The following is a 144,179-nucleotide window of genomic DNA, read 5'->3' as shown; positions in this document are numbered from 1 at the left end:
TATTTATTTCTTCTTTGTGGAAAATTTTCTTTGGGGAACTTAAGACATGGCTTCTGTATAATTAACAATTTGAATTAAATTTAAAACTAATAGAGTTATAAATCAGGTTTCCCAGTATAATTTGTAATAGAATAAATCTAATAAGCCCACACACACACACCTAAAAAAAAAGGATACGTTTTCAAATTGGAAACAGCCTAAATTTCTATCAATGAAGGAAAGGATTTTAAAAGTCTGGAATGTACACACAACAGAGTATTACACATCCCTAAAGCGCAGTGGTGAAAACATAAAGCTTATCATCTTGTAGAAAGATTTGGAGGATATTATGCTGAGTGAAGTTAGCCAAGAACCAAAGGACAAGTACAACATGAGTCCACTGAGGTAATTTCAAACAGCAGAACAGGCATAAAGGAAAATGCACATAATGTACAGTCCCAGGGCTGTGGTAGCAATATAGTGGTTTGTCAATTTGAGAGGATTAAGAGTGAGGGGTGGAGTCTAGGCTGTCAATCAGGTCATAGCTAATGAGGCCTCTGTGTGAGCATGGCCTCCTCCTGAGGATTCTGGGAACTCCTGTATTTCCTTTCGAAATGGGAGTCTCTCTCTCTCTCTCTCTCTCTCTCTCTCTCTCTCTCTCTCTCTCTCTCTCTCTCTTTCTCTCTTTCTCAGCTCAATCCCTGTAAGACATCCTCATTGACAAGCCACATGGAGACAGCCTGATGGTAGCCAGAGCCTCAGAGCTGGAGAAGCCACATGGAGACCCCTGCCAGCACTGAGATGCTTACAATGCTACTAGATCCACAAGATTTCCCACCCACTAGCCTGAGATCTTCCTGCATTCAGCATCATTGCATTTGTTTTGTGAGTCTGAAGAGGACTTTATAAATTGGTATAGGACATGTGGGCTAATATCGGACTGATGGACTTGATCTGGACTGGGCTGAGAGGCTTTCTTAATATACAATTACTCTTTATATAAAGCTCTTTCCTATACACGTATGAATGTCTATGAATTTGTTTCTCTAGTCAACCTAGATTAACACAAGGGCTAAGGAACAGATACTCTGGCAGGGACCAGGCCAAACCCCAGGATGTTTAGGTCATTAGAAAACTAAAAAGAAGAAATAAAAAGGACGCAGATAGAACCAGTGCTGAAAGACATCGCTTTTCCTCCTCTCTCGTGCCTTTAAAGCCCACAGAGGGAGGGGCAAAGTAAAAAGATGGCAATGGGAGATCAGGGCACTAATCTGTCTCCACGGGAAAGGGAGAGAGAGAGAAGTCCTCATTCTGGTGCACCAATCCTTGAGGGTGAGGCTCCTGCACAGAGCAGCTCGTTAACAGAAAGGACTGCAGGGCCAGCCCCAGCACGAGATACGTCACCCCTCCTTAAAGGACAGCACTGAAGATACACTCTGGGGAGGGTGCAGGTCTGGCCCACCCACATGGGGACAACCCAAGAGGGGAGTACAACAGACCACCAATGGAAACAAAGCCACAAAGTCCCTGAGGAATACCGAAAGTAGACTTCTGGCTCAAAGGGGCAGCACTTGGCACCTTCTGAACTGACTGGGTGATGTTCTCCAGGGGCCACATTAGAAGTGTAAAGGTGTAAGGAGGGGAGGGGAGGGGGTACTAGATGGCTCCATCCTTGAGAACAGAAAGAGCAATGGGGTCTTGTAGAAGGTGTGCCCCTCGGTCACGAATGGGGTCTTGTAGAAGGCGTGCCCCTGTAGAAGTGCAGGTGCTGGGATATGGATGCCTGAGAGAAAAGGAGATTGGGCTGACGGGTTATAACCGGGCCTGCTCGCTACTTAACAGAGAGATCATCTACTCTGGGTCAGGTCAGCTACCCTGACATTATTTATATGGTTTCTTCTTCTTCTTCTTTCCTTTCCTTTCCTGTCCTTTCTTTTTTTAAATGTCTATATATGATAGGCAGTATAAACAATCCCAAAGAGACAGCAATGGGGCTGATGGTTCGGGGGGGTGGGGGAAGGGTTTGAGCAGTGAATCAATAACGTCAGGGACAGGGGAATAACAAGGGATCTAAAATTGATGGTGAGGAGGGTGCAGCATTCCTGATTGTGTTAATCAATTGAAATGTATTGCAGGTGAATCACTGAGAGGTGAACAATGGGGAAGCATGATAGTGGAGCAGAAAGAATGAGAAAAATAGAGGAAAGAATAAGGAAGTTAAAATTATATACATAGGTATAAATATAGATATATTAAGATATAAAGATAGGTTTACTTGTCTGCGTGTGTGTGTGACATACACACACACAATAAGAAAGCAGATGGGCTTTGGGCCTCTACTTAAATCTTACCTCAGTACAAGAATGGTTCATTCTAATAATGTGGCAAAGTATGATACTCACCTTCCCAACATGTCCACTAAAGACAAAGCAACTTCATAAGCAAATGCAGTGAAGAAAACTGATGGTTCCTGGCTATCAAAAGATATAGCGTCTGGGGTCTTAAAGGCTTGAAGTTAACCAAGCAGCCATCTAGCAGAGAAGCAAGAAAGCCCACATGGAAGAAGCACACCAGCTTGTGTGATCATGAGGTGTCAATAGGAATAGGTATCAGAAGTTCAAAAATAAGTAATCAAATTGACATGAAGGAGCGTAGACAAAATGGAGACTCCAAACCCACCTGAAAGATAATTGAACAGTCCCTCACAGAAGGGCCACATGGAAGGGATAATATATTCAGGTGCAATATAGCACTGATGAAACACATAACTATCCCCTAGTTGTTTAATATTTCCTCCCCTCATTATTATGGCCTGAGTTTAACCTCATTAATCCTGTTAGACCAGCGTATGGTCATTTGTATAATTAAGATCACTCAGTGCATGAAATCCAAGATAGATAAACCCTTCAGAAACAATAATGGGAGTACCAATTCCCTGAGGATACAGGGAAGGGTGGGGGGAGGAGGAACTGATAGCAATGATGACTGTATGACCCCACTCAAGGAGAGCGAAAAACAGAACAGTGGGTGAATGTATACATTGGATGGTGTAAGATATGGCAAAAATAATAATATATTAAGGGCTCATGGAGGTGGTAGGTGGGGGAGGGAGGGGTTAAAGAGGACCTGATATCAAAGAGTTCAAGAAGAAAAAATGTTTTGAAAATGATGGTGGCAGCAATTGTACAACTCTACTTGATCTTATTAAATTATGAATTGTTATAATATCTGTAAGAGCTGCTAATAAATGATTTTATAAATTAGGATCTAGAAAATATGCATTTGCTGGCTATACAGCACAAAATTATGTTTCAAACTAGATTAAATACTGGTTATGGCGAATGAATACACAACTCTAACATTTAAACTATTGAATGGTGTGATACACGAATTACATGTCAATAAAAGTGTTTAGATCAATAAAATACTCAAAACAGGTTAAATTGGTATTTTTAAAGCCAGGATTACTTGGTGAAGAATATTTGGGAAAACAAAGAATGCATACAATAAAATGTGCCAAGAAAGAAAGTTAGAAAACTCCAAGGAAGAACACACTTGACATTTCTCAACAGAAAAGTCATCTAAAGAAAAATTCAAGTCTTGAGTTGAAAAGTTGAAGGGTTTTATGGGTAAACTACTCAAGGGCAATGTGATGCTGCAAAGAAGATGAGAGGAAATGAGGGGCTGACACCAAGAGCTCAAGTAGAAAGAAAATGTTTTGAGAATGATGAAGACAACAAATATACAAATGTATTTGACATAATGGATGGATGTATGGATTTTGATGAGTTGTACGAGCCCCCAGTAGAGTGATTTTAAAAAACAAACAAAAAAGAAGATGAGAGGAATTCACAGAATCACTGCACCATTTCAGGAAGTATAGCAAATGACCAAGAACTAGTGGACTGGAAGAAGAACTCCAAGCTGCACTGATGAAAATAGTGATGAAAAATGAGGTTCTAGGAACGGACAGAATTGTAATTGAATTTGTTTCAACAAAACACAAAAGAACGCATCACTGAAATTGCTCACTGATGAACACAGGAAATTTGGATGACAGCTACCTGATCAGTCAAATGAAATTCTTTCTGCAAATATGTGTGCCCAATCCACAGGAATATTTGTACACAATCCAAAGGAAGGTGATCTAAGAGGAGAAAATTATCAAATAATAACATTAATATCACACTTAGGCAAAATATTACTAAAGATAATTGGAAATTTTTTCAGCAGCTCATTGACAGGCAAAAGTAAAATATTCAAGATGGATAATAAAAAGGACATGGAACTAGGGATCTCATTGCTGATTGAAGGCACAGCATACTAGAAATATATTTTTATATGTGTTTTACTGATGGTGCAAAAGCATTTGACCGTGTGGATCATAACAAATTACTGACAACATTTTGAACGAGAATTCCAGAACATTTCATTGTGCTTGTGTAGAATATGTACCTAGACCAGGGGCAGTGGATCAAGTGGCACAAGAGGATATTAGGTGGTATGAAAACAGGGGACTGTGGTCACGGTTGTCTCCTTTTACCACGCTTAATCTGTAGGCTGAGCACATAACTCAAGAAGCTAAACTAACTGAAGAAGATGGTGGCATCCAGATTGGAGGAAGACTCATTGGCAACCTGTGACATGCAGATAACATCATCTTACTGGCTGAAAATGGAGAGGTTTTGGAGTATTTACTGATGAAATAAAAGATTACAGCCTTCAGCATGATTACAACTCAACAGAAAGAAAATAAAAATACTCACAAATAAATTAATAAACAATATTATGATAAATGGAGAACAGGTTGAAGGTTTCAAGGATTTTATCTCTTGGGCTCACAATCAAAATCTCTTCAACGTGTTAAAAAGCAAAGACGTTGCTTTGATATCTAATATGCACTAATACAAACCAGGGTATTTTCAATTGTCTTACATGCATGTGAAATCTGGACAATGAATAAGGAAGGCTGAAAAAGAACTGGTTCCTTTGAATTAAGATATTAGTGAAAAATATCCAATGTGTGGTGGGCTACCACACAATCCAACAAATCCAACAAGTACAGTTAGAACGCTCCTTAGAAGCGAGGATGGAGAGACTTCATCTCATGTATGCTGATCATGTTATCAGGAGAAACAAGTTCCTGGAGGACATCATGCTTAGTAAAGAACAGAGTTAGCCAAAAAGGGGGTGGTGGAGAGACCCTCAACAAGATGGGTTGACATAGCGATGATGGGAAGACAATGCAGGGCCAAGCAGTGCTTCATTCTGTTGCATTTAGGGTCGTTACGAATTGAAACTGGCTGGTAACAATAAGCAATCCATACCGGTGGTCACTGAGTCAATTCTGAATAGACTCAATGGCAGTGGTTTGATTGGTTTGCTTGTGTTTTGTTTCGTTGTACTAAAGTCTAAAAACACAGAGATGAACCAGATACAGCCATATTTACAAAGTTCTCACATCCCAGAGCCAGATGAGGAATACATCTGTGTGTTCTGCCACAAGGATGTATGGTACTCCCAGCGAAGGAGAGCTGGAAGAAGACACAACTGAAACATTGCCTGTTGACAGAGAAGAGCCATCCCCACAGAAGGAACGAAATATGCAAAGACATATTCTTTGAAAATGTATGTCATATTAGGAAAATGTATGTCTTTTACTAATTATGCAATTATACCAACAGTATGCTGTTGCTGCTGCTGCTGTTGTTAGGTGCCATTGGGTTGGTTCCTACTCATAGCGACCCGACGCACAACAGAACAAAACACCAGCCAGCCTGTACCCTCCTCACAATTGTTCTTATGTCTGAACTCAGAGATACAGCCACTGCATCCATGCATCTTCCTAAAGTTCTTCCTCTTTTCACTCACTGACCCTCTACTTCACCAAGCATGATGACCTTCTTCAGGGACTATTTCCCCCTGATCACATGTCCAAATGAAGTCTTGCCATCCGTGCCTCTGAGGAGCCTTCTGGCTGTACTCCTCCCGAGACAGATTGGTTTGTCCCTTTGGTAGTACATGAATAGTAGCAAGCACATTTGTATCTATGTTCCCATCATCATTTCCAAAACATTTTCTTTCTACTTGAGCTCTTGGTATCAGTTCCTCTTTTTGCCTCTCCATCCCCCACCCTCCCACCTTCGTGAACCCTTGATAATCGGTAAATTATTTCTATTTTCACATTTTACACCGTCCACTGTCTCCCTTCACCCACATTTCTGTTGTTTGTCCCCCTGGGGGTGGGGCTATACCTCAATCATTGGGATCGGTTCCTCCTTTTTCCACCTTCCCCGAACACCTTGCCCCATATCCTCATAGTATCAATACTCCCATTATTTTTCCTGAAGGGTTTATCTGTCCTGGATTCTGTGTGTCAAGAGCTCTTGCCTGTACCAGGGTACATGCTCTGGTCTAGCCATATTTGTAAGCTAGAACTGGGGTCATGATAGTGGGGGTAAGGAAACATTAAAGAATTAGAGAAATGGTGTGTGTTTCGTCAGTGCTATACTGCACCCTGGCCAGCTCGTCCCTTCCTTGTGACCCTTCTGTGAGGGGATGTCCTATTGTCTACAGATGGGCTTTGGGTCTCCATTCTGATCCCCCTCATTAGCATAGAAATGGTTCTTTGTTTTGGGTCTTCTGATACCTGATCCTATGGACACCTTATGATCACATGGGTTGATGTACTTCTTCCATGTGGGTTTTGTTACTTTCCTACTAGACGATTGTTTGTTTACCTTCAAGCCTTTAAGACCCCAGATGCTATATTGTGTAATAGCTGGGCACCATAATAGCTTTCTTCACATTTGCTTATGCACTCATTTTGGTCTTCAGCGATCATGTCGGAAAGTTGAGCATCACAGAATGCCAGATTAGTAGAACAAAGTGTTCCTGCATTGAGAGAGGACTTGAGTAAGTCCAATGTCTTTCTGCTATCTTAATACTTAACCTATAAAGATATGTACATAGACCTAGAACTCAGAGGCAAAAGACATCTATAGAGGTATAAACATAGGCATGCACATATATAAACATATTGATATATAACTATAGGGATATAGGCCTGTATACATATATTTAAACAGATCTGGTGTGGTAGCTTTACACAATACAATATGGCATCTGATCTCATCTGCTGTTTCCATGAGTGTGGGTTGTGTATCCACACAAGATGAAGCCCTTGACAATTTCAATCTTTTCTTCGTTCATCATGAAGTTACCTATTGGTCCTCTTGTAAGGATTCCGGTCTTCTTTACAGTAAGTTGGTAGAGCTCACCGAAGGCTGCGGCCCATGGTCTGCATAAGCAAGCCATCCAGTCCTCATTTTCAACAAGCAAGGAAGGCTGTGCCGTTTTCCTATCACAAGTTGTTAATGAGCCTTCCTCCGATCCTGATACCACAGTCTTCTTTATATAATCTAGCCTCTCTGGCTATTTGCTCAGCAAACAAACGGAATAAAGTATGGTAAGAGGATCCAACCCTGACACACACCATTCCAGACTTTAAACAATGCAGTATTCCCTTGCTCTGGTCACACGACTGCCTCTTGATTTGTGTACAAGTTCCACATGAGTAGTGAAGTGTCTGGAATTCTCATTCTTCTCAAGGTCATACACATAGTTTGTTGTGACCTACACTTTGCACAGCCAAGAAAACGCAAGTAACCATCTTTCTGGTAATTCCCTGCTTTCAGCCAAAATCCATCTGACCTCAGCAAGGATTCCCTTATTACATGGCCTCTTCTGAATCCAACCCGAATCTGACAGCTCCCTGTTAATGTACTGCGGCAACCATTTTTTGGAAGATCTTCAGCAAAATGTTACTTGCATGTGACATCAGTGATCTTGTTCTGTGGTCTGTGCATTCTGTAGGGTCACCTTCCTTTGGAAGGGGCACAAATATGGATCTCTTCCAGGCAGTTGGCCAAGTAGCTGCTTTCCGAGTTTCTTGTCACAGACAAGTGAGTGCCTCTTGCTGAGACGTTTCAAGTGGTATTCCATCAATTCCTGGAGCCTTGGTTGGGCTAATGCTTTCAGTGCAACTTGGACTTCTGCCTTCAGCACCGTTGTTTCTTGCTCATATGTTCACTCACTGCCTTCAAGTTGATGCCAACTCACGGTGACCCTATAGGGCAGGTTAGAACTCCCCTGTGAGTTTCGGAGACTGTCACTCTGTACCTCTTGAAAGGGTTGGGCATGGATTCGGTCTTTGTGGTACAGTGGATCTGCGTATTCTCTCCATCGTCTTTGATGCTCCCTGCATCGTTCGATATTTTTCCCATAGACCCTTTCCATATTGCTGCTTGAGGATTGACTTTTTTTCTTGAGTTCTTTGAGGTTAAGATATGCTGAACATGTTCCTCCTTTTTGGGTTTCTACCCCTAGGTTTTCACACAGTTCAATGTAATATCATATTTTTCCTTCGTGAACTGCCCTGGAAAGCTTCTGCTCAGCTCTTTTACTTTGTCCTTTCTTCCATTTGTCTTAGCCACTCTGCAAGTGAAAGGAAGTGTCGGAGTCTGTGAAGCCTCAGAATCCATTGTGAGCTTTTCCTTCTTCCCGGTATTTTCAACGGCCTCTGGCTGCCTTCATGTACGGTGTTCTTGACGTCGTCCCACAGTTCGCCAGGTCCCCGGGGCCCTCCTTAGGAGAAGGCCATGCCACAAGGCACCAGCAGGCCTGGACCTGATTGACAGGCTGAATGCCACCCCTACACGTTTATATATCTTCAAGTTGGCATGACAGTATGTAACTAACAGTTACGTTGAGTTGCAATCCATACTGAAGGCTGTACTCTGCAATCTGCATCAGCAAATGCCTCAAGTCCTCCTCACTTCTAGCAAGCAGGTTGGCAATAAGCCTTCCTCCAATCCTGATGCTGCATTCTTCTTCATGTAGTCCAACTTCTCGGGTAATTTGTTCAGCGCAGATTGAGTGCCTATGGTGAAAACATACATATATACGAGGCCATAAAATCAATGTCCAAGGACGGGCAGCTTCATTGCGCTGAGAATTAAAGGACTCTGGACTGTAAATTCATCACGATTGTTTTTGTGGTGACGTCAAGAACGTGGATGGAATTTGCAGTGGCCAATCTTATTGTTTGGGGAACAGTGAATTGTCCAAGCCTGAGATGCTATTGAGGTCAAGTCAATCAGCCTCGACCAAGCATTGAGCGTTCTGAACATTATCCTCAAGACACTGCCGCCCCTACCCCTATGGAATTATATTTCTGGTTGGAAATTATGGTGATCTGCTGTTGCATTTGCTGACCAGAATTCCATTTTCTTGAGAACTTCTCTCCCCACCATCCTTCCTCTTTGAGCATGTGATTCCAGGAGGGACTGTGGGCTGGCTGCATTACTTCATCTGTCAGAGCTGGTGGCTAGAGGAGTGTGCCTGCCGGCACGTCACTGAATTGGAACTGGAAACGACAACTGGTCATGTAGGTGCAGGAGCTCCTACGAGTGTGCTCTCCATGGTGGAGAGGACATTGATCTATACCTCTTTTGGGTCAGTGCCCTCAGGTCAGTTCCGACACACAGTGACTCTGGGTACACCAGAAAAAGACACTCACACTCAGGGTATGTTTGAGCCGTCGTGGCAGCCCTTCTGTCCGTCCATCCTTTTGAGGCCCCCTTCTTTCCTGTATTGTACCAAGCACAGTATCCTTTTCCAGGGTCCCTCTTGATAACATTCTAAGGAGCATCCTGGCTGCACCTCTTCCCGGACACATGTGTTCTTCTGGTCGCCCGTGATGGGTTCCATGTTGTTCACCGACACCATCGTCATCCACATGCATCCATCGCAGTGGAGATTCAGACCAACAAGTAGAGTGAACACAAAGGAGAGCTGGGAAGCGTAGAAGTCCGAGGAGAATGGAGTGTCCGGCTCCCAGGTGGAGCCAACCCTCTCCCCAGCCTGGATTTAGCTTGCACGAGGTCACCCTGCAGCCTTCCGAACCCTCTCCTCCTTCCACAGCGAGATCAATGAAGAGTCCCTTCCTTGAAGGAAGTGGACAACAACTAAGAACCAAGGCTTCCAAGTGGTTCCTCCCCATGGAGCCAGCTCCCGTCTCCGCCCCCACATTGCTATGGCGAGTGGTCCCATGTGCTTCAGGCTGTGTCTACTCGCTACTCAAGATCTCCCGAGTTCTTAAAGAAACTGGGAGAGTTAGACTGCTGAACCAACATAGTACAAAGTGGGGCGCTCTGGGAAAGCCGGGGATTTTTAATCAGATGCCAGAATCTAAAACCCAAATGGCTTTTCTTTAAAGCCATCAGCCGAGCACTGTGCACCGGGCCTGTGAGGCAGCACTTGGTTTGCAGGATGCTCTCCCCGCCCCTTTTGGTGGATGTTCTTAACAGCGCCACCTCTTCCCCCTTAGAGAGAAGCTCTGACTTGCAGAGTGAGCCGAAACATTTCTAGCCAAGGTTGCTGATTAAGGTGAGGAAACAAGCTTAGAAAGACAGTTCACATCCCAAATAAGATCTGGTTATAAATATGGAGATAGATTTTTCTCTCGTTATTTAAAAAAAACTGACTCTGACAGGTGGTTTTGCTCTCTTATGATACAGCTGGGATTTAATAACATAGTTTAACTGCAAAGCAAATCTTTAAAAATAGTATTCGTTGATTTATTTACTCAGATTCATATATGAGAAGAAGTCAACCCTTTCCCCCAAAGTCCAACATTTTATTTTAAAATGGGGGAGGAGGGCAAGCGACGGCAAACATGTTTGGACAGCATTATTATAGAAGCCAGTATATTACTGAATATCGGTTATTGTTGTTCTTAAGTTACTTTGGATGTTGATAGCCTCTTTCACTTGGACCCTAACGATGCTGAATTCTCTCCACAGTCATTTGGCCCCAAGGCAAGAGCCCTGAGAGACCAGAACTAACAGTGCCCAGAGAGCTTTCCCTCTAAATGCAGTCTTTTCTATTTGGAAAACGGAGACACATAAATATAAACAATGTTTTACATGTTTGTTCCTTGGAACGTTTTCCTCCAAGGTGGTCTTCCACCACCGCTGTCCTGCAAGGTGGTCTTCCACCACCGCTGTCCTGGTGGGGCTGTGGGTTCTGTGTGAGGCCGCTAACCAGAGTCCACAGTCCAAACCCACCCGGCATTAAAGATGAGGCTTTCTGCCCACACGGGCAGTTCTACTCCGCCCTGCAGGCTGGGTATGAGCCAGAACGGACTCGATGGGAGTGAGCTTTTGAGCTGAGTCCTGAACGCCCCGCGTGTGTGCTGAAGGCACTTGAAAAGCCCAGGACACACGGAATCTTCTCAGAAGTGTTATCTCACCTCTGGAATCTTCCTTTTACAGGCTCCCTGGGAAGTTATACAACCCGGGCTTCCAAGCTCTCTCCCAGGTTTCCCAGGCAGTCGATAAATACATCTGACTTGGGTTGGGGGTGGGGTGGATGAGGCATCTTACATCAGCAACATTATTTGCGCTGGTTTTCTTTTCTTCCTTAAATAAATAAATAAAGCGGCGGCTGATGTTCTTGAAGCAGCCCTCGAAACGTGCCGCGCAGAAACGTGCTGGGATGCAGCAGGGCTGTCTGCTTCCCTTCCGCTATTTTACAGCTTCCCATTCGGAGCCAACAGCCAGGCGCCTCCCCTCCCCCGGGGTTCAGGAGGGCATGCGATTTCATTTCTTCAGAAAATTGTTTCTCTGGATTTCAATCTTCTTAGCTGGAGATGACAAAACATAATATCAGAAACACTTATGCGTCTTATCTGCTATCTTTCCAAAGCGTAAATAAAAGCTCAGCATGCATTTAAGGCAGGTGGATTCAAACGTAAGGATAAATCGCATATATATTGCCCAATCGTCGCCTAATGGAGGAACATTTTCATTTGAAAACGTTTAAGAGAATACCAGTAGAACTGCAACTCTTAAAAAGATCTTTCATTGTCTCTTATTTTACTCAGGTAGTGTTCAATATTCTAACTCGTGGAGCTAATGAGACAGGTAATTTTTAAAAAAGAAGAAGGAGAAATTGCATCTTTAGAAAAAGGCCTGCCAATGGGCCCCATTGGGCTAAGGCTCCTTTTTTCTAGTCCTATGCGCAGTGGTGAGCGCTGTTTTAGTTTTCAACCTCATTACACTTCTATTCATAAAGCATCATATAAAAACGTTAAACCTCAAATGTTGTAAGAATAAAACAGATCATGCATCTACGGAAAGATAAGCATAATGACCTCTGCCGCACGCCTCGTGCCCTTCCCAGCTGGCTGGGCAGGGTGCGCCAAGCCATTCCCATTAGCATTGAAATGCTCTGAAGTATCTACTGTCCTATCATTTAAGCAATAATTTGAGGATCAACTCAATTTCATGGGAATTTCACTATTCCAGACCAGCTTTGTGGCATCGTGGCTTTGTGCATAGAGAATTTCAGTTCTAAGAATCACTTGCTACTGGTGGGGTCTTTTGTGCAGGAAACACAAGCATCCACCCCACACTCACATGTTATTAAACTAACATCATAAAGGAAACAAGTTGCAAAATAAGGTCTCTTCCTAGGCAGGGATCTGCCCATCAGTCTCCCACCCTTTTGGTCCCTCAGTCCCCATCTCCTATGCAGCCATCGCTGCAAGGAAATTATCCAGTGATATATCAGGGTTGGTCGTTTTACAGATTTAAGGGGTGTGCAAAGAATGCTTGGTGGAGGCCCCAGGACACAGAGCTGCAAACCCAAAGATTGGAGACTCACCCTTCCAGCCACTCCATGGAAGAAACCCAGCAGTCCGCTTCTGCAAAGATGACAGTCTCGGGGACCCTCTGGGCCAGTTCGACCCTGTTCTCTAGGGTCACCGTAAGTCAGAAGCGACACAATCGTAGTAACTTTCAAAGAACACGTGAGTCCCCACTTCATTCTCGCTGATTGACTTGGGTTAAGGCATTGGCCCTGAATCTTCAGTGAGACCGCAATTTCTCATCTGGGAGAGTTACCACAGAAAGTCATTGGCAGGGTTCCCTCCAGGTGTTCAACTGATGCTTACTGAAATAGCATCCGTGAGATATGTTCATGGCAACACATTTGCCCACTGAGGAAGACGCAGTAGAGTCAGAGGACAGAACAAGGTGCTAAGGGCTGGGTAGAAAGCAGAGGGGAGTTATTGGAACATAATTGCAACATAAATCTTTCCTGCTTACCATGAGGGTCCAGCTGTCACAATTCTGGCTTGCTTGACATTGAGTTGTAATCCATACTGAAGACTGCAAGCCTTGATCTTCATCTGCAAGGGCTCTAAGTCCTCCTCACTTTCAACAAGCAAGGTTGTGTCCTCTGCGTATGGAAGGTTGTTAACAAACCTTCCCCGCTCCTGATGCCTCATTCTTCTTCAGGTAGTACAGCTTCTCGGAGTATTTGCTCAGCATATAGATTGGAGAAGTATGGTGAGAGGACACAGCCCTGCTGCACGGCGTTCCTGATCTTAAACCGTGGAGTTTAACCTCTCTTCTGTTCAAATGACGGCTTCTTGATCCATGCACAGGTTCTGCCTGAGCACAATGAAGGAAGGGCTCTGGGATCCTCGTTCTTCTCAAGCCTCATCTAGCTCTTCCATTTTAGGGCATATTTTATCACAGAGGCCCGGAATCAATTTAATGATAGGTTAATGACAATAACTGTAATATAAATACTAATTGGTTTTATTATGTCCAATAGCTGTATATTATTGTTCAATACTACAAGTTGAAAAAGAAATTTTCACAAAAACATCATGTCTTCAAACAAGAAGGAAGTTAATCAAGTCATCCACAAGAGATGCCCAGGACTTTGGGAAGCTTGTGCCCCAGGTCTGGTGGATATATAAATTCAGGACTGGATCTTTCATCATTGGCAGTCCTTGGAAGATCCACTTCTCATAGTCAAGCTTCTCCCCTCTCTGAGATTATGCTCTCAATGTGTGGTCAACAGGGTAGGCCGATCTCTATTGCTCTTCACCAAACAAAAAATGTATCCAGGCCTCTTTCCTCTCCTTGGTGCTTAGCATCTAGCCCGTGCAATCAGTGCGAAATATGAAACACAAAACAAAAGCAGTAGTTGACTTTCATAACTGCCTTTTGTTTTACTTTCTTGGCCCCCTTTTGCCCTATTTGAATAGTACTGTATCTCCTTCACATTCTATTCTTAATGAGGTTATTTACCTTGCATACCCAATGAGATTATACCCTACACAATAAATTATCTGCTCTGACATATGTCTGGGAGGGCAGCCTATTCAGCTATTAAAAGGATTAACCTTTTAACTGAGAGTGGTCTTTAAGGCTGGACACAACTTTTATACTGAGCTTTCAATTACTCAGAGATGTCACCATAGCAAACAGAGGTGTTTGCATTTACATATACCAGTTGATCAGCCTTGCAAATAGCTGCTCACTAACTTTGCAAAGGGGGTAATAAAGAACATTCATTTGTTAATGCATGTATGTTACTCGCACTTATGTGTGCTAATTAAATACATATATGCTAATGATGCAAAATGGGCAGTGCAAAATCATTGTCGACGCCTTTGTGCTGCTATCAATGATGTATGTGAGTGAAATCCATGGAGCAGCAATCGCTCTGGCCTCCACACTGTGGACTCCTTTTGGACAATCATTGCTCTTCTCTCCCCACCAAACTCACCATAACAGACAGCACCAGGGAGTCCAATTTCTTCTTATCATATTTCCAGCCCCCAGTGGGAAACAACAACAAGCAGAGCAGAAACAGAAAAGAAAGGGGCAGGCAGCAAAAGCCCTCTCCAAATGCCCGCCATTCGAACAATAAGTTTGGCTTTGTTTAATTATTGGGATGGAAATGGAGTTAACTGTAGAAATCGCTGAAAATGTGGGGGTAATATTATATCAGCTATTTCTTGTTTCTGACAGTGCAATTGACATGTAATTCACATATCATACAATTCAATGTTTCAGTATATTAAAGAGAGTTGTGTACTCAGCACACCATCCCATTTTAGAACAGTTTCTTCCATCTTGTATCCATTATTATTAACTCCCCGTTTCCTCCAACCTCCTCTGTCAGGACCCTAAGGAATTATTCCTGTAATTGCTGTCTCCACAGATGCACCTATCCTGAGTTTCATATTGTGTTAGACAGGGTTCTCTAAAGAGACAAAGCCAGATTGCTAATAATTGTATGTATATTTATACAGATAGATAGAGAGATAGATAACATAAGAAATAAACAGTTAATTAAGCAGTACAAATGGTTCAGTACAACTCACTCCCGTGAGACATTGGCAGTCCTTCAAGTCTTGAGGGCCACCAGGTAGTCCTCTGTAGAGCAATTCAGGCTATCTGGGTACAGGCAGCAAACATCAAGGCAGGTTACCAACAGTCAGCCAGATGACAGGGTCTGACAGTCCCCAGCTCAAGGGATGTACATTCCAATGGTGTGGCAAAGCAGGTCTTGAAGGAACCTCAAATTACAGCGACACACTCCATGGGTTAGGTGTCCCACAGGTAGTGTAGCTTGCAAATGGAGGCACAGAACAAGCAAGGCAGCCGCACACTGGTCCAATGATCAAAGAGCAAGAGACAAGAAAGGTGAGGCTAGCTGAGCCATTTATCTCTCCACCCTTCAATTAATCCCACATGTGTTTATCGGCCAGGTTGGCACAATAAACTAACTACCTCACATATCAAGAAAAATGAACAAACAAAAAAAAACCAGTAACCACAACAAAATAAAACACAGACCCTCCATCCAAAAGATAGCAGAATTTAATATAAAAAATAAAATAAGTTTAAAAATGGGTGGAAAGGAAAAACTGATGGTAAGATGTTAAATTTTACCCTACTATATATCTCCAGTAATCCACGGGCCAATGTTCTGTCTGGGGGCAAAACTGTCCAGATCTTTGGTCAATGGACCTAGTGAGTTCAGAGAAGACTGAGTCTGGGGGAAGGCAGGGAAGGGGAGTATTGTCCCCGTCATCCATCGTAGCTATTTACTTGGGCTAATGTGCGTCCTTGCATGCGAAGGTATCAGAAAAATAATTTTTGTACATTTCTTCCCTTAAAATCCAGTTGGCTTTTGCAGTGTGGCACCTCTTCAGATTGTCAAGAACATTATCACCTGAGTGTGTGATTAAATGTTTCTACTGAGCTGACCGAGGGTCTCTGTTTACAGCGGACTCCGAGGCACGGGCAGAGCAGCTTCCTTCGGTCAAGCCAGCTCGCCTCTGTTCTCAGGACAAATGTAATAGCAAAAGGAATCTCTTCCTGTGTAAAACCATCTCCTCCAGCTCCCCTGGAGAAAAATCCCAGGAAAATTAAGCTCATTTACTAATGCTTTGGAGTGGGTGGATTATTTCTAGAAAATCCAAATATTTATCGAGAGCCGACCATCTGCCAGATTCTGAGCACTCAGCAGGGAGCAGAGCACTCCGAAACTTCTGGCAACATGGACCTACCTTCTCCTGGAGGGACACATGGCTGCACTGTGGGGCTCCAGCACTTGTGAAGATGGCACGGGACTGGGCAGTGCTTCGTCCCCTGTACAGTGTCTCTGCTCTATTGCGACGCGCTAGATCCCGCTAGACAGTGCCGAACAGCAACATCCGCTCAAGGGTGGTTCCTGAGGGAGGGGTCAGCCATGCCTCCACCCTCCACCCTCCATCCTTCTTGACCCTCTTCTAACACTGACCAACACCCCACCCCCACCCCACCCCAATGGCACGCTGCTTCGTGGTTTGGTTAGCTGGTGCACTGCGGGGGGCCACACAGAATGCACAGACAATACAATGACGGAGGTGAAGGGGAAGATGACTGGTAAGAAGACCAGAAAACATGAAGGATCCAGTCCTTTGTTCCGCTGTAGCACTTTGTCTCTGTCATGCTGGCAGGCACGTCTCCCTCATCTCCCACTTCTTGGCCACTCAGCTCTGGCCCCTGGCCTTGCTCGGACAGTGCTTAGGAAGCTCCTTTGGTGTGGAGAAGTGCCGAAGGGCATCTTCACTCTTCAGGCCAGGCTCTTGGCCCAGGTCACTCAGCTGTACTCATCCTGTGGCCTGGGCAGCCTGCAGTGATGTCGCATGGACCGGGGCTCCGGCCTCTGCTGTCTCTGCTGTTGCCACTGCTTCAGTGGGGGTCTCACACGAGCTTCGTGGGATTCCTCCTTCCTGCTTCTGAAATCGCTCCCTGTAGACCCAGCAGACCGGCCAAACTAACCCAGCCCTGAGGTAAACCCTTCTGCACTTCATTGTACCTCTTCCCAGTCATTTTGTGGAAGGAGAGCTGAAGCAAGTAACAGCCCTGCCCTGCCGGACCACACACACCACAGCATTTCACAGCCCATGTGCTACAAGACCGCAAAATGATGCTCTCCATGAACAGAACCATCACCCTGCATGAATGACACACGTATAATTGGCAGAGTCATGAAAACCATATGAAAAAGACATCAAGGCCCACGTTACAGCTTGGACCCATTCAAAATTTAATAGAAAGTCATGGAAGGGACCAGGGGCGGCAGGAGTTGGGAAGATCCAGGTCAGAGCAGAGAAAGGATGAGCAAAGAAGAAAGGAGACAGGAGGCGGACAAGGCAGTTAAAATCTGTGCTATCCTTGATGGAGCCAGGGCCGCTAGTCAAAGATGAAAGTAGAGAAAGGCAGTTGGTCATCAAGACCTGGACATTTTTACAGACGGCATCAATCACTTCAAAGCACATACGAAGAAGTATTTCCGGGAAACCCCCAACTATATAAGAAGTGTAGGTAAAGAAATAAAGACCAAACTACGAACCGGGAACTGCACGTTACATCACAGTGCTCCCCACTGCAGCAAAACAATGCACAAGCAAACGCGGTGAGTGGAGGAAGGGGAAACTAAACCGAGACCTACATACAACGGAATGTCGTGCATCGCCCCATCATGAGGCCACCAAATAGCTGATGCCATGGGGGATTTGGAAGACATTGTGCTCAGCAAAGTTAGTCCATCCCATCAAGACAAATATTGTACAAAATGGTTAGAAAAGACAGTATCAGGAAAAAATGGTTTATGCACCAAAGGCAGCAGACTTTGAAGGCTATGGCGAGACTGCGAGAGAGGGAGGGGCAAGGGGAGAAAGTGAGAGAGCCACGTTATGGGGGCCTTCTGGGGACATGCCATTGTTTTGTTTCTTGTCTGGATGGTGGTGACCTGGGTATCGACGTTGTAAAAATCAATTGAGCTCCACAACTATGTTTTGCGTCCTTTTCCCTGTGTATGTGATATTCCCCAATTTTTAAAGAAAGATTTTTTTAACATTTTATTAGGGACTCTTATCACAATCCATCCATACATCAATTGTGTAAAGCACATCTGTACATTCTTTGCCCTCATCATTCTCAAAACATTTGCTCTCCACTTAAGCCCTCTGCATCAGCTCCTCTTTTTTTCCCCCTCCCTCCCCGCTCCCCCGTCCCTCATGAGTCCTTGATAATTTATAAATTATTTTGTCATATCTTGCCCTGTCCCACGCCTCCTTTCAACCCCTTTTGTGTTGTCCGTCCCGCAGGGAGGAAGTCACATGTAGATCCTTGTAATCGGTTCCCTCTTTCCAACCTACTCTCCCTCTACCCTCCCAGTATCGCTACTCACACCCCTGGTCCTGAAGGTATCATCCGCCCTGTATTCCCTGTGCCTCCAGCTCCTATCTGCACCAGTGTACATCCTCTGCTCTATCCAGACTTGCAAGGTAGAATTCAGATCATGGTAGTTGGAGGGGAGGAAGCATTTAGGAACTGGAGGAAAGCTGTATTCTTCATCGGTGCTACATCACACCCTGACGGACTCATCTCCTCCCCTAGACCCCTCTGCAAGGGGGATCTCCAGCGGCCTACAAATGGGCTTTGGGTCTCCACTCTGCACTGCCCCCATCATTCACTATGGTAAGATTTTTTTTTTCTGATGATGCCTTATCCCTGATCCCTTCAACACCTCGTGATCGCACAGGCTAGTGTGCTTCTTCCACGTGGGCTTTGTTGCTTCTGAGCTAGATGGCCGCTTGTTTACCTTCAAGCTTTTAAGACCCCAGACACTATCTCTTTTGATGCTAAGCACCATCAGCTTTCTTCACATTTGCTTGTTCACCCGCTTTGGCTTCAGCCATTGTGTTGGGAGGGTGAGCATAATAGAATGCCAATTTAATAGAGGAAAGTATTCGTGCATTGAGGGACTACTTGAGTAGAGGTCCAATGTCCTTCTGCCACCTTAATATTAAACCTATAAGTATAGGCACATAGATCTATTTCCCCATCCTCATATATATATTTGCATATGTACATGTCTTTGTCTAGGCCTCTATAAGTGCCCTTTGCTCCTAGCTCTTTCCTCTATTTCCCTTGACTTTCCTCCTGTCCCACTATTATGCTCCATCCCCACCTGGGTTTCAGCTATACCTCTTGGTTACATTACCCTTGATCATGGCCTAGTAGGCCTGCCACACCCACCTCAGCACCAATTTGGATCACTTGTTGTTCCCTTGAAGATTTTTTAATGAGCATTTTTGAAAACAGCAAGTTGAGCAGGAGCCCATCATAGACCATAAAGGTCCTTGGAGACAAGGAGATAGAAAAAGAAGCCTAGAGGGAAACAGTAAGACCTCAGATTTAGCAGATGGGAAAAAGAGGCATCACTACAATCCACAAACCTCAAACCTTAAAAAAAAGGAGGAAAATAAAACTGAAATGAACTTGGCGTCTTTGGTGGTAAATAAGTTCATCTTAAGCAAAATTAAATTAAAATAAAATCACAGCGGGGAAAAGAGCCAATGTGCTAGCCAATGTGCTAGCCGATCTAATTGAGGCTCTTTCTTTTCGCTGATCCTCTACTTCACCGAGAATTACGTCTTTCTCCAAGGACTGTCTCCCGACAGCAGGCCCAAAGTGCATGAGAAGCCATGCTCGCGTCTAAGGAGCATTTTGGCTATACTTCTCCAAGGTATTTTTGTTCATCTGGCATTCCATGGTATATTTCATATTTTTTTAAAAATCAATTTCTCTGATCTTCATTTGTTGCCCATCTTCTGTATATATTTGAGGCAATTGAAAGTACCATGGCTTGGGTCAGGTACATCTTAGTAGCATCAGGTATACCTTAGTAGCATCTTTACTGGTCAATACTTTAAAGGCAAATTATTTCAGATTCTCAACTTGAGGAGCTTGAGTTAGTTAGTTTATTGTGCCAACCTGGCCAATAAACACATGTGGAGTTAATTGAAGGGCGGAGGGATAAATGGCTCAATGAGCCTCACCTTTCGAGTTCTCGGGTCTCTTGCTTTCTGATGGTCGGATCAGGGTGCAGCTACCTTAGCCAGTTCCCTGCAAGACACTTCCTACTAGGCTCACTTCCTGCAAGACATCCCACATGGACCTACTCTGATGCAGCCCCGGGTGCTGGAGCAGCCATGTGGAGACCCCTGCCAGTGCTGAGATGCTTACAGGTTCACTGATTCAGTTTTCCTCCTGCAGTTGGTGTCGTTGTGTGTGTTTTGTGAGATGAAGGAGGACTTTGTGGATTGGTGTTGGACTTATGGATTAATGGGTTAATGTTGGACTTGTAGGCTTGGGCAGCACTGGGTTGGGATGTTTTCTTGATATACACTTTTTATATAGAACTCTCTTATACATGAGTTTCTGTGGATTTGTTTTTCTTTTAAGTACACAGACTATCACAAGCTTAATTCTGATTTCCTTTTACAGCATGACAAACTGTGCACTGGGATCATTTCTAAATGTGCGTCAGAACCTAGATGTAGGAAATTATTTGAACATCATAAAAAGCAGTATCTAACAGAAATGAGTTTTGAGATTAAAAAAAAAACATTGAGCAAAGATTATAATGCCGTAGTGAGCATAACACATTAAAAACAAAACTTCGGATTCCTTCGTCGGCATTAGAGGAGTTAATGCGGCGTCTGTCTGTAGCGGGGCATCTGAGGAAGGAAGGCAGGAGAGAGGTGGACGTGTGTGCAGCAGCTGGGGTACCACTGCAAGCTAAGGGCACCTGGTGGAAGCTGCTGGAAGAAAGGGGGCAAACTATATTCCAAAGCTACCAAGAGCCCTTGTATTTTATTTTCACTGCTCATATAAACTCATTTTTCTCTTCATATATTTTATTCTCTCTCCCTTTTGAAACTGAACTTTAATCAACCATTAAAGACTTTGCACATATGAAAACATTCTGCAAATCACTGTTAACTGGAATGCAGTTTGGTCTTAGATTATTGAGTTTTTTTTATGTTCCCCCCACTTTTTAAAAATAATTTTATTGGGACTTCGCACAACTCTTCTCACAATCATTACATCCATCCACTGCGTGTCAAGCACATTTCTACATTTGTTGCCATCATCATTCTCAAAACATTTGCTTTCTACTTGAGCCCTTGGCATCAGCTCATTTTTCTCCCCCTCCCCACTCCCTTCATGAATCCTTGATAATTTATAAATTATTATTTTGTCATAGCTTACACCGTCTGATGTCACCCTTCACCCACTTTGCTGTTGTCCGTCCCCCAGGGAGGAGGTTATATGTAGATCCTTGTAATCGGTTCCCCCTTTCTACCCCACCTTCCCTCCACCCTCCCGGTATCGCCACTATCACCACTGGTGAGATTTTTAACTCTTAAATATCAAAAATGCAAATATTGATTTTTTTATTTTAATAAATCATTTTATTGGGGCTCTTATAGTTCTTTTAACAATCCACACATCGTGTCAAGCACATTTGTACGTATGTTGCCATCATCCTTTTCAAAACATTTTCTTTCTACTTGAGCCCTTGGCATCAGCTCCTTGTTTTTTTCCTCCCTCTCCCACCCTCCCTCCCTCATGAACCCAATAAATTATAAATTATTCTTATTTTCATATCTTACACCATCTGCTGTCTCTCTTCACCAATGTTTCTGTTGTACATCACCGGTGGTGGGGGGGGTTTACATCGATCATTAAAATCGGTTCCCCCTTTGTCCCCCCACCTTCCCCTTACCCCCATTACTGTTCCTGAGGGGTTTATCTGTCCTGGATTGTGTGTATCAAGAGCTCTTGTCTGTACCAGTACATGCTCTTGTCCAACCAGATTTGTGAGATAGAACTGGGGTCATAATAGTAGGGAGAAGGAAGCATTAAAGAACTAGAGGAATGTTATGTTTCATCAGGGCTATACTGCACCCTGGCTGGCTCGTCCCTTCCTTGTGACCCTTCTGTGAGGGGATGTCCAACTGTCTACATATGGACTTTGGATCTCCATATGTACCTTGTTCACATAGATATGATTGTTTGGTGTCTTCTGATACTTGATCTTGTTGAAACTTCATGAACACACATGCTTCTTCCATGTGGGCTTCGTTGCTTCCCAGCTAGATGGCCACTTGTTTATCTTTAAGACCCCACACACTATATCTTTTAACAGCCGGGTACAATCAGCTTTCTTCACCACATTTGCTTAGGTACCCATTTTGTGTTCAGCGATTATGTCAGGAAGGTGAGCATCACAGAATGCAGGTTACTAGGACAGTGTTCTTGCATTGAGGGAGGACTTGAGTAGAGGCCCAATATTACGTTAATACTTAACATATAAATATATGTACATAGACCTATATCCCTATAATTATAAATATATTTACATATGTACATGCCTGTATTTGTACCCCTATAAATGTCCTTTGTCTCCTAGCTTTCCTCTATTTCCTTTTACTTTTCTCCTGTACCACTATCATGTTCAACCTTCATTTGACTATCAGTATAAAACTGATTTCTTTATATTCAATTTAGGGGGAAAAAAGATGGAAAAAAGCAACAAAAAAAAAGTAGCCTGTGTCCCACAACTCAAATATCACATTAAAACTTCATTGTATCTCTTTCCCATCTCTTTACATAAGTATGTATGTATAGATGTGTGCCTGAGTATATAGGAGCAGATTTTTATTATACATATAATGCATCCTTATATCTATTTTTCTCTTATTAATTCATGAGCAATTTCTCACAATTTTAAAAATGCTCCAATATATTTTTAATGTATTATTTAAACACACCTATTCCTGAACATTTTGATTTGTTTTTTATCCTGGATGGTGCAGTTAACTTGCTCGATTGCTAACTGAAACGCTGTTAGTTCAAGTCCGCCCAGGAATGCCTCAAGAGAAAGGCCTCTTTCCCAAAACAAGCCGTTGAAAACTCCATGGAGCACAGTCCTATTCGGAGACTATTCACTCGGAGTTAGGATCAGCTCAAGAGCAACTGGTAGGGAACCCATTTGTTCTTGATTTCCATAATCCTAACTGTGTGATAAACCTCATTTTACTTTGCAATAGGCTTTGGCCTACAGAGTAAATATATAAACTCCGAGTAAGTGGGTCTTATGAGAAAGAAGTGGAAGAGGAGCTATCAGGGGAAGGTGGAGACCAGGCATTCAAGCTCTCAGCCTGCTCGGAGGGAAAAAACTCATTACCATTTGGCAGCTGTTCAGTGGTCTGTAAAAGTACGTTAAAGGCTCCAAACCTCTTCCCAGTGGCCAGATGTCCACAGACTTTAGAACAAAGCCGAGTGGTCAGTTATTGATTTATGAGTTTGATCAGGACAATTCATGTGCGAGGTGCGACAGGGAGCAATCGCACAGAGATTACCTCATTCAGACATAGCACACGACTGTGCACACAGCAACCGACAAAGCGTGTGAGCAAAGCCTAAGGGAGAGAGGCTAGGTCAGGAGTTGCGATGGGAGAATGTGATGAGATCGGGTTCTTCTTTCAGGAAATGCTTTTATCGGTGTGTCTCAGATTCCCGGCATTAAAAACCAAGAGGAAGAGGATGGTAAGACAAAAGAAAGACAAGTGTCGAAAAGGATGACACCCATAACAAAAAGGTTGAAACCCATGTTACAACATCCCTGCATGAGTGGGGGTGCTCCCTGGGGGAGAGAGCACCACTGAAGATCAAGCTGAGGTGGTGGTAGAAATCCAGTATTTCTAACAGCAAACTCCGGGATGCTGCCTCGTGAGCTCCTTCCTACAAGAGGCCAGCCTCTGTCCCAAACGTACCTTTCTGAGGACAACGAGGTATGCATTCTCAGAAATGAAGATAATTTCCAGAGCCTCAAATATTTTTACTAACCTGACAAGTTTTCACCTAGTCTCACAATCATTGATAAAGTTGTTAGTCTCAAGTGCACAGGACCCTGCTCTGAACTATGTACAGTTGGTTTTTGTCGGAATTGGACGCTGGGACAATACCATGGCTTTCTTTTGCTGGCATGATGGCTTCTGGCCCTGGGGATCCCTTGAAAAATTCCAGTGTCTAACCAAAAAGGCTACTGGAGGTGCCACTGATGTGGTTTTTTTAACATCATAAATCCAATTGGTACAGTCACACTAAGTAATACCTCTGCTTTGGAATATCCTCTTAGAAGAGAGCTGCAAACCCTGCCTGGGACTTGTGAGCCTTTGAAAATTAACTGAGACTGTGTTCTCCTCCTAAAAGCAATGTGCATGCGCTCATACAGAATGCACGAGCGCCTTGGTCTCTGGCAATCAGACAGATAAAAAAGGGGGTACTGACAGAGAATGAGTCAAGTGGCTGAGTGGGAAGCACAGAGGCGACAAAGGCAGGCTGGGAAGTAGCAAGGACATTTCCCATTCTGCACCAGATTGGAGCTCAACCTACCTCACTGTGGGCATCCCCCAGCAGCTCTGTGCACAACATGGTACGTTCTTAGGGATGAGGAGGCTATGGTTTAGGTGGACTATGTAACACTAGCCCACAAAGGTCATCATGCTGGGAAGTGGCAGAGTCAAAATACAAGCCTCATATCCCAACTTCATTCCAATCAAAGCACTTGGCGCTTCCTAAGTGAACTTGCTGCTTTTTATTCTTAGGTCGTCCTAAGATAGAAGTGAACCGTTAAGCTAGAATCATCGACTAAACGTGAACTCCTTTCAACGGGAATACAGTTTCATATAGTTCGTATCTCTAGTGCCTGGCAGAGAGAAGGCACGCATTGAGAGAGAAATGAATTCATGAACATCCCACTGGTTGGGCAATGACCCCATAGACAGTGGCAGGAGCTATGTGCACCCCATAAGGGGTGACTTTCAACACTAAATATGCCTTTAAATGATGGCTGGGCACAGACTATCTTTTAATGTTTACTTTGTCTAGCTGCTTTGCAGTGAAATCGTGTCTAATATTCTGGGTGGGGGGAAATAACCTCTCAAAACAAAAAAAAAGTAGCTTTAAATCAATCTGATAATATAATCAGAACAACTAACATCCTTAAATTTGTGAACTGTGGCATATTACGAAAGCCAAATGTATTATTAGTAATAATACAAATTAAGGCTCTTCTAAAGAGATGCAATTTTATAAATTTCCTAACTAGACTTACATGCACTTTGGGTTTGGGGGGAGGTGCAGTGATCGCTCTCAAGATGAACACTAAGGCGCCATTTCAACGTAGTAAGGTAATTGCTGCCCTTACTGCTCATGTCATGTTGATCTATGACTATGTATCAAAGGTCACCCTTCGGTACTCATACATTATCAAGTTTGAAAGCACAATATTTGATTCTGACCAACCTTTAAACTGCCCACAATGTGTGTGAAAAATAGATGGAGTTCTACCTTAGGGTTAAAAAAAAAAATGAGCCCATGTTTCGGAAGCAGGAAGCAGGGAGGTCAACAAGCCAGTGGCAGGGTTAGACGGCAGCACTATGAATCTCACACTGCTTCAGCTTATCAACGAGCTACCATCGCTGTGCTAATGAAGACAACGGTGTAAAAAATTAGATAGCCTTGGCCCTCTGACAAAAATAAGGACATAAATCACTCTTTAGCAACGCTAAAACCTATAATGCACAAACTGAGTTGTTTACATGTCTAGCGAAGGCTCTGTTGAAGACAGAAGTGTCGCTGAAACATCTCGTTACTCATCTGGAATGCAGCGGCCCCAGGTTTAGGGTCTCAATTAGAAGGTAAGTCATCTCCAATCAGACAGCACTACTGTCCTGTCCTGCCCCACAGTGAGTGCTGAGCTATGCCTTCTCCACGCTAGCGCTCGGCATTGTCTGCTGAGTGGCTAAACTGTGTGAGCAGGAGGAACTCAAAACCTCACAGCGGCTTCTCGCTCTCATTTGGCTAGAGGGGAGGTGGGGAGGAGAAGCAGAGGAAAGAAAACTCCCCGCTCTCTCAGTGACTGTCGTCGCTTTGAATAAATGCAACTTCATTTCATCAAGCCCAATGGCACGAGATTGTTTTATTGAAGATCACACAAATATGCAGAAAAGAATCCAGTCTTCAAAAACAAGAGGAAACATGCTAAAAAGCAACCAGTCTCCAACACCCACCCAAAAGCAGTTCAAGCATATAAATTTTATTTCAGCCTTTACTCCCTTTAGATTATTTTATAAAATTCACAGCATCATACTCTGAAAATCTATGTTCACTTGGCTATGTGAACACCGATTCATGAAACCAAAAATTCAACCCAAGTGGTTCCACTACCATTTTGTTGCTAGACGAGAAAAATCTAAAAAGAAAGAACCCACTGTACTTTAATAGATTGTGTCAACACCTGGCAGGTAGGCAAAGCTTCTAGAATTCTTGCTGTAGACAATAAGGCACAAGTGGCCTGTCCCATGTTTAAAAAGAAACAATGACTATCATCATCAAGTCTAATTCGTAAAACACACCACACTAAAGCCACACTTAGCTGCACTTCCATGTATAGGATACATTGCTTTTCAATGGTTTTTGAAGTAAGTACCCAATTTTAAAGCCTGAATTCCTCCTACATATAGTCTTCATTCATATTGGGGGGGTGCTGGTGGGGGGGAGGTGTGTGTGCGTGTCTGTCTGTCTTTCCCAGGCCCTACTGGATACAGATTATAAAAAACACAGTTAACAAAGTCCAGCAAAATCCTAATTTACTGTCAGTTAGTTATAACACCAAGGGGTCAGAAAAAAGATAATAAATAAAAATCAATATTAAAAACTGTAAATACCCTATTTCATAATTAAGTAAAACATGGGGTGAGGAATCTTCAAAAATGGAAGTTTATTAAACAGCCCTCGTTATTCTATGTACATTCTATGTACATTGCAGAAATCTTACCAGTAATAGATTACTTTCACTGTCATCCACCCTCGCACAGAGGCTCTGAGGCCATCAGCAGTCATGGAGCATCTCCTACTGCAGGGGCAAAGGGGACCATGACGACTCCGCTCTCTGGAACAGGCTGAGGGCTTCCACATTCTTGTATCTTGAATCAGTCATCACTGTCTACACACACTTCCTTTTTGAGTAGGTGTTTGGCAGAAGGAGCACTCCAACCGCTGGTATTGCCTAAGCCAGGCCTCTCTCCAGAGAATAGGAGCCCGCTGCTCCCACTGACTTAGGTAAACCCAGACTCTGTCCGTACATTCAGCAGACACCATGCCATATTATTATGCTTGAGGAGAGCAAGAGTTAAGAAAACAAAAACTATGAATCATGGCCAATCTTTAACATGAGCCAGATGAAGTGACATTCTCAACAAATAACGAGGTCAGGAATTATAAATTACATAAAGGGCACATAATGCAATAAGAACTAAAAGCCAGTAAGTGTTAGAAAGGCCAAGGGCAATGGCAAGATGAAGCTGGGTCCCGAGAAGTGAGAGTTTACCCAGAGCGGTAAGGAGCCCTGATTGATGGCACTGTCCCAGCACTAGACTGCTGACCTCAAAGTTGGTAGTTCAAACCCACCAGCCATTCTGCAAGAGAAAGGTGAAGCTGTCTGTTCCGGGAGAGCCTTGCTGCCTTGGACACTCTGTATATGGTGACTTTGAGTTGGAGTCAATTCAGTGGCAGAGGGTTTGGTTCTTGGGTTTAGCATCAGGTAAGACATTTCTCAAAGTATTAAATATTGTCTGTGCCTGGATCACAGACGTAGTAGTGGGGGATTAACTAGTAAAGCGATTTTGATTTTAAAGGGAAGCCTTGCCATCTAAGGAGTCTGATACATACAAATGAACCTTACAATATTTGTAAGTATTAGATGTTTAGGAAGTTTCAACAGCAATATAGAGGATGGATCCAAAGAAGACTTATGAGCCAATTGCAATTTGCCTAAATTATAAGGAACAAGTGATCTGGTCCTTTCCCTACCCATTGGTTCAAAGAATTTGAGAACTGCAGAACCCCACACACTACAAAAACGATACTGAGACCGTCAATGGCCCCATTCTTAGTAGGCGTGTATGTGTGGTACCTATTCAACACATAAAGAATTCCTATGTTTTTTTTAAACCTGGATTCTCATCTAGCTAAACATTGATGGTAGGCAGTGTTTCTCAGTTTTTATTTTCTTACCCTTACTGCCCTCAAACAAAACAGGATCTTATTTTGTGTCTTCTATATGCCAAACAAGGAGCTCTGGTGGCATAGGAGGCTTAAAGGTTGGGTCTGTTCACCACAAGCTCAATAGTTTGAACCCACTGGTTTTCTGTTCCAGTGAAGATTTACAGCCTTGGAAATTTTGGAAAGGACTGTTATGAGTTGGAATCAACTGGATGGCAATGGTTTAGTTATTTTTCCAGACAAACTCCTGTTGGTGTAGTAAAGGTTGAATACATAGTGGGCTCCTAACTGAAAGGTCAGCAGTTCAAACTCACCAGCTGCTCCTCAAGAGACCGATAAGGCTGTCCACTCCTGTAATGATTTACAGCCTCAGAAACCCTGGGGAGCAGTGGTTCAACCCTTCCCTATGGTGTCACCATGAGTCCGAGTCAATTCAATGACAGTGGATTTGGTTTGCATGTCAGACATTGTGAACCAAATAGTCCTGCTCAGGGACGTCAGTGTGGTTTGAGAAACTGCACTATGACAGAATTTCAGGGAAAGGCAGTGTGAATGAAGAGTCTGGCAGGTCTTAGTTTTAAAAGGCCCTGATGGCTGGATAGGACAGAGGCTGTACACTGGTACATATGAGGGCTGGAGGTACAGGGAATCCAGGGTGGATGATACCTTCAGGACCAAGGGTGTGAGGAACGATGCTGGGAGAGTGGAAGGTGAGTGGGTTGGAAAAGGGGAACTGATTACAAGGATCCACATGTGACCTCTTCCCTGGGAGAGGGACAGCAGAGAAGGGGGGAAGGGAGACTCCGGATAGGGCAGGATATGACAAAATAACGATGTATAAATTACCAAGGGCACATGAGGGAGGGGGGAAAGGGGAGGGAGGGGAAAAAAAAAGAGGACCTGATGCAAGGGGCTTAAGTGGAGAGCAAATGCCTTGAGAATGATTGGGGCAGGGAATGTATGGATGTGCTTTATACAATTGATATATGTATATGTATGGATTGTGATAAGAGTTGTATGAGTCCCTAATAAAATGTAAAAAAAGAAAAAAAAGGCCCTGATGATTTAAGTTATTACAAAAATAAGGAAAAAACAAAAGGAGCATTAGTCTATTTGTTCCAGCCTCTAAAGAATAAAAGAGTTCATAGATAGAACAAAGAGGGAAGAATTTTAAGATCCCAGGTTCAAATTCTATTCATACAGATAAACAAGGTAGTCGTGGGGAATGAACTTAGTAAGGAGTCCCTGCTGCAGAAGCCTCCACCCTAAACTCACATGGTTGTTGGGAGAACGTAAAACCTGACGGTGCCTGGAGTGGAGTGTAGGCATTCCAGGAATGGTCACTTGATTCCCGACTTTCTTTACCCTTTAAAAACAGACTAAGATAAAAACATTTGTTTTCCCAAAAAATGAATTATTTTCCCCAATTTTCCTAAATTCAGAGCCAAGGATCTGGTAAAAAGTCTCTGGCAGTGGGAAATTTGGCCTATTCTCATAGACTCCTGGAATAGGAACTTAAAAAGCTAATCCATGAGGGAAATTTTTCAGAACATTTTTTAATTTTCTCAAAGTACTCCCCTTATTCTATCAATTTCACTGCCAAAGGAAGAATGGAAAGGATAAATACTTGAAAGAAATGCACAAAGCAGAAAATCTAGATTTTAAAAAAGCATTAAAGACCAACTATATAAATAGGCAGTGTTTTCTTTTTCTAAAACTCATGAGCAACCAAAATTAAACTACATATAATAACAGGGCCTCCGAAGGTGAAGAAATGGAAATTGTGCACCTCCAGAAAGGCAAACTGACCTTCAGGGTCACTATCTAGTGAATTCAGAAATTTTAATAAGTCTTCAAAGTTCGAAAAGACATCTAGATTAGCTGTTCCTGAGGAGGGGAGAAATTAGGCTGAGACAAATTGTCAATGGCTAGAATTCAATAGGGCTTCACTTCTGTTCTCCTTATTTTTAATTGTTTTTATTATAATAAATTTATGTGGGTTCTAACCGAAACTATTCCAGTTCAACTCAGCAACCACTTACGGCATGCTCCATGCCTGGGAGTGGAAAGGCAGCCCAAGCAGAAGAAGAAAAGTCTGACAGATTAGAAGGAACTTTGTATATTTGAAGCACAAAGCCTACTATTTTAGTTTTATTAAAAGTGGGGGCAGTGGGAATGGTAGTAGTTGTGGGAAGAAGATGCTAGAGATAAGTGCAAGTAAGAAAAGAAAGAAGAAGAAAAATGACAGAGGGCCTTGTGGGCCATATTAGAATGTGTGGCTTCATCCCCAAAACAATGAGTCTAGCATTTAAGCAATAGTGTGGCATGATTAGCTTTTTGGTTTCAGAAACTCCTTCAGGCTGTAGCAGTGATCGGACAACAATGGACAGCAAGAACAGAGAGCAGGTAGCAGAGGAGATGAATCCATAATCTGAGGAGGACTGGATTATAAAGCAGTTCAAGAGGGGATAAAACTTAAGAGAGAAAAAGAAAGAAACCCAAGAATCAGAGAAGGAACCAATTGCCTCTACGACCCATAGGCTTCCTCTACCTTGAGACCGGAAGAACTAGATGGGGCCCGTAATCACTGCCCAGTATTCCATTCAGTGTCACCACGGGTGAGTCCTGAAGGGTAACTTTGGAACAGAACCTTAAATTCTCAAAGAACACGGACATACCAAACCCACTGGGCCTAGAAGAATGCCTAAGACGATTGCTCTGAGATTCTCTTTAAACCTTAAACCATCCCTTGAAATCTTTTAACTACTTTTTAAATGTTAAAAATAACAATTTGCTGCCATCGAGTTAATTCCAACTCACAGCAACCCCGTAAGACAGAGCAGAACTGCCTCGATGCGTTTCTGAAACCTAAGTCTTTACAGGAGTAGACAGAATCCCCCTTCCTCTAAGTTATGGCTGGCGGTCAGCTGGGGGTTCAAATTGCTGACTTGTGGTTAGCACTTCCACAGTCCGATGGATATCCATTATGCCACCAGGACTCCTGTTTCTCTAAAGAGAAACAAAATTAAGTCACCTTTGCGTACTGTGCACTTAAAAAAATCCATATGAGACCAAATGTAGTATTAGGAGGGTGGAGAACTGAGACTACAACTAGAAACACTTAGGAAACGAATTGGCAGTTTGACTACAGGGAAAAGAGGAAAGGGATGTGCAGACCAACTCGTTTCCAGGCTGGAGAGAAGTGTTACTTGCTGAGATGCAAAAGAGAGCGGCAGGTTTGAAAAGAGTGTTCATTCTTGAATACACTGATTGTGAGAGACAGAAAGTGGGTGAAGATACAGCTCTGGTTTCGTAAAGATAAGGATTACTATGAGTTAGAATGCATTCACGGGCAGTGGGCTTGGTTTGAGTTGGTTTGTTTTAATACCACTCCATGTTACCTATTGCCTGAATTTTACTAATGGCCTTTCTAATCTTCCTTAATATTCCTTTCAAAGATATTTCTCACAATCTCTGCTTGATTCTATCATTAAACTAATTTATCTGAGGTACTCATTTTCAAGTAAAATGCATCTGAATTTGAATGCTTTATTCCAAGAAGACTTTGCAAGGTGTTAGCAAATGTATATGGGCCAATATTAGTACAAAAACAGCTGATGAGACTCATCAGAAAAATTAGCGTTCTGTATTAATTTCCATTTGCTACTTCCTTAATCTATGTATGGTTATCTATAAAAGATAATCATGCTATTTGTGATGTCAAAGAATTAATAATATGGGTCAAAAATGCTTCCCAGTTGATCCTCAGAGTACACATTAAATGAACTATTAGCCACAAGCTGCTCATCCTCACGAAACACAATGGCCTCTCAAAGTTAAAGCTCCACCAAACTACACAACTTTGGCTTGATTTTGAGCTGCTCGGTTGTATTCTCATATGGTTCTTTAATTGTCTTATTTCCAAGTGGAAGCATTTATGGATTTTTTCATATTTTACAAGGTTAATAATACACATGCTACTATTTATTGTTGGAACAGTAGTGAACTATTATGTATTTTTAATCCTCCTAATACCCCTGAAGAGTAGGCAGTTCTCCTTCACATTTTACAGCTGAGAAGACAGTCCATCTCAGAGAAGTCCAGTGAGTTCCCAAGACTGCAGCGCTGGGACTCAAGCCCGCTTCTGTAGGTGACAGCATTCAAGTCACCGCACTCTGAAGTCTCAGGTGATTAACAGATTGGATTCCTTAAAAATACCCGTCAACTATTAGACATAAAATCATAAAGAAAAAATTTTTAAATAATAAAGGTTATTTTATTCAATATTAAATAAACTGTGGAACTTTCCAACGCATCGCAACCCTGTGAAGCAGAGTAGAACTGACCTTTCTTGTTTCCAAGGCTGTAATCTTTATGGAAGCAAAATGTCCCATCTTTCTCCCATAGAGATGTTGGTGGGTATGAACTGCCAAGCTTGCCATTAGCAGCCAAGCGCTTTCACCTGCTGTACCACCTGGGCCCATCTATGAGTCAGAAACAACTTGGCAGCAGTGGGTTGAGTACTTTATAAACTTTAGCCATACACATCATTCATATAAATTCCTCCCTTTGCCACAGTAATTTGAATATAATTTTAAAAAAATAATAATAATGGAGAATGAGATCAAATGGAGCAATAAAAGATAACTATGCTGTATGTGATGCCCAAAAATTAATAATCTGGGTCAAATATTTTCCCCAATTGATTCCTAGAACATAGTAAACATATTAAATATCAAATGAACTACTAGTCACTAGTTGATTGTTCTCAAAAAACACATTTGACTTTCAACGTTAAAAGCTCTACCAATGGTCTAAAGTGTTCCTGACTTAAAAACAAACAAACAAAAACACACCTCTTATTAGAACTTCTGGATATCACTATTTCTATTCCTTTGAAAAGACAAGACATCTAAGTAGAAAGCAGCAGCATATGCTCGAAGCCCTATCTACATAGTCATTGTACTTGGAGCGCATCCTAAGATTCTTCAGGTATCCAGTCAGCTGTCATGATACTCTTTGTAAAAGTCTAGATATTTAACAAAAATAAACTGCTGTCGTATCATCTTTATTTGCCTTAACAAAATTCACACAAAAGCAAATATTCACTTGTAGATCATCATTATTTTACAGGTATAAATAATGCTCGGAATTCAAGTACAGTCAAGTGCAGAGATATTTCCTATTTGTTAATATGTAAACATAAGCTATTTATATACATGATGTGCCTTTGGCCTGGCCGCAAAATAAGTAGCATCAAAAAGAAACACTGCACTTGACTGTTGAGTTGCATTCTTAATGAAAATTCGTACCAAAGTTCTTGTTGAAAATTCGTACCAATGCCTATGTAGTTGCAGCTACAACTGTCATACCATGTAATATAAATACCTAAATAGATACTCACCCCACACCTCCCCCAGGAAAATAACTCACGTTAAAACCCTATACATTTTTTATCGATAAAGTGTACAAAATCTTACTTAACAGAGTACATTCCTTAAATCAAACACCAGAAAACATATTCCTAACCCAAGTTCCTCCTATGTCAAAATGGATATAATTTACAGGTCATATATGTAAGAAAACAGGAAGGCTATCATATTTGTTTACTTTTAGAACAGGCAAAAGATATCTAAAGTTGTCTACAGACACTTGCTGTTGTCACTTGCTTTAATTAATACCCAGTGTGGATGAAACTCTGACAAGGAAGTGGCTAGGAAATCTACACTCAAATGTCAGCAAGCACATCCTTAGGGGAAAAGAAAACACCACCTGAAAGCAGAAACCGACATCAACCAGACTGGAGAGAGCCAGCTGAAGGCACAGAAGCATTACTCCCTTGTCACCAAAGACTCTCCACTGACGTCAGGGTCAGGAAGAGAATCAACACTAGCCGTTGCTGACTTGGCTTCATTCACTGAGGCTGCCTCGTTCTCCAGCGCGTCTAGTTTCTCCTCCAATTCCTCTGTGCCAGGTTCCTTTTCAACCACGTGGTCTGTCTGCTCGGTAGCTGATACGCTGTCATCTATTTGCTCTGCATTACCATCGAGAGCATCTTGTTCTTCTAAAGTTTCTGAAAAAATAGAGTGGAGACTTTAGAAACACCCAAAATGTTAGCACTACTAGATAACGCAAGGCATCGGTAAAACATGCAACACACTAAGCAATAGCAGGCTGTTGTAACACCTTTAAAACAAACAAACCTTTTTAGAATCCATAATCAACTTCCCATATGACACCAGAAAGTTGATAATTTAAAAAAATTTTGACAGGAACAAACCTCATATTTTCCAACAAAAGTTATTCAATGCACGTGAAATTTGAATGTCTAGACATCAAAGTTCCAATAGAATCATGGGCTAGAAGATAACACCGCCCAGCAAACAAAGTAAATATAGTCATTCCTTCATTTTAGATGATGTTTCCTAAAAAAAATTTAAAAAACTATCTTCCTGGGGCCCAGGAAACCCTGGGGGGTAAGGGGGAGAGAGAGGGAGAGAGAGAGAGATAGAGACAGAGAGAGAGAGAGCGCAAGCACATACAGCTGTGTAGAGGAGATGCTATATCTCACACTGAGATAATATCTATGACCCTAATAAAATCTACATTTCCCCTTACCCCTCTGCAGACAACCCCTCAATTTGTAAGCCTCTGGACCAGCACATGCTATATACCTAAAATGCTAGGAGAAGAAAGGGATAGGGTTCCCCACCACTTGGTCTCCGTAGTGAGAGGGTCTTAGTCCCTATTTGAGAATTTATTCTTTTAAACTTTATCTTGGAGTTTAGGCAGCTAATTATGCAGTCAGTGGTTAAAACCCACCAGCTGCTCCATGGGAGAAAGATGACGATATTGCTCCCATAATATGTACAGCCTCAGAAACACTATACAGGGTCCCACTGTGTCGGAATCAACTCCATGGCAGTGGATTTGGTTTTTGTTTGAAATGGTCATCTAGGGATGGTGCTGCGGGCTAAGTGTTGGACTGCTAAAAAGGTAGGCAGTTCAAACTCATCAGCCATAACATGGGAGAAAGATTTGCTGCTGTAAAGATGGACAGCCGAAAACCCTACATAGAGGTCACTGTGACTTGATGGAAGAGCCCTGGGGGCATAGTGGTTGCACGGCGGGCTGCAACTGCAAGGCCAGCAGTTCAAAAGCACCAGCCGCTCCACAGGAGTAAATGAGGCTATCTACTTCCACAAAGAGTTTGTCTCAGAAACCTACAGTACAGGTTCTCCCTTGTCCTCCACTAGGAGTCAGATCGACCTGAGGGCAGTGAGTGAGAGAGAAATGACTCGATGGCAGTGGGTTTAATTGTTGGGTTTAATGATGGCTTGAATCTACCAGCTGCTCCAAGGTAGACAATACGGTAGTCTACTTCTATAAAGATTCAAATCGTGGAGATCCTCTGGGCACAGTCCATTCTATCTTGCAGGATGATTCTGTGTTGAAATTGTCTTGAGAGCAGTGGGTTCAGTTTTGGGGTTTTAATGATCAATAAATAATAGCAACTTTATTTAGAAAAACTCTAATTCTTTAAAATTTAAAGAATGAAGGAGGCATGGGAAGAGCAGACAAAAATAAATTCAGCTTTTAGGTAGTTTATATGTTGTGTTGTTTTATAATTTTTTTAAGTGATTAATATTCTTGCTAGGAGAAATATAATTAAATTGCATCAGCTAAACTAAAAATCAGATTATCCTATCCTCATAGGAGATCCCTTAGGATATACTACCAATCTTATTGATTCAAAAACTCTTGATTCAACAACTACTTGTAATAATTTTTACTTAACTGTTGTATATAGTGTAGACCACAGTTTTGCGTATATATTAGGTATGTAAAAAATCAATGTGATGTTCATGTATGTTATATTCACAGTGCTGACCAGTCATGAGTATAGTAGGGTTTGCATGCCCAAATGTTGCCGACTGGTCGCATTAATTTGCACTTACATTAGTTTATGCAGTTTGTAAAAAGTAAACTCACTACAATTGAATCAATTCTGACTCAAAGGACCCTAACTAGGTACTAGCTTTAATACATACAAATCATTTATAGCACACATACTATATCAATACCTGAGGGATATTTTTGAAGAATCATTCCCTTACACACATCTTAGACTCTGATTTACAGAATTAATTACAAATGTCTCCCTATTTTTCTATAGAAAATGAAAGATCCAAATTCCACACTTTGGGACATCCAGGTTAATGAAGCTTATCTGTAGGAAATTTAACATTATGAAAAGCAGTTGGAAGAGTCCCAAATCATGAGACTTTTGCTAAATGTGAATGTGAAACTTAAAATGGCATTACTGCAACCACTGTGCATCTTAGAAAACTCCAAGGTCGGAAGGAGGCAGGTCATTTGAGTTCTGTGAGCTGAATGTGCCAGTGCACAAAGGAGAGACAGAAAGTACTACTGAAACTCGACAGCCGGGGACAGAACATGCCCAGTCCCTCAGTGGAATGCTTCAGGTCCACCAGCCACTCATCATTCTACCCTTATCCAGAGGAGACTTTCCTGTCAAGGTTTGCCCTGATAGAGGAGCAACACATCCTTGCCAATAACTTTGTATTTTATTATAGTTCTCAAATGCTGCACCAACAAACCCATAAGCTAAAAGAAATAGGGGGGGGGGGGGTGAAAACTAAGAAGCCAGGACTCAACTGGCCTATAAACTTGTGCAAGTAAACATGGGCCCACATGGTTTATCAGATTCTGCCTCCAGACTGTACTGAAACAGGAACAATGTCAAAATCCACGGCTTTTCATATTAAAGTGTTGTAGTGTTACTATTTTCAGAAACAAATGTAGCAAACAAGCCAATTCAATAATTCTAGGGTTCATAGAGTAGAAGTTAATAGAACTAAACTACTTAAATTCTTTAATGTCTATAACACTATCTAATTTTTAATGGCAGTAAAGTATGTACTTTCACATTTTAAAATGTGACAAAATATATAAGTCAATATTATATTGTATTTCAGAAAGTACATGGAAGAGCAAAACAGTAAGTGAACTTATGAGTGGGCTTTAAAATAATCAAAGAGCCTGTTACTTATGACTTTTCTTCCTCCGGGTTAAATTGCAGAATCCTGTGGTAAACCGCAATCACAGCAACGGTGCAAACGGCTGCCACTGGCCATGCTGCGTTTCATGCAGACATCTGTGAATCTACATGAGACCAGTGTTTCATGTCTGGATGCCAATGCCATTTTGTGAGAAGTCATCCAAACAAGATATAAATGAACTAGCTATACCAAATTAACAGAGAATTACATACCAGTTTAAACCACAGAGCTTTATAATAAAATTGTTTAATGTATTCTAAAAGTACTTGCTTTATTTTTGTGGGAGAGCATTATTTGCCTATTCTAATAAAAACAACAGTTTCCCAGTGAAGCTATGGTTTAAAATAGCTTAGTGGTATAAAATACATTTAAGATGTTATCATTTGGACATAAAATTCGAAAAGAGAAACTAGCCTTGTATTCACACTAATTAAACAGGTTCTATTCTTCCCTAAACAGCCCCAATTTAGATGAAGATATGAAACAAAGTTACCTGAATGACCTAATTCCATCTGTAAGAAAATCTTTTAAAATCAACTTTGGCATTTGTAATGCCACGAAAACAATATACCACAATGTCATAAAACAAAAATGATCTGTGGAATCTGTTCCTTTTCCCATCCCAATATTCTGGGAAGAGAAGCTTTTCTAGCAAACAGTAAAAATTGGCTTCCAGTTGTTTGGGCAAAGCCTCAGCTAGACAGCTCAACCTCATAAAACTGAGTGTAATTGCATAATGAACACCACTGCTTCACTTATAAACCACACACATGCGAAAAACATGTAGTAACAGCACCTTACCTTTAGGTTTTTATTATATCACTTGAGTGAACAATTTCCTAGGAAAATTAAAGAGTAGTCTAGCAAAACAATTTATTCATGTATCTCAATAGAATAATTATGTTAGCATGTTGTTACTGCTACTATGTAGTTTAAGCTTTTAAAACACCCTCCCAGTATGGTGAATTCATTTAAATTCTTATTTTTCTTATTTTTTGCAATAGCAAATAAAAACCAATATGCGTTACTAAGACATTCAGGCAGTACCTACTACATGTAAAGACTATAAGACTTGCCCAAAGGAACTTTGTTAAATTAAAATAGTCAATTTGTCTTTGAACTTACAGGTTTTAAAGAAGGCAGTTTTAATAAGATTTTCCTGCCTTAAGGAAAATAGCCAACTTATACGTAAAGAACAAAGGCATGAATTTCACCCCAACTCAACACAAATGCTTGAGGAATAAAATCCAATTAAATTGTAACCACCTATAAGAATACAGCTAGTATTCAATGCACAATGTTTAATTACTGAACATGGGTGTATCACGTTAATTAAGAGGGTTTCTTTACTAGGCAATGATCTATAACTAAATTATTAGGTGAAGACATTTTTTTTAAAGGGAGTCAGAAGACAGGTTTCTACGTCTAAAACAAACAGGCCAAAACATATTACAGGCAACTTTATATTTGGGGTATGCTGCATATGATTTAATATTAAAAGTATAAGCTTTGTGGGCCCAGTAAGTAAAAAGAATTCAAAAAAAAATTATGATACCAACTAATTCGACTTTCTATGGCACCAAAACAAAAAGTACTAAAACAGAATTTTCCCTAGTTCATGACAGCATTTTGTTTTAAAAAAAAAGACAAAGAAATCAGATTACTAAGATAAATTTCAACTTATAGAAATTCTATCATCCATTTGTGATACCGTTGATTAGCTGACCCATGTGTTATATCATCAGCAAGTTATTTCCAGTTGAATAAAAACTATTGTCTACTAAAGACCATGAGACCTCAGACATCTGAGCAGCCAACAAACAGTATTAAATTGGTTCTGACCACACTAGAAAAAAAATCAGAGGGTTAGTACCCTAACAATGAAGACAACACACTAATCACTCCACAGCTAACAAAAGCAATGCTCAACATGAGCATGAATTTCACCCCAACTCAACACAAGTGGCTCAAGGAATGAAATCCAATTAAATTATAACCACTTTAGAGAAAACAGCTAGTACTTAATGCACAAAAATACTGTTAAATTATGTAAAAGCATTACTTAAAAAAATAATAAAACCACTTTCATGTGACTTAGCAGAGATACAAATAATACTATTCACTTAAATTAGAAACCAAGAAACCTAAAAGCAATTCATTACTTTGGAATACTCTGATAATGCTCAGACAACCCATAGCTCTAATTCCTTGTGTTTCTCTAATACCCTATTACCAAAGCATCTGGATATACAGAAATTCTAGGAATTCAAATGAGCAATTAAATGAGAAATTCTTCCATCTTTGATGAAAAACTTTCCCAAGATTCCAAATGTTTTTCTAAAGAATGGCCCATCCAAAAAAAAATTTTAAGTCTTGTATTTCATCATAAATGTAAAATCTTCAAGTACCAGAATCCAGACAAAACTTAGACTGAAATTTTTTAAATGTTGCTTTCATTAGGTCATGATTAGTCAACAAGTATTCAATGAAAAGAAAGTTCAGCTGGAAGAAAGTGAACCGCTTTTCCATCTGTCAATGGATTCTCTACAGTTCCTACAGCTGTTAAGTAAAAAGTATAAATTTAAAATAAGAAGTGTTTTTTAAGACCTCGCGCTTATAAATCATTGGAGATTTTAAAACCAGAAATCTAAGCTCCCTATTATATTGGCTGTCACCATAAAGAGTAGATGAGTGAGATGATGCGATCTTACTTAATAGTCAGGTTTAATCCTAAGAGTATGCCACACAAGTCCAAACCACTAAAACTTTCATCTGTCCATCAGATGTGCGTCCGGCCATTTACTAAAGGAATACAACTCAGAAGTGCTAACTGTATCGTAGTACTGAAGTACTACTGCAGTTTCAGTACTGAAACTACTTCAGTACAGAAGTTTCCGTCTTCAGGAAGGCCAAAGAAGAAAAGAGCTGCCACAGCCATGTTGAAGAATCCAAAGAGAAGATGTGAGGTTCACTTACTACTCTAGAGGCTGTTTCAATCAAACAGAATTACTGCTTCAGTTTCCAAAACTGTAGGGTTCTCAGACCCTGACTCAACTTGTCTCCACCTCTGAACATTACCTTAGTGGGGTTGAGTTTGAGCCTGTTAGACTTCGTTCCGGAGATTTCAGACAGAAAATGAGCCATCGGGGATACTGCTCCTCCTAGATTAGATGAGAAGGAAAGGCAGAGCTGGGTGTTGTTTGCTAACTCTCCATCCCGACTTTAGCAGAGGTATAAAGCATGGGATGCATCCCTTTCAAGATTTTTTTATTATGCTGGCTGTTACTTTTGTTTTATTTTAATTTTTGGTCCCAACTACTACTGACTTCTAAATATTCACTTCAGCTTTCTAAAGCAAAGGGATGGGCTTCAATCTTTCCTCTAGGCATCTTCGGCATGAAAATTCTCTAATTTTCAGTTCCAAGAGGCTGTTTAGCAAGGCAGATAGTTGCATATGACATCAAGAGCATGACTCGAGCAAAAGATAAACTCTTGGCATCAAGTTTGAAGTTGAAGTTCCAGACTTGGAGAAGAGAAATGCATTGACTGGTTCCGTGTCAGAAGGATACAAGCCTCTGTCAAGGCTCTCTGTATTTAAACTCGTTTGATATTTGTTAGTAAGCTAAAAGTCAAGCTCAATTCAACACACTTATTTTAGATGAACTCTTCAAGATTAAACGATAACTAAATTCTAACACTAAACTTTTGATATCAGAATTCGGTAACTTACATACATGGTTGTCAGTTAAAGCAATTTTTGTAATATTCAATGTTGTTATAAAAGAGAAATATATTTAAATGATAATTCTGAGAAATGAGAGGGATGAAGATTGACAAGATAGATACACTATATACTCCAAGCTGTGCACCATGATTTTTTAGCCATCTTCCTAATGCAGAACTGCTTAACCAACAGCTCCAAGGCCTTAGCATAACTGACAACTCCTGGCCTTAATATATAGCCATCAGATCTTTCATCTCACCTTTTCCAATGTGTGAGTGTACGACACACTGCTTCAAGAAGTACTAAGACAACTGGAAGATGAACTCTAAAACTCATAAACTCAGAAAAATCCTGTTTCTCTTAAATAAGGTAGCTTGCACATCAAAAGCATACATTTCATCACCCACAATATCAATGTAATGGGTCTGTCTTTAAATTGCTTCCATGGAATATCTGTCCTATGCAAGGACTTTCTACCAATTCAAATGGTAGCTATAAGTCTATCTTAGTAATGTTATACATTGTCAAAATCTTGTAAGAATGTTTTCCAAGTAGTTGCACCATAATTTTGAATCTGCTTCGAGATCAATTGAAAAGAAAATTTCATGAAAACATTGCTCCTCAAATCTCCCAATAGTTACAATGAGGTTGATTTGTAAACAATGTTCATCTAGTTGTTGCTGATGCTGCTTATCACAATATAGCCTCCAATCTAAAACAAAACACATCCTTAGCATCACACAGGGGATTATAGTATCAGAGCAAAAGCTGATACACGCATGCTGCAAAATCTGATCAATTGATCCATTGTTACATAAATAAAAGCAACGTGTTTTTATTGTACAACAGTATACATTATTAAAAGACAACATTTTTAAATGAATATATTCATACCTTCACCAAGCTGGTTTTCTGATGGAAGCATGGTTCCTGATGACAAGGGACCAACTGAACTAGCACTTTCCACTGACTGCTTCTTCTCAAAACTAAACTCTGGAAGTCTTGGAGCCTGGGGTCTAGTTTTCCTTGCAGGATTCAAGAAAAAACAGTAGGCACATCGAAAAGCTGCAGAAAAAATTTTTTGAAAGTAAACCATATCACAAACCAAAGAAAGTTCTAGAGCCAATTAGATACCTTTTAAGATTATTGCTGTAAAAGTCAGAGACCTCTTCAAAAGTTATTTATTCCTTCTGAAAATCACATTGTTTTAATATTATGACATATGTTCTACTTAAAGTTAATTTTAAAACATATTTTCTAATTATGACTAGAATTAGAATATTAATTTTAAATCAGAAAAAGCATACGTTACATAGGTTAATTAATAGCAAAACAATTATTAACTGGGCCTAGTCACCAAAATTATTACATATTTTAAAGGTCTAAACCTTACTCATTTCAAAATAAAAATGTGATATCATATTTAAGAAGCATAATTAATTTAGTATAAACCAAATTCATTGCTATTGAGTTGATTCCAACTTCTAGCAATCCTATAGAACAAAAGAGAACTGTCCCCTGTGAGTTTCCAAGGCTGTAAATCTTAACAAGAGTAGAAAGCCTTTTATGTCTCCCTTGGAGCAGCTGCTGGGTTTGAACTACTGACCTCGCAGTTAGTAGCCCAAAGCATAGACCACTATGCCACCAGGGCACCCTCATTTAGTTTAGTAGTGCTTCCTTCTATTGTGCATAAGGTCACTATGGGTTGAAACCAACTCAATGGCACTTAACAACGAGAATTGTCTTTGGAGTAAGAGAAATACCGATGCCTGGACACTATCCCAGATCAATTAAACCAGACTTAGAGGCATCATAATTATTAGAAGTTCTTCAAGTTATTCTGATGCAGCACAGTGAGCTTTGAGAACAACTTGTCTAGAGGTTATGTGCTATATGATGAAAACACTAGTTTCTTCTCTGCTTTGCTTTGTGTGCTAAAATTTATTTAGATATATGGAAAGTGGCATAGGATAAAATGTTAAGAGAAATTTTTTTTAATCAAACTGCCCAGTAAGTCTTACCAATGTATTCAAATTCTTCCTTCAAAGCCATGCCATTGTGAGAAAAACACTGCTGACATATAAGGGCATACCTACACAAAAAGAAAAAAATGCCCAGATCAGTCACAAGTACTCAAAACTCAAGAAAGAAACTACTTTTAACTATAATGGTTAATACATATTTTAACATACCTAAATATGCCATTTCAAATTAGATGTTATTTAATAAACCATAAACTACACTCTTTAAACGTGTTTTTCAAAGGTCATTCATTTTAAAATGTAACTTATACATCAAATAAAAATAAACTAGGTAACAGTTAAAGGAATATATCTTTACTAAGTTAGCTCAAGCATATCTGATACCAGAACATTACATTTTGGTGCTTTCCAAAGCAAATTCCCGAGATCCCCACCACTGATTCCAACTCATAGTCTCGCTGTGGGACAGGGTCTCGGGGTGGTGCCGGTGTTACAGGAGCAGTCAGCCTCGCATTCCTCTCATGCGGCAGCTGGCAGATTCACACTGCAGGCCAAGCTGTTAGCAGCCCCACACCCAACCCACCACTCCATCAGAGCTGCTCCTTATTCCTTGGGAGGATGGCCCACTACCTATGGTCACAAAAAGATTAACAAAGACGGAACTGAAGTCTTACCATAGAGAAATGGGATTTTGTTTGACAAGTCCAAAAGTTAATTTCTGCACATCATGATTCCAATATCTTTTCCACTTAAATTTAATAAGGCTTCTTCATTTTCAATTTATAAATTTTTTCTGTGCTGTGTGTCTGTCCTTACCAGCACTTGACACAAGCCAACTTCGTTCCACCCATTCTTAATAACATACAATTTACATACTAACATTAAATTCTGGCCCCTCTAACAAACGATACTAACCAATACAGTTGTCAGATAGCCACTCCATTATCATATTAATTCTTTATAAGTCAATACAAAGGCAATGGCTCAAGTTATATCATGCCTATCATCCTAGAGTTAGAAGGATTGAATAAAATAATCAGAAAAGAACTTTGAGAATTTCAAGTGCTAAATACATGCAAATCATCCTCACTGTTATTAAAATTTGCATATCACCAAGTCCAGTACTGACCTCCAGTAAAGCCTCAGACTTGAGGAGTACAAAAATAGTGAAACCTAGTAGGTTAATAATGTCTTTTCCAGGTGGATTTCCTCTAGACTACTTTATCCAACTCCCACTTGAAAAAGTTGAATATGTATGTTTTTTCAAGGGCTACAAAATACTCCATGAAGTATTTTGAGTCCAGAAATTGTAGAATATCTCACACACATACACGCCATGACCAATTCCTTCATCTACTATTCTAGTAAAAAGTACCTGTTCTGAGGACCATCACCAACTAAGTATTCAACAACTCTATCCAGGGCACCTCGATCGCGAGGGAGAATGGGTCTTGCTAAAGGTGGACCTGGAGGATGAAGACCTGCCAAATAAATAAACGTAACTTTAAAATGTAAATCCATTACCAAGAAAGAGCTATGTTTATTATGACTTTTCATATATTTATATAAATCAAGAATAGTATCTGATTAGTATCTCTAAAGTGTTCGAATTTTCATTAAAAATACTGTACAACAAAAACATAATTATGTGCAATATCAGAACATAATCTAATAGTAAATGAAACTATGTTAGATTCTATATAAACTAATTATAGAAACTCCTCAGCTTTTATGAGCTTAATAAATTAAAGGATTTTCCCTTTGAGTCATAATAGAGTATAGACAGAGCCAGATTTATACCCATGCCTGAGATTAACTTAAAAACTGGGCAAAATATATGAAGCAATAGTTTTAAAGACACAGATATCAAGGATCCAGGGTAGGAAAACAAGATGTAAGTAAGATGAGCCCTATACCTGCCTCTTGCTCATGGCCTAGAGCCCACCGGGAGGCCGAGTCACATGCAGTAGTGCTGCTGAGCGGAAGAGCTAGAGCTGGGACTTTGAGGAGACCAGGGCATCCAAAGGTCAGAGGCAGAGTACTGAGGAGGGCGCCATGCACACCCAACAGACACCAATGACTGCAGAGGGCTCCCCTCAAGCCGTGGGTCGCAAGCTTCTCCTCATCCCGCGACCCTTTCATGCAGTTCCTCATGGGGTGGGGACCCCAACCATAACATTATTTTCGTTGCTACTTCATCACTGTCATTTTGCTACTGTTATGAATTGTAATGTAAATTTCTGATAAGCAGGGTGTATTTTCATTGTTACAAACTGAACATAATTGAAGCATACTGATGAATCACAAAAACATTATATATATCGTGAAATATTTATTTCTAATGACAAATAAATGAGATTTTGTCTTGAAGCATGGTGTAGCATGGGTAACAGTCTTCACCCCGGTACTCGTATGTGGGCGTATCTGCATGTGGGCAGACCCTCCTGGAGACAATAGGGGAGGGGTATCTAGGTCCCTAAGACCATTGAAAATAAGTGTTTTCCGATGGTCTTAGGGGACCTCTGTGACAGGGTTATTTGACCCCCACAGGTTGAGAACCACTGCCCTAGAGAATTCAGCAGAGTGCTGGTCAACACAACCCTCCCAGGATACTACCTGAAGATAAAGAACCATCCAGAAAGATTTAAGGGACATTGCTCACACAGGGCCTGCAATAATACCTGCTCCTTCCACGCAGAGAGGAAAACTCTATCTTGTAGGAGTATCAATTACTGGGCATTCAGTTTTGCCTTAATAGTCCAAATTTAAACACTGCTCCCATGCCTCCCAGCAAAGGTTTAAAAGCAAGCCCTGAAAAGACTATTTTTCTTAAAACATAAAACTTAAGGGCATCTCAAATCAAAGCTTATGACTATTTCAAAAAAATATACATCCTGCAGTAGGTAAATTTCACAGTATCTGCACTGGATTCAGAGTCACAGGTATTCATGGAAACAGAAAAATATAACCCAGATAAAGAGAAAACTCAGTCAAAATTGACCCAGAAATTACATGTATGAAAGAATTAGTAGATATAGACATTAAAACATGTACTATGACTATGTTTCATATATTTGAGAATCTAGAAGACTCAATATGTTAACTATAGATATAAAAATTATTGAAAAAGACACAAATTGTAAAATATCTTGAATTAAAAATCCCCACACAGGATAAACAGTGAAATACAAGGAAGAACAAAAAATAAAAACCACAAGGATTAGTGAATTTAAAGCTAAAACAATAGGACTGTGTATATAGGAAAAAAGTTTTTTAAGACAAATTATCAGCAAGCTATGGAACAACCTCAAATACCCTCATATGTGCATACTTGTAGTCCAGAAGGAAAACAAAATATGGACACAAAAAACATTTGAAGAAATCTTTTATAAAAAGAAATATGACTAAATCTATAAACCTCAAAATCCATGTATCTCAATAAACATTAAACATATGTTTCAAAAAATATGTGGGGAAAATAAAATTAAAAGATGTTTCTATGAACTTTTTGAAACCTTGTATTAATTTTTTAAAGGGAATTAAGAAGTTTTTCATTGTACATAATCGCAAATCTAAAAGCTGATTCCACTTAGAAAAGAGTAATTGATACCAAAATTATATTTATGAAATGAAACTTAGATTCAAGAACAAATTCTTCGTGTTACAAATCAAAAAAATATTTAAGATTATTCCAGGTAAGTTATTGGTTTGCTTGTGCTAATGATATTATTCAGTCATTGTTATCAAAAAATTAATTTGAATCCAGACATTAGGTGTCATCCTCAGTATCAAATTTTCAAATTGAAAAGACATGCCAAATTAGATTATGAGAGCATCTAACTCAACATGTCTTTTGATTAAGAATTCTACCTCTACATATTTAAAATTAAAATGGCTGTAAAAGAACTTTGATACATAAAATATGGCACCAGATTTCATTAAAATATCTTAAATCCCTAGTGTGTTAATACCTTTTAAAATCACACATCTTGATAGTCATGCAGCTACAGACAATAGTAATTAATACAAGCATCAGAAGCAATTATTGCAAGAATACTGGTCATTTTTACACAGCTTGGCAAATTATCAAGTACCTGCTGGTTATTAATTTTCAAACATATGGGTGCCCTGTGGTAATACACATTAAATTGATTTTCTTCCCCAAATATGGTATAAAGAAAAAAATGAATTATTAATCTTCTCTATAAGAAATTACTTAGCACATTTACTTTTTCAGCAATGTACAACTTAAACTGTGTTTCTAACAGAAACTAAGTAGTAACTTTTTCTAAATATGTATGTTTACATGCTCCAGAAATTTAGGACATTATTCCTTATAGAACCCTATCTCTACATGTGTAATAATACAGTTGTTATTGCTATATTTCAGTAGGTAAGCTTTTACTTCTTTACAGCTAGTTATATATAGAAGTTCAAGTAATTCATAGATTATCCACACAAAAAAAGTTCTTTAGTTAAACAATTGGAAACTATAATTTACAAACTATGATTAGCTCAAATCAACCAGATAAATACTGAAAGAATGATTTCTATCTATTTAACTGTTCTCAATTCCTCAAAATCTATGACTGCCTTATAATGACATCACAATGTTGATTTTAAAATCATTTTATAAATAACTACTTCAAAAAGTATTAATATTTGTGTATATTTCATTGTAGTCAACTTTCTTAATTTGTGTAAATTTTCTTATGCTGGAGCGAAAAACAGATGAAAAACTGGATTAAATTGCTAGTTAGTTTCATTCCATAAAAGCCCTGATTATCCTATATTTAATACTGCTTACCCTTAATGTCATAAATTATGTTAATAAATATTAGTCATAAAATACTAAAGTAATATTAAAATAAAATATTCTAAAATAAGACAACTTACTGTCATATTCAATCAGTTGAAATCTACATAAAATAATGCCATTTGCTAAGGCTTTCGTTAACAAGTCACACGCCAAAAGGAAATTTCAGGGTAATCTGCTAACTTCAAAATAATAACTTCCCCTAGTAATTTACCACACTTGGGGAGTGGAAGAATCCACAGAATTAAGATAGTAAAAGGCGTAGTATGTTAACATGATACACAATTTTATACTAAAGTAGCTATCAGAAAATACTAATGTTGTATGCCTTTAAAAAAGGACAGTCTGGCAACCTGTATTTTAGCAAAAGTTGTATTATCCACAACCATGCACAAGCAGCCTTTATGAAATATGCTAAGTAATTGACATATTTAAAAATACATGTTCAGGGTTTAGCAAAAAAACATTAACATATTCTAAAAAGGTATTCTTCTATTTCTCATTTATATAAATCTGAAGCCATTCTAAAGTTGAATATAAAAAGATATGCTATACTGTTGACTACAGAATACTACAAAGTTTTATTGCCATTTAAGCAAAGAAGCCATAACAGTTAAATGAGCTCAAGAAATAGGTTTCAGTATCACAAGGTGCCAGCTGTAAAGAGTTATGGCTAATTGAATATGGAACTCCTGCTTAATCAGATAACTGCTCTATTTTCAAATGAAATGCCATTTCCATACTGTCTGAAAATGGCTCGTTTTATTGGTAACCAGAGAAAACAATATAAACTGTAAATAACATTAAGTGCTCTGTTTACCCATTCCAGGCACTGAAGTAGCAGGGGATCCAAGACGTCTTGATAACACATGTGATGGTACAGTTGGAGTGACAGTTCTTTCTGGGGGCCCACCAGGGGCAGAAGTGTCCTTTGGTGATCCAGGAGACACTGGAATTGGTGGAGGACCCTGGTTCCCAGTTGCTGGTGCTGGGGAAAGGTTTCTTTGAGCTGTAGTTCGCTGACGAATCTCTGAAATGAATAATTATATATTACATTTAGCATCCAATATAGCACCACAGTGACTTATATTTATTAAAGTTTTGGGGGCACCGAAGGCATTGTGGGGCCAAACGACTTGTAACAAGAAATCTAAAATGTAATGCTAAAAACTGCCTACATTGGGGTACTCCAGAGCTGCATGTTTTTACCAGAAGCCATGATCAAAGTCTATCTACTGATGTCAAACACTGCTCAAAATAAATTTAATCAAATAAATTGCCTAATTATATATTTTACAGTAAATATTCCTAACTTAAAATGACAAAAAGTTCACCAGAATTAGTAAAAATGCCCAACTGTACCATAAATAAACCTTATCTATTAGTTCCTGAAATTACAAGATTACCTATACCAGGGGTCAGTAAATATAACAAATCCAGGCTGATACCTGTTTTTCTGTACAGTTTTCTTGGGACATAATTATTTATTTACATATACTCTACAGCTACTTTTGAAACTGTACATCAAAGACCACAAGGCCCCCCACGCCATTTACTATATTCAGTATCAGGCACTTTACAGAAAGAATTCATGACCTCTACTCAATAACATAAAATTGAAACCTACCATTTCCCATTCCCACTATGATCTTGCTTAAATGATTGGCAAGATCTCAAGTTAAAAAAAAAAAGTCTTAGCTTTTTTATTCTATGTAGCCCATTAACTTATCACAAATCCAATCAGTGGGCCAAAACTAAAGAAATTATGTCTTAACTGGCATGAATAAGAAAAATGCTATACTATTCCAGAAGCAAAATATTTTAAATTTAACCTGTACTTGTTAGCTAAAGGATTTTCACGAAAATTTCACTGTGGTTGAGAATATAGCTCTTAAGGTAAATCTCAGTTCAGATTTTTACCTGGAACTATAACCTAGTGTACTTCCAAGAACTTGAACCTGATTGTTTCCTTAAGAGTCCACTAAGTTTCTGTTTCTTTATCTGTAAAATTAGGATAGTATTCTCAACACATAAAACTGTTACAAATATTAAATAAGACAATGTCCAAAAATGGATTGTTATACTTCCTGAATATTTATTATTTCAGAAGACAGAATGTTTTCAGACAAGTAGTATTTCAAATGACTATTTAGCTGTAATTACAGAGACCAGTAAATTTTCCATTGGTCTATAATGTAGACTCTCGTGTTCACTTCGGCAGCACATACACTAAAATTGGAACCGTACTGTCGCCTCTAACCATGCCATTCCAATATATGACAAGCACATCCCCATTATGTAATAAATCTTTATATTTTGCTACTTGCCATGCAGTTTGTACAGAACATTTCAGACTTTCACCTGAACTATGGTTGTTTGGTGCCAGAGTCAGTTCCAACTCATTGCAACTCTCCGTACAACAGATCAAAACACCGCCTATTCTTGTGCCATCCCCACAGTTATTAACTAGATTAATCCTCTGCAAATTAGCTGGTGTGGTGTATAGCTGGTGTGGTGTGTAGCTGGTGTGGTGTATAGCCGGTGTGGTGTATAGCCAGTGTGGTGTGTAGCCGGTGTGGTGTATAACCGGTGTGGTGTATAGCCGGTGTGGTGTATAGCCGGTGTGGTGTGTAGCCGGTGTGGTGTATAACCGGTGTGGTGTATAGCCGGTGTGGTGTATAGCCGGTGTGGTGTGTAGCCGGTGTGGTGTATAACCGGTGTGGTGTATAGCCGGTGTGGTGTATAGCCGGTGTGCTGTGTAGCCGGTGTGGTGTATAACCGGTGTGGTGTATAGCCGGTGTGGTGTATAGCCAGTGTGGTGTATAGCTGGTGTGCTGTGGTGTGGTGTGCTGTGGTGTGGTGTGCTGTGGTGTGGTGTGCTGTGGTGTGGTGTGGTGCAATGAATTACTTGACATGGCTCTTCTAGGCATTGTCTCCTACCAAATGACTTTTTTTCTGATGGATCAGGGTAGAAGATGGGGATAGATGCTGATAGGATTATAAGATTCAGGTGTGAGTGATCATTAACAAGGTTGTGATTGTAAAAACTTAGAATGCTAATGTGGCGACTGGTCAATTTTGTCATCTCGCTGGATATAAAATGGGCCATCTCAGAAGCAGATCTCACTACCACCAAGACAGAAGAGCCAAGAGTAGAGCATGTCCTTTGGATTCCAAGGTTTCTGTATGCTAACCTCCCCAATCCAAGAAACAGAAAGCTGTGTGTGACACTAAAGGATTGGCAGAGGAGTGGCAACAAAACCAGAGCCAGCCACAAGACTCAACAGTAGGCTTCTTGACCTACGGAGCAGGTAAAGTTGCGTGCCTTTGAGCAGGAGGTTAGTTTGTGGAATAGGATGTCTCCACATCCTTCATCAAGGGAGCTAGGTTTGCTGAGCCATGGAACTGGAGCTAAGCACCCTTAGGCTGAGACTTCTGGCACAAGACCGTCCTTTAGGCATTCAGCAGCAGCACTAAAAGCTCTGTAATACTGTCTGACCAGAGCAGAAGCCAAGAATCAGAGAGAGACATACCTGTGAACATGTCTGATCCTAAACTGTAACCAATAACTTCCCTAGGAAAGCCCACAAAAGTATGTTCTGTGAGTTCTGGGTGGAGCATCGCAGGAAACCACTGAACCCAGCAGAGAAAGAGAGTGCTGTGGGAGGGATAGTTGGTGTAAGAAGTGGTAAGGAAGGTTGAAAGGTGGGGCATGTCTGACCTCCACCTCACAGGAATTGATGCTTGAGAGTTTGAGTTCTCCCAAAAGGCCAGTTCGAATATATGCTGGTCACACAATTTTCTTTTATTAACAAGGAATACCTTGATAGATGGTTCCATTAAAGGCTGCAATGCATACTGAGATCAATGAAATCATGGAAAGATTTTATCATTTAAATTAATTTCTCCTTTAAAAAAAGTAAGGCATCAAATAATATATATATCATGTTTAACTAATTTCCAAATAATGCATAACCAAAAAATTACATTTTCCTCCAGATAAATATTAATATACACTACTAAAAACACCTATTTATCCTATCACTCCTTGATCTAAGATTTGAGACGCTTGCTCTGACTACACCTTAAAACCCAACTCAAAAGAATTGCCAGGGCGTCCTTCCCGCTCCTGGGTCCATTAATGGGCAGTGCCCGTGAAAGTTACTGTAATCACTCCTTTACTATCGCCGTGCTACTGAAAGAGCAGCTGATAACCTTACTTAACCAAGTAAACCATGTCTAGAATTCCATCAGAGAACCTTGGATTATTAATTCTAAATTTAAATGTAGGCAGCAGGGAAAACATTACATAAAGAGTCAAAAAAGAGAGAAAATAATGAAGTTTAATCGTTTTCAAAGAAAAAGCAGGTTACAATATCCTCAGTATATTACCCAGCAGAAAATTGCCAATTCTAGGTTTGGAAAATTACTATGAAATATTCTCTTATCGCAATTTAAATATCTAAGAATTATCTACTTTCATATTATTCACAAATATTTTGTTTTTAACTAGTCTACAACATTTTTTGTATTTAACAAAGTAGTCATATTGGTAACAGACAACATTTCCTACATTTTAAATGTAAAATATCATCCCCAAGAAAGATTTACCAAGCATTCTATCTCAAAATGGCAAAAACATCTTAAAGGAGTATTGGTTTTGTAAGGGTCAGTTCTCAAATGGAGGTTACTTTAACATCCTCATCAATGATCAATCTACAATTCAATGGAAATCACTTTCACTGAGTATGATGATATGTTTCTATAATGGTTTATAATTCAAAATTATGCAAATAAAATTAAAATGAGACAAAAATATTACAATGGACAAAAAGAAACGAGCTACATTTAAAAGTTTACATTTGAGCTCCCCTTGGGTAGTAGACATGCAGTTCTGCTTACTCATAATGAGAACAGTCACCTTTTATGGTTGTTAGGAAGATTAAATGAGACAATCATGCAAAGTAGCTTAGCCAAAGCCCAAGAAAAGGCCTTAAGAAATGGGTTACGTTTGAAACCACCAGCCACTCTGTGGGGGAAAATGAGGCTATCTTTCTACTCCTGTAAAAAGATTTACACTCTTGGAAACCGGAACAGACAGTTCTACCTCCCCCACAGGATTGCCAGGAGAGTGAGTTTGGGGATTTGTTTGGTTAGTAGCAAAAACTCACTGTGATCAAGTCAATTCCAACCTATGGCAAACTCTTTAAGAGTGAGTTGAACTGGCCTTATGGGTTTCGGAGACTAACTCTGTAAGGAAGTAGAAAGCCTCGTCTTTCTCCAGTGGAGCAGCTGATGGTTTTAAACTGCTGACCTTTCCATAAGCAACCGACGAATAACCACTATGCCACCACAGTAGGACACCTGTAAAGTTTCCAGATTATAATACATCATAGCTAAGAAGTCTAGAATTTCTAAAATAATCATTATAGTAAAATACACATCTCAATTTAGATTCATGTGTTCCTAATTTGTGAACTTATTTACATGTATAAACACATAATTCATATAAAAACTCTACCCTGTAACTCTAACTTACTATTAAATAATTCTTCATATGAATGTTCCTTAATGCAAATAATCATTTCTTAAGTCATTCCGTTTTTAAATACCGGTGCTTCCTATCCTGGTAGAGGGTGTGCCTTCGCTGTCCTTCTGAATGTGCTAGAAGGAGCAGCAGGCAATAGTATGAGGCCTGGAGTTTCAGCTTACTTGATGCCACCTGACGAAAGTAAGTCTTTCACTCACAACTGGGTCTCAAATATCTGTAACATGAGAGTGTTGGCAGAACTACAAAGCAAATCTTCTTATTTTCCCTAGTAATGGTCACTGGCTTTCTGAACTACTGTGTCCAATGCCAAACATCATATGAAAAAAAATTTCAAAACCTAGGATTTTAGAGAGGGAAAAAAAATCTTCAAGCCTACCAATAGTTCACATACGCAGATGTAGAGACTCTTTAATTGGGATTATGAGTTGGTGTTTGGAGCAGTATAGGGATTTATCTTCAGGGGTATTTCTATTTTCTTCAAGTCTATACTGTTGAATTTCCATGAGTCCTTTAGAAACCAAACTAATAAAGACAATGCATATGGCATGTCTTCCTTTTTACTTTCAAAAAATTCTAAAATCTACATTCCCAGTATCATCTTCTGTCCTACTCACACTTAGCTCATTTACATTCAGCTTCTGCTGTTTCACGCCTCCTACTGCTCTTTAACTTCAATGGCTCTTCATTAGGAATTGAATTGTACAGCCAAAATATGTGTTGAAAACCCTATATTCGTAGTTGTAATCCCAGGTGGAAATGGATTTTTCTTTATTACATTAATGAGACCATATCACTGTAAGGTGTTTCTTAAAGCAATCACCCAATCATTTTTCAGATGTAAAAAGGCACAATTAGGCACAAAGAAAGCACAAATGACAGTAAGATAAATGCCTCCAGTAGAAAGTTACAAAGGCTGAGACAAGGATTTCCCCAAATGGACAGAGAGGCTTTCTCCAAGAGCTGGTCCCTGAATTCCAAGTTCTAGCGCTGGTGGCTCAAAGATTAGCAGGCTCAGCTGCCAAAGGTGGGCATGGGAGCCTGCCAGTCACTCCTGGAGAGCCAAGGAGCGGCTGTCTGCTCCCATCAAGAGGAGCGCCTGGGAAACCTTATTCTCCCACCCCCATTCACTTGGTGATTTAGTTCTACACTGGATTGTCTTTCAACTCTCTAAACTGTAAACTTTTAAAACCCTGTAACTTGCAGTTCGCCAGGATCTCATTTGGTAAACTACTATTTTATAACAATTTAACAAAATTCAAGCATTCTGAAAAGAAGGTTTCTTTGTATTTCATTCAACACATTTATGAAGTAACCACTCTAAGTGAGGCACTATGATAAGCCATAAGAGGCCTGAGAGTTGTACACAGAGGTGGGCAAGCAAAGATAGGACAACGCCTTCTAAATACCCTGAATGCAAAATGACTGCCATAAAAGGAACCAACACAGTACTAGAGCGGTGGTTCTCAACCTTCCTCACGTCACAACTCTTTCATTCAGTTCCTTATGTTGTGGTGACCCCCCAGCCATAACATTATTTTCATTGCTACTTCATAACTGTCATTTTGCTACTGTTATGAATCGGGCAACCCCTGTGAAAGGGTCTTTCAACCCCTACAGGTTGAGAACTGCTGTACTGGGGGGCGGGCGGGGCGGGGGGTTGATTAAACTCAGAGATTTAAAAGGATTCCTGGTGACAGTAGTATTTGATATGAACACTGAGAAACTCATCAGGGAAGAAATGCTTTTTATATCTGGATTGATATACAGCAGTTTCAAAATAAGCTCCCAGAGTTCTTAAATTCTCCTCCACCAAGTGGAAGAATCTGTGTTCACCTGTACTCTGTGACTGCTGCTTGCCCAGGAGCTTATGGCCAGTTGCCAGAACTACTTCCTGTCTCTGGGGCTGCTTACTCTTCTAATCCAGGTACAACCCATGGAGAACCCCATGGAGAAAGAAACCCACAGCTAGCATCTGAGTAAGCCAGGTGAGTAGTGCATCCTCCAACTCTAATTGAGTATCCCAACTAAAGCAGAGATGAACTGTTTCCAGCAAACATTGCCCAAACTATAAATTCATTTACAGAATAGGTGAATGCTGTTTTAAGCCACTAAATTTTAGAGTGGATTCTTAAAGCAACAGATAGCTATAATAGTACAAATTTAATAGCAAAAAAGGGGGGCAGGGGGAGTAATTATTTTATAAACTGTTCTCTGTACTATCATAGCTAAATGCACACCTCCAAAATCAGCAAAATATGAAAGGTTATTAGAAAATGATGGCAACATATGTATAAATGTGCTTGATACAATTGATGTATGGATTGTTATAAGAGCTGTAAGAGTTCCCAATAAAAATGACTTATTAAATTAAAAAAATTTTTTTCAAAGATGAGCTCACTGACCACCACCTCCACCACACAGGGCCTGCAGAGGGAACCGAGGTCTGTGGATAGCTTTTAAATAAATACTTAGGACATCTACTTTATCCTTTCATATTTGCCAAGGCACACTTTAAAACAAGGAAAAAACATACTTGCATAGGAGATTGTAATTAGTCCATTTGTTAAAACCAAACGTTCTTCTGAAATGTCACATTTAGCCATGGCCAGATAACAGTTCACTATTTTTTTTTTTTGCTAACTTCATTAAAAGAACTGCAGATTTTGTACAAAGGTAAAACAAACCATGAAGATCAGTCAAAAATTCACTGTGCACTATCAGATGGCATCCTCCAAGAAGGCAGTCCCCAGGTTATGAACACCCATCTACCCACCTAAGGATGACTCAACAGACCCTTTAATGCGATATAAAGTTGACCTTACTTTGAAACAGTCAAAGGAACTGCTATTAAAGCAACAAATGTTTCATCACAATCACCTTTACTTGTCGCACGTGTAGCTTTTAATCACTGAAAAGGAGTCAAGCTTTTTTTGCACGACAGAATAACTAAATAAGAACCACATGTGACTTTTCTGACTTAAACTACAAATTCGACTTACAGACACACTTAAGAACAGATCTCGTTCATGACCGGGGATTGTTTATATGAGCCCCATGGACAAGCTCCTTTTTCTCTTTGAGCCTTTGATTTCCTTCATTGTCTTTGGCTCCAGACAAGAACAAACCAATAGTTGTATCTTGGATGGCCATTTGTAAACTTTTAAGACTCCAGATGCTGCCTACAAAACTAGGATGGAGAACATTTATGAACTATTGTCCCACATTAGAGTCCCAAGCCTCTTAACCCAGCAAACCAATCCCATTAATTATTTTGAAATATGTAGGAGGTCTCACCAACTGTGCCCCTATGCAATTCATCTTATATATGTGTATGTGTGTTTACCCAGCACATGCAAGTATATATGTATACATATGCAAATATATACCAATATATTTATACGCATGATTCATGTATGACTTCCCACATACATAACATATTCATCTACTTAATACCACATATATTATCTACCTGAGTAACCATATGCATATGCATACAACTGTGTGGATCATAACGAACTATGGATAGCATGGAAAAGAACAGGAATTCCAGAACATTTCATTGTGCTCATCAGAACCTGTACATGGACCAAGAGACACTTGGGCAAACAGAACAATGGAATACTGAATGATTTCAAATCAGGAAAAGTGTACACCAGGCTACTATCCCCCACCATATGTGTTCAATTTGTATGCTGAGCAAATAATCCAAGAGACTTGACTACATGAAGAATTCGGCATTAGGACTGGAGGAAGGCTTATTAACAACCTGCTATATGCAGATGGCACAACCTTGCCTACTGAAAGTGAGGAGGACCTGAAGCACTTGCTGACAAAATCAAGGATTGTAGCCTTCAATACAGATTACAATTCAGTGTAAAGAAAACCAAAATCCTCACAATTGGACCAAAAGGTAACATCATGATCAGTGGAGAAAAGATCGAAGTTGTCCAGGATTTCATCTTGCTTGGATCCATAATCAGTGCTCCTGGAAACAGTACTCAACAGATCCAATGACTCATTGCATTGAATAAATTTGTTGCACAAAACCTCTTTAAAGATTGATCTTTAAGTATTAAAGATCAAGGAGGTCACTTTGAGGATGAGGGTGCACCTGGCCCAAGTCAAGATAGTTTTCAATCACTTCTTATGTATCTGAAAGTTGAACACTGAATAGGGAAGGCCAAACCAGAAATGATGTGTTTGGACTATGGTGCTAAAATATATACTGACAGTACCATAGACTGCCAGAAAAAAATGCATCTGTCTTGGAAGAAGTACAGCCAGAATGCTCCTTAAAAGTGAGAATGGCAAGACTTATTTTCATGTATGTTGGACTATTATCAGGAGAGACCGGCCCCTGGAAAAGGGTATCATGCTTGGCTAAGTAGAAGGGAAGGAAACGAATGGAAGCCCCTCCAGGACAGTGGTTCTCAACCTCACTAACGCTGCGGCCCTTTCATACAGTCCTCATTTGGTGATGACCCCCAACCATCACATTACTTTCACTGCCAGTTCATCATGGTAATTTTGCTACTGTTATGAATCAGGTGACCCCTGTGAAAGGGGCGTTGACACCCCCCACACACACACACACACAAAGGGGTTACGACCCACAGGTTGAGAACCGCTGCTGTAGGAGGTGAGCTGATGCAGTGGCTCCAACAATGACCTCAAACAGAAGAGCAAGTGTTGTGAGGATGGCACAGCAGCAGGCAGTGTGTCACTTGATGCACAGAAGGTCATTAAGAGTGTAGACGACTCAACAGTACTGAACACAACAACCGCATGTGTGGGAGAGTGCTCATTATTCTTATCATTGCATGGTAGTCCTGTTTATATACCATAATTTGTTTATCCATTCATCCATTAATGGGGCCTAGGCGATTTCCGATTTTGTGACATCCTCCTATAATATCATTTTCCCTACTTACTATGGTCATAACCTACACCTCATCCTGGTCATTACCAGTAACTGCACCACTTGCAAATAAATCATCCCAATCACACTTAACTTTCCAGTTTACTCTATTAGTTGTTCACTCTTATGGGGTATTAAACCAAATACAAAACAAATCCACTCCCATCAAGTCATTTCAGATTCCAAGTCTAGCCAACCTGAACAGGGTTCCCAATACTTTAGATCTTTGCAGGAGCACGCAGGCTCATCTTTTTCCCTTGAAGCAGCTGGTGTGTTTGAACTACCAACCTTGCAGTTAACAGCCCAATGCCTAACTCACAGTGCTACCATGGCATTACAATTCATTAATTAATAATTATTGAAAGAGTCAACAAAATAGGTCTATAACATAAGATACTAAATATTTTATGTCTTGCAAGCTACATGTAGCCTGTTTGATAGTCTTATTCTTTATTATTTTTAGAACTCTTTAAAAACTAAAAACCCATTCCAAACTCAATAACTATAAACAGGTTACAGTTTGCACACATTAATATACTACCAACACATCTAACTATCAACTATTCCTCACCTCTCAAGTCTTTTTTCTCCTCTTTATCATCTTAGATTTTATAATGAATGTTGTTAAATCATTGCCTTGTACATACCTCCAACTCCCTACTCCCTTTATCATTTTATCTCACTCATTAGGCAAAGTCCCAATCCTGGTTAAAATCAACTCTCTGCCTACTCAAGTCTGCACCTATGGAACTGAACCTACCTGGAAAACACGCCCCCCCCCCCACCACCACCCGCTGATGGTGTAGTGGTTATGCATTGCGCTATGATCCATGAGAGGTCAGCAGTTTGAAACCACCAGCCATCTAAGAAAGATAGGACTTTCTAAACCCATGAAGAGTTACAATCTCAGAAATTCACAGGGGCAGTTCTAAAATGTCACTATTAATCAGCATGGCCTCAACGGCAGTGAGTTTGTTTTGTTTTGTTTTGTGGGTCAAGCTGTGGGCTGCCAGTGTTTCAAACCCATCAGTCACTACGCAAGAAAGTCTGCTTCTGTAGAAGTTCACAGGCTTAGAAAACGTGTCCAGGAGTTCGACTCTGTCCTGTAGTCGCTGTAAGTTGGAGCTGACTCAGCAGCAATAGCAATGCGTTCGTAGTGTCATCGAGCATATTTCCCTAGTCTTACCACAAATACTTAATTTTCTCTGACCTTCTTGTAGAGCAACATGTTGCTTTCTCTTTAAATTCCCAACACCACCTCCCCAGCCTCACTCTCACAAAGAAAATAGGCAGAAACAAACTTTTGTGGTGCGGTGGGTTAAGCATTGATCTGCTAATGAGCAGATGAGTGGTTTGAAGTCACCAGTCACCCTGCAGAGAAAAATTTACAGGCTCAGACACTCTATGAAGTCAGAATCAACTCACCACCCCCGGAGATCACCCTGAAGCCACACAGTATGAAATGAACAGTAACACACACCTGAGGAACACACACCTCACAATAATCAAGCATAAGAGATCAACAAGGCAATATGTGCCCAGAAACAAGGCTCGGAAGGCAAGGAAGAGGCCAAAAAGAAAGATAAATGGAAATGGGGAGCTCAGGGAGGAAGCAGAAAGAGTGTTAGGAGAGATTGCAACTAGTGTTGAAAACACAATGTGTACAGACTCTTTTTTTTTTTAAGTTTCCCTGGGGGAAAAAAAGTCCTAGTGCTTTTATTAATATTGGTGGCAAATAGAGAGTCAAGAGGGAAAAGTGTTTTTCACTTGGTCCTCTGGGGCTGGTTTGTGACCGGCAGTCCTGGGGGCTAACATCCTAACCTGCCAGTTCTGGGACCGACTAGTGGTCCCCGCCTCCCAGCAGACTCAGTTCAGGATTTGCTTCTGTTACATCTCGCCAGTAAGGAAGAAGCAAGGGCAGGGGAGAGAGCTTCTTCTCCATCAGCGGCCACAGGTGTGAGAAGAGAAACTCATCCCCCTTTGGTGACAAATGTCCATCTGATAAGTAGGAAGAGAAATCCTGATTGTTCTCCTGCGTCAGGGTCCACAGGTCAAGTGCATCAGTGCCGCAGTCTTGAGCTGCTTGTAAACTGCCCTTGGCAGATTCACCACGTGTAGGCGATTTAATCTGCAACCTTGTAGGATGCACTCCTTTTCCCACGCCGTCTCACAAAGAAGCGGCGGCATGATGAGGGTCACTCTGTTCTCCGGGATGTCCACAGACTTCAGGGACTGCACCATGCTCTTGAGATTGTCCGATCCTCCTCCAGCTTAGGATTCTATTTCTTTGAAAGCACTGTCACTGGCGCCAAAGAAAACCGTAACTGCTACAAGGCGGTCCAGACCGCTCCCCTTACCAGTGATTCTCGGGAGAATGATTTTGGCCCATCTGGTAGGGTAGCCTGAAAACCCACGATTCAGAACAGCACACTTTCTGGGTGATGGAGTCTCCAAAGAGCAACATGTGAGGCCAAAGCAGGGCGCTCCGGCAGCCTCAGAGCATCATGACGGCCCATACTATTTTTTAAATCATATTATTGGGGGTTCATACAACCGTTATCACAATCCATATATACATCCATTATGTCAAGCACATTTGTACATTTGTTGCCGTCATCATTTTCAAAACATTTATTTCTACTGGAGCCCTTGGTATCTGCTCATTTCCCCTACCCCTCCCCTAGTCTCCCTCCCTCATGAACCCTTGATAATTTATATAGTTTTTTCATGCCTTACACTGACTGATGTCTCCCTTCACCCACTATTCTGTTGTCCATCCCCCTGGTAGGAGGTTATATGTAGATCATTGTGATCGGTTCCCCCTTTCTACCTTCATCTTCTCCTTACCCTCCTGGTATCGCAACTCTCATTATTGGTCCTGAGGGGTTTATCTGTCCTGGATTGCCTGTGTTTCCAGCTCTTATCTGTACCTGGGTATATGCTCTGGTCTAGTCAGATTTGTAAGATAGAATTGGGATCATGATAGTGGGGGCCGGGGGGTGGGGGAAGGAAGCATTAAAGAACTAGAGGAAGTTGTATGTTTCATCGGTGCTATAGTGTACCCTGACTGGCTCGTCTCCGCCCTGTGACCCTTCTGTGAGGGTGCATAAGCAAACATGGTGAAGAAAGTTGATGGTGCCCGACTATCACAAGCTATAGCATCTGGGGTTTTAAAGGCTTAAAGATAAACAAGCAGCCATCTAGCTCATAAGCAACAACGTTCACATGGAAGAAGCATGCCAGCCTGTGTGATCATGAGGTGTCGATGGGATCAGGTATCAGACATCAAAGACCCAGAACAAAAAAATCACTTCAATGTGAATGAGGGGGAGAACAGAGTAGAGCCTCAAAGCCCATCTATGTGCAAGTGTACAGACTATTAAGTAGAAAACTAATTTTCTCTGTAAACTTTTCACCCAAACTAAAATAAAATGAGAAATGCAAAAACAATTTTTTTTCATACAGTACACTTAAATGGGGGAAGAAGGTCAGGTTAAATCAGTTAACTGCCCAGTAAATATGGCGTGATGCTTCAATTTGTGCTGAGCCTCTGCAAATCAAAGAAACTATGCTCAAAACTAGAATCCATCTCAGCATAATATATATCACAACCAACTAAACAATCACAGAGCTCAAAGTTCTGGTTCAGCCACCATGCAAAAGACAGAAGATAGACACATAGCAATTAGATTCAGGCTGGAGAACAGATCTATAAAGGGCTGCATGTATGTATAAATATCTCCTCCTCCATTTTTTCTCTCTATAGTATTTCTACTCAGAAACAGCCTGGATTCAAAAAGAAAAGAGCAACACAACTGAAACAAATAGAAATAAAATCAATAACTCGGTCACCTACGAAAATGAAAGGAATCTAAGGGATTCAACAGGATTGAAGAAAAGAACTTACAGGATTCCTCAAAAAGGAGAATAAAGTGGGAGTATACCTTAGAACGTAAAAATATACAAATAGTAATTAATTACTAAACATCTGGGGGAGAGAAGACTACTAGAATAGTACACTCCAGAAGAGCTCTTTTTTTAAAAGAAAAAATTCAGTTACAAACTTCTTAAGATCAAACGGTATCAGTGAAGAACCACATCAATTCTTTATATCCTGTAACATATGCATGTAAAAGATGCTCAAAATATATTCTTAAGTGAACAATCATTTATATGGTAGTTAAACATTGTTCTTGGAGTTGTGACATTGATTTCAACTCCTATCAAGCCCATGTGATGGAGTAGAATTGCTCCACAGGGCTCCTAGGTGACAACTTTTAGGGGAACCACACACCAGGGCATTCTTCTCTAGAGCCACACTGGATGGTTTGAATCACCAGCCTTTTAGTCCTTAGTTCAACAGTACTTCCCTCTAAAAGAATATCTAAAAGCAGTGCCTCAGGAATCAAAGAAAAAACAGAGACCAGGAATGTTTTTTTCTATAATTAGACATAGTATCAAAAGGAAAAAATGTATTTGGGTTTCATAATTTTCTAACAAAAAGTAACTTAAGATTCTTAAAATAACTTACATTGCCTAAATAGTAATAAAACTTTAAAATAGCAACATTAGTACAAGAGATCATAGATTGGTTATTTTTCCTAATACGAACAGAACAGATTTTGAAAACTAACCCTAAGAGTTTTCTGCAAAAAGCCAATGTATGATTTCAGATGTCTTGGGAGGTCATATCAACCAGTCATTTTCAAAAGTCCTTTCCTTAACTGTGTGTTTACAAGATCAATGTGATACAGACACCTTGATTTTTTTTTTATATTTTAGGTAGTTAGATATTCATCTACAGTATTAATGTAGCTTACATAGTCTGAGTAATCTTAAGAACCCTGATGTCTCAGGCTTCTAATCAGGTGGTAAAGATAAATTTCAAGACATACGGATATTTAAGTGCCTTAGGTGGTTAATACAAACAAAAAGGAACCAAGAACGGACTAACATTTATCTTATACCGCAATCATCTCATCTAGACCAGCCATTCCTCTCGTTTCCATCCCTACTTGGTATCTAAATTCCTTTCACATTTCTCCCTCTCGGTCATCAATCATAGCCTTACTGGGTCTACAAGTGTCTGGAATGAGCAATGAGATAAAAAGAAAATCACAGTATCTATGCAAGAATTTAATCAAAACGGGACCAATGTGAACAGTCTATGGCAAAATAACTCCTTCCGTTAGCAGACTGTTGCTAACAACAAATCTATGGAAGTGATAACAGTATCAAGAAAAGGCAGGTTATTTTTGTTCTGGTAACTGCAAATAAATTATTTTCAAAAATGTTTGTCTAAGGTTTACACACTAAAAGAAACATTCTTCATGGTTTCAGAGGTAGAAGAGGAAAGGAGGGAAAGAATGGGACAGTCACAGACGAGAGGGTAGATACGTGTCAGTTTAGGGAGAAAAGGCAACATACACTAACTGGTAGGTCAACAAAAATTATGGAAGCAGGACAAGACACTGGAAGGCAACAGAGGCAACTACTGTTACATACATAATGCTGTAATAATGGTGATTTACAAATGGATATTTGGATAAATATGCAGGATGAACAGTTGTAAGAGATAACGTGAGAGTACACAAACCCACAAACATAGATTTGACAGTGTATCTGTATATATATATATGTTTATCTTTGCTACAAAGATATCCTTTGAATGTGGTAGAAGATGTAGGAGGCAAAGTTATGAATGCTTTTTAGACATAAGCAAATTCCTAGAGGGAATGAGTCACTGAGCCTGCGGGATTGGACTTTGAGACACCAATGTCATTTGGCATAACACAGTTCATGAAGACAGTGTTCTACATCCTACTTTGGTAAGTAGCAACCGAGGTCTTAAAAACTCATGAGTAGCCACTTAAGAAGCAACTATTGGTTTGACCAATGAAAATTTAAAGACACCTGGAAACATTTAGTCCAATGAACTGATGGACCACACAAACGCCAGCCTCAACAGCCTCAAGACCAAAAGAGCCAAATGCTGTCTGGCTACCACTACCAACTGCTCTGAAAAGTAGCATATTAGGAGTTCCTGGATAGAGTCGGAAGAAACTATGAAGCAAAAGCCAAAATTATAAGAGAGATCAGCCTTACAAATTGGGTAGAAACTGGTAGAACCCCTAAGACTAAGGCCCTTAATCACTCTTCAGGACTGGAACTGAACTCATCCCTGTGGTAGAATAATCAACCACTGAAGATCAAAAGGGTAGAATTTACCCAAGGCAAAGGACAGACTGTTAGGAATGCAGGAAGGGCAGAAACAGGAGACACAGAGGAAATGGGATAAGTGATGATATGCTAAGGGGATTGCAATGGATAAGTTGAAACAAAACATGTATGAACTATTGAATGTAAAACTGACCAATTGCTCTCTAAACTTTCACTTAATTCATAAAAAGTTTTTTAAAATGGCTTTTCGGGAGATTCTTGTTGATAAAAATTGTGAAAGGTAAACAGAAAGACACCAAGATATTTACTACAGAATTAATCTATTCCATTCAAAACAAAAATTTCCAATAAAATGTGTCTTTCTTGGCTTGAAAGAAAAAAAGATTAATATGAGCATGAGAAGAAAGTAGGACTTTAAAGAAATTAGTTAAGATATTGCATTGTTCGGTGCATCACAGTGGCCACGTACTCAGTAAAGCTGAATGGTGCCATCATCGCAGACCCCCAGTAACAGGGGAAAGCCCTCTTCTTTTCTTTAGGAAGATAACCATAATTCTCCTCTGTGTCTGAGTCTCGGGTTTTTATTTCTAATGGAGTAGGTGTATGTAGGGGGATGGGCAGGGTTATCTACACTGCTCTAGAATCTCTCTATCAGCTAAAATCCTATTTGTGGATGATGGGGATAGTGGGAGGGAGATCCAGTGTATGTGGATATTTATAAAGCATTCATGGTCGGCCCTCCATACCCTTGGGCTCCGCATCTGTAGATTTAATCAACTATAAACAGAAACATTCATGGGGGGAGGGGTGATATACAGGATAGCCACACTGCATTCACACTATTTTAGGTATTATAAGTAATCTAGAGACGATTTAAAGTATGCAGGAGGATATACTAGGTTGCGTGCAGGTACTAAACCATTTTATGTAAGGGACTTGAGCATTTCTGGATTTTAGTATCTGTGGGACCAGATCCCTGGAACCAATCCCCACAGATACCAAAGGACAACTGTGTTTTTCAGAGTCTTACTTGACCCCCTAACTTTATAAACCAAGCTACAATTCTGGTGTTTTAGAAAAATGGAAGTTAATTTTTTGAAAAACTAACAAACATATTGTACATTTTAACAAACCTTACTATGTTAGATTCTAGGGAACAAAGAGGGAAAACCATTCAACTCACAAATATCTTTTCAAATGCTAATCTTGAGAATACTTTATATAACCATTGAAAAAACTAACTTTTAAAATTTATATAATGTTTAATAATGATAGTGACAGCCTCTATTAATAATGTAACCTCAAAAAATGTTATCATTATTATATAGCAATAATTCAGTTTTCTTTTTTATTTCTGAACTATTTATCCAAATAAATTTTAAATTTAAAAAATTTTAATTTTAAAAGAAACATCACATTTGACAAAAATCTTCACTGAATTCCTTAATAATAATGAAAATAAAAATGAAAATAATAATAATGAAAATATACAGATTTTCATAATAGATTATTTAAGAGACTTGCAAAATATTAGTCATACAATTACTTAAATTTCAAAAGATTAACAGATATTCAACATCCTTACATAGCAACCTATTCCCATAATATCAAAGCCAAATACAAATATTGTTATCCACTGTAAGTCAGATGTGCCAAATGACCATATTTCAATTAACAGAAAAGCATTGACGTCATTCTTACACACTTCCATCACACTTTTGAACTCACTTGGGTAAATATGGATCTTTCCAACAGCAGCAGCAGTTTCTACAAAGTTATTTACCTTGTCCAGGTCTTGCAGTTACAGCTGCTCCAGCAGATGGCGGCTCAAGCTCCTGTCAATTATAATAATGTTATTACAATGAGAAATTACAATGTGCAATGTATAATAAAATAGTAGCAATATCAGAGCCTTACCTTTGCTTTCTTTGAGTCTGGATCAAACCTTTCAAGAATTAATTTAGCGGTCTTATAGGTTTCTTTTTCCATAACTTCTTCAAGCTAAAAACAAAAAATTAATTGTCACATTTTGAAATATACACAGCACTTCTATTCATAAGTTCTAATCAAGAATACTTAAGTGCAAGGCTTAAAATACACAGCACATGATATGTTTAGATAGAATTAAGGACTTCCTATATTTAAATAATTAAAATCTAGATTTTAAAATGGCTTCTAACCTCTATGTTATTTGTATTTAACAGCTTTACTGCAAGGAAATACCAAATATTGCTAATTGTTTACATATAATGAGGAGAATAATTACATGCACCAACTTCAATAATGGAATGTGCAAAAATCTATCAGCTATCATTATTGGAAGTTATTAGACATGACAAGCAAATGACAGGCAATTCCTCAGATTTATTTCCTCATAGCACTTAATGCTATTAATTTAAAGAAGGTCGTTAGCCAAGAGCTTTACAAAATAAAATCTCTGTGCCAATTAACTGCTGTCAGCATCGATTTTAGATTATTTATTAGCAGAAGCAATTAGCTTGCTGAAAATGCAGTGAAAATTCACTAACTGGAGTTAACAGTCATGGAATTTACTCAAATGATTTTAAAGGTTAAAGCTTCCCCCTTTTTATACTCAGGAAAAAGAATTTAGAGGAAAAAGAATTTGAACATAGTAAGAATTTAAGTAAAAATTTTACTGAGTTCTAGGCTCACACTAGGGAATGCAATTAAAGCACTTCCTTATTATAGCATTATTTACAATGCACTTAAGTCACTTTATAGCTTAATACATGGGTTTAATTTAAAAAGTAATCACTAGGAAAGTATCATTTTAGCAGTTGGTCCAGCATGAGAAAAAGTTTAACTTTAGTACAAGACAGGCATAGTTATGACAAATAGCTAATGTGCAATGTGAATAGAATGTTTTTGCAAAAATTAGAACAGGATCTTTCACTTCTTGGTGACCACTGGTAACCACTTAGATTCAGTAAATGTCATATTTATTCCAAATGACATTTGCTTTTAAGTACAACTCAGACCATATTTAGCAGGTTAAAAATACTGTTTCAAATATTCTGCCCCAATAGCAGCTAACAGATTTATCATTAAACATTTAAAAAGCTAAGGGTTTACTTCAATGAATGAATCATTAGCCTCAATTTAGTAAAACTAATATATTCTCCCAATTATTTTTAAAACTATGAAAAAAATCCCAAAAGGTTAATTTTCTGATATAAAGGAAATGCTTGTGATATCACTTTATAATTATGAGAAGGTGAATTGCGAATAGGGGGAAAGGACGGAATAGAATATATTCCCAAAACAACACAAACTACATAGAATATCAACTGCAAAGAGCTAAATTTCTGATCACTACAAACTAGATTTGTATGCATTAGAACAGTGTAGTCCAAGAGAGCTTTCTGTGAGGCTAGAAATAGGCTGTGTGTATGAAGTACAGTAGTCACAGTAGACGATGTGAAAACTGAGCATTTAAAATGTGGCTTGTGAGATGGAGGAAATGGGCAGATGGTAGTGGGTTCTGACTCATAGCAACTCTGTAGGATAGAGTGGAACTGCCCCACCACCACCCTAGGGTTTCAAAGGCTGCTCCAGCCAGAATGCGCCTCAAAAGCAAGGGTGGCAAGATGAAGTACTTGTGACATGTTCTCAGAAGGAACCAGTCTCTGGAAAAGGACACTGTGCTTGGTAGTGGAGTCAGTGCTCAACAAGATGACTTGACACCAAAGCTGCAACAAGGGGCTCAAACGTAGCAATGAAGCCTAAGAATGATGTAGGACTGGGCAGCATTTCGTTCAGTTTGACAGACTGGGCTGCTATAAGTCAGAACCAACTCAATGACACTGGACTACAAACAACAAGCATTTTAAAAGGAGAATGCCACATTTTTCTCACACAAAGCAGCTGGTGATTCAAGCAGCCAACCTTTCAGTCAGAAGCCAAGAACTTAACAGTTATGCAGCTAAGGTACAGGCTGGACCATTTTGGATTAGGAACAAAGCTACTATTTCCTATAAACATTTCAACAATAAAAGCTATGAAGTTTAGACCTGAGCATTACTAAACACAATCAGTTTTTATTCCATTTAGCTTCCACTCAAAATAAAGCCTCATCTTTAAGCCCTGGTGATACAATGGTTAAACACTTGGCTGCTAATCCGAAGGTCGGTGGTTTGAACCCACCAGAGACTCATGGGGAAAAAACAAGAAGCAATTACAGTGCCACTGAGTCTGTGCCAATTCATAGTGACTTTATAGGACATGGTAGAACTAACGCCTTTGTGAGTTTCCGAGACTGTAACCATTACTCCGTCAAGGACCTGAGAATCTATCTTGTATTAAATAACTATATCCACTTAAGGAGAAGGAAAAATCCTACACAGTCTCTCATGAGTCAGGAAATGATTCAACAGCATGTAACAATACCAGCACAATTATTAGCTAGAATTGTACTCCTTGGACTTATTGTACACTCATAACACTTACTGTTCTAAACAAAGTATAAAGCTATTCAAACAAAACAGCTCTGCTAGGGCTTCAGCAATAAAGACAAAACTTGTTTCCAGAGGCAATAGCATCATACCCAACATTCGAGTCAATGTTAATTGTGTTCCCTAATAAAGTGAGTTACAGTCCATTTGTTTTTCTTTAAGCGTTGTACAAAAAGAAACGCTATACTGAACCATTCAGTAATGTTGATGCCTAAACTATTTAGATATACAGAATTACTGAAACCTGAACTGAATTTTCCAACTGTCAACTTAGATGGAGCATCTTTTATTATGTTGTGATTCCTTCAAGAGCTATTAAAGAAGTAAACAGCTTAGCTGGCTCTTTCACAGAACTTTCCGAGACTACTCTTACTCTGGTGGTACTGTGGCACTTCGAACTGCTAACCACAAGCTCAGTGGTTCACACCCACCATCTGCTCCATACAAGGAAAACAGGGCTATCTGCTCCCATAAAGATATACAATCTCAGAACCCTAAGGAGCAGTTGTACTCAGTTTACTATGATTTGGTGGCAGAGGAGGGCTTGTTTTTCTTTCTTTCTTTTTTTTTTTTTTTGCTTGTTTAACTTATCTATTGTTTTTCAAGATTCTGTTTTATAGTCATGTAATGTCAATAACATTAGGTCTACTTTTCATCACATAAAACCTTCTGGGTTTTATAGTTTCTTTGGTCTTCCGTCTGATCTTTTCTACTTGAATAACTACGTCTCCATTTTAAGTAGGGCTTAGCTCTGATCACCATTTCCATCCCTTCTTTTCTCTCATCAGCAAACCAAGCCATCATATCACAACTTTACTGTTTTCTTTTCTCTCCCTCACACAGTTTCTATGTTACTAAGATTATCAGTAGTTCTTTGCTTGGAATTTCTAGCTATTCCATAAAGTATAGAATACCAAAAATACAATAATGATATATAGGGCATACTGCTAAATCAATCTGGGAGGATCAAAATTAACAGAGTGATTTTGATAAATACCTATCAGAACACTAAGTAAGCATACAAAAAATGAGAAATTATTCAGGATGTAAAGGTTCTTCACTTTTATGGAACTTAAAAGACCTCAAGATCAAGGTCTTTTACAGAACAATTCACAGCAGAATAACCTTTAATGTTAATCTTAACCTTCATAATTTTTATTAATTTCACACACATTGCTATTTGCTATATCTTAGGTACCTCATTATATTTCATGAAATGTTTCTATTACATGATTATGACTTTCAGGCAGCTACTGTTTTTCACATTTCAAAAAAAAACAAATTTTTTTTAAATCACAAGTTAATACAAGTCACAAACCAATTTAATTCACTGATTAAAGATTCGATTGCAACCTCTAACATTCAGAATTCTTCCTCTCTTACTCTTGGCCCTCCCTCCCACATATCCACAGGCCCCACAAGATAACCATATGTACAAAGTTGCTGATAGAAAATAGAAGAAATCCCTCTTCTCCAGGCCCCACTCTCTAGCTTTTCCATACTGAATTTGCTTTTGATAACCCATCTTCTTGATTTCTACCCCCTGGCCTTATGGTATCAAGAAAAACTGAGAACTATCATACATACAAGTTTGGTCCTTTTGGAGGCTCTGATATGCAATCTGGGCACTTCCCTTTAGCCCTCAGTCTCATTATGTCCTTCAATTAAGATTCATCTGCTTACTCTTACTTTCTACCATAGCTCTTCAGAATCATCTCAAAAGTGCTGCTGCTTTTTCCTGTCAACCATTACTAGAAAAATATTCATAACTTCAGTTCATCATTAAAATGTTATTTAAAAGCACACTTGTTCTCACAGTGCCATTTAACTTGTAACATATACTCATTTGTCAGTTCTTATTAACATTTATATAAATTAATTTTAAATAAATGTTAACTTACTATCTTTTTCTTCTGTGACTTTAAATCATCCAATGCTTCATCTAGAAAATGAAATTTAAATCAAAGATATTTATGTATGGCAAAAATGTGTCAAATGCTATAAATTGAGCAGCTACAATACAATGTTTTTATCTTAGGATTTTTCTAAACAAATGTGTGACAACAAAAATGATCTTAATCCATACCCAAATAAAGTTCTTATTTTTGTCTATGTCCTATACACATATCATTTAGGAAAGCAATAGACTTTACATAATATAAAATTTGAAAAGATTTTTTTATGTTTTAGAAACATTACTTTCTTTTATTCCTTAATTCTCTTAATAGCCAATCCAAATTAATTTATAAAATTAATAACAAATCTCTTTATCCATTGATTAAAAACATATTTTAAATTTAAAAGATGTTACATTTCATAAAATTAGTCATACTTCAAGATATTGAACATGAATAAGGAAAACTTTTTGAATTTTTATAGCATCATAGCTTGAAGGAGGACTTGAAAGGGAATTAAATACTAATACTGTTTCAAATGACACACTTCTCTGAGTTGCCAGCTTATTTAGGTTTGAGACATAGAGAGTATTTTCAAAGGATATAACTTATCCAGTCATGCCAATGCCTGTTTTATAAAGTTATCCTAGGCATCTAATTTTTACTCTTGAAATACTTAATGAGTGCAAATAGAAGTACTATTCTAGGTAGATTTGTAGTACTATTCTAGAAAAAATTATAATTTGAAAAACCTTTTTTTTTAATTATTTTTTTGGGGGGGTGGTACACTCCAGGCACAAGACCTGTGTGTATTTTATTTTATTTTATTTTTAAACATTTTATTAGGGACTCATACAACTCTGATCACAATCCAAACATACATCAATTGTGTAAAACACATCTGTACATTCTTTGCCCTCATCAATTTCAAAGCATTTGCTCTCTACGTAAGCCCTTTACATCAGGTCCTCTTTTTTTCCCCCTCCCTCCCCGTTCCCCCTCCCTCATGAGCCCTTGATAATTTATAAATTATTGATTTTGTCATATCCTGCCCTGTCCCACGTCTCCCTTCACCCCCTTTTCTGTTGTCCATCCCCCAGGGAGGAGGTCACATGCAGATCCTTGTAATCGGTTCCCTCTTTCCAACCCACTCACCCTCTACCCTCCCAGTCTTGGCCCCTCACACCCCTGGTCCTGAAGGTATCATCTGCCCTGGATTCCCTGTGCCTCCAGCTCCTATCTGCACCAGTGTACAACCTCTGCTCTATCCAGACTTGCAAGGTAGAATTCAGATCATGGTAGTTTGGGGGGGTGGGGGGAAGCATTTAGGAACTGGAGGAAAGCTGTATTCTTCATCGGTGCTACATCACACCCTGACTGACTCATCTCCTCCCCTAGACCCCTCTGCGAGGGGATCTTCAGTGGCCGACAAATGGGCTTTGGGTCTCCACTCTGCACTTCCCCCTTCATTCACTATGGTAAGATTTTATTTTTTCTGAAGATGCCTTATACCTGATCCCTTCAACACCTCGTGATCGCACAGGCTAGTGTGCTTCTTCCAGGTGGGCTTTGTTGCTTCTGAGCTAGATGGCTGCTTGTTTACCTTCAAGCCTTTAAGATCCCAGACACTATCTCTTTTGATAGCCAGGTACCATCAGCTTGAAAAATATTTTTATGAAATGAAATTTGAATAATTAATCTTAGTTTTTTATTGAATTTATATAAAAATATTAATTTTATTGAACTCTGAAGTAGCAAATATCTGAATACTATTTATGTAAAAAATGTATTAAAATGTTTTCACTAAGATTTTTCAAAATATATTTAGCACACTTTAATATGTTTTCCTTCACAGAGTTTAAAAAATCTGCTGACATATTAAAAGATAACAGTCATATTTCATTAGGTTAAGACCAAATCAAACATTTATTCTTTAATCCAGGAGTGAGCAAACTTTTCGTATAAAGGGCTATACAGTAAACATTTGAGACTTTAAGAGCCCCAAAGCAAATTCAAAGATATTATAGAGATGCACATAAAACAAGAAAGAAAAAAAATTCCTATAAATCTTTTATTGACAAAATTCAAAGATAATAATTGAATTCAATTTTTTGTATAGCATAGAATTCTTCAGAGGGAAGGATGACATTATGATTCATTGAGGCTCAAAATTAAAGTTCCTTTCATTAAGTGGATTAAAAGCCCTGACACGGTGGTGAAGCACTGACTGGCTGCTAATCAGAAGCTTAGTGGTTCGAACTCAGCAGCCGTTCTGTGGAGAAAGACATAGCAGTCTGTTTCTGTAAAGATTAAAGCCTTCGAGATCCTACAGGACAGACTTCTAATCTATCCTAGAGGGTAGCTATGGGTCAGAAACGATTAGACAACAATTAGTTTGGCTTTATGTTACAAAACCAGAACCAAACTCATTGCCACCAGGTCGATTCCTATTCATAAAGACCCACTTAAATAGGACAGAACAGAATTGCTTCTGTGAGTTTCTGAGGCTGTGAATCTTTATGGGAGCAGAAAGCTCCATCTTTCTCAGAGCACCTGGTGATTTCAAAGTGCTGACCTTGTGGTTAGCAGCCAAACTCATAGCTCACTACGTCACAAGAGCACCTTGCTTTTTAGTTTAGGGATCATCAAATGATTCTAAATATTAATCTGTTAGTACTAATCTGTAATGAGACTTGACACATTTTATCTCTGAAGACTGGTACTTCAGGAAGACTGGTACTGCCAAATTCTGACATGATTCCAAGAGCAAATGTTTTTATTGAACATATTAAATATTTGAAGGCATTTAGAGAATTCTTTTATATTCTTCTCTTGATATTTTATTTTGAGCATGTTATTACTACACATGAATCACTCTGAATGGAAACAATTGTAGAGTTAAATGGATTTTGAAATCCATTCAGAGAACCCCTTTACTAAAAAAAAGCTACAGGATCTACAATCTCTGCTCCAGTACTGTGTGGGGATGAACAGTTTCTTGTTTTAGCTTTTCACAGTACTGTTAAAAATATCTTTTTGTCATTTCTATAATTCTAACAATGTCTTCTAAATGACTTTCCTGTAGTTTAAATTTTGTAAGGCACTGTTCTGCCTTGTAATTTTAGGTTAAATTTACTTACAAACGTTATCAAGTCTGCAGCACACACAAATAGATAAACAACATCCAATGTTCAATCACAGTGATACATGGCGATTCTTAGTCAGAAAAATGTTAGGCCCGCTTCTGAACTCAAACTGTCACCACAAAATGTTACCACTGCTAAGCCAACAAAGTGCCATGTAGTAAGGAAAGTCAAGACATTCTGTTTCTATTTCTGATAAAATTTGAAAACTAATGATGGCTACATGCATGAGAACAAATGAAGTTCATCATTGACACTACTGGTTAAGCAAAGCATGAGGGATGCAAATATTTTGAGCATCTGCTATTGAATAAAATGATGAATAACTATAGAATTTAAACATTTTCATAGTTTTGTAAATTTGTCCATCTAATCTTTTTATACAGCTAATTCTTCATTCACTTCAAGTTCACCATTAACTCCTCAAATAAGCAACAACTATTGAGCAGTATCAGTAAGAACCAAGCCCACTGTCACGGAGTTAATTCCAACTCATAATGACCCTATCTATTGTTTCATAAGCTTTGAAAATCATTATTTTCTTTTTTTAAAAACATTTCATTGGGGGCTCTTACAACTCATCACAATCCAGACATCCATACATTGTGTCAAACACATTTGCACATTTGTTGCCATCATCATTCTCAAAACATTTGCTTTCTACTTGGGCCCTTGATATCAGCTCATTTTTCCCCTCCCTCCCCGCTCCCTCCTCCCCCATGAACACTTGATAATTTATAAATTATTAATTTGTCATATCTTATACTGTCCAATGTCTCCCTTCACCCACTTCTCCCCTGTCCGTCCCCCAGGAAGGAGGTTATATGTAGATCCTTGTAATCTGTTCCCCTTTCTCCCTCACTTTCCCTCCACCCTTCCATTATCTCCATTCTCACCACTTGTAATGAGGGGTTCATCTTTCCTGGATTGCGTGTGTTTCCAGTTTCTATCTATACCAGTGTACATCCTCCGGTCCAGCCGGATTTGTAAGGTAGAACTGGGATCATGATAGTAGGGTTAAGGAAGCATTAAAGAACTAGAGGAAAGTTGTATGTTTCATCGTTGCTATACTGCACCCTGACTAGCTCATCTCCTCCCCACGTCCCTGGCTTTGAAAATCTTAACAGGAGCAGTCAGTCTCTCTTGTGCAGCTGGTGGGTTTGAACCACCAACCTCGTAGTTAACAGTCCAATGTTTACCTTACAATGCCACCAAGGGTCAGTAATATCTGTCAATTAATCAAGAGTCAAAGAGGTAAAGGTAACAGGACCTGCTGGTAAACTGATATAAGCATGAGAGAAAAATCAAGAACCGCTTCCAGGTTTTTGGTCTTAGCAACTAGTCAATACAGTAACCATTTACTGAACAAAGGAACACACAAAGAGGAACATATGAGTGATGGAAAAGGGAAGAAACAATCATTCTATTGTGGCCATAGTGAGTATGAGATGTCTACTGGGTCCCCAAGTGGAAATGTCATGCACACAGTTGAGTATACAAATACAGAGCTCAAGGGAAGGCTCTAGATTAGACTTAGGGGTAGAAATCACCAGCAAATACATGGCATTTAAATCTGTAACAGTGGATAAAACCACCAAAAGGTGCACTGCCCAATACCATAGCCACCTGCCACTTGGCATATAAAATTTTAAATCTGTTTATTCAGTCACACGGGCTACATAGTAGTTGCTCAATAGCCAGCCACATATGACTGAAAAACACCAAACTGGATATCATGGATATAGAACATGTCTATCCATCACTGAAGGATTTACTGCACAGGACTGCCCTAGACAAAAATTATTTGAGAGGAGACAACCAATGGACAAAGTTCTAGTAAAGGAGCAAGCAAAGAGAGAGAGAGAGAGAGAGAGAAAGAGAGAGAGAGAGAGAGAGAGAGAGAGAGAGAGAGAGAGAGAGAGAGAGAGAGAGAGAGAGAGAGAGAGAGAGACAGCCAGTGAGGAAGCTTAAAGAAAAAATAGTGGGTAACAATTATTTCAAATGCTGTGAAAAGATCGAAGTTGGATGAGGAAATAGAAGTATTGGTTTTGAACCTTAGTGACCTTCAAATAAGCCACTGCAGTAAATAGTGAGAAACAAACTCTAAGAGAGTAGACAAACAAAGAATCAGTGGGAGTCAACATACTAAACCATCCAATATACCAACTAAGGACAATTTTTTAGTTTTTAATTTGAAAGGGAGATAGAAACTAGATAGTAAAAGGCATCAATGGAACATGGGGTCAGGACAGTTTTTCCCTCCGCACATGAATGGACTAATGCTAAGAGGTATAACTCAGTAGATAGATGTCACAGAAGAAAGGTAATTGCAGAAAGTGAAACTACATGAGCAAGGTTCTTGAAATGGCCATTTTATGATCCAAAGTATATATGTATCTAAATGATCCAAATAATATCTATAGATGAGACCAAGACCAATATTCCACAATGCCTTGAAGAGTGGCAATATACTGAGTGCAGATGGACTTGATTTAATGTATTTGGTAGGTAGGTGACATCTGTTTGCATCATTTTTCTCTATAAAGTGAGACTATTAATAAGGGATAGCTAGGTAGAATTTATGGGACATTATCTGTTTCTCTGTAGCTTCTGGGTTTGGTTTGGTTTTTTTTTTGTTGTTGTTAGCTGGTTGGTTTGGGTTTTGTTTTTTTTGGTGAGAAGGTAAGTGTTAGTAATTTAAGATGAACTATAATAGCAATCTACTCTCAAAGAGAAAAATATGAGTAGAGGACTGTAATAGAACTGGCTTCTTAGAGTTGTATGAGTCCCTAATAAAATGTAAAAAAAGAACTGGCTTCTTAATGGTGTTGGGTACAAACTGATACTTGCAATCATACTTTTGAAATAAGTCTAGTATACTGCATGGTTTTCCTCTAGCAAGCTTCGCTGCTCCAATAAAGGTATAGATTAAGCATACAAATGTACTTAGCCAGGATAGGGTTTTGTCCATCACAGACCAAGCATATAGTAACTAGGTTTAAAAGGGTAAGGCTTGCCAGACAAACAGGCAGGAAGAGACAGAAGAGTCAAGGATCACTGCAAAGAAATGGTCATTTGGCTAGAGTCTGAGTGGTTATAAGATGGTCATGACCATGTCATGATTGAGATGGTCAGTTTAAAAGTTATAAACTTATAAGGACCTTATTTTGGTGGGGTTATTTTATGTATGAAACAACTAGAAATTTAATGTAAAAAAAAGAATTTGAATGTTAATATTTTATAGCATTAAGTATTGTTTTTGGTGTGATAATATACTGTATATTTATCTATCTAAAAGGTCTATTATAGATCAGCAGTTCAAATCTACCATTTACCCTACTATGAACAATGTAGCAGTTTGCTTCTGTGAAGATCACAGCTTTGGAAACCCTACTGGGCATTTCTAGGCTGTCCCAGAGAATCACTATGAGTCGGGGTCAACTTGATAAGCGCAGGTTTGGGTTTGCAATTATGGATGTAGATCCCTAGGGGTGTGAGTGGTTAAGCACTTGACGACTACCCAAAACGTCAGAGATTTGAACCCGCCAGCCACCTCATAGGCGAATTACAGCCTTGAACCCCCTATGTGTCTCCTCAGTCCTACGGGTTTGTTATATGTCAGAACACACTCGGTGGCAATGGGTTTATTACAGATATACCTGAGCTCCAATTCATAGAGAAGGTGGAGAAGTGGTGGGGATAAAAATGAAACAAAACTATGACTTGGTAATTATTTAGATTGTTGAGTAACATGTAAATTATTATTTACTCTACTCTCATATTTGCTTTAAATTTTCTACAATATAAAGTTAAAACAAGAAAAAGGCCATATGCAAACTTCCTTTAAAATGAAATTTCTATATCCCTTAATTGTAACTCATGTGAGAGGGCTTCAAAAAGTTCGTGGAAAAAATCCATTTTTTTCTTTTTTTAAATCATTTTATTGGGGGTTCGTACAGTTCTCATCACAATCCATACATCCATCCATTGTGTCAAGCACATTTGTACATTTGTTGCCATCATCATTCTCAACAATTTTCCACAAACCTTTTGAGGCCCCTCATAATGATAAGAACTGAGAAGTCTTTAAAATATCCAAATACAGAAGGATATTTTCTAGCTAGTATACATCTTTCCTTAAAGACAAAGATCTAGGGGTTGTGAGGTTAAAGAGTGGTACAATCAATATAGTAAATCAAAAGATGTAAATTATATTTTACTCCTTAATAATAAGTTTTTTGGGGAACCCATCACAATGATCAACGTATAACCCCTGCCCCCGAGGGGAAAGAACAACGGAAACGTGGGTGGAGAGAAACAGCGGACAGTGTAAGATATGAAAATAATTTATAATTTATCAAGGGGGTCATGATGGTGGGAGGGCGGGGGAAAGAGGAGTTGCTATCAAGGGCTCAAGTAAAAAGAAAATGTTTTGAAAATGATGATGGCAACTTATGTACTAATGTGCTTTATACAATCAATGTATCGATAGTTTATAAGAGCTGTAAGAGGCCCCAATAAAATGATTTATTTAAAAAAACTATTTTCTTGTTAACATGGACAAATGGCATCGTGTCTGCAGACTCGGCTTCACCTTCCCCATCACCAAGTGGTGGCCCTTTCCTGAGTTGGCTTTTGAGATGCCAAGAAATAGCAACATGGAGTTGGTGTGCTTTAACAGATTCGCCACATAGTAAGATTTTAAAGAAAGGTGTAGTAGAAAGGGGGAACCAATTATAACCTCCTCCCTGGGGGATGGACAACAGAAAAGTGGGTGAAGGGAGAAATTGGACAGTGTAAGATATGACAATAATAATTTATAAATTATCAAGGGTTCAAGTGGGAGGGGTGAGCGGGGAGGGTTCAAGTGGGAGGGGTGAGTGGGGAGGGAGGGGGAAAATGAGGAGCTGATACCAAGGGCTCAAGTAGAAAGAAAACGCTTTGAGAATGATGATGGCAACAAATGTACAAATGTGCCTGACACAAAGGATGGATGTATGGATTGTGATAAGAGCTGTATGAACCCCCCAATAAAATGATTTTTTAAAAAAGAATATGAATGGAACCTTTCAAAAAATATTTTCAGTAATCATAAAATGTTTTCTATCACGACTAATTTACATGCTAGTAATAGTTATACCTTGCAATGTAAAGAAATATAATTTCTCTGTATTTAAAGAAATAAATTTTTGTTTTGTATAAATTATTTATATTCTAGATGAGCAAGACAGAAGAGCACAAAAGAAAAAAATGGTATGCTTTATAGTGAAAAACTAATGTTCACTATTCTGTCATTCCAGTGTTCCATTCACAACTTGCCATTCAATTATATATTAAAACACTGTTAGATAGTTTTTTATCATTATTTAAAAAACAAACTTGGAAATTAAACTTACTATTTCTTTCTGTTCTCTTGGAAAAGATGAAAATAAGCACTGTTCTTATGCTCCAAATGCTACAAAGAAAGCAGTCATCAGAAACAAAAGCCATTATTAAAGTAAGTAAACTAAAAGATAAATAAAACAAACATTTCCCATTAAAGTTAAGGTACCTTATCTCCCTTTATATTTTGAAAATCAAATATCACACTTTTTCTATCAGACAATACCAAAAGTCTACCTGCATTTTAGAAGAGAAATTCTCATCCTAAAAAAAAAATCTATGGATATTTTGAGGGTCCCCTGAAAGTTACATGCAAAATTGTGTTTGTAAATAGATGCATTTCTCTGGAGCATCCATTGTGTTTACCATTCTCAAGTGGTCCAAAGGTTAAGAGCAATATCTTACTATCCCTTTTTACCAAGTAAGCACCAACTCCAAGAATCTGCCTGCTCTCACACATAGTGAAAGCCATATTTTGCAAACCCAGATCATTATACAAGTGAAAACTACTGGTCCTTCTCTATCATTAAGGCAGAGCAGACGGGGAATCTTCTCCACTCAACAACATATACTGCTAGGGTTGGGAGGAAGCATCTCAACTTTCAATATTTGGTACATAAACTTAGAGCTAAATAGTCTTTCCACACACTCCATGAGACTGGTCTTTAGGCCTTGCATTATTGGTAAGATGTCAAGCAATGTTATGAACATTTGTAAATATTCAAATGTTGCTAGTCATAAGCTTAGCAACGTTATCTCTTAAATTCATGTAAATGTAACAAAATGCCTCCTCTGCATAGAATATGGCCAGAAAAGTATACAAACATTACTTAACATATTTTAAAGGAATATTATATCATTTTATATTATATCTAGATACATAATGTTATATCTAGATCTATATTTAGATAATAAGGTATGAAAATTATCTCTTTACTCTGAAATACTCTCACAGCATATTCTTGACAGAAAAAGAATTAAAAATAGCAGTTTTTTAAAAGCTCGTTCTTTTAAGAGAAGACAGGTCTGTAAAGAGCTAAACAATAAAAGAGAAACTGCATAAAAGGAGGCAACAAGGAAAATAAAAGAATCATAAGATTGCTTTATGCAATCTATAGAAAATATTATTTATACAAACTATAGAAGGGGATACACACACACACAAAGTAACCCTGATATAGGCAGAACATCTAAAATACTAACTACTATTAAATGTAAAAAGCTGTCAAGCACGGTCCTCTATAAAAAGCACCAAGCCTGCAAAAGACAGATAATGCTTAGCTCACTGCCGTCCAGTCCATTCCTACTTACAGCAACCCTACAGGACAGAGCAGGACAGGCGTTGAAGGGTTTTTTTCCAAGACCGTACATTTTATAGGAGCAGAAAGCTTCATCTCTCTCCTGCTGAGCAACTGGCAGTATCTAACTGCTGATTTATTTAAACATTTCAGAGCACTGACATATATTCAAATGATCCTAATGATAAATGTATTAAATAAAAAGTTATAAAACATCTTTTATAAATACCTTTTCTGTAAGTACTGAAACACTGAAATTAGAATAGGTTCCAGAATTCAAAAATATTGAACATTGAGATAAAGGATAAAAAATTATGCAGCTATACCTGTAGTTGATTTAAAACATCTTATATTTAAAAGGTTAATTGAAAATAAAATAAAATATGAATAGCTAGAAAATTCTTTAGCCTAGTAAAATATATACTTTAACCTAGAAGTCAAAACGCACAGAGAAAAATATTAACCACATTCCCAAAGAACAAGTTAAGGATATCCATTATATCTTCTGTAATGTCCTGAAGGTATTCTAAAAACTCCTCACTGCCACTGAGTAGATGCCAACTCACAGCAACCCTATGGGACACGGTAGAACTGCCCCATGAGTTTCCAGTACTGTAACTCTTTACAGGAATAGAAACCTCCGTCTTTCTCCAAAGGAGCAGCTGGTGGTTCAACCTGCTGGCCTTGTAGTTAGTAGCCCAACACTTAACCACTATGAGTCAACACAATTAACAGAAAGAGAGAGAGAGAGAAAGTGGTAAATACCTGAAAAAAGTGGGAAAATTACCACTTTCAAAAAATATTTAATACTTTTTTAAAATACTTTTATTGGGGGCTCTTAACATCTCATCACAATCCCTATTTTCATCCAGTGTGTCATGCACATTTGCACATATGCAGCCATCATTTTCAAAGCCTTCTCTTCCCACTTGAGCCCCTGATATCAGCTCCCCATTTCTTCCCTCTCCCTCCCCCGCCCACCCTCCCTCGAGAACCCTTGGTAAGTTATAGATTATTATTTCCATATCTTACATCGTCCTCTGTTGCCCCTCCCCCACTTTTCCTTTTTTTAATTCAAACTATAATAAATAACAATTATTGAGAATCAAGAATATAGCACAAGCAGACATACGCATGTGTTTATTGCAGCAATTTCCACAATAGCAAAACCATGGAATCAAACACCCCAACTACTGAAGAAAGGATAAAAGCTAACTCTCTGAAACATCACAAGACATAAAAAAAAACTAGGGATTATGCTTAGCAAACTCAATCAACCTTACAAAGATAAATATTTAATATCATCACTATTATAAACAAAAACAAAGAAGAAATGTGGTCCATATACCAAAAGATGAAACTTTGATGACTACAAGGAGGCCAGGGATGGGGTGAGAAAAGGGAGAGGTTGGAGGTTGGGGAACAAAAAAAATGTAAGGTTTAACAGATAAATAGATGAGAGAAATAAAAATTGCTCCATGAAAGAAAAAAAACAAAAACCTTCCAGACTCCCTACCCCTCAGATCTCAGTATCAAATGGAGTGGCTGAAAGAGGAGGAAAAGCAAAACTGGAGAGGACTTGGAGTCTTCAGTGAAATACAAGTTCATTTCAAGCATATGGGGAGGGGGAGACAATAAATTTTTTACAATTGTATTTTATATTCTTCTAAAAATGTATCTATCAAGAATGATGCCTGCAAAGTTTATGCACCAAAACTGAGTAAAAAATCTCCTTGAGTAATACTAAATGCTCACAAATATCTCCTTTAAAAGCCAACTATTACTGATGAAAACTACTTTGCATTCTTACTAGAATACAGTGAAACAAATATTTATCTTCACAGAATACAAATTATCCTTTTGTAGACCCGTTGGTAAAATAGAGGAAGAATGTAATATGTGCTATACTGGGAGGAAGTATGAGGAGGCATAAAAAATGTATAAAATAAATAAATGTATGTATATGTATGGATTGTGATAAGAGTTGTATGAGCCCCTAATAAAATGTTTTTTTAATGTATAAAATCAAAGCATTACAATCAAATGGCTTCTAATTTTAATAGCAAAAAAATAAATAAAACCCAGAAACATGATCACATTCTTCAGTTCCCTTCCTGAACTGTGTATTACATCATTGGATTCTAAGTGAACTTACAGAGAATGGAATTTTCATGGCTGTTTTAATTTGCAAGAAGGAGCCCAGCTAGCAAGGTCGGGAGGAGGCTGGGACACTTAAAAAGTACTGTTGGGATGATGGTAAAATTAGTTCTTCTTGATGGGCGTGAAGTCCCACAGTTGCCTCTGGTATGGCCCATTGTAAGTCTAGTGGGATGATAATACTGGCCAATCCCCTTATTAGGGTTCCATACACCTCATTTGCATGCTCCCACTTCTACAAGGATGCCATGTACCTTAGCTGTATGAGCAAACAGCTGTCCAATCCCCCTGGTGGACCAAACGTATCTTAAATGCATAGTCCTACTCAACCTTTTGATGGAGGAGGGGGCAAGACTATACCTAGAAAGGCCATATAAAAATTATCCATTTAAAATATATATATATATCCATTGCATTGAAATCCTACATGGTGTACTGATACTCTCCCATAGAGAATAATTCTGAAATAGTTTTGATTATTCAAAATATGCTCTTTTCAAATCTATTACCTCTCTGTCCCGTAAAAAGAATTCGGGAAACTTGAGATGCAGAGATGTGGTCATGCAGAGATGATGGCTACTTTGTGCAGCACTCAGGTAGCTCACTAAGCTTTAAAATCACTGTAGACAGTGATGGATAAAGCAAAAGACATTGCATTGCTCTTCTTCCCATAAACCCTTCATGTTCATCATGGTCTACCATCAACATTGTTGTTTCCAAAAACAACCAGTTTAGAGATAAGCTTGGGCAATAGCTCACATTCATCTAAAAGAGACTGTTGTTTCTCTTTACCACAATGTCCACATTCACATTGCTGTATTTGTTTCACGGTTTTCTGATTGTCATCAATCAGAACAATTCTATTCTTTGTTTGGTAACTGGTCTATGCTTCCCAAAGGGAAGAGCTCACTGAAATAGATTCTGCAGCAGTTGAGAACCAGGTCACAAATGTGAATGTGGCCCTGCGAGAGGACTCTGCAGCTTACCAAAGCTAAGCAATACTAGATGCAGAACAAAGACACTCAGAGAAAATAAAGTTTCATGCTCAAAATAGAATGATCAAGCTGAAGCAGAAGAAATTATACACATTCTTAAGAAAATTAAGGCTTTCTGCTTTTAATAACAATTAATACATTATTTATTTGCCTAATTAAAAATACTTCCTCTGATTCATAATAGCAACCCAGTGGATCACAATTTGTGGATAATCCACAATAGAGCTCACAATCCCATCAGACATTCTTTTGCAACAATACTCTGAATCAGACAATCAATTTTTATACAGAAATCAAGAAAGCCAGAAACATTGAGCCTACAGGAAAAGAAAACATAACAACCTTTTGGGGGGAGGAGCTAAAAGGAGGGTTGAGGTACATAAGAGGGAAATGACATCAAGAAGTCCAGGAAGGAAAAGTATGTCTGGAGACTGATTATGGAAAAAATTGTACAATTATGTTTGACTAATTGAACTATGGAATGATATGGCATATGTATTAATTTCCAAGTTACAGCAAATTTTTAAAAAACATAGATCCAAGAATGAGTTCTGGGCCTGCACTGAGTCCTAGCCCCAAATTCAGAACACTCAGTTCTTATACCATGGCCCTTTTGTTCGTACCACCTTAATGTGATTTGTCTTGCACTGTTTTCTGTTTAGTTTACCAGCTGTGAAGCACAGGAGGAATGCTTATATATGATAACAAGTGATACAGGTGTTGCAGGGAATGCAGGGGTTGGGAGAAGCAGGGAGGGGAGGGGGATTTCAGGAGGGGACAGTGAGGGCGGGAGGGGAAGGGAGCACTAGAACTGACAGATTGCACAGCTCAGTTTGAAGGCAATGTGGCCATAGGGGGCAGGCAGGGGGCGGGTCTCTAAGATAGATGAAGTGATGATTGTACAATCCCCTTGATGTGATTGAATGACTGAACTGTATGCTATGTGAATTATGTGCCAATAAAACTGTTGGAAAAATAAAATAATAAATTTTAAATAAAAAGCCAGAGAAGAAAAATATTTTACAACATCTAAATCAGTTAAACATCCTACACTTACTCTTTTTCAAGACTTATTTTCTCTGTTCTTTTTATATAAAATTAGAAGAAAGGCAAGGAAAACCAGGCTAAATACTATAAAGGCATGTACTCCACAAGGGATAAAAGTATTCCAAGCCTTTAAAAAAAGGAAAATAAAGAAACAGACAGGGATAATTATTTTTGCAATATTATGCATACACTAAAAATGTTCAGCTCTTATATATCTTTAAACAAAGAAAAAAGAAAATAAGCTGTAAACAGTTCTACTTGAAAACATCTCCTGCACTAAAAAACTGAATCAAAAAAAGAAATTTTTCCTATGGTTCCAAGGAGAAAGATTCTTCTACCACCAAATATCAAACTAAAGACTTAAATATTACTCTTGATTCATTCTTTTCCCTTACCTCCCATCCAGGTGCATTAATTTTATCTCCACCATTATTTCCAAAAACCATCCCTTCATCTCCATTATACAAGAGTAGCCCAATCTACCTTCATCTTTGGGGAAATCTTCTGCAATACCATCAAAGCTAAGCTCTCAGCTTCTACTCTTGTCCTCATCTTATCCAATCTCCATATGGCAGGCAAGGATGATTTTGTTCAGCTTAAACCACATGTGCCATCTCCAACACAACATTTACAAGTTTTTCATTTCACCCAAAATGAAATTGTAACTCTGAGCCATGACAATTCGTGAGCTGGTTCCTTACTGTTTCTCGAACCTCAAATCAATCACTCCCTTTTTCTAACATACATTCTAGTTACACCCATCTTCTTTTTGACCCTAAAATAAGTCACACACTCTCCTACTTCACAGCTTTTGCATTTTGTGTTTTCTCTTCTTTGGTGGATCTTCCCTAAACTCTTGGATTTTTGTGGTTGTTGTTGTTGAGACTTTGAAGAATGCATTCATTAATGTAAAAAATAAAGAGATTAAACCATAAAAAAAGAAAAACCAAAATAACTGCAATTGAGTCAATTCTGACTCATAGTGACACAACAGGACAGGGGAGAACCACCCCATGGGTTTCCACAGCTTTTACTCTTGACGGGAGTAGACAGTCTCCTCTTTCTCTTTTGGTGCAGTTGATGGTTTCGAACTACACCAACAGAGCTCCCAAATAATACCCCAAAAAAGACTATGAAAAATAACATCTACTTAAAATTCCAACACCCAAATAGATTACTATTAGTATTTTAGGGTTGTGCACCATTATATAATTTTCAACTATTTCCATGCTGTTTCTGGCTCACACTTAATTCTTAACTCAAATACCACCTACACAAGAGGTCTCCCACACCACTCTAAAATTAGCCTATTCCTCTCTCTCATACCACTCTATTTCTTCATCAAACTTCTCTCTCTAAATTAACTGTTTGTCTATTTGTATCTCAATTTGTTTACCTAACCCCAGTAAATTTAAATTCCATGAAAGCAGAGATCTTATCACTACTTTTAGGGCTGCTAACTGTTTAGGTCTGTAGTTCGAAACCACCAGGTGTTTCCCAGGGGAAAGATGAAGCTTTCTACTCCTATAAAAAGATAGTTTCAAAAACCCACAGGGGCAGTTCTACCCTGCCTTATAAGGTCACCATGAGTCAGAATTGACTCGATGGCAGTGAGTTTGGTTTTTTGGTTTGGATAATCTGGCACAATACCTGACATATTGCAAGGTATACACTATTTACTGAATCAACATATGATAACTTTAATTAACACTTACAAGGTGCCAAAGCCTAAATTTATATATCACATGCAAGTTTATTTCCTGAGCATCAAACTCTCATGTAACTAATTGCCTGGCATCTCAATCTGATATTGTAGTCACAATAGAACACCAAACCCCTGTTTTCCTCACATTGCTCCCTATTTAGGTGAGTGAGACCACCATCAACCAAATTCCCACGTCAAACATTTAAATTTCATCCTTGATGTATGCAATTCCTCCCTCTCCACAACCAATTACCAAAACCCTGTTCATAGTACCTCAGTCCTACCTACTAAAGCTCACTTTGATCTACTTCATTCTTCTTTACAAGTTCATTTTCTTCTTTAACCCCTTCACCATCACTCAAATGCAAATTCAAACCCATCATTTTCCACTTAGACAACTATAACCTAACTTGTTGCACCAGATCCGTTTTATTTTCCTCTAGTTTACTCTCTATGCTGTAGCTTAAGTGGTATTTTCAAAATACAGATATGTCATGCTCTTTCTTAAAAGTTGTTAAACATGAAAGAAGCACACCAGCCTGTGTGATCGTGAGGTGTCAAAGGGAGCATGTACCAGGCATCAAAGAACAAAAAATCTTATCACTGTGTGCTCACCTTCCCAATAAGATCGCTGAAGACAAATGGGTGCATAAGCAAATGTGTTGGAGAAAGCTGATGGTGCCCAGTTATCAAAAGATAATAGCATTTGGGGTCTTAAAAGCTTGAAGGTAAACAAGCAGCCATCTAGCTCAGAAGCAACAAAGCCCGCATGCCTGTGTGATCACGAGGTCTAGAAGGAACCAGGTATCAGGCATCAAGGAACAAAAAATCATATCATTGTGAATGTGGGTGAGTGCAAATTGGGGACCCAGAGCCCGTATGTAGGCAACTGGACATCTCCTTACAGACAGGTCCTAAGGAGAAGATAAGCCAGTCAGGGTGCGATGAAACAACGATGAAACATACAACTTTCCTCTAGTTCTTAAATGCTTCCTCTCCACCAACTATCATGGTCCCAATTCTACCTTAAAAATCCAGCTAGACCAGAGGATGTACACTGGTACAGATAGGAACTGGAAACACAGGGAATCTAGGACAGATGATCCCTTCAGGACCAGTGGTGAGAGTGGCTATACCTAGAGGGTGGAGGAAGGGTGGGATGGAAAGGGGGAACTGATTACAAGGATTTACATATAACCTCCTCTCTGGGGCACAGACAGCAGAGAAGTGGATGCAGGGAGACATCGGACAGTATAAGATATGATAAAATAATAATAATTTATAAATTACCAAGGGCTCATGAGGGAGGGGGAGTGGGAAGGGAGGGGGAAAATGAGGAGCTGATACCAAGGGCTCAAGTAGAAAGAAAATGTTTTGAGAATGATGATGGCAACAAATGTACAAATGTGCTTGACACAATGGATGGATGTATGGATTGTGATAAGAGTTATATGAGCCCCCAATAAAATGATGTTTTTTAAGTTGCTAAAAATTAACAACTCCCCACTACTCTTAGAATAAAGCCAATAGTCCTAACCAAGGACTTCAAGGTACACCGGAAATATCCTTTAACTGAACATTCCTTCTTTTTCTATAATCCAGGCCTTTTGGCTTGCTTTCCATCCTTAAACTCATCATCCTCTATCACCCCTCGGGATCTAAAAGGGTGCTATTCTTCCTACTTATGACACATTCTCACCATATCATATCACCTTGGACACACATACGAACCCTTCAGGTCTCAGCCCAAGCATCATCTCAGATCTCAGGAAGGCTGTGGTAGGCAGAATTCTAAAGTGATTCTCGTCAAGATTTCCATTGTTTAGCTATACAATAAAACACTAAATATAGAGGTTGTTATAGAGTTTGCTCATGTAATTGAGATTGTTACTCAGTTGAATTTAAAACAGAGGTTATCCTGGTAGATATAATCACTTGAGGATTTAAAACCAAAGTTTATTCCTGGCTGGGGGCAAAAGAAGAAATCAGAGAGGTACAGCGTAAGTCTGCCAGCAACCTGAATGAACTGTAAGTGAATTCTCCCCAGACAGAATGCAGACCAGAAGATACCTTAAGGTAGGCCTTATGACAACCTAAGCATAGAACTCAATTAAGCTGCCTGGACTTTTGAACCACAAAACTATAAAAATGAGTGTAGCTCTAAGGCACTAACTTTAGTGCAGGAATAGAACACTAAAACTAACTTCAATCCAGGCTGGACTAGAGATCCATATTAAATGATCTCATAACATTTTGCCATTCTCTTTCACAACATTTTTCATGGTTACTTCTTAATTGAAAGCATGCAGTCTGAGTAATAGCTAGACAGAGATCTAATACATTTTGAGGGCATATACCATTATAATGCAAGGTACAAACAACTTGTTACCTATATATGTCTACTGACTGAATGAACAAAGTTTTTATTGAATTGTGTCTGAAAGTTCTCAAGCAGGATGTACCCTCTGTAAAGCGCTGTATTACAAAATACATCCATAATAAAAGTCTGTTGGTCTAGAGCAGTGGTTCTCACTTTCCTAATGCCGCAACCCTTTAATACAATTCCTCATGTGGTGGTGACCGCCCCCCACCACAAAATTATTTTTGTTGCTACTTCATAACTGTAATTTTGCTACTGTTATGAATTGAGCGATCCCTGTGACAGGGTCATTTGACCACCCCAAAGGTGTCGTGACCCACATGTTGAGAACCGCTGTTCAACAGCAATGACTAAAAAGAAAAGACAGGGTGGAATGATAAAACTACCGTATATTCAAATATATTTGGGCAGTCATTCTTGTTCTTACAAACCCTCCCCCACTTAGCATTACCTCCCACAATCAGAAATGCATATAGCATGCCCAATATCCCTACAAAATAAATGCCACATAGGAAAATATTGCTATACAGAGCCATTACTGCTCATGTCACTAGATTATATTCCTCAGGTATTTTTTTAATTATGAATAAAGGTTTAAAACCATGTTTCTACTTTATGAAAAAAATCCAAATATATTCAAACTTCTGAGATTATACTACTGCAAAATAAAAAGACTTAATACACTAAAATTGTCTGGTCATTAGGAGGAAGGTCAGCAAAAAGAACAATTTACTTACATCACTGGAAAAGCAAAAAATGGTAGTGTCATGGTTAATCTTGCTGTAAATTCATCAGGAAGATACCACAAGTAAACAATTAGACATGTAAACAGGTATAGAACTGAGGAGTAGAGAATTAATCTTCCAACCCATAATTTTTGTAATCTCTGATTTTTTTCACTGAATTCTTCTAGGGCTTGAATTTCCTGTTAAGAGAAAATCATTTTGTATTAGTAAGCCTCAACTTCCTAGTGAAATTAAAATGGTAACAAAAGACACACAATATCACAGAAAGTTCATACAAAAAGATCTGATAAAATTCCATGAAAAAATAAAAACAAAATTGAAAAATGAAGTAATGTACATGAAATGCCTATTCTGATTAGTTACTTTTTGAAATGTAAAATTAAGACACCACTTTTAACTATCAAATTAGCAAGGATTAAAAGAATGAAACTCATACCATTAAATAATATTTATTGAGTCAAATAATGCATAAGTGTCCCTATATATTACCATTTTAAAATCTGGTTGTATTAAAAGATAACTGAAAATGAAAAGTAATGTAGATTCTTTCTGTTTCCTTCACTGCTGTAACTACTCCTAGACTAGACATTTTTAATAATGCTGCTGCTGCTAGGTGCTACTGAGTCAGTTACAACTTATAGCAACTCTATCATAACAGAACAAAACACTGCCCAGACCTACCTCATTTTCTCAGCCATTGCCATGTGGGGTAAATAAAAAGCCATGTATTTCAATGATAGAGTATTTAAAAAGCAATGAAAATTTTGCAGACTGATAAAAATGCTGCATATCACCTTTTATTATATTTCACCCTATTTAGAACATTGATTTACACCATGTTGTATATCTTCATTCTAAGTGGCTCTATTACGTGGCAAAGACTCTTAAGTCACTGATAAGACTCTGGATTTTCTTATCATGCTACATTAAAGTTCTCAGGCTTACTCTATATCATCTCTAAATTCCCAAACCAGATATGGTCTCTAAAATACATAATAAAATAGTACCTAATATCTAAAATGAATTAATACATCACACAAAGAACATACCTTATCTATATTTTCCAGAACTTCTACAGTTGAAGGTTTTGTCTGTTACCAAAATAGAAATATGATGGCATTAAAACTAGTCACTGTCATAACATAATTTTATGCTTAAGAAACATTTTGTATGTAACTATAAAAGAGCATTTTAATCTAAAAGCAAGATTTTTTCAAATGATAAAACACAATAAATATTAATATTTATTTCTAAATTTAGAAGGGTTAGGTTTAAATTAAAATGAATCTTCTTTTATTTCTTTTTAGCCCTAGAAAGACATTCAACTCTCAGAACTCATTTATTTTCATCATTCTTAATCCCACAGAAGTTTTTATATAGAGAAAAATGTTCCTCCCATAAAAATGTTCTTAAAATATATAATTATTCAGAAGACTTCATATATTACAGTATTCATGAACTAAAAATGAGCTATTCTGTTATTGCTAAAAGTTCACTTAGAACTCTCAAAGTCAACAAGCTACCTTTATTTTGAATTCCTAAAGTATTTTTCTGAAGATTGAATTTCCAAAGGCATGTAAGAATCCTTCATTATAACAGAGCTTGCTTGACAAAAACTTTTGTTTGGTTTGTTTGTTGCTGTCATTGTTGCTTTTCAAGAGACATATGCTTTGTACCACCTAAAATAGGACCAGCCTAAATGACTCATTAAATACTTGAGAAAATATTTACCCATCAAAAAAGGTTGTTGTTGTTAGGTGTCCTCAAGCCGGTTCTAACTCACATGCACAAAGAACAAAGCTCTGCCCAGTCATATGCCATCAGTACACTGTCGATATCAATTAACTGTGTTTACCACAAGAACCGTTAGCATTAGGTCAAACCATATGAAACTGAAACTTTTGTAGGCCAGAGTGGTTGAATCAGGGGTCCTCAAACTACAGCCCATGGGCCACATACGGCTCACTGAGGATGTTTATGCAGCCCGCCGGGTGTTTTTGCCCGTTTGTTTTTTTTTTACTTCAAAATAAGATATATGCAGTGTGCATAGGAATTTGTTCATAGGGTTTTTTAAAACCATAGTCCGGCCCTCCAATGGGTCTGAGAGACCATGAACTGGCCCCCTGTTTAAAAAGTTTGAGGACCCCTGACCATTGAATATTAGCAATTTCATATGGTTTAATCTAATAAGGAAGAATAGATTAATATGATCCTCCTATAGAAAGCAGGGAGTTATGGTTTTTATTCTGTTTAGTTGAGAAGGTGTTAATATAATGCCAATCCAAAACAAGATGATCAAATCACAGTCCAAAAACTAAATTACATGCCACGTATTGCTAAATCCCATCTTTATGCTGATAAGATGTCAAGGAATAAGCAAAGTACATTGCATTACCTCTTCCCACAGGAAAAACAGGAGAACTTATTAGTAATTTCTATTTTCTGGCTCTAATTTTGAAAATTTTCCACTAAAAATGTAGCCAATAAAATCAAACTTCTCTAATTTTGATGTGTGATGTAAATTTGTCTAATGTATAATTCCTAAAAGTATAATGTTTAACTTCAGTAAATACTTGTGGCAAGCTCTAAGATATAACCTATAAAAACTTTATTATGTAAAATATTTAAGTTTCAGCCATGTTTCAAATACAAGGTGGCAGGAGAAGAAAAAACAAACATTTATACATAAAGAAAAATAAATCATAAATTAGCTACTACTGCTAAATAAACACCTATGTAATAGAAAATAAAAATAAAGCCCAGAAGGCAGACTCAAAATAAAATGAAAAAATTAAATAAAGTCCAAATTAAAAACTAATTAATCAAAGAAAGAAAAAATAAACTAAGTAGAGTTGAAGGTAATGTCAAACTACCACTTTAAATCTATGCCACAAAGGAGACTTCTGCGAACAGCTTTACATGACACTTTTATGTCAGATTTAAGGATTCGCTATAAAGAAAAGTTACTTACCCTCCAACGAGAAAATAATCCACCCATCATTTATTTGTAGAAATGGGGCACAATGACAAACACCATTAACTGTCCAAAGGACTCTCAGCTAGAAATAAAGCATTTTAAAATTTTAAGTTAAAAAACACAGCATATTCATATAAAAATTAAGATATTGTAATCCTGCCTAAAAATAATGAAAACTACTAATTTATTTGTTTTCTATTTACATGGAATATTTTTCCAGACACTGGGATTAAATCTACTATTTTTAAACCCTTCCTTCAGAGCCAAGAAATATTTAAAAGTGAAAGTCAAACTGGAACCCTTTTTTAAATGACAAAAGTATTTTAAAAGTATATTATTCCTACAATTTTTCAATTTTCTACTTTTTAAAGTAATACATACTTAAAGTTACTTTTCAGGTATTTCGCAATTAACCAGTTAGAGATGTTTTACAATGTTCAGAATAAAATCACTTTACAACTAATCATAAAAGTCAAAATCATTTTGAATTAAAACAATAAGCATTAAAGTTTACCTCTGGCCCTGAGCAAACCACACTAAATGTTTCTGACCGATTTTCTGTAAGTTAGAGCTAACAATACTATTACTTTCTCTCTGGGTGGTGGTGTTAACTTTTGTTGAATGGGCTTCCAACTTTTAACAGCCCCATCCATGCACAAAGGGATCTGCCTATTGTGATCCATAGATCTGATTTTGGGATATAGATCACCAGACCTTTCTTCTGTCTTAGTCTCTTAATCAGGAAGCTCTACTGAATTAGGTTCAGCTTTGTAACAAAAGAGTAAGTCTCCGCTCTCAGAGGTATGGTGGCTGCGCTTGAGTATACAATACGTGAAAATGGGATTCACAGAAAGTGAGAATTCTCCTGTTGACCACTATTACCATTATTGCCTTTATTATTATCATTTTACAGAATAAAATAAATGAAAAGTTTAGTGATTTGCCCAGTAAGTCAGAAGAAACATGGACCAAAGCCCCTCTATCTTTTGTACTATTATATTACAACCACATAAACATTTTTAAGTCCCTCACGTCATTGGTTTCATGTCAAGCTAGCTATATACCCACCTCCACTCTTTTTGCTGTTTTTTCAAATGTTTTATCATAGACTCTGCAATACATTTTTAATTAATTACCAAAAACAAAACAAAACCCACTGCTATCAAGCAGATTCTGACTCACAGCAACCCTCCAGGACTACCTTATACTTTCTAAGGCTGTAAATCATGGCCCAGCCATCTAAGGTACAACTACTGGTCATGCCCACAGGGATGAAGAGTGATGAAAGTCAAGACGCACGGGAACCTCAGTCTCAACAAGCCTAAGACCACACTAGACGGTGCTCGGCTACCACTATCAACCATGCTGAAAGGATCCCATTAGAAGGTCCTGGATGGAGTGGGAGAAAACTGTGGACGGAATTCAAAGATTAAAAAGAAGCCAGCCTTATCGGTCAGCAAAGACGGGTGAGAACCTAAGACTATGGCCCTTAACCTTCAGGTCTGGAACAAAGCTTATCTCAATGTTAGAATAAGCAACCATTGAAGATCAAATGGACAGCACTGACCCAAGAACAAAGTTCAGAAGGCAGGAAAGGAGGAAGAAAGGTAACAAGAAACATGGAGAGTAAATAGCATAAGACATTGAGATTATTACAGTGACTGAGTTAACTCAGCATATATATGAACTATGAACGATTAATTATGATCTTCTCTGTAAACATTCACTAAATTCGCAATAGTGTTTAAAATTGTGTGTGTGTGTGTGTGTGTGTGTGTGTGTGTGTGGCAGACTACCTCAACTTTCTCCTGCAGAGCAACTGGTGGACCTTTCTGCAGCTGAGTACTTTAACCACTGTGCTGCCAGGACTAATTTAAATCAATTAATCGGATAATAATTACCTCACTTTTTTGGTTAAAATGGTAAGAAAAAGCTCTTAAACTAACATTTTTGTCAGGTTATAGTTATTGTCAATTTGTGAAACTACTTAATCTCCACCAAAAATGAAAAACTTATGTCATATTTCTTATATTTTTACAACCATAAATATAATCACAAAATAATGCCAGTACCAAGTACACTGACTCTGCAATAGTATTTATAGGTTGGAATTATCAAAAAATCAAACCAATCTTGGACTTCCTTAGACAGAAAAGTAACTGAGCCTGATTATAAAAGAGTTTCACTTACCAAAGTAATTTTTAAGGACAAAAAGATCTATAACCTCTCCTCAAAATTCTGAAACTCAAAAATCAATCAACTACTATAAGCCACATTTAAGTTGTGCTCAAAATACCAGTAACCCTTAATATTAGGTCAATACTCAAATTTCTATAAATTCAAAACCCAAGAACTTTAGTGACTAGAAATATAACTTCTATTTGAGCCAAGACATGAACTAGATCTTAACACATTCTACAGATGTTAAAAATAATTACCAAGAATAGTGGGGAGATAGGGGGCTTCATCTAAAGCACTTAACTTGGCCTTCTCAAAGTCACATCATCACATTACTCTGGCACTAGTGGATGAGCCTAACAGTACTCTGAACACGATCAGCCCATATATGTTGGTTTGTAGCAGAATTACATCTCTCCAAGTCAAGTTTATAGCATCATATCCTGAGACTGTGAATTGAATTTTTTATATTTCTAATTAATAACAAAAACATTAGCTACACATTTGCTAAGCAAGTCCTAATACAAATGTCGTACATGGATTTTATAACTATATCCTGTTATTCCTCCCACTCCCAGGTATGAAAATTCAGGCAACAGAAGGGAAGTGTTTGCTAAGGTTCCAAAGATATTAAGTAGCAGAGTTAGGCTTAGTGTTTTAGTTTTGATTTTTTTTCAAGCCACGAATAATTCCCAATAATACAGAAATTAGAAATAAAGTTTGCTTTACATAGAATGGATTAGGATACTTATACATAAAGTATAAGAAAGCACCTGTGATATTCTCAAACAGTAGACAAAGCTATTGAAGTAGAGTTACAAATACAAGTGTATACTGTACCACATACCTCAATTACACATTTGACTAAGTTTCAATGATTAAATACGCGTAGGAGAGAGCCTAAGGGATTTGCCGAAATCATGTGGATCCAGCTACTAAAAGTACGGATGCCTGGTTCAGAACTTTATCTGTCCCCACTACAGGCACGGCCTTGACTTGTTTACTGCATAGCACCTTTAAAGTAAGTGACAAAAGTAGGTAGACTATCACAGCTAATATCAGTTGATGCTGATTATTTGCTTGGAAATTATTTTGGTGTTAATAAAAATAAACTATGCAGTTTAGCCTCAAGGACCCCTAAAGCCAGTAATTGTGCTTTTAAATCTGTCCCCCTAAAACAGAAGGGTAGAAATGCCATATCCATGTTCTCAGGTTCATAATTAAAGTAACAGTCAACCCTCACAGCTCTGGTAGTAATTGTATCAAATGTTGATCTGTGTTATATACTGTAATTCATACGGAAAGGTGATACTTTCCAAGAGACATGAACACATAACAAAAGTAAATGGCTAATCAAAAAAAAGTCTGTAACTGTCAATTGCATGCTTCTGTTTTCAACTTCGAGTTCCCTCCCAGTCAACCATCTAACTCCATGTCCTCTGGCACATCACTTCCTATGAAATCCTGGGCAAATAAGTCACTTAACCTCTGTTATTCAATTTCATTATTAGCAAAAGAGGATTAATTAAGGGCCCTCTTAAATGCTGAAAGGCTTAAATGATAATGCATTCCAAAGTGTGAGAGGGCTTTAAAAAGCTTAAAGGGGAAAATCTATCTTTAATTCTATTTTTTCATGAACCTTTTGAGGACCCCTCATATGTACATTCTGACGGCACTGAATTCTTTATCTCAGCTTCCCTTCAAACACATGAAATATATGAGAATCAAATGACTCTGGTACTTCTTTCTGAAGCATAAATCAATTTCTTTAACCCTGGATGAAGCAATGGCTCAGTCTCAAGTGGCTTGTCCCCAAGAACTCTTCCATGAACATGTACAGAGAAAGACTGTTTCCACTCTGACATCGCTGTGGAATTTAACATGACCTTAAGAGCTATGTACATCTAAAAATGTCTACTACGCTATTTGAATGTTTTCTGTTAACTGCTATTCATATTCAAAATTATTACTCAAATATTCAGTTCACATGAAAATCATGGCACAAGAAACTGTCTCCAATTTTGGAGTAAGATTAGGATTCAAAATAAGGTCAAACATACTAGCTTTGTGATCTAGGATAAGTTACCTATACCTGAAGCACACCAGCCTGTGTGATACACAGATTGTAAATAATAAAATCCAAATCCGAAGGAGGGAATGGTATCAGAGCTTAAATTAGGGACAGCCAGTTTTCAGAAGGCTGTAGATGACAGTGGAAGCCCTAAATCTACATGAATGAAGGTCTCCACATGGATGAAGCCTGCAGTGAATCCCCTGTGACCACAGTCCAGGGATGTGCACAGCCTTGCAAATCCAACAGAGAGCACTGCAAGTAAATTAGGGGAGATGGAGTTGGGCTAAAATATAAGACCTTATCATTTTATCTCCCTTTTCACCCATTTAAAATTTGTCTCGGTTTTTAAAATCATCTCCTCTTTCTGTTTGGTCTAGTCATTGTTGTTTAGTTTTGTTGTTGTTGCTGTTTGCTTCCTGTTTGTGCTTTGTATGATTTTCTGTATATGAATTGCAGGAGAGGTAAGGCTAGAGAGGCAGTAACTGGATTACGAATTAACAACAAGCATGGCAGGGGAGGTTGGGTGGAAATGGGGAACTAAACAAGAAAAAGTCCTACAAGAAAATGTTCTGCAACTGGCTGTGGGGATAACTGTACTGCTCTTCTTAATATGACCGAATGATTAAAATGTATGACAAGTGATGCATATGACAATAAAGCTAGCTCTAACAAGCTAGGAAATATATATAAATAAATTGGTAACATTCTCTATGCCTTAGAGTTTCCTCATTTGAAAAGTGAGGAAAGCACCTAGATTATACGGAATTGCTGTATGGATGAAATTAAAATGCATTATCCCTTAGCAGTGTCTAACACATAAAATGCTTGATAAATCATGGGTTTTGATAAAATGTACAGTTTATATTTTAACTGAAATTGCATTGCTCTCATTTTCTCCAGTATCAAACATGAAATACTCCAGAGTCTCACATCAACATAAAAGTTGACTTGTAGATTTTTGGAGAAAACAGCACAGGAAGTTCCGTTTCCTAAATTCTTGACTTAGATAGGAATTATTCAAGCACCATCAGCATTATCTTAACAACATATTATTACACAACTCAATTTAGATTAAGGATGATTTGTTATAGACTTCTAACTTTCAAACATCCCCACTGAGAAGGCACACCCCTGAACCATCATATCTGTTGCCCAAAAATAATACTAGTGGAAAGACACTAGTATCCACAGGTAATAGGGAGTCAGAGGTCTTAGTACTATGAGGACACCATCAGCAAAACTAAGTTCACCAAACTCAGGTCTCCCAATCACGCCACACAATATTGAAGAATTAAAACTAAAGACATAGTTTGTTTTAGGCGCTTTCCTTTTTTTTCACATGTAACCCCTCCTTGCCCTTTCCTCTAATCCTCACACTACCCACTGTCCTACAAATAAGGTCAATATTCTAAAAGCACTGTTAGTACATGATAATGAAGGGTCCATTTTTACTCTGAATACTAACACCCCCGCAAAAAAATGACAACTTGAGTAAGAAGATTTATTTCTATTTGAAATTAAACCTAATTAACAGCCACATAACATCTTCTTTTTCTTATCTTCACTTCTAAGTTTAAAAAAATGTCAACACTAAGTGAATTGACATCACTAATGAGCTGATCTCGATAAATGACAGGAGACCTGGACATTCGAATTTTAAAGGCCACATTCTTGTTTAATAGAATCTGTTCAAAGTCAAGCTGGCCCTCTTAAGAAGGAAATATGGGGCCTGCCGAGGACAGGAGATTAGCACTCCCTGGCCAGTTTGAGCACACGCCTGAAACTGCTGTTGGAGAGTCAGTGTTGCCTATGGCAACATCCAGGCCACCAAAAAAGGAAGAGGGAAAGAACAGACACTCGGAACCACAGGGGAGCAGTGAGTCACCGGCTTTAATACTATGAGGGCCCCATCAGCAAAGCACTCCCAATCGCCCTCCACAATATTAATGGAGTAGAGCCACGGGCGTGGTTTTTGTTTTTGCCTCGCCCTTCCCTCCACCCCTCACACAACCCACTGTCCCGCAAATAGGGACAAGAGTTGGAGAACCGCTTCCCTAAATATTACACGACCCACGCCCACACACCAAAGCCCAGTGGAGTGACACTGACAGATTTCAGTCCCTCTGGATCTTTCCGATCGCTGGCGCCTCAGCACGACCGCGAGGAGGGCGGGGATCGAACCCAACTTACTCCAGGCGATGGTCTTGCTCAGTTGGACCCTCCCGACCCTTCGCCAGACAGCCGATGCTCAGCCCAACCTGGTCGCTCCCAGGAACCTCCGAGCGCAGAGCTGAGGACACCACCAGCCAAGAAGGGGGGAGGGAGGGGGGAGATGTCTCCAGAACCACGCTGCCATTGTGCCAGGAAACCAAGGGGACGGGTCGGCGCGGGCTACCGCGGGCGCCTGGCTAGCCGCCGCCGCAGGGCTCTTAGGCCACTGGGTGTGGAGAGTTGGCACCCGGGGAGGCAAAAGGGGGGGCCGGGAGCCTGTCTCCAGTGGGAAGGCTCACCTGCCTCCTCTCTCCCAATCGCCCTCGGCTGGAGCGCCCTACCTGCGAGAAGCGGGCAACGCCCGGCGCTGGCGTCCACCCTGCCAGCCTCGGCGGCCACCGCTCCGCCAAGCTCCGGAGCTGGCACAGCAGCCGCTGACAGAGAGGGGCCAGGCCAACTCCTTCCCATCAAACCTCACGCTCGCGCCGCCAGCCAATCAGCGCCCCGGCCGGCGCGCGCCGCTCCCGGTCACGTGACGGGGGGCGGGCTGTTGGGCGCGCTGGCCGAGCGGTTGGCCCGCGGCCGTCCGGGGCTTCCGCGTCCGTCCGGGCTCCCCGCTCGCCGTCGCGTCTGAGAACTGCCGTCCGTCACGACGCTGACTGACAGAATTGCCTGCCCTTCCTCTGCCTCCCTTTACTCAAGCGCGTAAAGCCAGCGCTCAGGAAAAAGAACGAACTGGAATCGAACCTGCTGTGGCTGGAGAGGCAAAGGTTGGGGAGCGCGCGGAAAGGTGGCCGTCCTAAAGAGTCCCCCGCCCCCCGAGCGACGGGGCTGTTCACGGCTCGACGGACGTCAACAAAGGTTGCTGGACGACGGCAACTTACCTCACCGGCGGGTAGAGACTTCAAACGCCAACCGCTGTTGCTTTCAGACCTGTCACTAACCATAGAAAGGGGATGTTCCCTCTCAAAACTTTTCCTCGAGAGTACTCCCTCGATGGATCCTGATACGAGGGTTCACGACAAACCACCGATTTGAAAAGCTGCCCCCCAAACATGTTTTGAAATTTCATAGTCAACTGGGAAAGACAAGTCTAAATAAGAAATGGTGCTGGAAGGGGGGAGCGGGTGGATCTTAACAGAGCTTTCGATGCCCAAGGTAAGGAAGAATAGGAAAACTTCAGTGAAGGTTTTTTATGAAGTTGACCGACTTAACTTTTAGCCTGTGTGTAAACTGTCCTACTTTTCTACTTTAGTGTATACACATTCTTAGATAAAGTTCCCGTGATTTACCATTCCTGAGTGTAATCATTTTAATGTGCTACATTTAAATTTTGACAACACAGGCCAAGTAAGAAGGCTGAGCTTGGAATCCTGGCAGAATCATTGGTTATGCTGGTAGCTACCAGATGGGAGAAAAGCCAGGCTTTCTACTGCTGGGAAGCATTACAGACAAGGGAACAGTATCGGAGACTGAAGTGTGAACACCCAATTTGGAGAACGCTATGGAAGACAGTGGGGGCCCCAAACCCATCTGCAGAGTAGTCAGATTTAGCCTCTGACAGATAGCCTCTAATATCCATAGGTGAGGGCCTCGAACAGCTTCACTATCAAGGATCATTGTAATCATGATTATACTGAATCAAACTTGATATTTGGTCAGACCTCCCTCTTGACCCAACCTGAAATTCGAATAGGTGCAAGTATTACTTGCTAGTTCCATGGCAAAAATGTCTGCCCTAACCTTTTAAATATTCACAGTGGTATTAACTTAGTATTTTTATCGTTGTATTATTATATCCTTATCACTTTATTTTGTTTCTGTTTTTTATTGTTTCTGATGGATTTTCCAGTTTGTGAAGCACAGAATAGATGCATTGACATAAGAACTGATGCAAGGGTTTATAGGGGAGGTAGGGATGTGGGGTGGGAGGGTGAAGAGGTCAGGGAACAAACAATGCATGTGGGAGTGAAGAGGGAGCACTAGAACCGATGGTAATTACACAACTTTCTTTATATAAGTATTTTCCCCTCTTTTATTTGTTTTTATTTTTTATGTATAAACAGGTACCAGTTGTGATTTTATTTCAGATATTAACATACTTGACACATCAAAATGAGAAATGCACAACTGAACCATTCTACAGCTTGCCTTACATCAAAAGAACACTACTCATGTTGCCCATTTGTACAGTCCTCCCACCAAACTTTCATGTCCCACACCATTTTCCAGCATGTCACAGAAAAGTCTACTTTTTCTTTTTAAAATCACCATCCGTATCGTCCTAGTAGGTTCCGGGGCTTCCTGGACAATTGCACGTGGAGGGCCAGCCACAGTCTGCCAGGCCATGCAGGAAGCACCCGGTCTTTATTGAACAGATGTGTATTCATGTACACAACTTATTTTTAAAGTGATTTAACCAATGGGAGAAGGAGGACAGAAAATATTCTAAAATAGATTATGGTAATAATTGTATAACTTCTCCATATAAATGAACTATTGAATTGTGTGATCTGTGAATTAAGTGACAATAAAACTGTTAAATAACTACAGCCTTGGAAACCCAAGGGGACAGTTATACCCTGTCCTACAGGGTAGCTATGAGTTAGAATCACCTCAAAGGAACTGATTTGGAGGTTTTTGTTTGTTAGGATTTCTTGGTTTGTTTTGTTTGGGGGCGGTTGGTGGAGAGGGGTGTGTTTACCATATAATTCAACATGGAGTCCTTTGTTCTGAATGCTAAACTCTTTAGTTACAGCTCAGTAAACTAGAAAAGATAAAGGAACCCAAAACCCAGGGTCATGGAGAGGAACCTGACTCATAACGACCCCCTTAGGACAGAGTAGAACTGCCCTTTAGGGCTTCTGAGACTGTAAATCCTTATGGAAGGACATTAGCCTTATCTTTCTTCGCAGAAAGTGGGCGGTAGATTTGAACTCCAGACTTTAAAGTTAGTAGACAAAAGCCTTATTAAACCCACTCTGCTGTACCTCCATGGGCCCTTGGAGAGGAGAGGAAACTCGGCATGTAAGTGGGGCTGTACTGCACAAGTGAAGAAGGCAGCCAACAGAAGCAGGTCACTGGAGTGCATCTAGAAATTTAACCAGTTTGTTTTTCAGTCTTTACTGCTTCAAAGCTATGCAAGCAAACACATAGCTTTGACAATCTGAGAGAACCAAGAAGAATGGTTTTCTGCTTATGACTTGGCCTCCAGTTTTGAGTCATCAAGGTCTGCTATCAAGGGAAATTTTAGGAGGAGGTGGTAGGGGAGAGTTAGCTAGGTGCCAGAGATTCAAAAACAACCCAAACCTGAAGCTTACTTCCCTAGGAAATTAAGAAGTGGCAGGATTTCACTTGGCAAGAGGGAGGGAGAGAAACACTAAATCATTAACTCTTTTAATCTTCCCAACAACCTTTTGAAGTATCATTTTTCCGAAGAGGAAGCTGAAAAAATGGAAAGATTAGGTACATTGTTGAAGGTAAAGTTATACCACTGCCTCTTTTATATAAGAGGTAGGAGTTTGTCAGGCAAATAAGGCAAGGGAAAGAGATGATATGCCAAAGAATCAACATACACACTGTATGATTTGGGCATAGGGTATGGAATCATTCCAAATAGTGAGTACAGTCCCTTTTTAAGCACCCAGAATACTGAGAAAAGTAACACTACTGCCCTTTAACAGCAGCTAATGCTAGAGAAATAAATATTCAAGAAAACAAATATCAGGTAAATATGTGTAGTGATGAGGCAAAAGTTCAAATTTTCAGGAAATGATAAGGCAACATCCTCAAGGAAGAGAAGCCATTGAAGGTAGTGCTACAGCTGAATCCAAATACTGAACTACCCCTTCCTAATCCTACAGTTGTTCTGGGAAAACAGTTCTAAGGAAGTGTAATCTGGAGAATATCAGAGAAAGAAAGGAAACAAACTAGTCAATAGACTTACAAAGGGTCTAATCTCCATTTATTCAACAATTACGTGAGCCCCATTGATTTAACAAATAAGAGAGCCACATTGATTTAGAGGGATAATTAGAATTGCTAGTAGAAATTAGTAGGAAGGTTTACCATAAGGATATTCATTAATCTGTCTAGAAAATATAAGAGGTTGAGGATATTCAATGGATGTCTGAAAGATGAGAAATAAAAAGAAAGGGAAACCGGAATATCAGGTGGAAAGGCCTTTTGTCAAGCGGGAACACTGCCAGTGTGAGGCTCAAAGGAGGCCACTGTAGCTGGAGCACAGACTCTGGGGAGAAGACACTAAAGCGAAACCCAGTTTAGCAGGATTTCATTGGTTATATTACAAAGCTTTATCGTGGAAACAAATGTGGGAGAGAGGGTTTGGGCACAATCAGATGTATGTTTTGAAACCATCGTTTGATTTTCTGTGGAGAACACAAGCAGGCCAACATGGGACCGATTTGGAGCTATTCCTTAAGGGTAACTAATGCTGGTAGTAGATGGGTGAAGGGATAAGCTAGGTGGTAACAAGTGGGGAGGTGGGGGTGGAATGGAACAATTTAGGAAATAAAGGAGTTCTTGGTGATTGATTTAGATACGGTAGCGTGAAATAGATGGACGGAAGCTGACAGGTGATGACTGGTTTTCCCAGTGAGTCGGGTACTACAGGGAGCACTAGAAGAGTGCCCTGTTTGGAGGAAGGTTGTGGTTTCAATTTGATACGAGTTAAAGAAGTTTGTGTGACTTCAGAGGAGGTGTCAGGAAAAGAGTTGGATTGAAGGGTTATACAGCTCTGAGAAGTCTAAGCTGGAAAAATATATAATTTAGGGTTTATAATCTGCCCTTTGCTGAAAAGTACTTACTTTTCAAAATGCAAATATCCTTAGACTTTTTTTTTCCTTTAAGAAAGAAAAAAAAAACTACAAAAAAAGAGCAATATAAAAAGTGGAAGTCTCTAGAGCAAATTCTTAGACTTCCTGGAAATCACCTGGAATCTTGTTAAAAATCTAAATCCTCAGACTCCTTTAGTGCAGTGCTTTTCAACCTTCCTAATGCTGTGACCCTTTAATACAGTGCCTCATGTTGTGGTGACCCCCAACCATCAAATTATTTTCATTGCTACTTCATCACTAGTTTGCTACTATTATGAATCACAATATAAATATCTGATGTGCAGAATGTATTTTCTTTTTTTTTGGCAGAATGTATTTTCATTGTTACAAATTGAACATAATTAAAGCATAGTGATGAATCACAAAAACTATGTAATTATATATTGTGAAATATTTATTTCTAATTACAAATCAATGAAATTTTGTCTTGAAGCATGATATCACATGGGTAACAGTCTTCACGCAGGGTACTCATAGGTGGGTGTATCTGCATGTGGGCAGACCCGCCTGGACACAGATAAAGGAGCTGTGTCTCAGTTCCTAAGACCACCGGAAATCTGTGTTTTCCCATGGACTCTGGCGACCCCTGTGAAAGGGTCGTTCGACTCCCAAAGGGGTTGAGACCCATATATTGAGAATCACTTCTCTAGAGATTCTGATTCCACTGGTCTAGCATGGGCCCAGAAGTTTGGGTTTTTAATAAGTGCCACTGATGATTCTTCTCTTCAGGGAGTGTCACTGGACATCCTCACAGTACAAAGTCTTGGAAAAGAAAAGAGGAAGGATAATGTAGAACGAAGTTCAAAAATAAAACGTCAGCCTTTTACTGGTCTCACAGAGACTGGTGGAACCCCTAGACTGCCGCCCTTAAACACACTCCTCGCCTGAAATGGAAGCCATACCTAAGGACCAACTTTCACCTGAGTTGACAAGTGTATAAAGTAAATGACAACACCAGGGAGTGCCTGCAACCACCCAACACCAAAAGGGCAGCACTTGTTGGAAGGTACAGGAAGAAGACCAAGTGGAAATGAGGAACTCAAAGAGGAAGGGGAACAGTGCTGTTACATTGAGGGGATTGCGACCAAGGCCACAAGAGAAAATATGTACAGATTGTGGAATGGAATCTAATTTGCCCTGACTTTCACCCAAACTGTATTTTCATTGTTAAATGGAAACCTAATTTTCCATGCAAATGCTCACCTAGCTCACAATAAACTATTTTAATTATGTGAAGCAAAATAAGTCAGATACAAAAGAAAAATATTGTATACCATTTATATGAAATATCTAGAGTTGGCTAATGCGTAGAGACAAGAGTTGATTTGCAGTCTTCAGGGACAGAGGAAGGAAATTTGGTGGTTTACCTTCACAAGTCCTGATTTTATGTATGTGGTGATGAAAACCTTTTGGCAATAGTAGTTATGGGCCAAGTCAATGGCACCTACCAACACAACTCTGGTCGTTGCAAGGAACAAAGTGGGCATAATACTCAGCTAGGAGCTTGTTGCTAACCAAAGGGTTGAGGATTTGAGCCCACCAAGCTGCTCCGCAGGAGAAGACCTGAACTTACAGCAATGAAAATAGTATCAGACAGTTCTTTATCACCTGGGGTCATTATGAGTCAAAAATGAGTTTCTGGCAACCAGCAACAGTGACACTTGCATGACACAGCATGAATATAATTCATGTTGCCAAACTGTTCACTTAAAAAGGGTTAAAAGGTCACAATTTTAATACATATTTTACCACAATTTAAAGAAACTTATAAATGTAGAGGGGAAGAAAGAATGAAAACTCGATAGTTCCTGGGGATTTCACCAAGACACAATCTCAGATAGCATTTCCTTCTCTGTGTTTACAGTTGCCCATTGATATCAGAGGAGAATATCAGGTGCTGATATTCCAGAACCCTGACAGACACCAAAATCTGTGGATGCTCAAGCCCTTATACAAAATGGAGTCATATTCCTTGGGCCTCTACTCAAGCACTCCGTCAATGCATGAATACTTTCTTCTACTAAATTGGCACTCTATGATGCTCACCCTCCCAACACAGCCGCAGAAGATAACGCAGGTGAACAAACAAATGTGGTGAAGAAAGCTGATGGTGCCTGGCTAGCAAAAGAGATAGCGTCTGGGATCTTAAAGGCTTGAAGATAAGCAAGAGGCCATCTAGCTCGGAAGCAACAAAGCCCACATGGAAGAACACACCAGCCTGTGTGATCACGGGGTTCTGAAGGGATCAGTTATCAGGCATCAAAGAACAAAAAATCATATCATTGGGTGCACACCTCCATGATATGATCACTGAGAACAACCAGGTGCATAAGCAAATGTGAAGAAAGCTGATGGTGCCTGGCTATCAAAAGAGATAGTGTCTGGGGTCTTAAAGGCTTGAAGGTAAACAAGCGGCCATTGAGCTCAGAAGCAACAAAGCCCACATGGAAGAAGCACATCAGCCTGTGTGATCACGAGGTGTTGAAGGGATCAGGTATAAGTCATCAGAAAAAAAAAATCTTACCATAGTGAATGAAGGGGGAAGTGCAGAGTGGAGACCCAAAGCCCATTTGTCGGCCACTGGAGACAAATGGGGTCTCGCAGAGGGGTCTAGGGGAAGAGATGAGTCAGTAAGGGTGCAATGTAGCACCGATGAAGAATACAGCTTTCCTCCAGTTCCTAAATGCTTCCTCCCCGCCCCCCCTCCCCCAACTATCGTGATCCGAATTCTACCTTGCAAGTCTGGATAGAGCAGAGGGTGTACACTGGTAAAGATAGGAGCTGGAGGCACAGGGAATCCAGGGCGGATGATACCTTCAGGATCAGAGGTGTGAGGGGCAATACTGGAAGGGTGGAGGGAGGGTGGGTTGGAAAGAGGGAACCGATTACAAGGATCTCCATGTGATCTCCTCCCTGAAGGACGGACAACAGAAAAGTGTGAAGGGAGATGTGGGACAGGGCAGGATATAACAAAATAATAATTTATAAATTATCATGGGCTCATGAGGGAGGTGGCAGCGGGGAGGGAGGGGGAAAAAAGGATAGGATGCAAAGGGCTTAAGTGGAGAGCAAATGCTTTGAAAATGATGAGGGCAAAGAATGTACAGATGTGCTTTACACAATTGATGTATGTATGGATTGTGATAAGAGTTGTATGAGTCCCTAATAAAATGGGTTTTTTAATTTAATGGAGTCATATTTATAAATAACCATATAATTTAAATCATGTCTAAATGACTTACAATACCTAACAATATGAATGCTATGTAAGCAGAATTTTACCTCCGTCAAGGCCTCGGCGGGATTGTTTTGACTACTTAATTGCTTTTTTCCCCCTAAATCATTTTTTTCTTTTGGTGGTTAGATTCATGGATGCAGAATCCAAATATATGGAGGATCAAATTATATGTATCTATATATTATTATATTTGTGTGTCAAAAATACTGCTACAAAATCATAGATGCTTTTAGTAAAAGTCTCAGAATATGAAGCTGTTGTTTCCTGATGTACCTTCCCCACAGGTCTACACACCTCTAAAGATGGTGCTTCTACTTCTCTAACCACCCCTCCCCCCGAAGATTGTGGAGCTCTTCAATTTATGCCATGTCAAGATAGCAATTAGGACATCCGCAAGAGAAGCCAAGTGTGCTCCTACTCAATGTTCTTTGAGCTTAGGGAACAAAAAGAAACATGAAGGAACAAGACCATGACCGTAGGGCTGATGGGTTCAGGTTTCCCAACAAAATTCTCATAAGACAGTCCTTGCCACCCTCAAAGAAGGAGCAGGTGCAATAAATGCAGCTTTTAATCTTTTTATAACTTCTCTATACTAAGCCTCCATGGTCATCCTGGATCCTCCAAGAAAATCTATAAGGATTACCTCTTTAGAACCACCCAAAACACTGTTGCCATAACCTTCTGAATTGACTACCTTGAATTTAATTGACCAGCAAATCCCCTCAGAAACCAGTACTTTGATCGAACCTTTTATTTTAAGGCACCCTAATAAGGGTGAGCGAATATTACTGGGAGAACGTCTCTGCAGTTATCCACAGATGGCAGACATGTTTCACTATGTGTTAGCTGGGGAAAAAGATGTATGCATGAACTGAAACCCTTGCAGCCATACGTTTTAACTACCCTCATAAACACATAATTACGTATATTTGTGTATATTTGTATCTATACAGACAGACATGTATGTGTTTATTATATATGCATAGTATAAATTTAGCACATAGACATATTTCTAGAGGGATTTTACCTCTATATGGAATTCCTGATTCTTAAGACACTTAGGTCTTCAGTTCTACAAGACAATACCAGACTTTTGTTTTCAGATTGTACCAGTTTCTAAAACCCACAATGATTTACAAGTCCCTGTAGCACCACATCCTTACCAACACTTTCTAAAGAGTTTTTTTACCAGTCCAATGAATCTTTAATGGAAATATGTTGTGTCTTTTTTGCATTTCCCTGAGTATTTGTAAATAGAACATTTATATAAATATTAACAATTTGAATTCTTATTCACAGTGCTTATTGTGATATTTTGTTCATCTTTATATTTGGTTCTTTGTCTTTTACTTATCAGCATTCATTATGTAATGTGGTAGCAAATCTTTTATTGACTATGTATCATAAAAATGACTTGGCCCATTGTGGCTGATTGGAAGATGAAAAAAGGGGGCCCATGAGCCAATCAATGCAGGCAGCGACTGAGAAGAAGCTGAGAATGCCCCCTGGCTGACAATCAGAACTCAGGCTTACAAACACATGGAACTGCATCCCAGCACCCATCTGAGCCTGGGAAGAGACTCTGCCTTAGAGCCTCCAGAAAGGAATGCAGCCTGCCCATAGTCTTGTGGAACCTAGAACAGGGACGCACGCTGTGTATGGGTCTTTAACTTACAGAGCTCTGAGACAAGAAACGTTTTGAATTCATTTGGGCTAGGGCAACAAAAGAAAAACTGATACACATCTTATTAGGCAAAAATAATTTTGCTGACCCATCAGATGGCTCTGGATGGAATGATACCAGGAAGCTCAATGCTCAAATCCTGTGCCTGAGTATTGTTGTTGTTTGTTGTTGTTGTTTAGTTTTGCATTTTGTATCTGGACTAAAATTCACATTGTATATCTAAGGGACTAAGTACTTGAAACGACTATCAGGTGTCAGCTGAAAGGGAGGTTGGTAAAGAAGTTAAAAACTACTGGGAACAAGATAAAAAAACAGGGCGGGAAGCGCAGCGCCGAAGTCACAAGCACAGTAAAGCAGTAAGACGCTTCCATTGGTGGCCTTTCTTGGGATCTAGACTAGTCCAGCACACACTCTTGAAGCAAAAGTGTATTAAATGTGGTTCCCATGTTTCAGTAAAATATTGAGAAAATAAAGCCTATACTATATAAAATTACTGGGGAAAATATCCAATGCATGTGGATACTGGTACTCCTCAAGTCTAATATTAAAATTTTATTGTAAATAGTACATAATTCCAGAAGCCATTTATTGTCTGTAAAACCAAACTCACTGCCATCGAGGCAATTCTAAGTCATAATGGCCCTATAAGGCAGGGTAGAGCTTCCCCTGTGGGCTTCTAGGAGTGGAAATCTTTACCAACGTGGAAAGCCTCACCTTTCTTCCATGTTGCAGCTGGTGATTTCAAACTGCTGACCTTGCCCAATGTGGAACCCATTGCACTACGATTTAAAATTAAGAACATTAAAATTAAGTTTAATTTAATTTTAATATAATGATATGTCAATGTTTCAAAACTCCTTATGATGCTCAGTCAAGTTACTGAAAGGAGAAAACAAAACAGGCAAGCGTTTCCTTCTTGCCATTAAAAAAATAAACAAATTTTGCTTGCTCTGGAAAAGCTTAAGCAAGTTAACATACATTCTTGGCTTGGTGCCTAGAACTCCAAAAAGGGACATTGTAATCCTACCTGAAAAAATAAGATTTATATAGCAAGTCACGAGTTGGAAGAAATCGGTTCTTATTTTGTGAGCATGTAAAGCTTGCATATAAAACAAAGAAGATGTCGTTTTAGCTGAAGAGAGGGAGCTGAATGAAAGACCAAGTGAAAGGATGTAAGGGAAGGAGGGGAAACTTGAAGGTAATAGACGAAAGGACTCCCCTTTGTGAGACACCAGCCACTAGTTGAGGGTGCTTGACCAGCCCTGCAATTAGTCAACTGGAAACTCCAAATATACAGCGCATTTCTTATAAAACTCAATAGTTATCCACTGCAATTACCTTCAAGTACATTTCCTGTTGAACCCAAGCCTCTCCGAGTAGAACTCTACTCCATGGGGCTCTCCAGAGTTGGTTGTTCAGAAATACATTGCTTCAGGTCCCTGTGACAGAGCTGTGTAAAATTTTAGATAAAAGATATGGTCTTTTAGTTTGTATCCAAGCATGTTAAACTTCATAAGTAGTTTTCCCAAATGCCCACTACCATTCAGTTGATTCCTCCTTAGCTGACAGAGTCGAACTACTCCGGAAGATTTCCAAGGGTGTTGATCTTTACAGGGGCAGACTGCGTCAGCTTTCCCCTGCAGAACAGCTAGTGGATGTGAACCACCAACTTGTCTCTTAGCAGCCACTGTGCCACCAGGACTCCCTATTTTCCTAAACAGTAGACACTAAGCCACAACTTTTTTCAAGCCCTATAGTTCCTTGACGGGAGGGTAGTGGGTTACAAGTTGGGCTGCTAACCACAACTACGTCATCAGCAAGAAACTACCAGCCACTCAGAGATAAAGATGAGGCTGTATAACCCTTAAAGCAGTGGTTCTCAATCTGTGGGTCATGACCCTTTGGGGGGTCAAACGACCCTTTCACAGGGGTCGCCCAGTTCATAACAGTAGCAAAATGACAGCTATGACATAGCAACGAAAATAATTTTATGGTTGGGGGGTCACCACAACATGAGAAACTCTATTAAATGGTCACAACATTGGGAAGGCTGAGAACCACTGCCTTAAATAGTTACAGTCTTAGGAACCCAGAGGCCATTCTACTCTGTCAGACAGGGTTGCCGTGCACGAGACTAGACTCAGTGCAGTGAGCTTGACTGAGTTGTTTTTTTATTCCATAATAACATGCGAATATATAAAATTCTACAAAGCTCTGTATATAGCTGAATTGTGAATCACTTTATAAAGTTTAGAATTTTTAAAAACTTTATTGTGATTGGGTGCATGCTTACAGCAGATCAGTTTTAGATTCAACAATTCACACACATTTGTTTCATGTCATTGATTATAATCCCCTCAATAAACCATCACTTACCCTACTTCTTCCCTGGTTTCCTGGTTCCATTCCTCTTTTCATTATCCTTCTGAACTTAGACCTTAGATAAATACTGCCCTTTAGATCTTAAAAGGTAGATTTTTCTAAGATGTTATTGTTACCGTTGTAGGTCTGTCTTTTGTTTTGCTGAAAATTGTTCCACTGAGAAAGTTTAGTTCCAGACTTGAAGCAAGACTAAGGGCCATAAGAAATTTTTTAATCATTTTATTGGGGGCTCGTACAACTCATCACAATCCATACATACATCCATTGTGTCAAGCACATTTGTACATTTGTTGCCATCATCATTCTCAAAACATGTGCTTTCTACTTAAGCCCTTGGTATCAGCTCATTTTCCCCCTCCCTCTCAGTTCCCCTATCCCTCTTGAACCCTTGATAATTTATAAATTATTATTATTTTGTCATATCTTACCCATTCCATTCACCCACTTTTCTGTTGTCCATCCCCCCAGGATGAGTTCCCCTTTTCCACCCCACCCTCCTGGTATTGCCACTCTCATCATTGGTCCTGAAGGAATCATCTGTCCTGGATTCCCTGTGTTTCCAGTTTCTATCTGTACCAATGCACATCCTCTGGTCTAGCCAGATTTGTAAGCTAGAATTAGGATCATGATAGTCAGGAGAGGAAGCATTTAGAAACTAAAGGAAAGTTGTATGTCTCATCGTTACTACTGCATCCTGACTGGCTCGTCTTCTCCCTGAAGTCCTCTGTAAGGGGATGTCCAGTTGCCTACAGATGGGTCTTGGGTCCCCAATCTGCACTCCGCCTCACTCACAATGATTTCATTTTTTTGTTCTTTGATGCCTGATACCTGATCTCTTAGACACCTCCATGATCACACAGGCTGGTATGTTTCTTCCATGTGGGCTTTGTTCCTTCTCAGCTAGATGGCCGCTTGTTTACCTTCAAGCCTTTAAGACCCCAGATGCTATATCTTTTGATAGCTGGGCACCATCAGCTTTCTTCACCATATTTGCTTATGCACCCATTTGTCTTCAGCGATCATATTGGGAAGGTGAGCACACAATGATGTGATATTCTGTTCTTTGATGTGTGATACCTGATCCCTTAGACACCTCGTGCTCACACAGGCTAGTGTGCTTCTTCCATGTGGGCTTTGTTGCTTCTGAGCTAAATGGGCCGTAAGAATTTTTTAACCATATTATGAAAAGACCTTCACTTTGAAAAGATTATGTCAAGGAGTTTAGAAAGAAAAAGAATGTTTGGAAGCTGATTGTGGTAGCAATTATACAATTCTGCTGGACGGGACCCAACTATGGAATTATATATGTATCAACTCCCAATTAATAATGTTAATTAATAAATTAGAAACAAGAAAAAAATATATTTAAAGGCACCTTCATTTGAACATTAACTTATAGAAATTGTTGAAAGGGAACCTTTTTTGTTGTGTATATAAATGTCACTCTTTCAGGACAATCTGTTGTAAAGATTACCATATAGACTCATGTATAAGCCGAGTTTTTCAGCACATTTTTAAATGCAGTTTTTGTAGTAAAATTAGGTGCCTCGGCTGATATTTGGGTCTGCTTATACTCAAATATATATGGTATCTTTTTTCCATTAAATGATCTTTGCCCCAAGTCAATTGATAGTGTATGTGTAGGTCTATTTCTGAGCTCACTATTGTTTGCATTGACCCATATTCTGTATTGTCACTATTTGCCATCACATCTTGATGGTTGCTGTTGTTGGTCAGTGCCATCAGCTGGGTTCCAACTCCTACCCATCCCATGTCCAATTGTCCAGCCCTGCACCATCCTCAAAGCCATTGCCCTGCTTGAGGCCCAAGGTGACACCCCCTGTGTCAATTCATCACACTCGAAATCTTCCCTCTTTCACTGACCCTCAGCTTTAACAAACATGATGTCCTTCATAGACTGGTCCCTCTGACAACATAGCCCTATCTGTATGTGAATCAAAGTCTCACCATTCTTCCTTCTACCATCTTAACTACTGTGACAGGTAGATTTGTTGTGCCAACATGGCCAATGAACATGTGAAATTATTAGTTGAAGGGTGGAGAGATAAATGGCTCGGCCAGCCTCACCTTTGTTGTCTCTTGCTCTTTGATCATCAGACCAGTGTGTGGCTGCCTTGCTTGTTCTGTGCCTCCATTTGCAAGCTACACTACCTGTGGGACACCTAACCCATGGACTGTGTTGCTGTAACTTGAGGTTCCTTCAAGACCTGTTTTGCCAAGCTACTGGAAGGTACACATCTTGAACTGGGGACTGTTGGACCCTGTCATCTGACTGACTGTTGGTGACCTACCTTGCTGTTTGCTGTCTGTGGCCGGATAGCCTGAACTACTCCACAGAGGACTACCCAGCGGCCCTCAGCACTTGAAGGACTGCCAGTGTACTAACTGTGTCATGGAAGTGAGTTGCATTGAGCCATTTGTACTGCCTTATAGATTAGTTAACTATTTGTTTCTTAGGTTATCTATCTACCTATATAAATATGTATAAAACTATTAGTGTCCTGGTTTTGTTTCTCTGGAGAACCCTGCCTAACACAACTACCTTTATGTAAATCATAAAATGATGTATTATGAGTCCTCCGACACTGTTCTTTTTAAAAATTGTCATGGCTATTCTAGTTCCATATACATTTTAATTAAATTTATCAATTTCTTAAAAAAAAAAACCTGCTGGGATTTGTATGAAGATTACATTGACCAGTTTAAGGAAAGTTAGCATACTAGAATCTGTATCTTAAAATTCCTGGGCACCGTGGGCACCATATTTCTCATTATTTAGATCTTATCTGATTTCTTTTATCACTGTTGAAGTTTGCACCTTAGAGATTTTGCACACATGCTGTTATATTTTCACCTAGATACTTCAATTTTTATTGCTACTATAAATTAAAAATCATATATGTAAATTTTTTATTTCCACATATCTGTTGGTAAGATGAACAAATAAATTTTACTTCTCTGTTTTGATCTTTTTATCCTGTTACTTTGCAAAAGTTACTTATTAGTTCTAGAAGGGTTGTGTGTGTGTGTGTGTGTGTGTGTGTATTCCTTGGTAATTTCTATACAGAAAAATCCTACATCTATAAATGGGGAAGTTGGTTTTTTTTTCTCTATATTTTTTTCTTGCCTCTTTGCACTATTTTCTACTTCTAGTGCTATGTGAAATAGAAGGGGTGGAATACAGGTGTTTTCCTTGCTCTCAATATTAGGAGAAAATATATATTTCCACAGGGAAAGAAGGATCAGCCTTCAACCCGGTGCTCCAAGACAAGAATGCAACACACTGGCATGAAGCAGGGAACCGATAGAGAAACCTGAGGGGCCAGCCCCATTACCAACTAAGTGGACAGCTCCCCTCCCCTCAGAAGAATTCATTTCAGAGGATAGCACTGAAGCTACAGCTCAAGGAGAGGATGTGTCTGATCAGAACACACAGGAGTCAACGAGGTGGGAGGAAAATTAAGAATGAAGCACATCCTGGCCCACCAAGCCCAGAGGACAATGTTTCTGCTCAGAGCAGCCAATGCACAGAGAGGAACATAAGACCGCCCCACCACGAGACAAGACATTCCTCACTGACCCATAGCACGATGCAGGAAAACACTGGAGAGACACTGAGGGGATTGTGCCCAATCTGACCCCACCACACTGAAGTGAGACACTGGGGGTGTGCAACAGAGCAGCAAGGGGAACAGAGCAATGAAGTCCCCAAGGAACACCAAAAATAGACTGTGGGGCTAGGGCATGGCACCCCATCAGACTTGATGGGAAACACTCCTAAAGGTCAACAAACAGACCTTGAACTGTTTACAGGCTTTTCTTTTCTCTTTGTGTCATTGCCTTGTTGTTGTTGTTGTTACTATTGTTTTATTTTTTATTGTTGCTTTGCTGTGCTTGGTCTTGTGTTTGTGCATATTGTTGTCACTTCCTGTCTATCTGGATGGGATAGGTAGGATAAACAATATGGAGGAAAAAACAATGGGATGACAGTTCCAGGGGAACATGGGAGAGGGGGAGGCAGGGGAAAGGAAGTGGGTGTTAACAAATCCAGGGACAAGGGAACAACAAGTGACCAAAAATCCATGGCAAGGAAGGTGTAGGAGGTTGGGTAGGGCTTGATAAGGGCAATGTAACCGAGAGGAATTACTGAAACCCAAATGAAGGCTGAGCACGATAGGGGGACAAGAGGAAAGTCAAAGGAAATAGAGGAAACAACTAGGAGGCAAAGAGCATTTATAGAGAGCTAAAATAGGCATATACATATGTAAATCTATTTCTATATGGTGATGGGAAATATATCTATGTACATATATTTATAGGCTTAGTATTAAGGAAACAGATGTGCATTGGGCCTCTACTCAAGTACTCCCGCAGCACAAGAACACTTTGTCCTAATAATCCAGTACTCTCAGATGCTCACCTTCCCGACAGGATTGCTGAAGACAAAGCGGTTGCATAAGCAAATGTGAAGAAAGCTGATGGTGCCTGGCTATCAGAAGATATAGCATCTAGAGTCTTAAAGGCTTGAAAATAAACAAGCTGCCATCTGGCTGAGAAACAACAAAGCCCACATGGAAGAAGTACACCAGCCTGTGTGATCATTAGCTGTCGATGGGCTTAGGCATCAGGCATCAAAGACCCAGAACAAAAATCATAATGTGAATGAGGGGGGAGTGCAGAATGGAGGCCCAAAGCCAATCTGTAAGCAATTGGACATCTCTTTACAGAAGGGTCGTGGGGATAAGACAGGCCACTCAGGGTGCAGTGTAGCACCAATGAAACATACAACTTTCCTCTCGTTCTTTAATGCTTCCCCCCCCCCCATTATAATGACCCCAATTCTACCTTAGACCAGAGCATGTACATGAGTACAGATAAGAGCTGGAAACACAGGGAATAGAGAACAGACAAACTCCTCTGAACCAATATTGAGAGTAGCCATACCAGGAGGGGAAGAGGAATGTGGGGAGAGAAAGGGGGAACCAATCACAATGATCTACCTATAACCCCCTCTCAGGGGAATGGACAACAGAAAAGGGGGTGGGGGAAGATGTTGGAGAGTGAAAAACATGGAAAAAATAATAATTTGTAAATTATCAAGAGTTCATGAGGGAGGGAGGGAGGGAGGGAGGGAGGGACGGAGGGAGGGACGGAGGGAGGCGGGGGACGGAGGGGGAAAATGAGGAGCTGATATCAAGGGGTCAAGTAGAAAGAGAATGCTTTAAAAATGATGATGGCAGCATATGTACAAATGTGCTTGAGGCTTGAGACAATTGATGGATGTATGGATTGTGATAAGAGTTGTACAAGCCCCCAGTAAAATGATTTTTTAAATATGTATTAGGAGAAAATATTCAATCTTTCACTTTTAGTACAATGTTAGGTACAGATATTTTTGTAGATCTCTTTACCAGGTAAATCCCTTCTTACTTTGCCAGAAGTCTATTATGAATGCATGTTCAAGATTGTCAAATGGTTTTTTTTTCTGCATCTATTGGTTCTGATGATACATTTTTTTTTCCACAATGAGTTATTACAGTAATACATGATTTTCTGATCTTGAGTTAGCCTTGAATTCCTTGTGGACATCCAGTTACCCATGTTCCCACAAATGGAGCAATCTACGGGGTAAAACAATTTGGGGAAATAAGAAACAAGGATTCTCCATCTATTCTCTGGCCCTCAGGCTTACCTTCTCTAAACCTCTGGCTAGAAAGGCAGGAAGTTCAGTAACCACCAGCCCTTTGTAAAACAGAAGATAAAGAGAAAAATGTATTACCTCACACTCTGGCCCACAGGATTGCTTTTTTTATTTTCTGGGCTTCTGAACAGAAACATGGGATTTCTGCCAGAAATTCAGCTGTCTGCATTATGGTTTCCCTGGCTCTGCTAAGAGCTCACCCTCAGGTTAAGACAGAGAGACAAAGGGGGCAAAAAGGAAAGTCGCCTCAATACAGTTTACTTCTCGGGATTTATTTCAGTTCCCATTCCAAATCTGCCTGTTTTCCTTTCTTTTTCAGATGCCTCAGACAGCTGCTTTTAAAAATTATCTAGAGATTTTAGTTATAATCAGCAAAGAGACATGTTTTAATGGTGTGGCAGTTATATAATCTACTGATGACTTGAGGGAAGGGGTGGAGTTTAGCCTGTCAATCAGGTCATAGTCAATGGTGCCTCTGTGTGGGCATGGCTTTCTCCTGAGGATTCTGGGAACTCCTGTCTTCTTCCCTGGAGGTAGGACATACACTCTCCCTAGGAGATATTCCTGTTGGAAAGCCACATGGAGCTATGCTCCAAGTCACCATGAGGCCTGAATTACCTATCATGAACTGGGTATTGTCTGACCCACGTAATCATAAAGTTGGACGTGCGCAGCAACACTCCATTGTTAAATGGAAGTGGTATATACGAGATCGGGCCAAAGCAGGACCTGAAGGAACAAGTAAGCTGCATGAAGAAGTGGCCCAAATGCCCACAGTCTCCACTCCTGTCACATTGCCTCCTTTCTCCACGTCTGCACCTATGGCCTCCTGGAGAGTTCCTCACCATACTTTAAGTGAAGACAAAAAAACTCATGCTTGGTTTACAGATGGCTCTGCACGATATGCAGGTACCACTCGTAAGTGGACAGCAGCAGCACTATAGCCCCTTTCTGGGATCTCCCTAAAGGACAGTGGTGAAGGGAAATCTTCCCAATGGGCAGAACTTCGAGCAGTGCACCTGGCCGTTCAGTTTGCATATAAGGAAAAATGGCCAGATGTGAGACTATATACTGATTCATGGGCTGTGGCTAATGGCTTGACTGGATGGTCAGGGAATTGGAAGGACCATGATTGGAAAATTGGTGACAAGGAGGTGTGGGGAAGAGGTATGTGGATAGACCTCTCTGAATGGGCCAAGAGAGTAAAGGTAATTGTATCTCACGTGAACGCTCACCAAAGGATTACCTCTGAAGAGGAGGACTTTAATAATCAAGTGGATAAGATGACACACGCTGTGGAGACTGGTCCTCCTCTTTCCTCTGCCACCCCTGTTATCGCCCAATGGGCACATGAACAAAGTGGACATGGCGGCAGGGATGGAGGTTATGCATGGGCACAGCAACATGGAGTTCCACTCACCAAGGCTGACTTGGCCACTGCCACTGCTGAGTGTCCCATTTGCCAGCAACAGAAACCAACATTAAGTCCAAGATATGGGACCATTCCTCGGGGAGATCAACCAGCAACTTGGTGGCAGGTTGATTACATAGGACCACTTCCATCATGGAGGGGACAGCGTTTTGTTCTTACTGGAATAGACACCTACTCTGGATATGGATTTGCCTTCCCTGCAAGTGATGCTTCTGCCAAAACTACTATTCGTGGACTTACAGAATGCCTCATCCACCGGCATGGCATCCCACATAGCATTGCTTCAGATCAAGGAACTCACTTTACAGCAAATAGAGTGCGGCAATGGGCCCATTCCCATGGAATCCACTGGTCGTATCATGTTCCTCATCATCCTGAAGCTGCCAGCTTGATAGAACGATGGAATGGGCTCCTAAAGACACAATTACAGCGCCAACTAGTTGGCAACAACATGCGGGGCTAGGGCAATGTTCTCCAGGAAGCTGTATACGCTCTAAACCAGTGGCCAATATATGGTTCTGTGTCTCCAATAGCCAGAATTCATGGGTCCAGGAACCAAGGGGTGGAAACTGGAGTGGTACCACTCACTATTACTCCTAGTGATCCCCTTTCAGCATTTTTGCTTCCTGTCCCAGCAACCCTGTGTTCCTCAGGCTTGGAGGTCCTTGTCCCGAAGAAAGGAACTCTCCCACCTGGAAACACAGCATGGATTCCACTGAACTGGCAGCTGAGAATGCCCCCTGGGCACTTTGGACTTCTCATGCCTTTGGATCAACAGGTCAGGAAGAGTGTCACCGTACTGAGTGGGGTGATTGATCCTGACTACCAAGGAGAAATTGGACTAGTGTTACATAATGGAGGTAAAGAAGAATATGTCTGGAATCCAGGAGATCCCATAGGCCGACTCTTAGTGTTACCATGCCCTGTTATTAAAGTAAATGGTAAGTTGCAGCAACCCAATCCTAACAGGACTTATAATGACCCAGACCCCTCAGGAATGAAGGTCTGGGTCACCCCGCCAGGCCAAAAACCACAGCCAGCTGAGGTGCTTGCTGAGGGCAAAGGTAATACAGAATGGGTAGCAGTAGAAGGTAGTTCTACCTATCAATTATGACCACGTGACCAATTACAAAAGCGAGGCTTGTAATTGTCAATGTATTTTCTTTGCATGTGATTATTGCATATATTTCCTTTGTTCAAGTATGTTATATCAGATATAATTTGACTCAGTGTGTTTTAATTTATATGTATGATACATGATTGATGATAAGTATAAGTGTGATTTCATTAATATCTGGAACTTATATAAGTATGTATGGGTAAAGAATTATGTACAGGTGCCAGGTTGGCAAGGGGTGAATTGCTATAGTTTATTGTGCCAGCCTGGCCGATAAACACAAGTAGGATTAACTGACGGGCAGAGGGATAAATGGCTTGCTTATTCTGTGCCTCAGTTTAAAGGGGTACACTACCTGTGGGATGCCTAGCCTGTGGACTGTGTCGCTGTAAGGTGAGGTCCTTTCAAGCCCACACGATTGGAATGTTCATCTCTGGAGCTGGGGACCAACAGCTGATGACAGTTGGGGACCTGCCTTGCTGTTTGCTGCCTGGATATATATAGCCCAGCTCTCTCTACAGAAGGGGACTGGCAACTGGCAGCTCTCAAGCCTTAAAGCTAGTGTCTCACTGCTTTATAATTTAACTGTTAATTTCTTGTATTATCTATCTGTATATAATTTAAATGTTCATTTCTTGAACTATATATCTATCTTTATAAATATATTTATATATAATTACTAGCAATCTGGTTTGTCTCTAGAGAACCCTGTCCAATACAGACATACACTCTCCCTAGGAGATATTCCTGTTGGCAAGCCACATGGAGCTATGCTGATGGAGCCAGAGCCCTGGAGCTGGAGGAGCTACATGGAGATCCATACGAGTGCTGAGACGCTTCTACCACCACTGGATCTACAAGACACTTTCCACCCACTGGCCTGTGATCTTCCTGCATTCGATATTATTGCACATGTTGCATGAGTCTGAAGAGAAATTTATAGAGTGGTATCAGACATATGGGTTAATATCAGACTTTTGGACTTGAACTGCACTGGGCTGGGATGTCTTCTTAACATACAATTACTCTTTATATAAAGCTTTTTCTTATACATATATGAGTGTCTATGAAGTTGTTTCCCTAGTCTACCCAGACTAACACAAATGGGCTTGCTCCATCTTACCCACATGATATGTGCTGGGTGCATCCATCCAATAATCTCTTCATAGGTGGTATGATCGGCTAATAAGCCCAGCTGCCAACCCAAAGGTTGAAGACTCAAGTCTATCCAGCAGCAGCTCAGAAGAAAAGGTTTTGTGATCTACTTCTGAAATTTTACCCACTGAAAGCCTTGTCGGGTGCAATTCTCCTCTAGTGCACACGACTCACCCTGGGTCAGAGCTGGCTCACTGACTCCTTTTCAGAAGACAATGATTTTGTACTATCATCTTACTCAGAAAGCAGAGAGACAATTCAGTCTTTTTGGTTGATCAAGTTTTGTATTACTGCAAGTTTAGGAAAATATTTCAACTTTGTGTTAATATCCTGTAAAATTCTTGGATGCCTATCAAATTCGGGGAAAGCCCTAATAATGTAAGTAATAAAGTATTGCTACAAAATCATAGAAGCCTTCACTAAATGGAAATGTCAAAACGTGAAGTCATAGTTTCTTGACATAGCCTTCATTTTTTAATAACAATTTTTATTTTAAATTAGGTGGGCAGAAAGATAAATAAACAAATTACTAGGTAGGTAGGTCTATGCACTTCTGAATACAGTGTTTCCATCTCCCTAACCCTTCCCCCTGCATTGGTGGTGTGGTGGTCATGTGTTTGGCTGCTACTCAAGGTCAGCAGTTGAAAACCAAAAGCAGCTCAGAAGGAGAAAGACCAGACTCTTTAATCCTGTAAAGAGTTACAGTGTCCTTCCAGATTCCTTAGCCCTCAAACTTAAAACAGTGGTCAGAGTGGTTTAAAGGAAAAAGGAGGAAAGTGAAACTGAAATGGACTTAGAGTTTTGTTATAAACAAGTTCACTTCAAACAATAACACACACACACAAAGAGTTACAGTGTCAGAAACTCACAGCAGTTTTACCCAGTCCTCTAGGGTCATTATGAGTCAGAAAAATCTTGATGGTAGTGAATGTGGCATTTGAGTTTAATCTTCCTTGAAGAATTCTATCCTCTTTGATTTATATCGGATCAAAGCTGCAAACATTTTGTTTCGTTTTGTTTGTTTGTTTTTTTATTTATTTGTAATAGTTTTATTGGCATATAATTCATATACCAGAAAATTCAATGGTTTGAATATATTTAAAAATTGCACAATCATCACCGTAATCAATTTTAGAACATTTTTAAATTTTTGTACTCATTATTACTAACTTCCTATTTCCCCTAACCTCACTTACCATATCCCTATGAAATTATTAATCCAGTCACTGTCTCTATAGATTTACCTATCCTGTGTTTCATAAAAAGAAAAACCTACCTTCCCCCTAAAAAAGACGCCCCATCTATAATAACAAAATAAAACAGAGAAACTTCAAAGGAAGCAGAAAATAATAAAAATTAGAACAAATATATAATGCATCAAAAGGGAGAACAAATAATAAAATGTTAGTTTAAACCTGACTATATCAGCATTAATCCACTTTGCAAAGCACTCTGCCGTAGCAAGGGTATTACACCTCTGGTGAGTGGTCAGAGGGATTATCCATGGGCTAAATCCATGTGTGAACTATGCACATGGATTTGGGGCTTTCACTGCTGTCCATCGCCTTCTGCAACCAGTGTTTCCTCGTCTCGTCTTGGATTATATTATTTATAATCCTTGGATCACACAGGCTGGTGTGCTTCTTCCATGTGGACTTAGGTGGTTGCTTTTTTTAAAACAAGTCTTTAAGGCCCCAGACACTACTATTTCTGGTGGCAGGGCACCATCTGCTTTCTCGATCACACTTTGCTATAGCTCCCATATCTTCCGAGATCTCTTCGTGAAGCTGAGCATCTAGGAAGGGCAAGTCTTAAGAACCAATTGGCCTTCGATGAGGACTATGATTAAGTGGGAAAGCTGCTGTTTTTGAAGTCACAACAGGCCTCAGTAAACTGCTGGGGCCCCAAGTATTCTGCTCGCCTTTATCGTTTGGTTTATGATGAATTAACGTGCCTTTGCTGTCTCACTTTATAAGCTGGAAACTAATGAAATTGCATTGAAATAACTTAAGTAAAGGGGAATGTGTAATAGATATACTGAAATGCTTAAAGAGTAGGCTTAAAATGTTATGATTGTAGTATGACTTGTTTTAGTTCCCTTAAGAGTCAGAATGGGAATAAATGGGTAGCTTGTGATTTCAAGCCAGACAATCGGAGTGCTTGTTGAGGAAGACCCAGCCTGCGCGCGGGGTTTGGAGTCCGGGGACAGCACGGTCAGTTGTTTCACTGAGCTGTCACCTCCTGAAGCATGCTCGCTACCAGCTAACCACCAGAGCAGAGCCCGGCACAAGGGAGAAGACATTTATTAACCAATACTTAGGTACAAGCCTAGTTACCAGGTTATTAATATACCTTTTCCAAACCTCTCCCCTTTCTCAACTGTATAAAAATCCCCTCCCTTCTTTGTTCAAATAGAGAGCCCTGATGGCATAGTGGTTACATGTTGGAATGCTAACCACAAGGTCAGTCGTTCAAAACCCCCAGCTTCTCTGCCTGAGAAAGACAGGTGATCAGGACAGCGCCAGGTCTGCCCTGTCCTAGAATGTCGCTGTGTCAGCATTGACTCCAGGGCGGTGAGTAGAACTTGAGTTCTTCTTTCAAAGGAGCCCTGCTGGCAGCGAGGCTCATGCGCTGGGCTGCTCACCACAAGGCCAGCAGCTCCAAAGGACCAGCCTCTCTGTGGGAGCAAGATAACGCTTTCTGCTACTTTCCAGATTTACAGTCTCAAACACCCACAGGAGCATTCCAGTCTGTCTTAGACAGGGTCTCTACAAGTCAGAATGCTCTAGATGTCAGTGAGCTGGTTTGTGGTTGTTGTCCTTGTTCAAGGAAGCCGTTAGAGGACAGGATCTTTCTGCCTCCTTTACTTTGCTGGTGTGACTTTCCCTGCAACAAAAGCCTGTGTTGTCGTGTTTTCTCTGGACGGCAGCAGCAGGCAGAGACACAGCATTTGCAATGACATTTTGAAATCGCCAAGGCACTCCAACGGTGTTCCTTTTCAAAAAAACGCTATGAAACTGATCGAGGTAGAGATTGTACAATACTGGTTGATGTGCCTGGATGTTGTCCTGATAAAATGTTTTTCTTAAAAAAAAAGAAGAAGAAAGAAATCAAAGAAATATATTGCATTGGGCAAATCAGCTGCAAAAGTCCTCTTTAAAAGGCTGTTACTTGGAGGACTAAGCCATGGTATATTCAATCCCCTCAGATGCATGTAAAAGTTGGACATTGAGGAAGAATGAAGAAGAACTGATGCGTTTGAATTACGATGTTGGCAAAAGATACGGAAAGCACCATGTACTATCAGAAGAACAAACAAACCTGTCTTAGAAGAAGACAGCCTGATTGCTCCTTATAAGCATGTCTCACGTATTTTGGACATGCTGTCGGAAGATAACAGCATCTGGAGAATAACATCATGCTGAGTGAAATAAGTCAGGCAGGAAAGACGATGAGATGGGTTGACCCAGTGGCTACCAAAGTGGGCTCCAACCTAACAGCAGCAGCGAAGATGGCACAGGATGGGGCAGTGTCCCGTTCTGTTGTACACTGAGTGGGAACTACGTGACATCACCAAACAACAATGTCAACAGCCAGCATGTCTGCTCCTTGGAAACATGTCCCTTGGATATATTTATTTATTTCTAGGGTAGGGGCTTTTAAAACCTTTACTTTCAAGCTTTATTACTTGTAGTCAAATATTTCCTTCTAAATCTGACCAGGTTTCCCCCCCTCAATGGGGAAAAAAAACAACTTACTACTGATTTGTAACTTTATAGCAACTGGCATTTAAAACAAACAAGCAAACTATACTGTTTTACAATATAAAAGCAGGACCCAGAAGTCCCTAAGTGACATGGGATTAAGTGCTAGGGTACTAACTGAAAGGCTGATGACTCAAATCCCTTCAGAGTCACCTTGGAAATGAGACGTGGTGACCTGCTTCTGAAAGGTGACAGCCTATGGAGCAGTTCTTTCTGCAAACACCGGGTCACCATGAGGTAGGATCAGCTAACAGCAGCCCCTGTCTCCATCTCTCATCCTCAGTGGCTTCCACCTGGGTGATTTTAACGTTTTAATGAACCTGGAGATCCACAAAATGCATAACTCCTCAATGTTAGCCATCATTCACAATGCAAGTGCAAAATACATGTTCTGCTAATCAAAAGACAGTAGTTACACCTAAAGTTCTAAACAATGGCTATTGTGATATTCAGGAATGAAAAAGCAAAGTTCTAAAACTTAAGAAATGTCCCTTCTAATAAAAGCGTGTCTTTTGGGGCCTTCTAACTTAGTTATAAATAAGCAATATAAACTAAATATAAATTTTAATGAAGCAGCCATCAACACGATTACATCGTTGCTATTATTACAACCCAAATGTAAGTAAAATAATTTCAATAGCCATTTTTTTCTATCCTGTGGAATTTCATTATCACCATTCAATCATCATATTTCCCATCGTTGGCTACAGAAATTCATCTAACTAAAGCATAGCACTTGAAATATTTCCAAATTCGTGGGACTTTTCAAGTTTTATTAACCACTGTAATTATTTAGCATCTTAGTGTTGTAGGCAAATAATACACTCTTACATGTCATTGTTTTAAGAGGTTAATCTTTCTACTCCCTCCCCTCCACCCCACCAGCCTCATCCAGGAATACAACAGGCAAGATATGTCAATGGCTCAGTCTGGCTGTTCATTGAAGTGAGAGGTGTCACCACCAGAGTCCCTGGATACTCTGTATAGTGACACAGACTCTGGAATTGAAAGGAAGTCATTTAGTCCAGACTTCTCTCTTCCTGAAAAGCTCTGCCTGAAATGTCGAAGACAGATGGTTTGTCCTGAAAATTCACCAGGGACAGAGATTCTACAATATTACTCAGGAGCTTTTTCTAATGTTTAATCACTATTACTGTCGGGTCAGTTTAAGCTCTTTCCTGCTAGTTTTTCCTCTGCAGACATGGGAAACAGTTGGTCAGCAACGTCTCTCTAATCACCTTTCCAATATTCAGACAGCTACCAAGGTGCCCTTCAGCCTTGCTTTTTTCAAGAATACGTGATTTATCTCCTATCAATTTTTAATACATCAATCAATATTTTATCTAAATAATCACCTGGATTACTTGTCATTAACTCTTTCCATTTGCTCTATATCACTCCGAGCATGGTATTATAATCAGTTCTTTCATTGTAATGTGTTTTCTCTAAACTGTTGACTTCATTAAATGAACCCATGAAGCTTGACACTTGGGATGAAATTGTGGGTAAATTTAAAATATAAGGAAAGTGCATAAATTCCACATTCAATGGTAAGTATTTGAATTAATATTTAGCTAGAGTATTTTGCTAATGATACTATCATTCCAGATTTAATTATTGTTAGGCAAGGTAATTATACTTTCATTTATTTAATTAATAAATATGTATTGAGTCATTTGTACCAGCAAGAAGATAGGCAAGTTTCTTGCCTCGTATAATGGATATTCTAACAGAAGAAATCAGCAATAAACAAAAATGATCTAGTAATGTTATGAAAAGAACAAAGCAAATGATATTAACTAGAAAAATATTAGGCTGCTGTGTTAAAGAAACATAATCATTGGATGACTTAGAGGTGTTTTTCTCTCTTACTTAAAAGTCCAATGGGAATGTTCCATAAGGATCATCAAAGAGCTCTGCTTCATGATGTCCTTCAGAGATTCAAGTCCTATTATCAAGATTTCGTCCTATTATTAATGTTGTACCATCATCCCTCAGGTCACTATTTCAATAGTATAAAGTGGCTCTCCCTGAGATCCAGTGAGTAGGGAAAGACGGTATGAATAAAGCTACCCTAGGACCCTGGTAGAAGTGTGTGTTAGTCTGGGTGGACTAGAGAAACAAATCCAGAGACACTCATATGTGTATATGAGAGAGCTTTATATCAAAGAGTAATTGTGTATTAAGAAAACATTCCAGCCCAGTCCAGATCAAGTCCCTAAGTCCAATGTAAGCCCATATGTCTGATACCAATCTATAAATTCCTCTTCAGACTCACCCAACACATGCAGTGATGCCAAATGCAGGAAGATCACAGGTCAGTGGGTGGAAAGTCTTGTGGATCCAATGGCGGTGGAAGCATCTCAGTGCTGGCGTGGGTCTCCACGTGGCTCCTCCAGCTCCAGGGCTCTAGCTAGGATCAGCGTGGCTCCATGTGTCTTGTCAATAGAATGTGAAGCAGAGAGAGTGTGTGTCTCCTGAGCAGGAAAGGGAAAGCAGAGAGAGTGGGTCTGGCCGCCAGTGAGCTATTTATCTCAATGGAGCCTTCAAATGAGGTCATCAAACTGCAACCTGATTGACAGGCTAGACTCCACCTCTTCGCTCAAGTTCACAGGAGATTATGTAACTGCCACAAAGTGGTACGCAATCACTTCTGCTCCATTCCATTGGGGAGAAATCCGTTTCACGGCTATATTTACTTGCAAGGGAACCTGGGAAGTGCAGTCTAACTGTATGCCCAGGAAGAAGAAGAAAATGGATTGGAGGAACCAAAGGATATTGCAAATATTACCCAATTTTCCTTATCTCCTCATCCCTTTATGCTTCTCTGTGTCTTTCTCCTTCTCTTCAGCAGCAAACATTATGGCTTTTATGTTGTAGAAGATGCACTTGAGACTGGATCCCACTATGCAACACTAGAAAAGGCCTTGGACTTTATTAACCACCCCCTATTTCGCTCTTCCTTGAGGGGACTAGGTGGGTACAAGAGTACGAAAGTCCAGCTCCCTTGCCAGACAACTCTGAGGTGTAGACGTCACTCCTGAGTTCCTCAGCAGGCACAGGCAGGAACTCCCGGGGGAGTTAGCCTGAAATTCACCCTCGGGGACTTTTTCCTCTTCCTGTTCTGCTTCCCCATTCCCCCCTTACTGACTTCTCCCAGGAAACAAGGCACTACCATCGAGTCAATTCGGACTCATAGTGACTGTACAGGGGCGCACAGAACGGCTTCTTTGAATTTGCAAGGCTGTAATAAATCTTTACAGAGGCAGAATGCTTGGTTTTCTCCCAAGGAGCCACTGGTAAATTTGAACTGCTGACTGTGCAGACATCAGCCCCGCACAATCCACTACGTCACCAGGGCTCCCAAGTAGTGCTTCCTTAATAAATTTGCACATAATCCTCATCTGGTGGTCTGCTTCTAAAATACCTAATCTAAGACATGGGATGAATAATAGAGTGTGATGGGAACTGCTGGATTATTTTTATTGAGCTCATACAATACATAAGACCCAAAGCAATATTCGAACAATAAGTATGAATGGCCTTGGCTCATACTTATCAATATTATCATTTTCTAAATGAAATGTGTTTTCTACTTTCTTTTCTATTGAGGTTTCTCTCTGATTTACCTAGTTTTTGTTGCCAGGTTTTGTTGTTGTTGTTGTTGTTGTTTGTTTGTTTTTCTGTATATAGAATCCAGGATGTATGAATCAATAGAGACAGCAGCTGGATTAATGGTGTCTTGGTGGTATGGCAAGGGAAGTTGCAGGAATATGGGAAGCTATTAGCGATAAGCACCAGAAAAAAATGTTCCAAAATTGATTGTGGTCGTGATTGCAAAACTTCTCAATATGATTGAACTGTTAGATCATGTGCTGTGTGGATTATGTGCCAATAAAATGTTTTTTTAAGTGACCCCTGAGTACTGACTGCCAACCCATCATGAAAACACATAGGAACTTGGGCAGGGGGACTCTGGAAGGCACAATTGGCAAAGATTAGCTCATCTAAATTTGACTTTACCAATTTAACCCTCTGTGATCCTTAGTACAGTAACATGGTTCACGTTGTACTGTGGACCAATAACTGTATCCAGCAGGTACAGCACCTCTCTAGAACTGTGGATGGTCTACCACTGAACACACCACATAGAGCATGAAATATACAAGTAAAAGCAGCATTGTTAGGAGGAATAATGACACGACTTGGACTCGGAACGTTCTAAGGTTTTGATGTTCATGGGATAGATGAACATTGACAAAGTTCAATCAAACGTCAAGTGTTATTGACACTGCTTTACTCTTTAAAATTACATTTCATGTCTTATCTTTGGTTTTTTCCTATTTCACATGGTTCCCTTGAATTGTATCCCTCCGTTATCTCAAATTCCAAGCAAAGACAAGTTTACTAACAATAAATTAAAATGTTAATACCTCAGGGAAGTCTCTGTGAGAATCATGTTGCTGGAAATCTCATGGTAAAATATAAGTATATCACCAGTTTATACCTCTTCCTCACCTCTTTTTCTCCCTCCCACTTGCTCCTAAGGTCCCTTCTACCACCCTATGACCTATTCCCCCTTCTCAGTGACTTCATGATTTAATCATTTCTTTTTACTCACCACCCACCAGTCCAGGGCTCTCAGTCATTTCTCACTGAAACCTAAATTGTACATCCCTGTGAAATGTAGTCAATATCATCCTTCTAGTTGTACCCCCTTATCTGATGCATTATAAATTCGAGCTTCTATGCCTGTGCTTACAATTCCGTGTTGGAGAGAGTTATCCGGTACAAGATTAAGATGGGATGTACTGAGTCTCCACCTTAGTCAACGATGTGAACCAAGTCACCCGCTCTGTTTCCTTGGGAAACTGCTGTAGGATAAATACCACCCGTCCACCAAAGCCATTCCTGTGTGTATAAGAGCCATCTTTGAAACAAAGAGAATTCCTGGGCCGGCAGAAGAAGAGCCACCAGTGGAGCATGTTTGTTACCTCTGTCTGACATGGCTCCAGAAGCCAAGAGCAGAGGCTGCAGCACAGACCTTGGTCCGAGCAAAGGAGCCAGGCAGAGGCCAGAGATGGGGTGAAGAGGACCACGAGACAGAACTGGGGAGCCGTGCTGAGACTGCAACCACGAGGAGACTGACAGACTGGCTTGTCGGCCTTTAAAGGCAGAAGCCAAGGGACTACAGACAGAGCTGAAAGGCTGAGGACTGGAGAGAGATTTGGCTATTGGTTGAGGACAGGTGTGGCTGTGGAAAGGTTGGTTTCACAACAGGAAAGAAGGATGGGGGGGGGAGCATATCTGACATCGGCCTTTGGGCAACAGGGAAGCAAACACATCGGAGTCACGGTCCACTTGTGAAGACAGCTTTTCAGCCGCTGGCAGTGAAATGCCTTGCGGAAGGCTGCCTCCTTTGTCCATTTTGCACACGGATGCCACACGAGACTACTTGACCCGACACTAAGCACCACTTCACCTCCAGGTTGCAGACGAAATATCTACCAGTCCGTTTCACTGTCCTCATAATCCCCGGAGCCCCAGCCAAGAAAGAGATGATACCTGACACGGCCTCCTCTTCAGAGCCGGTGCTCGGCTATAAAAATCTCACTGTTGTGATTGCCATCGAGTCAGTCGGACCCATAACCCAATGTGCAGCAGAACAAAATGCTTCCAGACCCTGCGCCATACTCACAGATTTAGCATACTCATTACGGGCCGGGCTGCTAACCACGATGCGTGCTCCTCCCATGAAGAGTCACTGCCTCGGAAACTCACAGGGCAGAGGGCAGTTCTACCCTGTCCTATAGGTCACACTGAGTCAACAACGACTCAACGGCTGTGACTTTTGTTTGTTTGTTTGTTTGTTTGTTGTGAGCTGATTGTTGAAGCCACTATGTTAACCTACCTCCTAGAGGGCCTTCTTTTTTTTGGAGGGGGGGAGGTTAAGCTGCCCTTCTACTTTACCAAGCATGATGTCCTTCTCGGGAACTGGTCTCTCCTGAGAACATGCCCAAAGTATGTGAGACAAAGTCACACTGTCTTATCTCTAAGAACCGCTTTGGCTGTACTGCTTCCAAAACAGGTTTGTTTGTCTTTCTAGCAGTCCATGGTACTTGACTGCACACAATTCAAACGCTTTGATTCCTCTTCAGTCTTCCTTACGCAATGTCTAACTTTCACGTTCAAAATATCTCAATAATGACAGGCAAATACACCAGGATGCATGGAAGACGTTACTGTAAAAATGTCTACTAGGTTTATGATTACTGTTTTGTTCTGCCTAGTGAATAGGCCTTTTACTGAAGCACAATTTATCGTCTCCAATGCCTCCTTTGATTCTTTGGCTCTCAAGGAGAATTAAAGGACAATGAAACTGTGAGGGCCGGAAGTCACCAGAACTGCCTTGTGCTTCTGGTCCTGGCAAGTTTCCCATCTCTTATAAGGTACAATCTCACCACTTCTTTTTCCCTCTAGTAGAGGAAAATAGGCGACACGAGTCTGAACTTCCTCAAGTCTCACCATGAATGTGCACAAAATATGAACTAAGGCTTTAGAGGTTCAAAGTCAGAGAACATACAAAATAAGGCAAATGAACATTTTAATCATTAAAAAATGGACTCATTTGCAAAATGAATATAAATATAAAAATGATGTATATCATATTTTGGTTTAAAAAGTGATGAGACAGGCTAGAGTACCTCTAGTTGCTATTTTACTGGACAACTTAACATAGCTAAGGATTCTAATAACCTTTGTTGGGAAGATTTTTTATGAAAGACTTAAAAATTGGTTTTAAAAAGGATGACTGAGTAGTTTGTGTAATGTACTCTTTGGGATCATCTTTAGCCTTCATTGTCTCTGAGCTAATGTGTTACTGTAAAACTTATAGAAAATAGATAACACAAATGATATTTGTGCATAAAAGACAAATAAATTGGCACCAGCCGAATGCAATTGATTATTTCTCTATTGCTAGGTCAACTTTGTTTCTAGTTATAAAAGCACTGTACCATTTCCTATTGCTCACATATGTGTTATTCTTTTGATTCTTTGGATTAGCTAAACATCCTACTGCTTCCCTCTTCAGTTAGTTAATGCATTCACTAAAATATTTGCTAGGCATTCATTTTGATATTTGTGTAAGACCCACAGTCATGGAGACGATCCTGACTCCCAGCAGCCATACATAAGGTTTTAAAATATACCCTTCTTTTATATCCTTTAGCATCTTAGGATCCTTTAACGCCTTGAATAATGTTGATAGCCTGTTCTAATAGGTTTTCCTGTGCATGGGCACAAAAAATATATAGGTTGGCATTGTTTGTATGCCTATAACCCTGTGCTATGTCTAAGCACAATAAACAATGTGGTAGCGGAGGAAGGGATTAAATTCCAGTGCAGGAACTAGATATCTGCTTAACACTTCTGTGAATGATTTTACAGCCACGCTGCAAAGAAATCAGTGAAATAGTTGTTCATCCATAGTTTGATTTTTAATCATCACCATTACTATATAGTCATAAAGCACTTGCCCGCTCTGTACCATGGGGACCCTGCCCAGCTCTCTGGGATTTACCCACGAAGCAAACCTTTTGCACCTACGTTGTCCATGTTGGTTCACGTTGTAATTCAGTCTTTTCTTTTGTTGTTATTTTTAATTCAATTTTTGTGCTTTATAACTGAAGAATGACTCCAAATTTGAAAAAAATAGAGATAGCACTGAAATTTCAACTCCATACGTGTTTCAAGGAGTACAAAAGGTTATATTTCAGGGGAGCACTAAAATTACATGTGATTTTTTTCCCAACAAATGCCAAGAACTTAGTATCTGCTAATAAGCTTTGCCCAGCTCAAAAACCCAACCCAGCCACGTTGTATGAGAATGCCAGATATACGACCATAAATATTTTTGGCATCGTTTCAAAGCTACATAATGCCAGACATAGACATGTAAAAGTAATGGCAAGGACTACAAAGATTATAAAAGAAATAAAGTCACAGTTCGTAATTCATATGATTATGTTCAATAGCAGGCTTAGACAACTATTCCCGTAATAAGATCCACATGTAAAAGCATCAGCTTCTTTTACTCAGAAAAAGATAACAAATATTAAAATGGCTTTTAAAAAAGTAAAATTTTGTCGAGCGCTTGTAAATGTGTTTTGCAAGCTGCAAGAAAGTACCTTAAATTGTTTTAGGGTTTTTGTTTGTTTGGGGACTTTGGGGGGGGGCGGGGGGTTGGTTGGTTGGTTTGTGTTTCTGTTTGGTTGACCAATATTTGCTTCCCTTTCGTCACAAACAGGACAGTTGAGTAAGAAATGAAAGCGAGCATGCCCTCAAAGACTGGAGCATCTTGTGACTGTTGGCGCTACACCGTGAGTGAAGCTGGAGCGCCAGGACAGGCCGCTCCTCCTGACTGGAATCAAATACGCAGCAGCGGCTCTCCGCCTTCCTCCGGCTGCCGCCCTTTATTACACTTCCTCGGGTTGTGCTGACCCCCAACCATAACATTATTTTCGTTGCTACTTCATTACTGTAATTTTGCTACTGTTATGAACCGGGCGACCCCTGTGAAAGGGTCGTTCTCCCCCCCACCCATCCCCAAGGGATTGTGACCCACAGGTTTGAGAGCTGCTGGCTTAAGAGACAAGACCAAGGGGTTATGATTGTCAACTGTTAAAACTTGTTCTGACTGATGGGTATAAAACAAGAGGACAGAATTTCACTGCTGCAGTTATATAGAAAACCAAAGTGAGTCAAAGAATCCAAAGCAATTGTGCTGCCTCCTAACCCTACGGCTAAGACTGGACTTGAAGCACCGGTGTTCTAGCAATGATTTCTGCTACCTGGAATATTTTATTTCAGTCCCAGGGATCTCAGACTGCATTGAGTCTGTGCTGGGCTGGGATTCCAGAGACAAAAGAAGCATGCTTCTGTGGTTTCCTTCTGCTTAATTTATGGATTGGAAGTGGCCAGCCGTCCGGGTGGGCTAATGAAGCGCCAGACTGGTGGGAAACGCTGGTGCAAAGGACGGAAGACACTGGAGTCTGAGAGAAACTGTCAGGCCCTTAGGCAAGATAAGCCAGAACACCACAGGGCCAAGAATGGCTAGCTCAGCTTCAATTCTCAGTCACAAGCAACTGAGGTTCATTTTTTTAAAAAAGAATTTAGGTAAGAAAATAATAATTCCATAGGAGAACTGAAAATTGAGTACTAGTCACATTTTTGGATTTTATATTAAATACAATAAAATGTTAGTTTAGTTAATACAGGTCTATAATGTATTGACTTTTTATGTTGTGTAAAATGTAACAAATGTTTTTGTTCCTTTTCAACCCAGTGAAAATGTATAATGTGGGATAAATTACCTAATACCTCTTATAGAGCAATTATTGTAAAAGAAGAAATAATGTTTTACAGACACTTATTTTCCTTAGTTCCAAGATTTGCATGAAATTTTAAAATAGCCTTCTAGCAAAACAGTTTGTCTTGTCTATATAGGTAACGCATTTGGCAGTGTTAGAAAGCTCTTCTTAGATATAGTTGAAAACGTTTATTGCAAAAAGACACTTTCCAGTTGAGTTCTATCTCCATTTACACACAGATCTTTTTAATGGACGTTGAAAGTCTTGATTTAGAACTTTAAATAGGCTCGTTTACATTTTGCAAATCTCTACCTTTGAAATAAAAATGCAGTGATCCACCCATCTGCAGACAATTAAGACCAGCAGCCAAGTATAAAAGGGTGGAGAACTTTTAATGGGTGTTTATAGATTGGAAGCACCGACCCCCTTTTAAATGAAAGAGGCATAAGAAGAAATAGTAAGTGTTAAGGATAACCATGAAATTCTGTTAACCCCCCAAGCAGAAGATCTGTTATCAAAGAATTGGCAAGGTTCTGCACCTTTCAGTTTAAGGTTCTTAGCTATCAGTAGCAAAAGTACTTTAAAAAGAAATAGATCTTATTTAGAAGTGTTTAGGTTGTAATTTTTTAGCTGTTTCAAGGTCAAAACACACAAGCTAGCAGGAAGACCAACAGCAAGGTATGTAATATAAAAACAAATATTTCCATAAAATCTTTGCCCTAGCAAAAAGAGAAATTCTTAGTAGATTCAAGGTGGGAATTTAGGGAATAGTATTTTTTTACAGGAAATACTGGTTAGGCGTTTTATATAGGGGGTTCTGCATTTGTGAAGGGATAATTTGCTCTAAAATATGTGGGCAACCAGCCTAAATTCTCTAATTGAGTAGTGTGCTCATAACCCCAGGCCATTAGGTGAATGTAAACTGTTACAGGCTTCGTAAGAAAATAGTCCCATTAGGATTTTTGTATTTGTATGTGGTTGTGGGTTAACGTAACTGTTTCCAAAATCATGGATTAATGAAAAGCTCTTTTTTTCTGAGTTTGCAAATGCCAGCTTTGAAATAGTCGAGCCCAAATGAACCCAGGGATTCTTTTCTTCTTCGTGGTTTTGGGGTTTGTGTTTCTACAGGATCAAGTCTGACCTGGCGCGTCCATTGTAAGTTATCGAAGGCAAATGAGAGCTCTCTACTTGGCTGGCTGTTAACAATAAACGAAAAGTCATATTTTCTTTTGACATGCCATTCAAATACTTTGCTCATGTCCTAAAATTCCCCTTCATGGCAACTGCCAAGCACCTTGTTGTACAGAAAATGGGCATGACTTTTAGAAAATAAAGGCTCGTGTAAAAAATTCAAGAAATGCCATGCATGTGTACCTCTCCGGAGCCACACATGCTGCATCTCTGCTCGTATTTCTCTAAAGGCGAAGACACTTTATATGCTGCTGCCTGTGTTCAGTCTTGGGCTCCTCTCTCATAATGGACCTCTTCAGTAAACAGCCTATTTCCTTCCCTGTTCCCTGATTCCTGTTACCTCATCACATCGTGTTATCTTACTAAGCATGGTATACGAAGGGTCTTCAAAAAGTTTGTGGGGAAGTGGAATTAAAGGATCATAGTTATCTTGTGTGTCTCAAAATACGCAACATAATATTACTTAAACTGAATGCATGCAAATGCAGCAAAAATTCAGTCAAGGGAAGAAAACTACTTACCGAACATATCAGATCAATGGAATAAATTAATTTAAAAATTAAGGCATTTCACTTTCCCATCTCATTTCTCATTTAGAATAGACTTGAACAAAGGTAGGCATGATAATATTCTATCAGATCTTATTTTTTTAATTGAATTACACAAAAACTTTGACACTTTTTTATTTCATCGTGTACCCCAAAACAAATCACTTCAACTGGGATCGTGCGTGATTTCTTCATGGACTATGCAACATTTTGTTCTGTTAGCTTTTCTTTTTCCCATTTTTAAATGTTATATTTGAAAATATTATAACATTAAAGTAATATCTTAATTATCTATTTACCTAAACAAGGTAATTGAAAAAATCGGAATTGTGTAATAAAGGAATAACTCTATTAAACAAAAAAGGTGATACGAATTGTGAAATGAGTTGCTGTAAAATGAATCTTATAACGTACAAGACTGTGAAGAACGAAGGAGTCTTAAGAGGGCCTGGTTCTACTGTTGAAGTTAAATCTTAATTCTATACCTGGAAAGAATTGCCATTAAGGTACCCGTAACATTTGGGAACCCTGAACAGTGGGATCGTGTTTGATAGCTTTTTAAAACTTTGCAGAAGATTTAACAAAATATATTTATTCTCTTCATTGGATTATGATTGAATCTTGTATACTGAAAAATAAATTTTGGAAGTGTTAAGAGATAACATTTGCTGAAAGAATTAGCAATAAAGGAAATAGAATTTTACTCTGATGGTACCGAAATGGAGAAAAAGAATTTATCTTCAAAATTCTTCTTTGCTTCTCATTATCAAAAATTGTTTAAATAATTCTTTAAGAGGAAAAATGGAATAGATTATTTGACATGCCAGTTTATCAATATAATTCATACCAGACATGCTAAGGAAGAGCAAAAATGAAAGTGGGCATGCCCACGGAAAACAATCACACTTTTACTGGAGGGCCCAAAAGACACAGTGCAATGACCAGGATAGCTCGGTCCTAACAGAGAAAAAGAGAAAGCTCTAACTCTCAACTTAAATAAGAAACTCTTATTTCAAAAGAGCCTAAATAATTTCTCAGAAAAGGTACAGGGGCAAGTTTTTAAAAAATTAATATTCTTTAATAATTGTTCTTTTAGAAAGGTCAAAGATAGAAAGCAGAAAAGCAAGCCTCTGTGACTCAAGACCTATCTTATGAGAAAGAAAAAACAATTTCAATAAGATACATATGTGCTTTTCAAATTTACTAAAATATGGCCTAAAATGGGTTCCCAATAGGTAACTGTTAAAGTCAGATGGGGTTACATTATAGCATTCTCTCTTTTGCATGCATTTTAAAAGACCCATAATAAAAAGATTTTAAGAGCAGACCAAAAAAAAGGGACGGGGGGGGGGGCATTCCTTAAGCTTTGGATGGTAGACAAATTGGTATTTGCAAAGTTCATATTTAATAATCCAATCTTGAGTGATTATTGTGGAATTCCTTTAGTGGAGGGAAAGCGTCTTCTCTGGCAGAGTAACTTGTTTAAATTCTGGGTACTGACAATGAAATACGTAGGCAGCATGAGGCAGAAAAGGAAGCCAGAGGGAAGGGCCAGACTAAGCGCCTTGGCTATTTTAATATTACAAGACTATGTTCTGATGCTTCACCTCATTAACCTGTGTGTCATTCTGAAGTCGTTTGCCATGCTCTGATGATTAGAGATGTGCTTGCTAACAACACAACATTTTAAATGCAAGCTCTTCCCTGGTGTCGTGGTGAATTAATTTTCAATTAGCTTTCATTAATGAACTTCATTTTTATGGCCTCAATGTTGTCCCAGCGTCGGGGAACCCAGCCAGTCCTTTGGTCAGGCAACAGAGGCGTCAACGCCCTGAAGATTACTGCCATCTCGATCACTGGCCAAAACAAGAAATTATACCTACATGATAAACCGAACACCCACCAATAAAGTCCCTACCTCTTGCTTCAGGTCTTCAGAGGCAAGGTTTGTTGGTTTTATTTGCTGCCTGGTTTTGCCCCAAACCAAGGAGGGGAAAAACATCAGCTGTAAGCAGACAAGGAAAAGCTACGGGCAAGTCCAGAGAAGTTGACCAGGAGCAGGAATGACTTCCCCCATAAGGGAAGAGCGCCCGAAGATGCCGAGGGTGGTCTCGATGCCTCAATTATGTCGATGTGTTCAGCGAGCAAGTGAAATTCCAACAGCTCGGTCTCTTAACTTTTTCTTCAGTGACAAAGATGGACACCGGTAGAACCAGAATAGCTGTAGCCCTACTTTAGAAAATGTGTAGTATGTACTTGAGTATAAGCCGACCTGAATATCAGCTGAGGCATCTCATTTTTACCACAAAAACTACATTGAAAATGTGCTGGAAAAGTCGGCTTATACGCGAGTATATACGGCTCTTCAGATTGTTCCAAATCAGTTCCCTCTGCTGGGTGTTTTCAATCTGATGCCATGTGGAAATTCTGTGCTATGCTCGTGCTAGATGTCTTCCTGTGTGTTTTATTTAAGTCACCACAATCAATGTCATTAGAGAACACAGATCTTTTACAGGCATAACACATCTATAGGATATAAAAATTAAGTGAGGCTTTAGGCTTTGTACCTGCGTGGGTTCTACTCCAAATCCGGCAGGTCTGGACAACCTCTTCATTCCTTCATTTCTTATTCTGTGTTAAAAGGTTTAGTTTATGTTGTCTAGAGCCAGATACTATGTCTTGAATCGTGCGTGATCACAAATCTAATGGCCGAAGACAAACCACATCGGACCAGCAGTGTTCTGAAGTTCTGAAGGAAGGACTAGCCACCGAGCCGCTCACCTGCACACCTGGTGGAAGGTGTGCGCTGACGGTTCCTGTGCTCTGTCCACTTCCGTCTAAAGAAGGTCCAGGGAATACTCACCCCCACTGTAAAATGGAGCGAACATCTCTGCCCTGTTGTTTGACCAAGAGAAACTAAGATTTTAGTGTGTTAGGAGCTTGATCCTCTAATGGTGTTAAGCCTTCCCTTCAACAGACATGATTATTCTGGTATTATTTTCAGTCCCCATTTATTGAGTATTTTTGCTTTTGTTTTTTTAATTTATAATATGGAGAATGTCAGGCTTCCCGCTGCTCTCAAGACAGGTTCCCAGCTATAACATCCTCACAGGCCTGAGTACGGAGTAGAACCACCCCCGTAGGCTCTCCAAGTCGGTAAAGCTTGAAGGGAGCTGTCAGCCTCCTCTTTCTTCTGAGCAGTTGCTGCTAAGTTTGAACTTCCCAACTTGCAGTTGCAGCTCAGCATTTATTCCACTGCACTACAAAGGCACCTTCCTTCAGAACTATGTCTCAAAAGACAAAACTAGATGTAGTCTTGTTCTAGTGACATTAGAAAATAATTGAGATAACAAAAGAGGAATGGATGAAATTGTAGTGTAATGACAGAGCCACAGATGAACAAATGTAAAGCCACACAGTGGAAACTCTACGTCAAAGGCCCAGGGCATGTAGAAGAGAGTAGTTTATGATGGCTATAAATCTTGGTGGGTGTTTTATTGTCTTAACTTACTTTCCTCATTAGAAATAGTTTCTCTGCTTTGCTGATCGTTGTATTGGGAACAAACTATTTTAATTCTTTTTTAGTAGGTAGTATCGCATTGACACTTTCCTGGCACTCAGTTCTTTTCCACAAGAAGAGTAACGTTGACTGGAATCTTCTACGATGGTGTAGAGGATATGACAGCAAAAAAAAATCGGCAAGAAACAGAAGATATTAAATATTATTATGTAGGTCAATTCTTAAAGATTTAGATCACCACTATGCAAATTGTGTGATGGTCTTTACATGGAAGTGCACAGAACATAGAAATTGTCTTGGCAGAAGGGCAGTATACTCATATGTAAAAATCTAAAGAGAAAAAAATTTTTAACTGAATGATGTACAGGAACAGAACTTACTAAGCCTCAGAAGAAATAAGGGCACATTGGTTAATGCAATGAATTAAAAACAATTTGTCACAAGGTTTAGAGATGTTTAATCTTTAATAAATTGTGTGTGATTAACAAAAATGATTGTTGGCTGACTGGGTTCTGAACCTAAACTCTGGAGATGACAAGGGCAGCGTGGTAGGAAAAGAAGCAGAGAGACTTGAACTAATCCCATCTGACCTTTATGAACAGGTCCCTGGACAAGTTTCTTAACCTCTCCGAGTGTCCGTTTCCTTATTGGTAAGGTAGAAATAATAATAATGCCTACATTATTAATTTTCATGATGAATGAATGAGATAATTCATGTAAACTGTTTTGCATAGGGTGGCATTTAATAAAACTACTAAATATTCTTATTATATCATCAGCTAAATATTCAGAAACAAGATTCTCTGAGAGGAAAAAAGACTCTATCTTACAACTTCAACTCATTAGTCAAGTCAATAAAGTATTTTTATAAAAAATCACTTGTAAAATTGGTGAGATAATTATGTGACCACCACACTGCCTGGCAGTCAAGTTTAAAATGTGGTAAGGCACCTCCAGTGCCCAAATCTCAACTTCTTATATAAAAATTCATTATTTAATACCATGCTACCTTGAGATCCCTTTAGAACACCGAATTGTTGTGTTTTTGTTTTTGTCCCAAATGATCCTGAAATAAAATCAGCAAGCATTGCTGTGCTCTATCTTTCCATGAATAAATCAGGTGGATACACCTGGTTTTAGCAGACCTGCCAGGAAAAATAAACTTCTCTTCAGCCCACACCAATTTTGAACATATTCCAACATGGGAAATAAGTTGTTGTTGTTGTTGTTAGGTACCGTCGAGTTGACTCCAACCCATAGGGATCCTATGGAAAATGGAGCAAAACACTGCCAGTCCCGCATCAATCCCACAACTGCTGCTATGTTTGAGCCCACTGTCACAGCCACGGGGTCAATCCATCCTGATGAGGCTCTTCCTCTTTCCTGCCCTTCCCCTGTGCCAAGCATGACGTCCTTCACCAGGCATGACGAAAGTACATGAGCTGAAACTGCTTCATCCCTGGGAGCTTCTTGGGGGGACTTCTTCCAAGGCAGACTTGTTTGCCTTTTTTACCGTCCGTGGGCCTTTCAGTATTCTTTACCGGCATCGTAATTCCAACGGATCAGTTCTTCTTTGGAATTCAATGTCTAACTTTCACATGCCGATGAAGTGCTTGAAAATGCCCTGGCTTGGGGCAGGCGCACCTTAGTCCTCCAAGAAACATTCCTGCTTGTCAGCACTTTAAAGAGGTCTTATACAGCAGATTGACCCAGTGCAACGAGTCCTTTGATCTTCCATGAGCATTGATTGTGGATCCAAGCAAGATGAAATCCTTGACAATTCCAATCTGATCTCCATTGATGATGTTCCCAATGGCCCTACTTTAAAGATTTTTGTTTTCTTTAAATTAAAGTAGTAATCTAGACTGAAAGCCGAAATCTGATATTTACCAGAAACTGCTTTAAGTCTTCCTCACTTTCAGAGAACAAAGTTGTGTCATCTACATATCAAAAGTTAAGAAGCATTCTTCCCCACCCCCGCGAAAAAAAATAAATAAATAATGGGTTGGGTTTTTTTTAAGAAAAGAAGCCTTCTTCCAAATCTGATGCCATGTTCTTTATATAGTCTAAAACAAATGCATTGCCATTGCATAGATTCAACCTCACGATGGGCATGTAGGACAGAGGAGAACTGCCAACTGTGGGTTTACAAGACTTCTACTCTTTACGGGAGGAGAAAGCTGCATCTTTTGCTCGTGGAGGTCTCAGATGGTTAGCCTTGCAAATCGAGCCCACGATGCCACCAGGACTTCTTCGTCTAGCCCAGCTTCGCTAATTATTTGTTCAGCAAACAGACTGAAAAAGCAAGATGAGCGAAACCCTGATGTGCACCTTTCCTAATTGTAGGCCATGCCGCAGTCCCTTGCTGTTTACACAACTGCCTCTTGGTCCATGTGTATGCTCTGCATGAGTACATTTTTCCCTCTTTTTTTATTTTAATAAATCATTTTATTGGGGATTTTATAGCTCTTATAACAATCCATACATCAATTGTATCGAGCACATTTGTACATGTGTTGCCATCATCATTTCCAAAACATTTGCTTTCTGCTTGAGCCCTTGGTATCAGCTCCTCTTTTTCCCCTTTCTCCCCCACCCTCCCACCCTTGCGAATCCTTGATAATCTATGTTATTTTTATTTTCACATTTTACACCGTCCGCTGTCTCCCTTCCCCCACATTTCTGTTGTTCATCCCCTATGGGGGGGTGGGGGATCCAAGCAAGATGAAATCCTTGACAACTTCGTTGTGATCAGTTTCCCCTTTCTCTCCCTTCTCCCCGCACCTTCTCCCTACACTCATGATATCGCCACTCTCATTATTGGTCCTGAGGGGTTAATCTGTCCTAGATTCTGTGTGTTGAGAGCTCTTCTCTCTACCAGTGTACATACTCTGGTCTAGCCAGATTTGTAAGATAGAACTGGGGTCATGATAATGGGCGGGGCAGGAAGCATTAAAGAACTAGAGGAATGTTGTGTGTTTTATCAGTGCTATACTGCACCCTGGCTGGCTCATCCCTTCCTGTGATGCTTCTGTGAGGGATGTCCAATTGTCTATAGATGGGCTTTGGGTCGAAATGGTTGTTTGTTTAGGATTTTCTGATGCCTGATACCTGGCCCCAGTCAAAACCTCATAATCACACAAGTTGGTGTGCTTCTTCCATATGGGCTTTGTTGTTTCCCTGCTAGATGGCTGCTTCTTTAACTTCAATCCTTTGAGACCCCAGATGCTATATCTTATCATAGCCAGGCACCATCAGCTTTCTTCACCACACTACCTTATGCACCCATTTTGTCTTCAGCGATTGTGTCAAGAAGGTAGGCATCACGGAATTCCAGCTTAGTATAACAAAATGTTCTTGCATTGAGGGAGGGCTTGAGTAGAGGCCCAATGTCAGTGCGTGAGTACAATGAAGTTTTCTGGAATCCTCATTCCTCTCAAGGCTATCTGTAATTTGCTATGTCTCACACAGTCAATAAAACATAAGTAAGCATTTTCTGCTGTTCTCTGCTTTCAGCCAGGATTCATCTGACATCAACAATGATATCCCTTGTTCTGTGTCCTCTTCTGAATCTGGCTCGATTATCAGGCAGTTCTGTGTAGATATGCTGTTGCTACCATTATTGAACGATCTTCAGCAAAATTTTAATTGTGTGTGATATTAATGATATCTCCTGATAACTTCCACATTCTGTTGGGTCACCTTTTTCTGAAATGGGTACAAATATGGATCTCTTCTTGTCAATTGGCCAGGTAACTATCATCTAAATTTCTTGGCATAGGTTAGCGAGCACTTCCAGCTTCCTCAGCCTGTTGAAACATTCCCATTGGAATTCTGTCCCCTGAAGCCTTGTATTACTGCCTTCAGTGCAGCTTAGAGTTCTTCCTTCAGTACTATTGATTCTTGATCATACGCTATTTCCTGAGATGTTTGAACATCAACCAATTCTTTATAGTCCAGTACTCTATGTATCATCTACTCTTCATTCTGCCTGTATTGCTCAAAATTTTGCCCATAGAACCTTTTGCAACTCAAGGCCTGGGTTTATTTTCTTCAGTTCTTTCAGTTTGAGATATGCTGAACATATTCTTCATTTTTGGTTTCCTAACTCTAGGTCTTTACACATTTCATTAGAATACTTTACATTGTCTTCTCAAGGTGCCCTTTAAATTTTTCTGCTCAACTCGTTACTTCACCCTTTCTTCCATGCATTTTAGCTACTCTACAATGAAGAGTAAGTTCAGGATTTCTACTGACACCGACTGTGACCTTTTCTTTCTTTCCTTTATTTTTAATGGCCTTTTGTTTCTTTATGTATAATGTTCTTGATGTTGTACCATATCTCATCAGGTCTCCTGTTGTAAGTGTTCAGTGACTTAAATTTATTTGAGATGTTATAGAAATTCAAGGGGGAAATATAGACTTCCTAAAAAATAAAAATTAAAACTACCGTGAAATTGGCCTCTAAGAAGTTTTTCCTAAACCCAATATAATATTGTCTTTTCTTGCATGATATCTATCTTCCCAAAATGTTACAAGAGTTGGTCAAAATTCTCTATTCTTACCCATAAAATTCTTGTAAAATTGATGATTTCTAATACTTTAACCCTTTTCAGGCGTAGTCAAATTATAGTTGCTGAAAGTCCAACAGTTTCAACAGAAAAAAAAAGGTAATTGAATAAAATTATAAATCTGATACTACAAGTTTCAGTTTTTAATAAGCCATCTTAACTGTGTTAAAACAAATAGCAATAAAAATGATATTGCCTCTTTCTCGCCTAATAAATTGTTCATTAGTTTGATTTTGTTTTTAAAGTAATATATTCACATAATTTCAAAAAATGGAAAAGTTCAAAAATATACACAACAGTCAGTGATCTCCCAATTAAATTGACTCTTAAGTTAGAAGCACTATCTAGTCATACATATTTTAATGTAGTTTCGCATTGATTTAACTGAA

The 144,179-nt window shown here is 39.5% G+C and overlaps 1 protein-coding gene and 1 pseudogene across 3 annotated transcripts; both read right to left on the bottom strand.

Annotated features, from left to right (window-relative positions):
• Positions 1-33,200: 33,200 nt before the first annotated feature.
• On the bottom strand, positions 33,201-99,734 carry LNPK (lunapark, ER junction formation factor). 3 transcript variants are annotated; one of them, XM_075528926.1, is made up of 14 exons: positions 99,581-99,734; positions 92,771-92,858; positions 90,849-90,890; positions 89,791-89,978; positions 79,486-79,544; positions 70,953-70,993; positions 66,497-66,580; positions 66,363-66,414; positions 48,751-48,960; positions 44,490-44,595; positions 43,154-43,224; positions 42,027-42,197; positions 40,487-40,569; positions 34,256-34,398 (listed from the first exon to the last, which is right to left on the bottom strand). In XM_075528926.1, exons 2-14 carry the CDS (start codon positions 92,798-92,800, stop codon positions 34,390-34,392), a joined length of 1,146 nt encoding a protein of 381 aa, XP_075385041.1. In that variant the 5' UTR covers positions 92,801-92,858; positions 99,581-99,734; the 3' UTR covers positions 34,256-34,389. The 3 variants fall into 3 exon arrangements, with proteins under 3 accessions (XP_075385039.1, XP_075385040.1, XP_075385041.1); XM_075528924.1 differs by lacking the exon at positions 40,487-40,569 and having other exon boundaries at positions 33,201-34,398; positions 99,581-99,733; XM_075528925.1 differs by lacking the exons at positions 40,487-40,569; positions 99,581-99,734 and adding an exon at positions 99,539-99,557 and having other exon boundaries at positions 33,201-34,398.
• LOC142424696 (isoamyl acetate-hydrolyzing esterase 1 homolog pseudogene) lies at positions 60,194-60,806 on the bottom strand (annotated as a pseudogene).
• Positions 99,735-144,179: the final 44,445 nt, after the last annotated feature.

Source organism: Tenrec ecaudatus, chromosome 13 (genome assembly GCF_050624435.1).
Source record: "Tenrec ecaudatus isolate mTenEca1 chromosome 13, mTenEca1.hap1, whole genome shotgun sequence".
Classification (NCBI taxonomy): Eukaryota; Metazoa; Chordata; class Mammalia; order Afrosoricida; family Tenrecidae; genus Tenrec; species Tenrec ecaudatus.
Note: the sequence above shows the minus strand (reverse complement) of the source record. Positions and strands in the feature narration are given on the sequence as shown.

What these genes read in the sequence shown, in the direction of transcription:
- LNPK (XM_075528924.1), bottom strand. Translation starts at nt 92,800, where the DNA reads ATGATGGGTGGATTATTTTCTCGTTGGAGG. An exon ending in CAGACTCAAAGAAAGCAAAG is followed by an intron (nt 66,415 to 66,496) that starts GTAAGGCTCTGA and finishes TATAATTGACAG; the next exon opens with GAGCTTGAGCCGCCATCTGC. An exon ending in AGAAAACCAGCTTGGTGAAG is followed by an intron (nt 34,399 to 42,026) that starts GTATGAATATAT and finishes CTATTTTTTCAG; the next exon opens with AAACTTTAGAAGAACAAGAT.